This window comes from Cryptomeria japonica, chromosome 5, assembly GCF_030272615.1.
Source record: "Cryptomeria japonica chromosome 5, Sugi_1.0, whole genome shotgun sequence".
In the NCBI taxonomy this organism is placed as follows: domain Eukaryota; kingdom Viridiplantae; phylum Streptophyta; class Pinopsida; order Cupressales; family Cupressaceae; genus Cryptomeria; species Cryptomeria japonica.
Genome location: NC_081409.1, coordinates 682,750,461 through 682,881,843, shown reverse-complemented (window position 1 = coordinate 682,881,843; position 131,383 = coordinate 682,750,461). Strand labels below are relative to the sequence as shown.

General features: G+C 37.4%; 1 protein-coding gene across 1 annotated transcript; it reads left to right on the top strand.

The window, feature by feature from the left end:
- Positions 1-10,010: 10,010 nt before the first annotated feature.
- Positions 10,011-82,878, top strand: LOC131040729 (ATP-dependent RNA helicase DEAH11, chloroplastic). Its single transcript, XM_057973680.2, has 3 exons — positions 10,011-11,048; positions 62,795-65,945; positions 81,537-82,878. The coding sequence occupies exons 1-3, from the start codon at positions 10,329-10,331 to the stop codon at positions 82,757-82,759; spliced, it is 5,094 nt and encodes a 1,697-aa protein (XP_057829663.2). The 5' UTR covers positions 10,011-10,328; the 3' UTR covers positions 82,760-82,878.
- Positions 82,879-131,383: the final 48,505 nt, after the last annotated feature.

Below are 131,383 nucleotides of genomic sequence, written 5' to 3'. Positions count from 1 at the left end.
CAAGATACACCATTTCCATTTAATGGCTTGTCTTTTCCTACCCCCTTACCATCTGACCATAGAAACTCTTAGATTAGCTTCTGGATTAAAAAAAAAACTGATAATTATGAAACAATCAGGCTGAAGAGTAATATATGTTATACGAGGATAGAATCTTTTGACACACTTGAAATCTTCCAGCCATTGAGAGATACTACCCATTCCACCTTCTGAGTGTCTTATCAATTTTAAGTTTGACCCATTCCCACATAGACTTCAAGTTAGGGTTGTGGGCAAAAGGCACACCTAAGTATCTGGTCTGGAACTCGGAGCCTCCCCATTGAATAGGATATTTGGAAAGCCAAGTGGGTGGTTCCTGAGTCCATCCCAAAATGACAAACTTAGGAAGGGATAGTTTGGTCCCCGAGGCTTTGCATAATATATCAATTTTGGACATAAGGGCTCCCATGTTACCTTCCTCCAAAATCATTAGAATAGCGATGTCAACTGCAAATTGAATATTCAAAATTTCATCGCCATTGGGTAGATCTATACCTCTAACTTTATCAGATAGAGTATTATCTCTAAGTAGATAAAATAAAGTATCAACAACAAGGATGAACAGGGTGGGGGCCAAAGGACAACCTTGCCTAATTGACCTAGTAAGAGTGAAGTACTCAAATCTTTCTCCATTAACCTCCACACAGGCATAAGCATCCTCCATAAGGGTCTTAATCATACGACAAAATGAAGTAGGAAACCCCAAGACCTCCAGGACCATAAACACAAACTTCCATTCTATCCTATCATAGGCTTTCTCAAAGTCTAAGAGCATCATGGCCCCAATTTGCTTGGATTCCTTTGCCCAATTCATAGACTCCCAACAAGTAAGCGGATTTTCTAGGATATATATGCCTTTAACAAAGCCAGTTTGCATGTTGTTAACAACCTTAGGCAACACCTTCTCAAGTCTTTTAGCAAGCATTTTGGCCAAGATTTTGTAGGAGACATTTAATAGAGTAATAGGCCTCCAGTTTTTTATTAAAGTTTTGTCTCCTTCCTTTGGTATTAGCTTGGTGACACTACTGTTGATCTCACTGCCCAACGAACCCTTCTCCAAGGCCTCACTGTACACTTTGAATAAATCATCGCAAATCCAATGAGCATTCTTTTTATTAAACTCAATAGGCATCGCGTCAGGGCCAGGGGCTTTATCTTTCTTAAGGGCTTGGATAGCTTCCATGTCTTCCTCGACAGTGATAGGTTTATCTAAATTTTGAGCATCTTCCTTCTCAAGTTTTTTTTGGCAAAATTTTACTGACTCTGCACCTAACATCTTCAACATTAGAGGCAGAATCCTCATAAGAGAACATATTCTGATAGTAGTGAACAACGGATCTGAGAATTTCCTCCTGATCTGAGATGCTGATACCTTCTTCACAGATTCCCTCAATTTTTTCCTTAGCCTCTTTACGCTTGAGAAGTTCAAAGAAGAACTTAGAGCCCTTATCTCCATGCTGAATCCAATTGATTCTTGCTCTTACCTTAGCACCTTGTATTCTTTGATTTTGTAGTCTTCTCAAACTATCCTTGGCAGCCTTCATCTTAACATCATCATCAGTATTATCAGGTTGTTTTTGAAGAACATCCTCTGTTGCCATCGGGGTTTCATGCCAACCAATTTCATCTTTTCTACTGTCTAAAGCCCTTTTTTTCCCCACCGTCTGAAAAAGAATCCACCAACTAGCTATCATTTGGTTCCAGGTATCAATAGCGTTGGAGGGATTAGAGTGCCAACAATTGAATTGTCTAATAATGTAGGTTGCAAAGACTACATCCTCATCATTCAACAAAGAAGTGTTCAAGGAGAATGCATCCCTTACCCCGAGGAGAGTATTGAGATGTGTTGAGGAGGAAGGTGGAAACAATGGGATGCTAGTCTGATAGGGAGTGAGGGATCACTCTGACACCGTGACTAAATCCATCATTCACCATGTTGAAGGCATCTTTGCACATATAGAATATGTCCAACCTACAATAAATTATCTTTCTACCTTGCTGGAAATTACACTAGGTATACGATTCCCAGCCATAGGGTCTTCGATTCTCAACTTATTCACCATTCTTGTCCAAAAGAGTTTCTCATTGGGTTTCCATTCAAATTTAACTCCTCCCGCCTTATCCTGTGGTTGCTCAATCATATTGAAATCTCCACCCAGAATCCAGGGGATATCCTCAAGCCTACAAATCCATTTCCAAAGATCAATGTGTTCCCTATGATCATTAGGAGCATAGATAGATGCAACTTCAATTTTTTGATCTTTATAATCTAATGTAACCCATACTGCTCTGTTGCATGGTGAGCATCCCAAGTTCTTAACAAATTTGGACCATCTTTTGCTGATAAGAAGGGCAGAGCCTCCTTTGCCTTTACAGTGATTAGTATAATAATATGAGGCATCTCTCCATATGCATTTCAAATTTATATCTAAGGAAAATTGCACTGCTTTAATCTCTTGTAGCAGTAGAAAATCAACATTCTTTTCATTCTCAAGAATCTCTCAGCAACATACTTCGTATTCGGGGATTCAAGACCCCTAACGTTCCATGAAACACAGTTCAACTCCATTAGCTGGTTTAAGGTGTGGTATCCATTGGTGCCCTGAATGACTTGTAGCATTTGGGCAGATTTGGTTTACGTTCAAGAATGTCATGTTTCTTATTGGTAGAACCACTCGACCTCCCCCTTCTTCTCTTGAAAACAAATTCCTGCTCAACTCCCAAAGATGAAGAAGGGGGGTGCTTTCCCCCTTTAGAGGACATTCTTTTGGTTTCTAAGGCCTTTTTAAGCCCAATATATTTCATGGCCTCCTCAATTATATCTTTAGACTTGGGGCAAATATATGGTACAATGGCCCATTTTCCCCACTCCTTATATCTCTCCTTAACTTGTGTAGAATGCAAATTGGGGTAAGTGTCATTATTCACCAACTCTATACCATCTTTTCCAGGGGCGTGCGTGATGTCAGGATTGCCTAGAGTAGCAACACTAATAGTCTTGAGGGGAAACCTAAATGGGGGGGGGGTGCTGGAAGGGTTAACCCTAATAAGAACATCAACAAGTGGCTCTGTTGGATTGTAAGCCCTCTTAATAACAAACATGTTCTCATCTGCATCATTGCTAGAATGAGTAGATCTCTATAATTCAACCTCCTTACTTGAGGAATCCCTCCTATTAGGCTCCATCTCAATCCTCTCAATGTTGGTATCCTCGAACCTCAAGGCAACACTCACACTCGAGGAAGAGGTAACAATCACAACAGAGTGTTCACAACCCTTGTCACAACGAATGATTTTTTCAATCCTTTTCTTAACTTCTGCAATATTTCCAAGTTTCTGCAAAGCCAGTTGTTGAGCATTGAGAAGCCAGGCGACAGTCTCAACAGGGGGAGTCAAGATTCCAGGAGAAAGATGACGAAGAAGGGAGTGGAGTAAGAGAAGAAACTTATGGGTTAGGAGAGGCTGAACTAACAATCGGCTTCACAGCGCGAGGCAAAGTCAGCAATAATAGGATCAGTAGGCAAGATCGACACTGACAAAGAAGAAGGGGGAGATTGAACAGGGGTTGGGGCGGTCTTCTTATTCCTCAATAGAGGACAATTTCTCCTGACATGTCCCTCCATTCGACACAAAAAACACACATTGATGCCACCCAAATATCTAATAGGACATGAAAAAATTTCTTCACCTAGGTCCACGACCAATTCCTCCAGTAGGTCCTTGCCAGGAGTGATGGAAACAAGTATCCTAACATTGAGGTGGGGGAGCAGGGTAGGAGAATTATCTATTCTAAGCACATCTCCAAGATTTTCCAAGCCCTTCAGAAGAAACTGCCAAAAGAAGGGAGGGTCATTATTCATAGAGAGCCATCTAGGGCATGAAATAGCCAGGGCTTCTTCTTTTTTAACCTCTGGAGACCAACTCATAGCCCAAAAACAACATTTCCCAATATTCTAGAATTGCTTTCTTACATCCTCATCTTGGTGTGTAGGGTTTTTGAAAAAAATAATAAACAATCCTTTTTGCACCATTCTACAAAATGAAATTAAAAACCCTAATTTTTTAACCCAGACACTTTGGATCCAATTATTAATGTAATTACGAGAGGGCAACAAATTAACATCAAGAGCAGCAAGAAAAATAGCAGATTTCCTAAGTCTATCTTTCTCATTAAAAATTGATGCTCTGCAAAATGGGAAGGTTAGTCATGATAACAAAACAACACAAAACAACAAGAAAGCCAATTTGTTAGTGTTAGAAATAGCAAAAACACTTTCCTAAACAAGCATATCAAGAAAGATACTACAAAATAGATAAAAAGCATAATAAATCTACAAAATGCAACAAAACATCTCCATATGCTCTCTACCATGTTGGTAGGTTCTCCTTCCTTGTTCCTCTCCTCTCCAAGTTCCAAATCAGTGTAGCTCTCAACAACTTTTTGCACTATGGATGTCTTATGGAGATTCAAGATTGAAATGATGAATACTCTAAAATGCTATGTAAATGAGAACAAGAGCTAAAATGAGAAATTCTCTATTTAGCTAGTGTTAATTTTAAACCAAAAGAGTGAATATGATGGATTTATGCTAAATGCTCTCTAGAAATGCCTATAATGTAAATACATACAAGTTTTTAGGATATGGATTATGAAGAAATGAGCTTTATTTATAGAAAAAATGGAGCAATGGATGGTTGAGATTGAGTAATCTCAACGAGGGTCAGGATTGAATGATATTCAATCCATGTGAGGGCTTTCAACCCAATCCTAGGATGACAAGTGTCAACATGAGAGGGAAGAAGCATTGAATGCTTGACATGACCTGAGGGTTAACTTGGGAGTTAAGGTTAAGGTTGGGTTGAGTGAATAAATTTATTATCCAAAGAATAATGCTTTTATCCAATGGATAAACTCTTGTGCAAATGTTAAAGGGGTAACCATGGTCAAAACAATAAATGCTTGAGGAGACACATGGGTTACATGAGGGTTGAGTTTAGGGGTCAAAGTCCCTAACCATGGGTGCAAGTGGATTTAACCATTAATGGTCATGTAAGAGCCATAAGTGTTTTGGAAGACTTTAGAGGTTAAATTGTTGAACACACAAAGCATTTAATATTTTTCAAAGACTTTGAAGTCTTTGAAAAGTGACTCCAAGTTGCTTAGGGATGTGACAATAATTAGGGGATGGATTAGGCTAATTAGGAAGGGGTTAGAAGAATCTAGAAGGGGGTTAGGATTGCAAGTGGGTTTGGTGGGTGAGAGAAAATAAGATTTTTATTAAAATAAAATTCATTTATTTCAACAAATAGGTGCAAGTTGCATTTTTAGGAGAATGCAAGTGGGAGGGGATTTAATGATTTAAATAAATGTTTTATTTAATTTATTTAAAAGAAGAAAGGGGATTAAATTAAATAAATATGATTTATTTATTTAATTGATTGTGAATTTGGTTTAATGAATGAATTAAAATAAATTGAATAATTTATTTAATTAATAGGAGAATGTTTGAAGATGAATTAATTAAATTTTAAATTTAATTAACTGATGGCTAGTGGGTTTTTAATCAAATAAATAGCAAATATTCATTTAATTAATCTGGACAGATTTATGTGACTACATTTGCCCCTCTTTGAGATAGTGCGGTTTATCGCATCGTTTCAAAGAAAGAAAAATAGGTGTGAAGAAAAATATGCCCCATAAAAGTTAATTTAATGGGTGGTATGCCCCCTCGAGAGATGGGCCGAAAATTTTGAAAAATCGGGCGATCTCTCGAAAAAGAATGAAATTTGGCGGGGTGATAGAATAGAAGAAATTAGCAATAACGGTGAAAGAATGGAAGAAAATAGAGTGAATACGAAGAAACAACAAGCCAATGAGTACCCTTAGGTCATGTAGGAGATACAGTGAAAATGTGGTGGTTGTGTTTTCGAGTGATGCTATACAATTAATCAAAATTGGTTGGACAATCTTGTGCAATCGGTTTAATTGTCCCGGTCGAGTCAAAGTGTGACAGTTGATGTCAGTTGGTCGCTTGGACAAGATAAAGTTTGAGTAAGTGAATCAAAGTGACCTGATGTGACCTAGACAATTGATGTAATTGCCTGATGAAGTCAAGATATATGAAGCAAAATACTTATTGAGACTTAGACAATTGATGTAATTGTCTGTTGGATTGTGTTTGATTGGTGGATCAATTGATAGTGCATGCGTGTGATGGATGGTTGTGGGGAATCATGGCAGCCCCGTTGAGACTAGGTCATTATGATAAATGCCTGACGTAGTCTAGGATTAACATGATCGATTACTTGTTGAGACCCGAAGATACTTGATCAGAGTATCTATTGATAGTCTAGGTGTGCATGTGTCGATGTGCCTATGCAGATAGAGTAACTTGCTTGATTGGGTTGACTTAGGATGGGAAACACAGTCCGTCTTGTTTAGAGATGGATGGTGATGAACGTGGCTTGATTGATTGAATGGGAAACGATGAAGGTATTTATGATTATGACCTAGATTTATGTGACTACAACAATCACCTGGGCCATGGGAGCATTAAGAATAATAGTAAGTTTACTGGGTTCAGAACCCTTACCTCCTCCATCGTCGTGGTTGCAGACCTGGTCAATCTCCTTCGAGATGAATGCGGCACCACCCGACAGGACGCTCTAACCGGCTAGGACATCCTTGAACGTCTTATTAACCAGGTTCGACTGCTCCGCTCTAGGTGAGACTTACGCCATAAAATGTCACAAACAAAACCAAGAGAGGGCAATAAATGTAGTAGGTACGTCCAGGTGGTGAGTCTAGCAAACTAGATCACCGCCCGAGCCGAGCAACGCTTGCTCGCATGCGTGCAGGCCTAAATTCTAGCGCACGAGGTACCAAGTTGCCCTCGACCGCCCCTACCGTTTTTTTCTTTTTTTTTGAAAATATAGGTAATAAAATCTTGTATATATATATAATTTTATTTTTTTTGAAAATATAGGTAATAAAATCAATTAACTATTGTATAGGGATTTGCCTCACACCATTTAAATAAAATAAAATATAAATATAAATAAATACTTAAACTATTTCATTACAAGCATTACATAACAAATATTTCTTTTCAAAAAAATACAACAAATATGTATCTTTTATAATTATACTTTTGTATATATATATATTTAAAACCATTCTATTTTTTATTAATACTTTTTGAAAATCATAATTTTATTTTTATTATTTTAATTTATACAATATAATTTTATAACATTCAATCATAAATTGAAATATTTTTCATTTAGTCATTAAAAAATACCTATTTTCACTTTATTGTTTATATTATATGATTTAATAATTATTAATAGTTATTTTATTAAGATCAATTATAATTAATATTACAAAAAATATAATTAAAATAATATATAATATTAAACTAATAATTAATAATTAATTTTGAGATTAATTTTATTATTATAATTTTTGATCGAAAATTTATTATTATAATTATGATTATATAGATTTTATAATTAAAATTAGGATTATATTCTTAAGAGATATGCATGTTTTCACTACAATGTCTATATATATATATATATATATATATATATATATATATATATATATATATATATATATATATATATATATATATATATATATAGTATTTTTATTAATTTTTAAATTTTAGATTTTACAAAGTTTTCATAAGCCTATAACTGTAAAATTCAAAGGACTACAAACCCTAAATACCCCTCCATACACTAAACCACTACATCAATATTTAACACATTGCAACATTCTCTATCGAATGGCTTCCTTGTCCATAAATACATGAAATATACCCTGAGGCCATTACTGCAGTCGGTTATTCATACAAAATTACAAAATATCAACAAAATTGAAGACACAAATATATAGTCCACTATAAAATTTTTATCGAGTATCCACAAAAAAATTGCCCATTTCCCTTGCAAACTATTTTTTGGCTACCTTGAGGGGTCCATTGATCCAGTAATCTTCAAGTTTGAACTTTGCATGAACTTTCCCTTTCTACTCCTTCACCGTATTAGCACCATCTCATTCTAGTCTCCATTCACAAATATAATCTTCAAAGCTTCCCAACCAATATGGGCTTCACCTTTCCTTTCATCCATATCACTTGACACACTCTACCAAATGAAAGGTCAAAGAGGTGGATTTTGATCTCCAATTTTCAATCGATCACCCTCTGATGCCATGAAACCTTCCCCCGAATGCACCCACTCCAAAATCGACCCCAAACCATAACTCCACTCCAAATCCACACATTCCTTTAGGACCCACTAAACATCCTATTTGCTTCCCAGCTCCAACCCCCATGCCACAAGCAGTGAAACGATATTGATATTAGTTCGATATCCATGCTTCGTTCTCATAAATTCTTCCCCAAATAGGATGTCCAAAATTTGCAAAAACAGAGGATCATCATGCTTGAAAATACTCCATAGTCTCTTCTCCGAGATTTGGCCCAAAAACGTCTATTGGTTTTAAATAGCAATTAAGGTGAACTTCACCCCCATCCTGTAACTCTTCGCCACCAACCCTATTACACTAGTTTCAAATAGTTGTGGGATACAAAATGACCAAAATGCCTTTAATAGAATTCTTGTCCCATTGCATTTAAACTAGACACCTTTCCATTATGGTTGTTGCAATTGGCGGCATACAACCCATCACTATCAATCAAGTTGGATCTCTTGGAGATCATCCCAATAAAATTTCATTTGCTCCTCCATTAATGACACCGCCCACTTCGATAACGTATTCATCACCATATTTCCATGTCTCAACACATGAGTAATTTTAAAATCCTTAGAAGTTATTAAAAGTTCTCTTATAATTTTAACATATTTATTTAATTTCCGTGCTGGAATTTCACCCCTGATAATGGCATTGATAATAGTTAGAAAATTGCCCTCCAAATGCAATTGCAATACTAATAATTTCTTGGCTATCATGACTACTAATAAAGCCACTTGCATTTTCAACTTCATTGTTTGTACCTTCCTTCAATCTTTTAGTTCCAATTGCTAAAATATTTATATTTCAATCTCTCACCACAAAGTTTGCACCTGGAAGGGTCAAATTCCCTCTCAATGACCCATCAAAGTTGACTTTCACCCATCCTACATTTGGTTTCATCCAATCAACAACTTCCTTCCCCTTTGAATCCAGATCAACTTAGTGAGGCCCATTAATAGGTCAAAGTTTATATTATATTATAATTATTAATATTATTTTATTGAAGTGAGAGTTATAATTAATATTACAAAAATATAATTAAAATATTATAATTTTAAAATAACAATAATTTAAAATTATAATAATTAAGAATTAGAACAAATATTTTTATTATTACAATACTATAAATACTCACTACTACACTACTATGTGACACTTTTCTCATTGTAATATATCTTTCAACATTAAATATATTTAAAATATCTAATTAATTCAAAACATATATATCACATAACTATATTAATTTCAAATTATTATCTACAAATAAATTTTGAAAAGATATACCTATGATATCTATACAAATTAGTATATTATTTCATCATTCAAACTTTATACTGATTTGCTATAATTCCTAGTGCATAAAAATAATAATAAATAATAAAGAAAAAAGCATAGGTGGACCCCTTATCCTCGACCGAAAGGCAAGGCAAGCTTTTTCCTCCGTGAAAACTGTCGTAGGTTTACTACCTATTTTTGTTCCCCGGCCTTCTGTTTGCTAAGAAAAGAAAAAGAAAAGAAAAAGAAATTCCTTAAATAACTACCATATCGTACGGTCTAAACTTTACTCCACTGTCTCTTGAATGAATCCACGCCTTACATTGCCTGGTTATTAGAGCCCATGATAATTAATTAGTTGGATTCCCGCCAGGTCCTGAGTTAATGTATTTAAAGTTAAATGACGTCATTTGAAAACGATCTGACATTAATCGGCCACCAAGTCTGAAGCAGTATGTGGAAATCACATAGTACACACTGTAACTAGCGAAACTGTCGGAGGGTGCAGCGGATTGCATGCTTTTTCAGCTCTGGAATGGAGACAAATACATCATTAGGCATAATAACAAAATTGTGTTGACATATATACACTGTATATAAGAATTGGAGGGTGTATACACAGTGTATATTTGACTGTTAACGGATATATACGCAGTGTATATATACTTTGGCGGCAAAGCAGTGTTGGATTTTTTCTTTCTTATTTTTTCTTTTCGTTTTTTTTCCAGTCTTTGAAGCGAACGTGCATATGGAAAGTCTAAGTGAAGTGAAAATTTGGGGGAAGGAGATCTGCGGTCAGAACAAGAGCGAGCTGACGACCTTGATCGAAGCATGCCCGGGTTGGAAACAGTGGGAGATATGTACAGCCTCAGGGCCTTTGGCTGCAAGGCTGTTTTTTCATGTTTCAGAAGATGCAGTGGAAGTTTTTGCTTTTCTGTGGGAACAGCGTCTGTTAGGTTTTCACTCGTGGACTCCAGAAATTTGCTCAGAGGTAGGAGAAGAAGATATTCGCAAGGAGGGCGACAAGAGAGTGCGGCCGATTTTTTTGAATTATGTAAAAAATTTGCGGAATGGCGAGGCTGCGGGCAAGTGCAGGAGGGAAATTGAGGAAATAGAGAGCGAGCTTAAGAAGTGTACTAAGGATTTAAAGGCGCGGAATAGGTTGGTGGACTGGCATCGGCTGCAGGGGCTGAAGGAGGGTTTGTCTGTGCAAATTGAAATTCTGAAGAAAAAATGGGGGGAATTCGAGAGGGCTCTGCAGTGTTTGGAGTCTTATTTGGGCAATTCTGTGGAGTATTATGATAATTTCGATTGCTGTGCCGAGGAGAGGCCTGTTTTTGTGCTGGGAAATGGCTGGACTTGGGAGCAGCTGTATAATATTCTTGTCAGGGAGTGCAGCCGTCTCGAGTCGGCCTTGCCTATGTATTCGAGCAGAAGGGAGATTATTAATCATGTTCATTTGCAGCAGGTTTTTGATATTTGTCGCCCATCTTAGCGTAATTGAATTACTGTTAGGCATGTTTATTTGGTGATTTTGTATCTGTCTTTGTTATGCTTTTCAGCATCTAATTTTGTTGAATTAATTGTTTTTTATTTGTGTGAAATTTCCCTCTATTGGTGTAGATTGCATAGCCGTGGGGTTTCTTTTCTTGATGTGGTATTTCATTCAATTTTAACACTTTATCATGTCATTAACGATTTCAGATGTCCGCAGGTAAACATCTGAAGAACATGGTATTCGATTCAATTTTAACCCCTCATCATGTCATTAATGATTTGAGATTAACATAGCTAAAGCTAAACATCTTGAGAAGTATCTTTATACAACTATGTTTGGTTATTTACTTTATCACGTCTCCAATGGTTTTGTACCTGTCTTGGTTGATGTTTCTTGGTTTCTTACGTGCTTCGTTATGTCTTTGCTGAATATCGTGCGAAAAAATTTATATTCATATATTCGTTTGTTTTAATAATTGATAACTTTTACATCCTGAAATAGGTATGTATAAGTTGTATAAGGAATATGTACAGGTCCAGTTAGTGACTTTCTGGTAGTGAAACTACTTAGCCTTTTGCATGTTATAATGCACGAAACAGTAAATGGTTGTTTCCTTTATTTCGAGAGTTTTTTGGCAGACACAGCAACTGCTATGTCGCATTCGTGATGGGTCTGTCACCTGCAGTTTGAATGGCTTATGATTTTTGATAAATTGCAAAATCATAATTTATTTACATGGATTGCTGTGATTGTATGAAATGCTGTAGATGGTTTTAGCCTTTAGGTAAAAGCCATCAGGCTGTTTTATGGGATGGCTTCGGATAGGTTTGTTTTTCCTAGTTGTTAAAGCAGAATTGAGTGTACAAAATGTTAAAGGGATTCATGGTTTTACGAGTAGGAATGGTTTTAATTTTGATTTTTTGGTTGGAAGTACCCTTTTGGTTATGCAATCTATGCAAGCTATCGAATCTTACAGTATGCATGCTAATTGTCTGACAAGAGGTCCTAGAGAAATGTTATGTCATAGAATTCAGTGTTTGCAGGAATTTGCTTGTTCCCTCAATATTTCTCTTAGAATTAACTGTTTATGTTGCTTTTTATTGTATATGTTCAGCACATCTAATTTTTTTACGAAGGAAATCTGGCTTTACTTTTGAGATTAAATTTTTACTTGCAATAAAAACACCGTGTTCACACCCTGGTATCATCTGCTGTTATATGCATAAAATCTGCTTCTTATGTGCAACTTCTTTAATCATGTTTTTATATGTTGCTCTTTGTCTCTATATGTGCCCTGCACATTTATTTTAATATGAATTAACACCTTAATATCATCTTCTGTTATATGTATAAAATCTACTTTCTTATGTGCAACCTCTCTAATCCTGTTTTTTATCATGTTGTGCTTACCATTTCTTGTTTCTAATAACGTGGAAATGAACTAAGGTATATAGTTTTCATTGTAAAAGCCTGTGCTGCATCTTATCATTCCTTTCTATGTCTTCCCACTCCCCCCAAAAAGGAAATCGGTGACCTAGTGAGGGAATTGGAATGACTTTTTACCTTTGGACGAGCAGCAGGTTTTAGATGCAGAAACATATGTGGTATAGGTTAATATTTGAGGGAAAACTTTGATTATTATTATTATTTTTGATAAGTAGGAAAGGATAGGTTCTCTACCCGTTTTGTTATATAGAAAAAGATATACAAAATATATCTGGCTGCCAGAGACTGTTCTGCATGGCCAACCAGAGCTGAAGTTCATGATTCACAAAGATTTGACAATGCACATTAAGCCGAAAAGGACCTATGTTGATGCAAAAGAAAATTCTTGACATACCTAAAAATGGACAGCAATTGGACTGTTGAGAAGGCTAGGATTGGTTGCCATTGCTAGTAGCCAAATCTTTTAGATACTGTGCTACTGCTAAAGCTTTGTTGCATCTAACTTATCTGTGAAGGGGTGTAAGACCATGGTAGGTCTGCTCAATTCTACAAGAATATCCTTGTCTCTTCCTGTAGTAACCTGCAAGTCTCCTAATTCCAGCATGCCCCACATAACTTGAAGTTTCTCTCTGATTCTCAGTAGCCTCTCTTCAAGCTCAACTGCTACATCCAAGAAATGGACACCTCTGAATTCCATTCCCACTGTTGGTAGAGCTTTCTTCTAAAAAGTTCCAGTCAAATGCAATAATCGTGTGTAGTTTGAACCTGACCACTCTCTTATAAAGCATTCCTTGATTTGTACCATTGCCTTGGTTGGTTGTGTGAGCTTCAAAATATTTGATAAGAAACAAGAGGCGATTTCTGAATTAACCTGGCTTCTCTCATCCATTTCAACTAGTCAATGCCAGTGACCCCCTTGATAGGTTTGGTTATTTTTGTAGATCTCGTGTTGAAGATAAATGGTGATTCTACTGTTGTGGATTTCCCCTTGGAATGCTATTTTTCTTCTTGGCGAGTGGAGAAAGAAAAGTGGTTCCATTTCTGAACTGAGCCATGTTGTGATTTGTTAATTGATCAAAATGGTGGCTTATTTCTGTTAGAAGTTTGCTTGAAATTTGTGATGCTAACAACTGAAATGATTTTGATGGCAGCAGTTTAATGCTTGTGAATGAACTTGTAGGGGATGGCATAGTTCTCATGTGATAATCCATTGATTTCAATAGGGGATGGTATGTAATAAGATTTGTGTGATGGGGAATCATTCACTTAGTTGCCTAGTACTTGCGTATCTTCCAATGATTGGGAGTGATGCTTTTCTACCTTTGTCTAGGTGTGTGGAAGGTTTGTCCAATCATTGATCTTGGTGGCAATGATGTACTCTTCATCATCATCGATAGTCCAATTGGCAAGATGGTCTGCAGGATTGTTAATTTCTTTGTAGCAATGTTAGTACACTACCTCTTTGAACTTTTTCAAATTAGTCCATACTTGTTGGAGGATGTTGCTTATTTGAGTGTATTTATTATGTTGAGAGAATCCCTTGCCAACATTATTTTCTGATCTCCTTGTAGTATCACTATTTGAGTGGCTAAGGTTGTGACCATGGCTTTGACTTCCTTATTGGTGCCTTGTAGTTTTTTGATGTTGAGGCTCTGAATTTCTATTGATCATTGATGTCAACCATTCTTGGGTTTGCTTGGATTCCCTTGAGAGGCACATCAAAATTGATCTTTATAAAGTTGTTGGGGGGCTCTAGATGGCATCTTTTCTTTTGGTCTTGAGAGTTTCAACCTTCATGACCCCATGAATGAGGGAAGCTTTCTTTAATAGAGGCTATGTCTTCGTTATGCCAATGTCCCAATATGCAAGTGGGTGACTTTTGTTTGAATAATCCAATGTTGTTCACAGAGGATGAAATTTGACAAAGAGGGAACATGAAGAGGCAAAAGATTGATGTTGTCCTTTTCTTATGGTACATTCAAATTGCAACATGGATGATTGCACCATAGGTGATCACGCCAACGCTCCTTCCAGTAAAGATGTTGTCATCGATCTTGGACTCTAGAGAATGCAAGAGGCTTGGATCCATGTCTTCCATGAGCTTAAATGTGGTGACATTCACTACATCCTCAATATTAAGTGCGGTTCTTCTCTACTGAGCACATTTAGTAAGAAGGTGGGCGGAGGAACTTTCAATCTCAATTCGTTCTTAATCATTACAGGTTGCTACTTAGTTTTTCTACCAGATTTAAGTACATCTCACCATCTCACGCCTCCCTGCTACAATTTCTTAATCAATCAAATGCTGCCCCCACGTCTACACAACAATCTATCTTTAAAAAGTATTTACGTTAGACTAAGACACTTTGATAATATGACGGTTTTTTAGAGCTACACACAAACAACAATATTTCTTCAATATTCATTATTTGGGATGGTACATTTATAAAGGAAAGTGTCTTGCTTAAATTTATCGCATATACAGTTCTTCTCACTCTAAGATTGGTGAGTTGTTGAAACAATCATCACATTAACAATATATTTCCTAATGTTAGCATGTGCAGCCAGCCATGTGATTGTGCTTGCTTTGGTAAACATGATCTATTCTAGAATTCCTTTTTGAAGAATGATGCTACTCAGGGGTATCATTTTGAATTAGGTATACCAATTTTGCCTTGTACCAACTAGATTTAGAACTTGTACACTCGATTCAATCTAGAAGATCTGCAAAATGTATTTTTATTTTCTTCGTTTTAGTTCTTGAGTAATGCTATCCATGATTGTTGACTCTACATCTAGGAAGGATAAGGCCTTCTAGTTGGCACCTTAAAAATCACATTTACACCTTGTGGATCGGTAGTCTTTTACTTTTCTTCCCCATAGATTGATTAGGATGATATCTTTGATTTCATCAAAATGTTGATTCTTTGCTAACGGTGGGCTATCACTCTATGAATCACACCAAAATTATATCAACAAACCATCTTTGATTTCCCAAGAGAAGTAATTAGTGATCACTAACTTGCAAGCTAGCACAAAGCTCCAAAAGTGCGATGTTGATGGTGGAGAGACTGTAGTGAGAATATAAGAGGGGGAGGGTAAGTCGAGGTATTTGTGTTGTAGCAAATCACTCCATGTTGCTTTCATGTTGGAATACATGCCCCATATTAGTTTAGCCCCAAGAGCTAGTGTTCAATTGTGAAGGTTTTTGATTCCTATGCCACCACCTTGTTTTTCCAATATATATATAGGAATCCTTTTGTTTGATTGTGTTATGCTAGAAGAAGTCCATAATTCTATGTGTTTGATAATGCTCTTTGAGGTTTTTAGTGTACACATTAGAAAGATTGGCAATCACAAAATATAAATTGTGGGAGCTGAATCTTTCCCACCAATGACAACCATTTCCCTTTACAAAAGGAGAGTTCACGCCTTTGTAGAGTTCCACCAGTTTGTTCTAGAGAAATGCTCACCTAATGCTAGCAAATAGAGGGATGTTGAGATACTTGATGAGTAACTTTCCTTTGTGAAAGTTTAAGATTTGAGAGATCCTATCTTTCATCAACGGGGTGACATTAGCAAAAAAAGATTTTCAGATTTTTTGTGCCTAATTACTAAACCTGAGGCATGTTAGTATGTGTTTAGTGTTTCTTTGAATACACTAACCTCCCTTATGTTTGCTTCCTTGAACATGATGGTATCATTAGCAAATTGCTGATAGGTAAATGCCTTTGTATCATCCATGCTTTATTCCATGTTACTAAATAGGATCCTACAGGTTGACTCATTTGACATTCATTGATTCGGTTTCTAGAACAAATGATGTAGTCAGATAGCAGAAGAGAAGTCAAGAAAATATTGTGCACCTTTAAAACAATTCACTACCACAGAAGCGATATGTTTGCACAGCCGCAAAACAGCACTATCACACTTGATGTTGGCCGCTCTTTAATATGACTTCGTGGCATTGAGACTCAACACACGACACCTGTCTTCTAACAAACCCCTTATAACTCCCGATGATTGTCGAGATCACTTTTGTGACTGTTTGCAATGCTTATTCTGTCCCTCCTGAATGCGATGCAGTGATTGATTGTTTTGTAACTGGGAGGCTTTGACACCACCAACCATGCTAGCTCCCTACACGACAGTCCTCAAAGCGCCTTACTTCCTCTTAGTGTCCATCTCTGGAAACTCTAGATTATCGAATGCTTCTCGTGTTCTATAGCTCCTTCGTTCCACTTTATGCACCTTCATCAACTTTTACGTGGTAAGCCTAATGCGGTCACCTGGCTCAATCAATTGGAAATCATTGTTGCACGCACTGAAGAATCCGAATGATTCCTCCAAGCACCACCTAGGCCAAATCTTCCACTGGCGAAAATGGCGAATTCAGGTTTTCCTTCAAAAACCAATGATGGAATATAAACTCCCAGAAGTAATAAAATCAAGCATGTCCCTTTGCAATCAGAAAGTTCCATTAATATGCTCGCTTGTTCCCGTATTACAAGTATTTCCGTAATCGTTAGTGACAATTAAATTGAAGTTGTCACTAATGTGCGTTTATTTAATACTTATTTTATTGAGATCAAAACTCTTTTATTGGATTGAAAGATAAAAGAAATATTAAATAATTCTTTTTCAATCATCCCTTATTCATTTAAAGTGGGGGACATTACACTTTCTTGTAGGTCTGCATTGCATCTCATATTTCTTTCTCGATTGTCAGGCAAAAATGTTGGAAGAACAGCCTTGGGTTGTCCTTTTCATCAAGGATGGGGTAGTTTGTAGTTCCTCCGTAGTTTCTTTTGATGGGGGCCATTAGTGTGTTGCTTTATATTGTTGTGATGATCGATGGGATTCCCTTCAAAAGGATGTTTATACCAATTGAATTTGAGGGTTCTTTAGAGCTTAGTAGATTTTCAAAGAATCCCATAACCTCCTTGCCTATGTCCTTTGGTTGCTCCATCAAATTGCATTGAAATCCTCTCCAATCGTGACTAATTCATTGGCCCAAGTATTTTAACATTTAAGAGGTGCTATTTTATGTTCTTTACTTGTAGAAGATGCTAGTCAGCCCATAAACATTAGAAAGCAAAAAAGAAGGATTCATTCTATGGATTTTGATGCTACATACCCACTAGTTGTGTTCATTTGGGACTAGTGCGATCGATGCCAAGTAGGGGGACTAGATTATACCTAACCCCCCTAAGGTGTATTTGAGTCCATAAAAGTTTCCGTCTAGTTTTTCCATTTGCTTTCTAACTAGAGATTGGCTTCTTGAGTTGATAGCTTTGTTTTTTAGAACATGATTATTTCCCCTTTTAGTGTGTGAAGATCATGCCTAAATAGGCATCTTCTGTTATGGGTGTTAAGGCCCCTAACATTCCATGATCTGAGTTTCATGACTCATGTTGTGGGAGTTTCACCCCACCTTTTGATTTTTATAGGAATTGGTTTTCTACAAGAACTTGTTCTAAAGCTTCTTTGATTTCTTTTTCCTGCCTTTGTTCGATGAAGTTCCATAGTTTAGCTTGTTTTTCTACAAGTTGATTTTGAGATTTTTAGCACTTGAGTGGATGTAAGCTCATCCCCTCTTCCTTTATTGTTTGATGAGTCCTCCTACTCAAGGTTTTATGGGATCTAGGACAACATTGCTTGCACAATTTCATTGAAGGTTGAAGGCTTGTTTACAATCTTTTTGGCCGTCGCTGATCTTTGGGATCTTTTCACATTAGACTCTTAATTTTTCTTGGGAGTTTCTAGGCTCCTTGTTTTGGGGGAAGGGGAGGGAACCCATGAAAGTTAGCTTGGGATGGAATAGTGAGTTCTAGAATCTCAAGAGGTGTTGTGGCCAAATTGAATTAGAAAGCATGACCTCTGATTGTAGTTCCTTGAGATGATAGACTTGGTACGCCAAACTCTCTTCTTTGCAAGACAAGTGTTTGAAAGGTGAGTTATGACAGATTGTACACTTGGGTGAAAATTCTTCATTCCCAATCCTTTGTTACCATATTCCTTCATTTGTACTGACAAGCACCCAGTTAGGAAAAGCTTTTGCTATTGATCTTTATGCAAATCCTTGTGTAGACCCTTGATTTGCTTGCCCTTGGGGAAGCATCTCTTGAAACAAATTCTCCAATAGAGTTGTGAATATTAGTGAGGGCTTGGAGAGAATCGTATTTGGCTTAGGAGATAATGTAAATGGTTCCACTTTGGTGTGGGTCTTGGGATCTTTTTTAGTGAATTTATGTTTGTGGTCCATTTTCGGAGTGGAAGAGCCAATTATTTTAGAACTAGGGGCCTTCCCGTTAAGATCTTATGTTTTTCTTGCTTGGGATGGGCATTTATTAGGAAGTCCTTAGGGAAGGGTCCCAATACATATATGTTTGCCCCATTTTTGTTCAATCCATGCTGAAAGTGAGAAAGTTTGGCTAGAAATCCACGAATGTGCCATCTTGTCTTTCTAAGGGATGCTATTGATTCTTTTGGTGCTTTACATCCACTTCTTAAAGATCAGACATGATGTTGTGATAATGATTCAGAGGGTCCTATGATTCCTTTCCCAAGTAGCTAGTACCCTTGCTATTCTCCTCGTTGGTGTGTGGGTGATCCAATTTACCTACTATTGTGTGGTTTCAAGGTGACGTTTGCAGAGCTTAATGTTAAAAACCTCCTTCCCACCAAAATCTATTTTTTCCATGTGTTTGTTCCTTTTTTCTTTCAAAACTTCTATTGTGAAAATGAGCATCTTCTCGTGAGTTGTGTCCGTTGTGGTGGCTTTTGCCCTATATTACTACGAGGTAGGTCATTGCTGCCAATTTCAAGGTAGGGGTTTTCCAACTGTTTGTAGAAAGTGTCTTGTTTGTGTGGGCTTTTGTGCCTACTTGCACTTTTTTAACTTTTGTTCTGTCTCCTAACAATTTTTGCCTGATTTGCTGTGCTCCTTCCATTGCTTCTGTTTAGGTTAGTTTTTTAATCACTTTTCAAGAAAGGTGTCATTCAAACTATTAAATCAACATGGGCTTATTATTTATTTTAATAAACTTTTGGTGAATCTAATAACTTAATAATAAATATAAATTCTTATTCAAATTTTTATGTTGATAAACCTACTTTTTTAAAATGTTGTAAATTGCCCTTTTGACTTTGCATTATTTGTGAATTGCTGTCACTCTTTGTAATTTCTATGGCTAGAAATTAGGGAGAGAACTATGTTTTGGTTTACTAGAAGATTTGGTAACACCATGCTAAATCTATAAATTTTGTGGCTGGAAATAAGGTTAGAACTGCAGAAGTTAATGTTAAAACCCATGCATATAAGGTGCATAATTCAAAGGGCGTGATGATGGTAGAAAGAAGGGGGTTTTAGAGATAGTTGCAGTATTCTGGAAGGTTCAACGTTTCAACAAAAAATTCAAGGAAGAAATAATTGCTTGGTATTATGGGAAAATTATGATTTTTTTGATAGAGCTAGAGGATTCCATACCTATTAGAAGGTAGGATTCTTTTCAGTTCTCTATTTCATCAATTTTACTTGTGAAATAAGGAGTGAATGCTTTAGATTAGATTGAAAGTTCCATTTTTAAAGCTCTTTTGCTCACCCCATTCAGACTCCTGTGGAACCTGGGATAGGTAACATTAATGCAAGGACCTTAGATTTTATTGTATACAATATGTATGTGTGTGTGTGTTTTGATATAAATTATTTTTGTTTATATATCTGTTAGAAGGTAGGATTCTTTATTAGGATTCCATACCTATTAGAAGGTAGGATTCTTTTCAGTTCTCTATTTCATCAATTTTACTTGTGAAATAAGGAGTGAATGCTTTAGATTAGATTGAAAGTTCCATTTTTAAAGCTCTTTTGCTCACCCCATTCAGACTTCTGTGGAACCTGGGATAGGTAGCATTAATGCAAGGACCTTAGGTTTTATTGTATACAATATGTATGTGTGCGTGTGTTTTGATATAAATTATTTTTGTTTATATATCTGTTATGGTTATCAAAAACCTTAACCATCAATTAACCTTGCTCAGTTTTGACATCTATTTTACTCTCATGATTTCTTTGTATGCTATGTGCTATAGTAGAGTTGAAGATAGTTTGAAGTGTAGGCAGAGGTTCGTAAAAGACAATATTTAGTTGATGTTACTCTGTAATGAGCTTTGATGACTTAGGAAAAACCATTTTTGAAATAACTGGTGTAGGCTGTGTTGAAAAAATGAATGACTGAACAATTTTATGCAATGTGTGTGCTGATGATGGACACATTTTGTGAATGCTTTTTGACAACTTGAACGTAAAAACAGGTTCAGGTTACAATTGCTATGTTACACTAGTCACCTCATTAGTGATTTGGAATGAATTCCATGTTGGGCAAAGTCAACTATAAGCAAGTAGTGTCCATTTTGTGTTGGTTACTTGTAAAAGGGGTTAGACGCTTTATTGACATCCTAATTGGATGTTGGATTTGTTTTAGTTGTTTGTGAATAACATCTAACTCAGTTAACAATTATCTTTGATTGGTTCTAAGATTATGTTCTAAATCTGTATCATATTTTTGTGATTGGTATCAATGGAATAAAAAACTAATGATCTGAATTGAAGACTTAGACTTAATTTTGCATTTTAAAAAGAAAGAAATTAGAACATGAGTTTTTAAAACAGTGAAAATTGAGATTTAGAATTTTAAAATTTGTATTAAACCTTGTTTGAAATTATTTCTTGTCGTTGGAACTTTTGGTACTGTTTATGGTCATAATATGTCGATGAAACTAGAACATGATGTGTTCTGACTCTCTGAGTTTGTGTGAGAAGCAATTCTTGATTACCCTAGACTGGTTTGTGTGTTTGCATGAATGTATTGTAGCAGTTGTGTATATGTACCCATGCACAAATGAAGAGTATCATGTAACCATATCGAACAATTGTGGCAGCATACATGTATGTACACTACACCAATTGTTTCGATGTGGGCACATGATGTTTACATTGTACAAGTGCTTTGTTGTACTAAAACATCTGGTATAGTTGCTTTTAGATATAAAATTCGTTTCATAATTATTGTAATCTATCTATGGTGCAAACTGCATCATACGAGTTTGTAAAAGGGATTATGAGGACAATAGGTCAATATTGTAATCTCATCATGCTACTCTCTCACTCATTCTATCATGCATAGATGTCCATGCAGAAACAAATCTAAGGTTACTGAGAATTGCTTCTTACATAGATTCAAAACACATCATGATCTTTCATAGGTGTCTATGCAGAAACAAATCTAAAGTAATTGAGAATTGCTTCTTAAATAAATTCAAAACACATCATGATCTTTCATGAACATATTATCATCATAAAACTAAGTATTAGAAGTTCCTATCATATAAATTAATTTCAAAAACATTTGTATGTTTTCAAGTTCATGCTTTAATTTCTTTCTTTCTAACATGACTAATTTAGTTAAGTCTTTCATTTGGATTTCACATTTATTTATTCATTTGACATATATCATAAAGATGCATTACGAATTTCAAACATAATCATAAATTCAATGAATTCATTGAACCAAGAATAATGACCAATCACATTACATGACGAGATTTACTATCATTAACCTTTATTGGCAAGCAACTAAATTGAACTCAAATTCCAATTAGAAGCTTGATAAACTATGAGCTCTATTTACAAATAACTAGTTCAAATTAGACAATTACATGGTTATGTTCGACTTAGCTGAACCAAGGTGGAATCACTTTCTAGCCACCACTTGCATAACAAGTATGGCATCCTTGACATAAAATTTAGCTTTCTTAATTGATTTTTAATTTTTATTTTTTATGTTTGTGTTATTACAACATGGCCTTCACACGATGTATTTATCACCATACTAATTCATTAATTTTTTCAACTCAATTTATTGTAGTTATTAGCAAAAGCAATTTTATGAACCATCATAAGTTTATAATAAGGTAATCTAACCAACCATTGTCTTTTACTAACCTCCACATACATTTCAAACTATCCTTCAATTCTTCATTTTCTATGCCTTACAAATAAATAAGTAAAGCAAAAATAAGCCTCATAATTGAGCACTAGGATTGCTATTGGGTAAGGTTTTCACAACCAAACATATGAATACAATAAAACTTAGGGTCCTTGCATCAAATGATAAATTGACATGGCAAAAACAACAAATGATATGCAACTCAAAAAAGAATTGTATACTATTTGGGATACTAATAGTTGGTTCTTCATTTGATTGCAATGGTTGTATAAACTATAAAGCATCTTATTCCAACCACTCGAATAATCACCTTACGGGACCCTATTTCCACCATAGATCCGAGACGCACCCGAACTTGCCTGGTGACCCTCGGTGAGTCGTAGGGGATCAGACTCTTACTCGGAGGCGTCATGGCGAGATTCATAGTCTCATGAATTCGCGGACTCGGGAGCGGACTCAACAAGTTCCGATGCCCAGACTCAGCGAGACTCAATTTTTTTTAAATCTCAAAAAATAACAAAACCGGACTTTTTTGACCTTTTTTTGCATCCAAAAACCTTAAAATGTACCTAAAAGCATCATTTCACCCAATACAAAAACCATTTTTCTCTCTTCACTCTCTCTTCTCTCATTTTCTCTAATTTTTTTTTTCGGGGGCATAGCCCCCAAATCCCCACTTTCGGTGTGTGGGGAAATGCAAGTGCATTTCCTCGCACCCCTTCTATCATTGTGTTTTCTTCACATCTAACACCTTGTGCAGCCTATCATTTCCACCCCCCAAAACCATTGGCATCTCCACTCCCAAACCCCTACTAGTTAGTGGGACCTACTTGTTGTGACCATTTCACACATCACCCCATCAAAGATGGGGACCCCCTCTTTTCGCTTCCAGCAGTTGTAGTTAGTCGATCAAATGGTTGGTATTCTGAGATTAGAATCCAAAATGAAGATTCTCTTTGTCCTAGAGCATTGTTGATCTTAGTAGCTGAGGATGAGATTCATAGATAAGTGGTATGTAGGAGAGATTGAGATCATCGAAATCTTTTGGCTTGGGTCAATTAGGGTTTGAAGAGAGCATGAGGAACATGAATGAAGGTTGGCCTCAACTATGTTGAAATGTCAACACTTAGTGCAAATGAACTTTTGGTGGCTGATTTGGTGAAGAAGGTTTTGACAACAAAGGATGAAGTTTTGAATCAAGATTTGTCTTCGAAATGAAAATTTGATAAAACTTAGTTTCAAAATCTTGACAAAACTTTGGAATGCAAATGGATTGCAAAGGTCTCCAAATAGGCCGATTGACTAATAAATTTCAAAACTAGTCAAATTGGCTGATCATGGTTTTGGGTTTGCAAAGGAACCTAAATTAGCAAATCAAGTAGAAAGTTGCAAAGCAAGTTGATTTGACCGATCATACCACGAGATGCAAAGCAACATTCAAAAATTCGCTCAAGTGTGCAAATTGCAAAACAATCAAATTTGGCCGATCAAATCATAACATACAAAGCTACTCAAATTGGCCGATTAAGACACAATATTGCAAAGGTCAAAAGGTTGCAAAGGTGGCTTAAAAATCCGCCCAAGTGTTGAGTTGCAAAGGTACTTCAAGAAGCCACCTAGATCAAAACTTGCAAAGCTCCCTTGAAATGTTGCTTTCAAGCAAAAGTTGCAAAGGTGAGTTGAAAATATGCCTTGATGCTATGTTGCAAGGGTACTTGAAAAAGCCACCTCAATCATGACTTGCAAAGGTGCCTTGAATTTCCGTCATGAAGCAAATATTGCAAAGGTCTCACAAAATGCCACCATAAGCAACATCTTGCAAAGGTCCTTCAAAAATCCGATCAAGTGTTGAATTGCAAAGCTTTCTCCAAATGCCGCCTCCAAACAAGATTGCAAATGTGTTATGAAAATCCTCCTTCACCAAAAGTTGCAAAGGTATCCTAAAAAGCCGCCTAGATCAAATGATGAGAAAGTCGGCCTTCAAGTGTGGAGCGGCCAGCATAAATGCAAATAAAAATATATTTTTTTAAGAGACAAGTTGGCCTAAGGGAAGATAAAACGAAAAGACACATCTCTATGCCTCCAACGCCTATATGAGGTGTTCATTTTCATTTCAAGACATCATTCAAGGCAATCTACAATATTCGATCTGCAAATATAAGAGACTGATGAACTTCATAGAGCGATTTTCTGATTTGCATCTCTAAACAACATTTTGAAGGGCGAATTCTCTCCACATTAGCGATTTTGACACAAGATTTTGATCATTTCATTGATCAAAATGCATTATCAAGGAAGGCAAAATTGATTTTGAAGATCTTTTATCCTGACTTGTGTTTCCAGTCCAAAATCTGTATATGATCATATCTGCATCAGCATACAAAAGGTGAAACAAGGTCGAATCAGACCTTGACAAGTGCTGAATTTTTATTTGCAAGAACATATTTCCATGCAAACTACCTTTACAAACCCTAAAATGTTGATAAATTGCTATAGAGGTGTGAAAATCTTAAGTTCTTTCTCATTTCTAGGTCTGATTTTTAAAAGAGCTGTAGCTTTCAAGTTTTAACAAAAGTTTTTGTTTGCCTTAGCAAAGGTAAGAAAAGTTGTGATCAAGTTGAATATCAAAAGCATTCTTATTTATCACATCTCGTGCCTCAAAACTTCAAGGAATGACATCTATTTGGTGACAAAATTATCTTGTTTGCAAGGCAATGACTGAAGCGAAGACACAAGGAAACAAGAGGCAGGTCTTGATGAGGAACGAATTCAAAGATACACTCTTTGAGACTAAACTCACCTCCAAATGGTGGAAAATTGGCAAGACCAACTTCGGGCACACTGATATGGAAGACTTTCGAGATCAAGTGTTCGGTAGAGGCAAATACGCCGCTTCAAAGATAGGAAAGAAACTCACAAGGAATGGCATTGCTCACATTGCAAGCTTCCCACCAGCAGTACAATGTAGCGAATTGGTTCTCGAATGTGCAAAGCATTATGATCCGGAGAGGAGGATTATAGTAGCACTAGATGGAAGCAAGATAGCATACCTCATGGAGCTATCTATAGCTGAAGTGTTCAATGTGCCTACATATGACAAGCTCATTTACAAGAGTAGATGATGCATTAGCACTATACCAAAGCAAACCAGAGATATGCGATGACATCCTCAACAAGAATTGGATCATAGAACCATGGAGTAGTCATAAGAGAGTACCCAAGAAGACACTCCTCAAGTCAGATTTCAAGGAAGGACTGGCCGAACTTGTAATGATGCTGAACAGAGCTAAGGAATCCCCGTAAACTGCATCCTACGAATCTTGGCTGTGGTACTAGATAGAGGAAGTGACTAAAGGCGTTAATATAATCAAGTGGGCCAAGATAGTGAGTGATAATCTACATGATCAATTGAAGAATGTCGGACAAACTAAAACATTCTATATGAGCTCATACTTAATCTACATTTTAGCAAGATTTGGGAAATACAAAGGTTTGAATTGTAGAGCACCTGTTGGACCAGCATAAGGACAAATGGTCTCATATGATGCCTATCCACAGTTGTCCTTGAACAATAGTGTTGCTCATTTCAGGAGGGTGAACAATGCATTCACCATGCATATTGTGAGAACATTACATGGGGGCACTCATATTAGACTATCTAAGGAGTCAATGAACCTGATCAAGAAGTATGGGTTTTGGTATACTCAATTTCCAAAATTCACATATTTGAGGATACAAGGATGCTTTTCATATGCCTATCGTCTACCAAGATATCCTACTGACAGGATGGTGTTGTTAGAAGTATCAAAGCAACTGTTAGAATATGATGCAATCAAGAAGAGAAGGAAGAAAGCTAAAACCACCTTCATAGTCATGGCGGGAAAATCATTTGAAACATGCCCCACCCTTTTAGCAGCACAAGGATTGGAGGAAGAGCTACAACACTACAATCTCAGGATTCCTACCTCAAGGAGCAACTCTGATCCCTATCACAACATCAGAATAGTGAATAAAGAGAAGTTTCACCACTTCATGCATATTGAAGACCATTGGGCTAATACAGCTGATGATTTTGAAATAAGAGAAAGAGCATACTCAAGATTATCTCTTAAATTGATCAGACACACAAAAGTATTGCGGGTACCAGATCAGATTGAAGGAGATGAAGATGTGATATTACCCCACTACAGAAAAGAGGACAATCCTCTTTCCTCAATAGATTGGTATGCTCCAGAGGTCACCCAACCAGAAGTCATAAATCAAATAGTGTTAGATAACACTAGGAAGTGGATATTGTATCAAGCTGATAAATTGAGAGCAAAAGGCATCACTCTAACATATGATCGGATGGATAATGAGGAGTCATCATCTAACCAATATGAAAATTCAAAAGAGTCTGAAGATGAAAGCACAGGAAATGAAGTGAACACACAAGGGGAGAGTAGTCAATATGACATTCCTGAAAGTTCACAAGCTCAAGCAAAGAAGAGAAAAGGGGTGAAAGATAACTGAGCTCCACAAAAGAAGCAAAGGTTAGCAAAAACTCCCTCTACCACTGGTGCTCCTTCTGGGGGAGAAATGAACATATTTGTAGACATGAATGCAGCTTTGAAAGGAAAGAACATCTCACAAGAAGATGGAGGAGTCATTCAAAACACACAAGATAGGAGAAGTGTCATTGAATCTAGTGATACCAATCAGCAAGAGGATCAAGAAGTTAATTCACCATCTCATGATGAAGATCCTATTTATGATCAACAAACCAATCCAATGGGAGAGACATAGGGTATGGATGTTGATAATCAGAATAAAAAACATTATGAAGATACATTCATGGCTCCCGAGAGTAATCAGCAGCAATCTGGTTTAGAAGAGGTGGACGATCAAGCACCTGAATGGTTGAAAGAAAGAATGAAGAAGAAATTAGTAACAATAGTAGATGCTTGAGTGGCAATGCTACCTCAAATATCTGCCTAAGTTCTGACTGGCAATGCTATCCCAAAATTCTGCCATGATGGTTGAGTGGCAAAGATGCTTCCAAAATCTGCCAAGTATGAATGATGGCAAAGGGTGTCTAAAATTCTGCCTTGGTGTTAGATGGCAATGGTCTTGAAAATTTCCGATCCTATGTCTAGATGGCAAAGCCCCCTTAAACTTCTGCCCTTTAGCAAATATGGCAAAGGTCATTGCAAAAGCCGCCATGATGTTAAGATGGCAAAGCCTGCCAAAATTTCCGACCTCTAGCAATGATGGCAAAGGGGTCTCAAATTGCTGCCTTGATGTTGAGAGGTAAAGGTGTTATTAAAAGTCAATCATACCAAATGAAGGCAAAGGTACCTCAAAATTCCGACTTGGTGTATGATGGCAAAGGTCATTCAAAATTCCGCCTTGAGCAAGAGTGGCAAAGCCCTTCAAAAATCTGTCTTGATGCTTGAGTGCAATGATGCCTCCAAATACCGCCCAAGGCATAAATGGCAATGCCCTTTCAAACTTCCGCCAAGGTAATTAAGTGGCAATGATCCTCCAAAAGGTCACCAACAACAAATGTTGCAAAGGAGGGTTAAAGTTTTGGCTTAAGATATCAACTTGCAAAGGTCATCAAAAAGGCCGCCTTGATGGTGAAGTGGCAAAGGTCATCAAAAAAGCCGCCACTATATTAAACTGGCAAAGGTGTCTCAAAAAGCTGCCAAGGGTCCAAGTGGCAAAGCTCCCTTCAAATGCTGCCTCACACCAAATGTGGCAAAGGTGCTCAAAAAATCTGCCAAGTATGAAAAGTGCAAAGCTACATTACAAAGCAAAATGTCAAAATTCATGAGTAAAGTCAGCCTTCACCATAAAGGATATGTCTTTTGCCCTAAAAGCACCTATATAGGACTCAAAGCATTCATTTAATCAACAATTCTCAGCAAGTTCTTCCTTCAACAACGAATTTCATCAGCAAGCCAAAGAATCCAATCAATATCAACAGCAAATCTGATTCAGGAAGCATATCATCAGCGAATTTGATTACATCAACAGCAAATTCAGTCAGCATCAACATCAGATCTGATCCACAAGCAGCTACTCCAATCAATAGTGACAAAGGAAGAAGCGAATTCATCCTAAGACCTCATGTTGAACAGGCTATGATGCATAAGAGTTGAGAAATTGAGTGAAGTGAGCAAAGGAGAGTTAGAGCTTTGATTTGAAATTTACTTCAGGTGCATGTCTTCAAGAGTGAACTTCATGTGCATGAGAGAGGGAGCGAACTTCAAGTGCATGGGTAATGGAGTGAACTTTACTTCATGTGATCCAAATTGAGAGCGGATTTGCAAAATTGCTTATAAGACCATTGCTTTGAGCCGATTTGATGCTTAGAAAAGAGTGATGATGATGAAGGGCAAGTTTGAAGATCACTTCATGTGCACCATTTTTGGAGCGAACTTCATGTGCTCCACTCTCAGAGCGAAATTCCTATAAAGGCCTTCCCTAAGGTTAATTTGTCACGTTTTCATCAATAAATGGTTGAAAGACTCAATGTTAGAACCCATAGAATGAAGGGAAACGAGTGAAGGCAAGTTCAATGATGAGTTTGAAGATCACTTCAAGTGCATCAAGGTTGGAGCGAACTTCATGTGCACCATTCCTACAGCGAACTTCAAGTGCTCCACTTTAGGAGCGAAATTGCTTGTAGAGCCCTCTCTCGAATTAATTTGATGCCTCCACTTGCATGAACGACAAAGTATTCAAATCTGAAGTGATGAAGGGCAGAATTGGACTAAGTTTGAGACAACTTCCATTGCCCACCCTTAGGAGTGAAATCTACTTCAAGAGCTCCTCTCTAGGAGCGAAAAACACTTCAAGTGCTCCTTCATGAGAGCGAATTTTCTCCAAATCCTCTTATCAAACCTGCAAATCACATAAAATCAGAAATTATGTCAAATTAGGAGATTATAAAGGCCATATATTATGTGTGTTTGATGCTCATTTATTTGTTTTGCAGGAGATGAAGAAAGAAATCAAGGTGATCACGTTGGAGGAGGATTGAAACAAGTCCCCCAAGGAGCAAGAAGCATTCACTTACACGAAGACATGATCCACAACATCAAGAACATGAAGGGAGTCACAGAGAAGGAATTCCAAAGTAGAGAAGAAATTGCGCCACCAAGAGTTCGTCCCAAGGCAACATCAATACTTCAAAACTAAGATCTATACCTTGCACCTCCATGATTGAAGCATTCAAGATGATAGTTTCAGAAGAGTTAATCAAAGTTAGAAGATCATCATCATCATCATTGCTGAAGCTGACTAATGTTGAATATCAAGAAATATTCCTTCATGAAGATTTACCAAGTCTACAAGTGGAAGTTGAAGTGGCGTCCTAGACATCATCCTAGTCACTACCCACCAATCAAAGAAGTTCCACATCAACATGGCACAAACTCCAATGCACCTACCCCTATTATCTATTGGTCGTGTCAAAGTGTTGTAATTATTTCATTGGCCAAAATAGAGTTTGTTGTAACAAACCCTAATTAGGGTTTTCATTATAAAATCTCGACCATTGATCTTAAATTGATTTGAGCCATTGAATTGTATTGAGAGCATTATGAAAGGCTCAAGTAATCCATTTGTAAAGGTTAATAGTGAATAAATAGTAGTAGGAGAAGAATAGAATAGAAGATAGAATAGAAGTTAGAATAGATTAGGAGGAGAAGAAATTGTTGTTAAAGACTTGTAAATGAGATACTCTTTTCATTGAAGTTATGGTGAAATGTATTATTTCAACAAGTCTCATGGTTTCTACTTCTCCTTTGCTTTCATGTTGATTAGATTTAATGGAGGAATTTGTTGAATGCATTTGTGTGGAATCCGTTTAGTCCATACCACTAGCCTCTTGCTGATTGTAAGTGCGCCTTGCGTGGTCAACTAGAATCATATGAGCTTAACTTCAATTGCTATACATCCATTGTCTATGCGTTAACTTGAATGGTAATCAATGTTTGATGGTAATGATTGGAACATCTTTGAATTATCCCTTAGAAGATTGCATTGAGCTTGTGTCAAATCGTTCGATTTGGTGAGACCTTGCCCAGTAGGATTCCATCGAATCATTCACCTATCTTCTTACATTCTAAGTTTTAGAATAGACTCTCTCAACCCTTTTCCTTTGCCCTTTTTTTCAACTCAAGCTAGTTTAGGATACAAAGCGTCACAAGATTGCAACATCAGATGATCAAGTTCCAGTGATTCAAGAATTCAACAATTCAATGTAAGTCCCTTTGTGATTCCAGCATAATCACATCAAACCAACGAGCTTATCTGCACGTTGTGACCCGACATACAAGAACCTTGGAGTTGTCTCAAGTGATCCTTAAGATCTTCAGCATTTGAGTAACTTTGTTCAAGAGAGGATAAGATACTTTGGGGTATTTTATTCTGTGTTTGCTTGTGCATGAAAAACACATCAACACCTACCCTAAGGATTGAGCTGCCAGTCTAGATTTTGACCTTTGGAGGTGATGAAATGCCTAAGTATGGAATATATTTTAAAGAGTATAGAGCCTTGATAGTTGTCGTCAAGTTGAGAATTAGGGTTTGCAAAGTATTTTCAAATTGCATTGTGTCTATTGATTATCCTTTGAACTTTGCATTTTGTTAATTGATGACTTGGTTGATACTTGTAAGATTACAATGTTTTCTTGTCTTTTTCAGGATTGATGCGATAACAAGACTCTGGATGTTGAGAAGAGGACTTCGTTGAGTGGATGATATCATTGTCCAATGGTTGAACAAGGAACTCACTAGCAAAAGGATGAGCTGATGGAAATTTGAATAAGTTTTGAAAGGTCTACATGAAGGAATGAAATTGAATAGCCAAAATTTGGCTATAGGAAAAATCCTTCACAAAGGTGGATTTGCGCTCATGATAGAAATTCCTCCTCCACCCCTAAATTGCGCCCAAGGAAGCAGTTTAGTACATCAACAATATTTTGTCCCCAAAGACAAAATCCTCCTTAGGGTCTTATTTGCACTTTGGGAGTCAGTGCAAGGTAGGAAGTAGGAATTTCTTCCAAAACAAGGAAAAATCCTTCATGGGGCTTGGTGGTGGTGTTTTTTGGGGCTTTTGGCAAAAGTTTCTATTTTGGTAGTGTCTAGTTTTTGCACTTAGTATTTTTAGTAAGTTTCGGCGCGTCTCAATTTTGGTGAATTTGGAGTTTGGACACTTGCTATTTTTAGCAACGATTATTTTTACTAAGTCTATTTTTAGTAAATTTCACTAGGTCTTTGTTTAGCCTAATTTTGAGTTTGGGCAAACTTACTATTTTTAGTAAGTCTATTTTCAGCAATGGGTGAGCATCGATTGCAGGAAGAACCAAGGCATCTGGTTCCAAATCCGGAAAATGAATGAAGTAGGCAGATGATCAAATTTTGGCTACATATGGAAATCCACCTTCAAGGATTGAGCACATCAAAGAACCATCCATGGGTGCAAATCCCAAGAGGAGGAGGAATCATCCTCAACTCAAAAATCCTCCTCCAACCCCTAGGTGTGCTAGGAAGGCCTCCTTGGGTGCAAAACCCAAGGCAAGGAGGAATCATCCTCAAACTCAAAATTCTTAGTTCCCCCTACAAATGCACCCAAGTCTTAAAAAAGGCATAAAAACTTCAGAATTTGTTAAGGCATTGGAAATTCCCCCTATCCCTTGGGCGCAAAACCCAAGGCAAGGAGGAATCATCCTCAAACACAAAATTCTGAGTTCCCCCTACAAATGCACCCCAGTCTTAAAAAAGGTATAAAAACTTTAGAATTTGTTAAGGCATTGGAAATTCCCCCTATCCCTTAGATACACACCCAACTTCATGGAGTCATGGAATGGTAAACTTTTGACTAAGTGTTAAAAAATTCCTTCTCCAAGCTCCAAATGCACCCAAGTATCCAGAAAGGGAGGAAATGAATGGAATTTGGCTCACCCATCTCCAAAAAGGGAAGAAATGACAAAATTTGACTAGTGCTTGGAAATTCCTCCTTCATATCTAGAATGCGCCCAACTTCAAGATGGCATGGAATGAATAAATTTGTCTAAGTATGGAGAAGTTTCTTCTCCAAGCTTCTAAGTGCGCCCAACTTTATGAAGTCATGGAATGAACAAAATTTGGCTAAGTACGAAAAGTCTCCTCTCACTGTAGGATGTGCTCAAGCACGCAAGACATGGAAATTTGGCTAAAGCATTGAAAATTCCTCCTACTCGTCTCATGTGCGCCTTGGGAAAGAATCCTTCACCACACAAAATTGGCGCCCAAACTTAAAATCCTCCTCCCTATCTCATATGCACCCAAAGTAAAGATAAAATGAAGGATAAATATTGAGCGCCCAAGGTAATACTTTCAGTAAAGGATATTCTTCCCTTGGTGGTATTGTGCAATGATCACTAGGAAGGAATTCTTTGAAAGGTAAAATGAAGAATCAACTCGATTGAGGAAAGCAATCAAGAACATTCAAGAAGGAATCCTTAATGCAGTTGAAGCATTGTTTGCAAGGTGTTGGTTGAAAATTTTGTACACTTGGGGAAATATACAAAATTGTGGTTTCAACCACAGTGTGTGAGTAAAACTCTCCTAATTAAGGGAAGGCTCCCCCTATCTAACTACAACTTTAAAAATAAAATAGGATGGGACAACAATCTTTCTTCTTCTTTCAAGAAAGACAATATCCTTTTCTCTTCATAGATAAGGATAGCGATTTGATATAAACAGGAGTAACCACTTTCAAAATGAAATGAGAGAAAGGAAATGAAGTTTCCAGAAAGCGCAAAGACTTCCGTCACTTCCTTCGGGACGAGACAGCAATATCAAGCTCAAAGACTTGATTATGTGAAGTCCTATCTACCCTTTTCTATACTAATGTTATAAAGAACAAATTATAACAGCTCAAAGACTGGAATATCTTATTCTTTTCTACTTAAAACAATGGGAAGTATTATAAGCTCAAAGACTCGTAGCTATTTCTCACAAAATCTACTCCTAAATTCTCCCAAGAACAAGTGAAAGCACAAAGACTTACAACTTCTCTCAACAAAATATTTATTTTAATCTATATTAACCTCAACTACTTGCAGCACAAAGATTGCAAATCAGATGTGATTAAGCTCTTTAAGAAACACTTGCAAGAAAGATAATATAGAACACAAACTCAAGTATGTAGCACAAAGACTCAAAGCTTGAGCAATTTCCTTCTATTCCTTTCAATTCTTGAATTCATACATGAAAGCTCAAAGACTTCTTTGCTGTAAATTTGGCAGAGTTTTTGCTTGCTTTCCAAAGATAAAAATTACAATAGACCCCTCAAGTATTTATAGAAGAGGAGTCTTGAGAAAAAGGTGGGAGGATCCTAACTAACTTGAGAGATCTGTCAACCACCAAAACTTATTCAGTAACTAACTAAGACTTCAATAACTAACTAAGACTTATTCCAACTACAATCCTAATTGAACACAACTTGTAGTTGCCTTACATGTAATTACAAAAGTGCAAGTAATGAGTTAACTTGCATTTTACAAAAAGACTTTTACACGTAACTTGTCAAAAGAAAAACTACAACTAAAGATTACAAATGTGGAAAAATACAACTAAGTGTTGAAAAACACTTTTGCAGCACGTGAAGACACGAATCCTTCAAACTTCTGGATGATCATTTGTAGTTCATCGGGATCCGGTTCATGGGTGTTCTTGGCAACAACCATGGTCTTCACAATAGTATCATGACATCGGAGGAGCGCAGAGCAGTTTTTATCCAGGATGGATTGGATTTCATGCAAAAAGATTTGGTGCTTCATCAACATTTGAATTGAGGCGGCCGAGAATTGTTCGCCCCTCCATTCATTATGTATTCTCATCTGTAAATTAGCAAGAACTTATTCTTCTGGAATCAGCTCTCCATCCTGACTTAATATGTTGCAAGAGGCCTTTTCACAATGAGAGACAATATCTTGGAAAACTTCACCCCGTAATCTCATTGTATCACCAATTTCCTCAATGAGAGATTTAAGAACAAGGGCCTTATTTTCCAGAAGCTCTTCAAATTCCAAGTACATGACCTTGGAAGAGATGATGGCATGCTCTTGTAGAATGCTCAACTATTGTTGGGGCATAGTACGCCAGATTGTCAAACTATCTTCAACACTTTCCAGATTCTTTTTGAAAGTATCGGAAGTCTGATCCAGTTTCTCTTCAACGGTTTCCAACTTAGACATCATCTGAAAATTGTCTTTCATCACTTGTGCACATAGATCATGAAGCTGATCAACCCAGGAATCCAATGCTTGTACTTTATGAGCAGCCTGTTGTGACCTAATCACACATCACCCCATCCCAGATAGGGACCCCCTTAACTTTTAGGCCCTTTTGGTCGTTTGGCTTTCGTTTTGTGTGTGTCAGTGGCAATCTCTTCAATCTCTCCGCGTTACGGATGTTTGGGAGTCAGTTAGGGTTAATCTGCTTCTTTGTCAAGCAAATCCTGTGAGGTCTAGGGCCTTTTTTGTCCTTTTTCTAGGGTTTTGCTTTTTGTCCTCGATTTTAGGGGTTCTTGTTAGGGTTTCAGGAAAACTAAGCATACGATTGGAATCAGGTCCCTTCAAGGGACCTCCCAGTGAAATTTGAGCCCAAACGGAGCAACTTTCTATTTTTAGAAAGTCTCTATTTTTTAGGGATTTTTTTGAGTCCCAGAATTGTCGCCTTTTTGCCAAAAATCAAACTTACTATTTTTAGTAATTTCTATTTTTAGTAAGTTTCTATTTATGGTAAGTCATTTCCTGCGTCCTGATCTGGGCTCTAACTCTGACATTTTGGAAAGTTTCCATTTCGGGAAAGTCTATTTGTGGCAAGATCAGGCTTGCAGACAACGGAGAATCAACATGCACAATTACTTCTAAATCTGGAAAGTTGAAAGCAGGCAGACAGGGGTCTAAAATGGCTAAATGTGAGAATCATCCCTGAAGTGGAAGGTCAAAACGTTCTAAGTCTGGAAGCCGTTCACAAGTGGAAAAATCCACCTCTCCATGGACATGGCCAAAATGTGCCCAAGTTAGGGCTGGGGCGCTAAAACCTAGAATGAATTCACAAGTGGAATTTTCCACCTCTCCATGGACATCTCCAAAATGCGCCTAGGTCAGGGCTGGGGCGCTAAAACCTAGAATGAATTCACAAGTGGAATTTTCCACCTCTCCATGGACATCTCCAAAATGCGCCTAGGTCAGGGCTGGGGCGCCAAAATGAGAAATGCATTCACAAGTGGAATTTTCCACCTCTCCATGGACATCTCCAAAATGCGCCTAGGTCAGGGCTGGGGCGCCAAAATGAGAAATGCATTCACAAGTGGAATTTTCCACCTCTCCATGGACATCTCCAAAATGCGCCCAGGTCAGGGCTGGGGCGCCAAAACCAGAAATGCATTCACAAGTGGAAAATTCCACCTCTCCATGGACATGTTAAAAATGCGCCCAGGTCTGGGCTGGGGCGTTGAATTGAGAAAGCCATTCACAAAAGGAAAATTCATGAATCCTTGGCGTGGTAAAAAAGAAAATTTCACTCAAGCAAAAAAATTTGAAATTTTGCCTAAGGCACGGAATCCAAGGAGTCAAGGAGGAATAAAAAGCAGAATTCCCCTCGGGCAAATTTTCAGTTATGCTATTTTTAGACATCAAATCCTGACCAAATATAGAAATTTTTATAGATTCAGAATCAGGACGAAATTCCCCATCCAATGAACCTGACTCCTAAATTTAGGAAGATCCCTAAAAAATAGGGATGTGAAGAAGAGGCATGAAAATTCCTTCTAAAGCAGGAAATAGCAAGTTGGAGTGGAATCGAGCAAATCCTCAGAAAGATCCTTCGGAATTGGAAAGAATGAAATCAATGAGTTGGCAGGAGGAATCTTCCAAGTATGACGCATGACTTGGAGCATTTAAGGAAAATTTTAAATTTGAACTCACATGCATGGGAAATTGCCTTGCATGGCATAGTAATTAAGGAAAGTATGACGCGCCATAAATGCAATTACTAATTTGATGCCTCTTGGGAATTCTATATAAGTTGGAAAAAACATTTCATTTTTCACGTGCAAGATTCAAGAAAGAAAGAGTAAAGAAGCAAAGAGTTTTCATACTTAGTCTCTATTTTCATCATTTCGAAGTATTCCCAAGATGGCGGAACCTAGCAAGGTGGCTACTATCTCCAAGCAGGCATTGATCAAAGCAGAGATGAAAGGTTTTCTTCCCCATTCTCGGTTGAATTCAAGATGGGAAGAGATCAACGATACCAACTTCGGCACGTTCAACTGGGCTGCATTTAAGATGAGAATGTTCGGAACTGGAGAACACAATCCATCTTCGACAGCTGTCAAAATTGTGAGAAGTGGAATAGTTGCAGCAGCTGGCTTTCCTCTCGCCATTCAATACCCAAATCTAGTCTTGGAATGTGCAACACATTACAATCTGGAGTGGAAGACAATCTCAACACCAGACGGCAAGTTACTGGCAACATTGACTCCAGAGGCAATTGGTGAAGCCTTCGGAATCCCTTCACATTACTCCATGACATACAGGACCAGCAATGGAGCTCAAGCAGTCTATGAAGCAGGCCCCGCCAGATTTTCTGATCTGATCAACAAGCAGTGGTTGCTGAAGCCTAGAATACATGTTTCTAAAATGCCCAAAACTCTTACAATCTTCGAGTTCAAGCAGGAGTATGTGGACATGATAAAGATGCTGAGCAGAGTAATGGGATGCTCACACTCGGTGAACTTCGAGCCTTGGATGTTCTTCTACATGGCCGAGATCATGAATTCGAATACACTGATCGACTGGGCTAGGTTGATCAGCCACTACTTGCATGAACAATTGAAGAACTTGCAAGAGAAAAGATCTCAGTCCTTTTCCATGAGTTCCTACCTATTTTATATGCTTGCACGAAGGGGAGGATTCGATGGGCTGCCAGCAAGAGGAGTCATGGGCTGCGGGCCAACTCAGCTGAAGGTGCATGAATGTTATCCTCTGCTACATCTCCACAACGTGGATTCTTACAAGTTGGCAAATGACACCTTTACCATGTACTTGACACGACTTATGCAAAATAAGTTGCACATGAGGTTGTCTCCACAGGCAAGTGCTTTGGTCTAGAAGTATGGCGTCGTGTTCTTGCAGTTCCCCAAGTTCACCTACGTCAGGACGCAGGGCTTCTCCTTCTAGTCTTACAAATTGCCCAGATATCCATCAGATAAGCTTATATTGCTCGAGCTCATGAGGCAGTTGACTGCCTACGATCAACTGCAGAAGAAGAAGAAGAAGCAATCTATTGAATCTCCGATTGTCTTGGGAGATTTCATGGAGATATGCCCAGGATTGGAGGCCGCTGAAAGTGCAGCAGGCGAATTGGCGTTCTATCGCCTACCATTTTACACTTCCAGGGCCCAATATGATCCTTACAGCCAGATTAGGAAGGTTGCCGGTGTTAAATTCATACATAGATTTCACTTGGAGGATTACTAGGCAGGTGCCGAGGATGACTTTGAGGTCCGGAGAAGAATGCACTCCAGACTGCCCCTTGACACCATTAGAATAAGTGAGATTCATCAGGTACTAGACCAGGTGAAGGAAGACTCAGATTTGATGCAATTTGAATTCGAGAGGATAAAGGATCAACCTATCCTATTGCCAGATTGGTTGGAGCCCGAGGTAGATGATTTGAACATTTTGGCTAGGCCAGTGCTAAAATTCACTAAGCACTGGATTGACAGGCAAACAAGAAAGTTGGTGGAAAACCACGTCCATTTGACATACCAGCTGATGGGAAATCTGGATTCTCACAGTGAGGCAACTGAAGGCTCTTCGCAGGGTCAGGCAGGAAGAGAGGCCCAGATGGACAAAGGAAAGAGTGCCCCAAAGAGGCCAAGGGTAACAAAGATGAAGGATAACCAACAGGAAATCCCGCACGAGGTTCAATAGGAAGCCCAACAAGAGGAACCCCCACAAAGAGAACGAGGACAAGAAGGGAGCATTCACCAGTTAGCTCCTCGAGCGTACAAGAAGTAGAGATGTTCCCACATCCCACAGGCCCACTTCCAGGGAACGTTCCAGCCCCTGACATACTTAGTATCAATGCTTCATAGGGTCGCCATCAGCGAAGAGGTCAGAGGCAAGAAAGATCCCCGCACCTGGAAGAAGCTCGCCAGGATAATTTCGTAGAGACTATCCTTGGCGAAATGGAAGAAGAATCTCAAGAACGGGAGCATGCAGAGGATTACAACCATTCCATCCCCGCGCCAGATTGGTTAGCAGGCAGATTGGGAAATGAGGCAGAAGGAGGGACCAATCCTGCTCAGGAATTAGAGGAATCCTTGAAGAGGATGGATCAGCCGCCGAAAAGGAAGCCCCCCCCGGAAGTTCTCCAAGGTAGTCAGGGAAGAATCTGGAGCCCGAACCTTGCACATTGCTGAACCTGCAGTGGATAAGGATAGGAGTGAGATTAGACAGGAAGATTACGTCATCAGACAGGTGGATCTTGGCCATGCTTCCATCGGTCAAGTAATGGGAGATTTCGACGATTCTTCCTTTGCCATGAAGGAGAAATTGCTGAAGTCAAAGGCAAAATGTAAGCGGCTGAAGGAGGAGAACAGATTTCTATGCAAATACGTCAGGGGTTTCAAAAGGCCCCTCAGGGAAGCAGGTCCTTCATCCACTCCCCCTCCCTTTCTTCCCATGTAAGTAATTGATGATGCAGAACTTACAAAGGCAATGGCACAAAATTCTCGGGAATGGGTAGAAGATGTTTATGCTGAGGCAGGGAAATTTGTAGAAGATCTAGCTCCGCTCCATTCGAGGTTCGTGGCCCTCCTAAGTAGATTGGAAACGGCGGAAGGACTATGGGAAGATGTTGATGTCTACCAAGACTTAACCATTTCCTGTCTCAGGGCTCTGACGAAGACTCCAAGGCAAACACTGGTGGACGGGAAAGTGATCCAAGAGAATGAAGCCTATGACTTTACCTGATGGTTCTACGCCATCTGTTAAGGAAAGAACACCCTTGATAAATTCAGCATTGATTCTGTCACCTTGAAGGAATCTATCAGAGGGATACAGGAAGAAATCCTCAGTGCCATAGAAGCTTTATTTTCAAGGAAACTCAGCGATGGAGGAATAACGGTGAACTCCTTGAAACCCCAGTTGCATGATTTCTTCTTCATCGGTTCGTTTCCTAAGGAACACTTTGCAAATATCTCTTCATTCTTTGGTATGATGAAGAAAGCACAGGAAGCCATGTTAGATTGGGAAAGTTTCTTTTCTAGAAGCGAAGAGGAGATTGCCTTGATGGAATTCAACATCGAGAATGTGCCAAGTGTCTCCATCGGAGAACTAGAGGCCGTCGTCGGTAGGTTCATTACATACACCATTAATGAACGAGATAATGGTCGTCCATTTTTGGATGAAAGTCTTTTGACTGAATAGTAATGGCGTATTTATGGCTGAAGGAACATTGACTAGGCGTGGGACCGGTCAACGCATGCCACTACAAGATAGAGAATCTTCTTGCATGTCGTCCTCTCATTATGGTTTTATGACGGATTCTTCTTGCATTTCACCGTCGCTTGGAGAGTGATAGGAATTTATGACATCAGTTATATTTTGGGCATGGTCATCATCATGGGGCGCACTTAATGTGCTAATGGGTGCTATTTTAGGCTCTTTTAAATTTATTGTAAATGGGCGTAGTGGGTTATTTAATGCAGATTCCCACCTTGTTGCACCTTGAGTGGGGAATCTTTAGGGCAAACCCTAGTTAGGGTTTTGCATGTAATCATGGCTTGAGGCCTATATAAGGGGGTGACCCCCTCATTTGTAATCAGGAGAGACTATCGTCAGAGATTGTTGCTAAGAGTTTTGAAGCAAACACTTAATATATTGTTCAATTGTTGGTGTGTTCTTGTGCTGTTTTGGAACTCGCATGGTCTCGTTCTCTTCATAGATTATATTTGTTTTCATGCTATTAGACGAACTGGATTTGATCGGATCGCTTGTCACCAAATTCGTGCTCATACTTTTGGTGTGCAGCTGATTGTTGCATACTGTGCAAAGTTAGCCTGAGCCTCCGTTTTATGTGTAAGTTTAACTTCGATTATCAGGAGAAGTTGTTCGATTTGATGGTTTCTCTTGATGATCTGAGAAAATCCTTAAACATACCCCCTGAAGATTGCACTGCCTTCGTGTAGTTGTGCATTGCTGGCAAAGCGAAGCGTGGTTGGATTTTGCGCAAGTTATCCTGTCTCCTTGTTCCTAGGATTAGATTCCCCTTTAGTCTAGTTTTCCTCTGCCCTATTCCTATTTACTTTCTGCATATTTCAAAATCTGAAAAGATCTAAAACTTAGAGCTTCATTGCTAATCATCCGTGTCAATAAATTCTTGAGCTTGCATAAATTTCTTCGACATACATAAGGCCCCTTGGATTACCAACAATCACATCAGCCAATTGAGTCACACCCGTATCATAAAGGAACCTTGGAGTCGATTGTCTGATTCTCCTACAATATCAGCATGCAATCGTACTTTGATCAAGAGAGAGTGAAGTGACCGTTAGGCAACTTTATTCTGTGTTTGACGATGTCATAAAAAACACATCAACACAACCCTTTCCACTCCACGAATTGATTCTTGGGAACTAGAAGAACCTATGGAGTTACTCCCTTTAGCAACAGGTTTTGTGATTTTATGAACAGCTGCCATAAGTTGTCGGTTTTCCTCTTCTAGCTTATCTTTCTTTGCTAGAAGTTCATCACACCGCTGTACCAGTGAAGCTACAGAAAACTGAGCATCATGTTTAATCACCTCATGCGTTTGCTTACCCAATTCTATCCTTGTAACTTTGTAATCAGCAGCTGACATTTCTTCAAGTGGCTTATCTGCAATGGGTTCAACAATTTCAGCTACCTTCATCTTGTTGCTGTCAACAGTTACTCTGGAGATAGTCTTGGCCTTTTTAGCAACCTTGGATCTGGACTGTTTTAGTTGCTGAGAATCAAAGGCATCAGGTGAGATTTCTTGCTTCTTCCACTTTGGAGTAAAAGAACTAAGCCATGGAGGTAAAGCCATCAACTCTCCTTCTGTAGCAGCTGTAGGCAAAGGAGAAACAGTTTCTGTTTGAATAATCGTGGTCATCCTGGGAGGAATATTTGTTTGGATGGCGACCATAGTTTGCTCAGTAACCAATGGGCATGAAGATTGCCTCATGAATTCTTCAAAAGCAGAAGTGGAGGTATCAATTTCTGACAGCTGGACATAAGCAGGAGTATCTTCAGGAACTTCCTGCACATTCTCTTGTTGATGATCAAGAGGTGGCTCGTATGCCGAAATAGGAATGGCATTCTGAGGAGATTCATCAACAAGCAAGTCAGGAGGAGAAAGGGGCGTCTCAATGGAAACTGGAGGAATAATCTCATGAGGCGAGTTAGATGCTGGAGACTTGGGAGCATCATCAGATTGCTGTCCTTCTTCTGGATTGTCTAGATCGATCACCTGAACATGAAATCGTGACTTTTCCTTTCCACGAACTGTCGCCTCCTCAGGAGGAAGCACTACTGCCTGACTAACTCGCAATTTGATCCTTGTGCCCGAAGATGATGTGCCTTCCTTGTTGTCAACCTGAATCTCAGACTTACGTCCAAGAGGCCCCGTAGAATCATCTTCTTTTCCAATCTTGATTTTTATGAGTCTAACAACATTACTTTTCAGCCAAGCATTGGTGTTAGCCAAGATAGGCTGAAATCTCTCAAGAATGGATATGCACTCCTTGTGTGACCATTGGATTAAAGGAAGTGGAGATTCCTCAACCCTTCGTGAAATATATTCAGGATCAAGTACATGCCCATCATCAATCATTCCTTGTGGAATGTCCACCAAGTTCAAATCAACAACTTGCTCAACAGTGAGCCTGCAGTAATCCATCTTTAGAACCTTGACCTCTATGCGAAGATCTACCCAGATATCCTCAATGCGATGTACGTGCACAAAGGATTTTTTGATCTTCTCCTTCATACCCCGGTAATCAAAATCAGCTCTGGACTTAAACCTTTTGAGCTTAATTTCTTGCATTTCGGTCTCCATGGTCTTGGCTTTAACGAACGTGACAAGAGAATACCGGCCAATTTTTAGTGGGTTTGTTGTAGAAATCCCCATTCCAACCTTGTGTCTGGCAGACTGATGAGTGTGGACAGCTATGATTTGTCTTCCCAACTCCATAAGAATGATCTTATTAGTTGGGTATCTAGGGAGCATGTATGGCTGCCCACTATAACATCCGATTCTCATATAGGAGAAGGTTGGGAATTGTAAAAACAAGCATCCATACTCACTCACCCTTTCCCATGCCTCATTTGATACCCTTTTGTTCTTCAGAGTTCTGTCAAACTGACACATGAAGTAACCGAAGAATGCATCCTGGACTCTTCTGAAATGCAATCTGCTAGTTCTCAAAGGTAACTAATTATAATATTCCCAAACTGGTATAAGCGAGCGATCACCCTTGGTAGAAAGACCTGGAAAATGTCTAAGTGATGCTGCCAAGTACACCAAATATGAGTTCATGTAGAAAGTCATGGTGGAAGGAACTGCTGCAAGTTGTTCACACAAGGCATCGCTGATGACTTCTCCCTAAGATATATGATGGGACTGCCTTATGAACATGATGAACTGGTACATCCAGGGCTCAAAAACATTAGAATGTTCAAGGCCCATTATCTTGCTGAGGAGGGTTATGATGTCTCCTATTTCCCATTTGAAGTCACATCGGTACAACTTAGCCCACTTTGAGAAGGCAGCTCGTGGCTCTTGGATCCACCTGTTGATATATCGTTTACAATCTTTTTCCCTTTTTACATAATACTCAGCTGCACTCTCCTTGGAGATTTCCATGTAAACAGGTGCGGGAGGTATTCTAAAGACATTCTCAATTGTGTCTGCATCAAGGCGGATTATTGCTTCACCATCATCATTTTTAATGATTCTTGTCTCCTTGTCAAAGTGACGAGCGCAAGCGAGAACAAATTCAGGTTCTAGGGCAGCCACCGGGAAAGGAGATGCGTGATGGTTATGGCTGTCCAACAGCCACTGCATATTGCTATCTTGTGGATCCTCAACCCTCTTGACAAATTCTGTCATGTCTACATGCCCTATCTCTGTATCTCTGATACAATCCAAAGGAGAGAAAACTTGGGAAGGCGCAACTTCGTTTTGGTACTTGTCATATTTGTACTTCATCTTTTTTGGAATTGGTGATGACGACAAATTTGACATTGATGGACAACTTGGAATACTGTGATGAAGACTTAAAAGCGTTAAGGCAACATCATATTCAGCTGCAAATAACATTTTTCTTTCTTCAAATGGGAAAAACTTCGACTCTTGAACTTCACGGCTTTGTGAGAGAAAGAGGGGAAATAAATGGAAATGGGGGAATCTTGACTTTGACCAATTTCGGATCTTGGGGAAATTTTTGTAAATATACAAGTTGGAAAGGGCATACATGCAATCGGATTTTTAAAACCTGAATGCAAGTACACTTGTAAATTTGCAAATGGAGAAATGGATGGAAAATGAGAATTAGACTTGCGGAAAATGACGAAAATGGAAAGTCCGGATATGGGTGACATGTATGGATAGAAATGGGAAAATCCGGGAATGTCATTTTCATAAAAATGGGAAGAACTTTTCAACATGCAATCCGGTTCTTAAAACCCGATTTTGAAAGGAAGGGCATTTCACACTTTTTCAACTTGTAATTTTAACAAAAAATGGTTAAATTCTTCAACCGTAAGGGAAGAACCAAGATTTCCAGCCAACTTGTAATCGGAATTTAAAATCCTAGTTACAAGTAAAGAGGGAAAATGGGGAAGATCAATGCAATTCAAAAATTGCATATCAAGGGGAAAAACTCTCTCACAAAACCAATTTTAGAGACAAGAACAACATATTTACAAATTTACAACTAGAAAGGAAAACTAAGAAAATGAGAAAATAAGAAAATGAGACAAGGAAAGAAAAGAAAGCATACCTTGTTACAAACTGAAAATGCCTCTCCAAAAGATGCAATCAATCTTGGAATGAAGAAGAAAAGCTCTTTAAAAGAGACAATCCGAAATGCCAAACCCTAGCCACGTTTTTACAAAAACGCCTAAAACTGAAAAACGTGGCAGCAAATGCATGAAGAATCGATTAAATAAGGCTCCTAACCCCACGTCTTAGTAGGAGAGTTAAAAACGATAAAGGAGTTTGCAAATTCGTGGCACTTTCATGAGGTAAATCGTGGCACTTGAAGAACACGTTTTTGCTGTTTTAATGCCTTATAACCAGCAAAAACGATTACCATGTGGCGCAAAAAGAGTTTCCAAATCCATGAAAATCGCTTTAGGATTCAAAACGTCTTCCTCCTAAAATCTCTCCTCAAAAATCGATTGAATCTTTCAACAAATTCGACTCCAATAGCTGGTTGGGTTTTTTGGGACAAATAGCAAGTTCGAATCTGCATGTATGGTTGCAAATCGGGTTTTTTGGACCAAATAACAAGTTTAAAATGCACTTTTTCAACTATAAGGCAAAAATCAGGTTTTTTTGACCCAGTAGCAAGTTTAAAATCTTCAAAAAATGCACTTTATAGGCAAAATCTCACACTACCATTAAGAAGCTTTTAATTATTCAGTAATACTCACCTATTATTTACTAACCAATCGTATTAAGATGTAATATATTTCCAGCATGCTATCCATCCTAGTTTTCATTTGAGTTTAAAAGGGGTAAGTCGCATTGCTCAGAAAATAAAACTTTCATTCTGATTTAAACTCCTAATTCCTTATCTCACAAGTAAGCAAAACAAATGAGTTGGAAAAATGAAAACCACCCTACTTGGAAATAGGTACAGAATCCTCTGGCTCTGCTAAAAATTCCAAGATTGCTTATGAAATTCTCCTTTCTAGTGCCAATAAGCAGAAAAAATCATAAATAAATAGTCCATTCCTTTGCTGTCATGTCCCTTGAATTGGGCAGTTTTCATGCATGGGTTTTAACATAGTTTTTTCCAATTAACTCTTTTGTTCTCCCTTTTGCTTCCAGCCACAAGTCAACAATAAAATTTCCAAATTTAGCATGCTGTCACCAAAACTATAGTTGAACCAAACAAAGATAATAAAGAGTGATTGCTATTCAAAAGTAATGTCAGGTCAAAAGAGTAGTTACTTAGTGCACAATAGGGCTAGATTAGGCTTAGTTTTTATGTTTGTTAGTTTATAAATTCAAAAATGCTTATTTTAAAATATTTCTATATCATATAACTCTATAAGTAATTGCATATATATTATCAATGATACATATATTCACATATATATCAATATGTAATACAGTAATTCGACCATGAATTATGAGAGATACTGAAGAAAGTTGTGAATTACTTTTCGAGACTTTGTCAAGATTCACTTATACTTAATGAGTCTGACAAGAGAACTCGATTGCTACAGATTTAACCAAATATATTCTGTAAAACCATTATGGTTTGTCATTTGTGCCTTTATTAATTTGTATCTCAGCATCATGGATTGATTGTCCACAAATTGATAAAATTCTTAAAAATGGCATGTGCCATGAAGGTCCTTGTGGCCTCAAAGGCCTTGATTTCCATGGGGTGTGCTACTCCTTGATCCCATTGCAATTTACTACTGACAGACCTTTGCTGTACTTCTAAAAAAGAAGAATGGCAATATCAAGGCTGGTTGATGTAGACCTTATTTTCCTTGTTTTTATGAATATTTCAGTAGTTTTTAGTATGCCAATTCTTTTATGAGTAAATTCTGATTACTTGTATTCCATTTATATTTGTGAGTTCTCCAAATTCACTCTTCATGCTTCCAGTGCATTATGTAAGTTTATTGTGTATTTATATGATATATTTTGTTTGCTAAGTTTTTTATCGAGTTCAAGTCCAATTCAATTTTTTGGGCTGTTGACTGTCAGCCAAGTTTGAGTGTGTGTGTATATATATATGCAACAAAATTGACACCTAGAAATAATGCTAGAAGACTAAGTTGCCGAATCAGAATCGGAATCGGAATCGGGTGTGGGGGTACGATACGTTGCTATGGCAAAAAAAAAATTTGAAGGCTTGGTTGGGTACGTTTGGGTACTTCTAGACAAAAAATATAAAAAATTGTAAATATATAGTAATAATTATTATTTTATTTATACTTAATAGTTAGTAATGTTGTATAATATTAAATCTATAACTACAATTTTTAAATTATCTATATCAATTTATAATTTTACCATATAATAATGAATATATAAATTATATAATAATGAATATATAGTTTAATGAACACTATGTTAATATAGTATATAATAATTTAAATTTTAAAACTATTATATAAAATTTTAATCAATTGTTAAACTATTTAAAACTATATATTAAATATATAATAAGTATAAATGAAACTATTACGGGTGGGGAGGGATTATAATTATCGCCAATCGAATAGGATTAGATGAAAATATTTCCCGACCATACCACATCAACTGAGTGTGCATTTACCGCTGACTTTCCCAGACTTACCAAACATGGATGGCTACCGGCGTCGCTTATTATGATTCCCGTCATAATATTTTTCCAGACATAACAAACACAGAGCGTTTAATTATTTGATTCCTGACATTGGTTTTCAATTCCTATATTTTATTAAATATAAACGAAACACCGACAATTTAAATACTATAATTGCAATAGTAGATTTCGTCTGTAACAAAACAAGGGTTTTATTTGTAGTGCAGACCGCAAGAGGTAGAAGTGTTTTTAAGGTTTTCCAAAGGTGGGGCTGGCACAATAAGTGAAAAAAACCCCTCGTATTCCGATGTCCGACATGGATTTTGAAAGATCCCCAATCCCGGATAACAAGACAATACTGTTTTTGTTTCAATTGAATCTTTGACCAACGGTTTAAAGTTTTGAATGGAATTTCTAGAAATCTGATTTTTTTCTGATTTTTCTGCCTTTTCTCAATTTTTTGGATTTTTGGGAATATAAATAATTGCATAAAAGATAGCAAAACTGTAATCTGAAACAGTACTTACCCGGAATAAGCCAGCAAACTGATTTTTATTTCAGAATGGAATTAATGCAAAGATTCAGTGCTGTCTTACAATAATGAAATAACGTCAGCTATAGAAGAATGCTTGGTGTGAGTCAAGAACCTGAGGAAAACTCTGCCTCAAACCCTCCAATACCAGTCTGAACACAATGGCGTCCAATGCAAGAGGAAAACGCCTCCAATAACCTCACATGAGCTGCCCAGAGAGAACGCGCAAGCTGAAATAGGTAGCCGCCCCTACTGAAACTCCTCAATACTGCCAATATGTGCATTCCAGTACAAGTTCGACCTCTTCCTCTCAATCTGAGTGCAAGAAAGAACAACTTCAATCACCAATTCCTTGTTGAGGTTTGCGTCCCAACAATCCAGACTTGAGGGTTTCGTCCCAAGCCACTAAATCGCTCCACCAGAGCAATTTCAAGTTTCACAAGTTTCAAATGTCAAAAGATAATGAGAAATTAGGTCTCCATCTACTTATATCCCCTTCCAAGTGCAAATCGAACCCTAAAGGGGAATTACATTTTGCACTTTAAACAAAATATAATAAAATAACATTTTCCCAATTAAAGGCATCCAAACTATATGAAAAACACTACTTTATTAAAATGTCATAACTCATAGCACCAAAAAGCCTCCGGATAGTGAAAATAGTTTATAATAATTCGAGACCTTTCCAATGAGCTATCACACATAGGCATACACGCCCAAATTATTCAGTTATCCCCTTGTTACTCCGAAATGGCTATATAAATAGCCTTATTATATTTTATTTAATTACTAACTTAGGAAATATTAAAATATTTCCCTTTATGCTTTTGAAAGCCCAAATCAACCAAATAATCATGCAACTGACCATGTCACCTGTCTGTGACTGATACCGGACAAGATGGGTCAACTGGCAGTCCCTTCCCTAAAATCTATGGATGCTCCTAGAAACTAGCGAACACACCCTGTCGTCCTGAAACTGAAACCATCTGAAAGGTCATGAATAACCTCACGACTGGCAACTGTCACGACCTCCTAAAATTTAGGGATATCCCCTAAAATTTAGGAATTGCTCCAAACTGGCTCCAAATTGCCTGTAAAGCCAAAATCCAGTCACTATATGCACTGAATGAGTCCCAATCAACCTCTGCTAGCCTACGAGACTCCTATGACAGGCCAACTCCTTTGTCTCTGATGTCCACTCTAGAAAGGGGACATGATAGATTTGTTAAAAAAAATGTGATGAAATCACAACATCATTCCAAATTCGTCAAGATTCTTGGTTGGAAAAGTGGATGCGTTTCCAGGGCTAAATGAAGGAACCCACAAGGATTCCACAAGGATTCCAGGACGATTCAGATTCAGAAACGAATCGTACTTGGAATCTGCAGGAAAAATGGAAGTATTGGTAACTTAGCTAGAAGAACATTGCTGATTCTTAAAGATGCCATAATATGACTAATTAGTCATGGTTAAACCTTGCTATGAGGGATCAAGAATTCAAACGCACAAACATGCCAAGCATTATATCCTTCATGTAAATATGGTTATACAAAATGTGCCAAAACAAGCTAGTCATGTCAAACCACAATGAAATGCAACCTGGTTTGGATGGTATCAGTATGCCAATTCTTTTATGAGTATATATTTTGTTTGCTAAGTTTTTCATCGAGTTCAAGTCCAATTCAATTTTTTGGACTGTTGACTGTCAGCCAAGTTTGAGTGTGTATATATATATATATATATATATGCGACAAAATTGACACCTAGAAATAATGTTAGAAGAACATTGCTGATTCTTAAAGATGCCATAATATGACTAATTAGTCATGTTTAAATCTTGCTATGAGGGATCAAGAATTCAAACACACAAACATGCCAAGCATTATATCCTTCATGTAAACATGGTTATACAAAATGTGCCAAAACAAGCTAGTCACGTCAAACCACAATGAAATGCAACTTGGTTTGGATGGTATCAGTATCCTTTGAGCTTTTTCACTCAATTGACATTGATGCCAACAGCCCCCTCATCTTTGTGCACCGAACAAAAAGTAATAGTCAAAATGATAGTAGTTGTTTCTATAAAACACGTGCTTGAATAAGAAAATGACTAACCAGTCATCATTAAGATAGTATAAACACACAAGGTCAATAAGTAGTCTGAAATAATAAAATCATCTAACCTTAATAGGAATGCCATCTTAGCAATTTTTAATGAATAGCAGTAACTATAACGTCTATCTGATTTCAAATTTCAAGGGGAACCAATCAATCGAAATAAGTCATATATTCTGTAGGGAATGGCTCTTATTTTTCAAATAGTAGCCCACATAAGCTGTAACTGATTTTTTCAATAAGAAGCAAGTCTACATCATAGCATTCTAATATAAGTAAATTTGACATGGAAACCTAATAAAGAAGACCAAAACAATAGAGTAGAGGGTGATGGATAAAGAAATGGAATTCCATCCTTCATGTATGGCTGCTAGCAATGTATGTAGGTACAATGAAGTTGAGAACAAAAAATTACTGTGGATGCTTGGTGGAAGAAAGAAAATTTGAGGAAAGCTTCATTTGAGAGGATAAGAAAAGAATGGGGAAGAGCACTATAGATGGAAACTGGCCACCTAAAGCAGAGGATTATCTATGGTAAGAAGTATATAAACTATATTTTGCCAAGTCTTATTTCATGCGGATGCTAAAAAAGGATGACTTGAAGTCATAAATGAGAAGCAATGCTTAGGCTAGATGGACCAGCAACATCATCTGTTGTTATAATGAAATGAACAATGTAGGCATTTGATGATTCTTAAAGGAGGATGCCCATGATCTAGGGGCTGAGGTAGCATAATACTAGGTGGAAGTCCATTAACCCCTCTAGAACCTCTCGTAACATTCACAATTGATGAACCTTTTGTGGTAGAGATGAAACTTGTGATGTGTACTTGCTTCGATGTCTTGGTCTATTGATAAGGAGAATATTCTTGATGTCATAATGAATGAATTGGATAAATTCCATTTAGATTCAGATTGGGGGATTGGGGTGCTCTTAAAGTCATACACAAAGATCAAAGTTGCCTCACTTAACAATCCTAATTTGAGTGTGAATGAGATGTGATAGGAGCTTGTCTTTTCCAATGTTTGTAATAGGATGAGAAAAGGAACGATCAACTTGACTTACTCTAAGGGTTACTTTGAAGGATTACTGTTTGAGAATGATAGCCTCATGAATTAAAATGATATAGCATCTTTGATTCTATTATTGAAGCAAAGTTGATAGAGAATCACTTGGTACTCTATATAAATAGTCATATCACCATTAGATCTTATACTAGATAGGGCCCTTGAAAAATAGAGTGCTCCTTGAGGAATTAGAGATGGAAAGCCCTTTAACGCCATAGAATTTGGGGGCCACCTCATAATTGGCAAGAGTACACACTCAAATGGCCAAGGGGAATCCTAAAGCCACACGACTAATGATCTTGGAAAATGTCAAACTAAATGTTGTTGCCATCTACAATTCATAAGAACTATATAGAATAGAAAGCCAACTTTGTGTTTTCAGTAGATGTGGAAGAAATGGTCAAGTCTTGATCTATCTTGACAACCTTGTTGATTATCTCCTAATAGAGGAGAATGTGAGGGGTATTTAAAGTGTACCTGAATGGTGGTATGTGATCAATAGAGATGTTGATATATTGGAGGATGAGGACTGTCTCAATAACAACAACGCTGATAACTAGTTGTAGCTAAAGAAGCAACTGTCTTGAAAGAATCTAGAACCATATATGGGTACCTCTGTTGACCTGAAGTTGAGTCATCTGAAGATTTTTCTATGTGAATATAGAAAATAAGTTTTAAGGTATTGTTAAGCAAAGGGGCTTTGGTTAAAAATTCATCTTGAATGATGCATGCATCAGGTAGTCATCCATTTGTGATGAATCGGAATATGTAACTTGCTCAATATGATTTGACTTGGTATATTCCAAACTATGGTCTTAAACATCTGAACCATAAACTTGATGATTCCACTGAAGAGGCATATCTTTGAAGGTATATCTAGGAATCACACTAAAAAACTCTAGCATTTTAGGACAAAAAGGGAGGCATATCCCTTCACCATACTGTACTGCAAGGCAGGCTTCAAATTGAAAGAGGGTCACCAAAATTGGAACTACCTGTAAGTTGTAATCTCCATTGGTTCTGTTTTGTAGAAAAAAATGGAACATGGAAAAAGAATCTCTAGAAGTGCATGGCGAGTCACCACAAGTTGGGAAAAGTTCGCAAAATCAAGCATGTGCATTTGGTTTCTCAATAAACCATTGGCATAGTGACTGTGGCGGGGGGTGGGAGGGGTAGGGGGTTACCATGGTATCAAAAATCTTTCTCAAAATAAACTAGCTAACGAAAAGATAAAGATTCTTTTGAATTAAATGGGAAAATTGTTGTTAGGGTTAAGGAACTGATCAGAAAAAATATATCTACAAATTGGAAAAAACCATAGGAACTCTGTTTCTTTGGACTAAAAATAGAAAAAGAAATGCATTTAAAAATCAGGTTGACTGGTTAAATAAAAAAATCGATTTTTTTAGAAGATAAGATTATAATCGAGACAAATCTGTGATTTCTGCTACTCCGAGGATGACATAATGTCATTTTCAACAAAAATAAAAATATCAATGAATACATGATGCAATATACAATCCATGGCAAAGTAAGTGCATTGCCGAAGAAAGTCCAAAATGTCATCTATGTAAATATGAAAAAAGGTGGCAGAGAAGGCAGCCATGCTAGACTATGGTGGTACTAGAAAAAAATTCAAACAAATCGGGAGTTTGAAATTCAACCTACTCATAGAATGATGGAGAATTCATACACGGAATGATGGCTAGCATCAATAATTTAAAATTGCTTCAAGGCAAGAATTAGACATTTTTATGCCCAAAGGATATGACATTGTTTTTTATGTATGCTGTATGTGGACGGGTCATCAGCAAGGACACTATAGACCCTTAAATGGACAAATTCACACTCACTAATAAGTCTATATTTCATAGGGAAGGAACTAGGGCCAAGATGTTATAGATTGTATTAAAAATGGTTGAGCACAAAAAAAGTTGCAGGTTCACATGATAAACAATAAATTGCAGATATCAAATGATTTTGATTTCAATTGGGATAATTTTCACGTTACATTGCATTGGCTTATAAAGCGTAAAATTTCCTGTACTAACTACCCAAATTCTCTTACAGGAATAACTCCCAACTAACAATTATTTATTCATTTAATTACTACCATTTTTTTAATCTAACATTATTCATATATTATTAAACTATAAAATAGCCTATATTAAATAAATATTAAAAGATGTAATAACCCAACATTCCCCTCTTATTACATCAATCTGAGCAAAGGATGAAACATTGCAAGAGTTGACCACAACAACCCTTTTGAAGACTTTGATGAAGCGCCTTCACCAATTCTCCTTGCTCACCTAGGAAACACCAAACTAACTCCATCAGCAGATCTCTTGACTGTCAAACCTACAAAACATTTGTACAACAAGAGAGAACTTAGTGTCCCTATCCTCCTTGCATAATGAGAGAACAATTTTCCTCCGGAAGTCCATATTTCCTCCACGTGTGTCAAAATCCCTCCTCTAGTGCTGCACATGAGAGGCCAACTCTTCTTCGAGAGTCTACATCTCTTTCGAGTGTAGTACTGTGGAAACTATCCCTCCTCTGCTGTACAAAAGAACGTCAACCAATGTAGATACATTAAATACACCCACAAGAAAAGCCAAGCCACCTTGCTCCATGAAGGTACACAAATATGAAGTGGTACTTCTCATGTAGTCATCTCTGAGCGAGAAGCTAGCTCGAGATTATAAGAGACCTCCATCCTCTGGTATTTCCAATCTCCAATTGAACCTTTTAGATCTTAATCACTAAATACAACATGAATGTCTTTGAATGCATAAAAGTGTTCGTACATAGGGATGTCAGATTTAATTGATAATATATCCATTACATTAGAAACTTCAATGTATTTGGGGTGACCAATCTAAGCCTTCAACCAAGTGAACACTAATTCCCCCTTCCTTTCCTCTAATTGTTCTCCTAAGATTTTTTTTTCCACCACAACCTTAAAATAATCCTCTACAATTTATAACAATCACTTGTTTGCATCAAATTGTAGTCTTATAGCTCTTTGCAAATATGGACTACCCCCATGTCATTAAAAACAAAATTTTAATTAGGCAAAAAGACATTGAATGTGTGCCTTATCAAATATATTTTGAGGCAACTGAAATATTTCTAGTTTGGAATGGTTTAACTAAACCTCAGAGTTGTAGAAATGCGCTCCAAATTCATCAGAAAATGATTCTAACTGTTGCATGGTTTTGTATTGCTCCTTCCTTTGATATTTATTTATTCAATCTGCAAATTAACTTTCTTCATGCCAAGTTCTTTATACTCCTTGGGCAGTCAAATTTCACAATTATACCAAACATCTTATGCAGCTAAAGGTTTATACATGCCAACAGATTTCATACTTATGTTCATGCTTTAAATAATGATTATCTACAGAAAAAAATGAACAGCAAGTAATGATGTCAAAATCTCCAAACTTTCAGCCATTGAGCAATTTTATTCAAATTCATGTGAGCAATTTTTATGCTCCTACCGACTGTTTTCAAATTCTTCAATGCTGCAGCAACAAATAACAATTATCATGGGAAAACTTACAACCACGAGTTTCTACTTCAAACTCCTCACTCAATACAAATGCTATCTTCAAACTATTTTCTGGGTTTTATGGTACCCTTCATCAACTTTTCAAAACAGTAATTTTTAAACTTAATTATGAATGACAAATAGATTGCAGTCTTACGGTCACTGCGTTATGGTGGTATAAAGAAATGCCATTTTAAATTTAACACAATTTACTATTAAAAAATGATGTTGCAGTACTCACAGGTGTAGGAAGGATAAATGCTCTGATAGCTCCAGCCAAAATAATATTTCTTTATTCCATCTACACAGGCACTGGATGAGAATACTTTGATAACATATAAAAAATGGTAGAGCACAGAAACATATTTGTAGGCTCACATGATGAAATGATAAATTGCAGATATAAAATGATTTTCATTGAAATCGGGATAATTTTCACATTAAATTGCATTGGCTTATAAAGCCATACATTTCCTATGCTAACTACCCAAACTCCCATATGGGAATAACTCCTAACTAACATTTATTTATTCATTTAACTACTAAAATTTATTTTATCTAACATTATTTATTTATTACTAAACTATAAACTAATCTATATACTAAACAAAAGATGTAATAATCCAACCGATTGATGGATCACATGGGAAATGAGTTATGGTGTGCCGAAGTTGCGGTGTTGGAAAGGGGAGTGGTAGTGTATCATAACTTGGGAAAGAAACTAATTCATTTAATGGAAAAACAACATGACCATGCATGTTGTGGTGACTACTGGATAACTTTTATAGGAGGGAGAATTGGGTGATTGTGTTGTAGTGAATTCTAAAGCAATATAATCAATAAAAGGGATTTGATGAGATAAAAAACTTCAAATGCGAGGAATTCAAGATCTATTGCCAAGAACATAATTAGCTGCTATGAGTGATAAGCTTGAAGGCCAAAAACCGAAAGTGATCTATGAGTGGAGGGAGCATGCTTAGGGCTCACATGGGTCTTGTAGTGCAAAAGAATGCAAGTTACTTTGATACATTGTTTTGTGTTTAACCTCTACAAATCAATTTCGCAAGTTGTATTGTGAAAGATGGGAGAAGGCTGAGGATTTCTTTAAGGCATAGGTTTGCTTGGATAAAGGTCTTTTCTTATCAGATTTTGTGGAGATAGTATTAGATTGGGGAATTTTAAGAATTTTGTGGCCTTTATTAGAGTAGGATTTTTCTGGCAAAGCCTTGCCAATTATATAACAGGAGTTGTAAACTCAAGCATAATGGTAGATGTCTTTTTCATACAAACCTCTGATAACAAATATAAATATGTGATCTGTTATTGCCTTATATGTTGCTGGTCATTTTTTACATTCTGGTGTTTTTGTTTATTTGGTGTTCTAGATTTGTCGTGAAATCTTCTCTTTAGTTTTAAATTTACATTAGGCAGCCTTGGTTTATGTGTATAGGCTTTGTTGACTTCTTGTAAGTAATAATCAAGTAAATATTGTTCCTTGCCTTTTGTTGTTGTAGATTTGTCTTCATCATCTCCCTTTACAGTCAGGCCATTCGTACGTAATCTTTGTAATCCTAGATAGTTTTCAGTTTCATGTTCTTTATTTCACTTCTCATCCCAATCATTGTTGAGTTAGTGCTAGAGTAAGAAAAGCCAACCTTTCAACCCTAGAGGTCATCGAATCAAGCTCCACATTCACAAAGTTTCCCATTGTTGTACTCTTCATGGTGTGGGTATAGGGTGCATTTTGCACAGCAGTAGATGGCTATGATGTTAGAGTCACAATATTTTTTTGGCATAATTGGTGGGATGAATCCAAAACTTTGTGATTTTGGTGGTGAACCATAGAAAAATATGCTCTAAGGAACATGTATCATCTACCAGGTGATTTTGCTGGCTATAAAATCTTATCTCTTTGTTTCAGCGGACAATACAAATCTATGTTCAGTTAATACATCTCAAAATTTGATGGCTAATCCAAGGAATTGACCATTTGGAGCTTGGGATGTGGTGTTCCTTTGCGGTTGCAACAATGAAGGGATCCTATTCTAAAATCTGCTTAGAGAGCATTCCCTAGGTTTTTACGGAAATTGTTTTGTGTCTCCCATTTATCACAAGCAAGATGTGATAAATTTGTGCAAGATTCAGAATATTATGACTGAGGATGTTGTCTCAGATTATTGGTTATCTGAAAGACAGGACATTGGATTGATTTAGAGGCCCTGCACTTGCTTTCATTGCCAGCAGGGATTAGTTGGGGCATTGTCAGATGAAAAGTTCAAGAAGGCAGATAACTTTTTATTGGGACAACATCTCATCACCATAAGGGAGCTTCAATGGAATTTATGGATGATTTCAACTTAAGGTTCAAAAAGACATGGGAGATTTTTATTTGAAGACATGGTAATGTCCTCCCACAAGCCTATGATATAGCTGTCCAATCTGGAGCAAAATTTTATACAGGTTGGAAGAATTGCTTCTGTAGCCCTCAGTTTAATGGAATTTATGGATGATTTCAACTTAAGGTTCAAAAAGATGGGGGAGATTTATTTGCAGACATATGTCCTGCACCAGGTTTTACATTTATTTATTGTTTAAAAGCTCTTGATTTTGAAATAGTTTTGATGATTAAAATGTTAGGTGGTGATGTCCTCCCACAAGCCTATGATATAGCTGTCCAAGCTGAGCAAAATCTTATACAGGTTGGAAGAATTGCTTCCATAGCCCTCAGCTTTGTGGAATTTCTTACAAAGGTCTTACAAACCTTTGTAAGAAGGAAAGCTTATTAGGAACATGGAGAATTCAAGATTTTTTTGAATGATATTCTTGTAGATAAGGCTACTTTTGATGGGTTTAAAGCAAGAAAACCCGGGGACGCGTCCCTGGTCTGAAAAACCTCATCACCGTATCGGGGACGTTTCAGGGACTTGGGGACAGCCAGGGGAGATCCCCCTAACGTCTCCCTTTCTGCCCTAAATTGGAAACGATGTCCCCTTTTTTTGGAAACATCGTCCCTTGACGTCGGGGGCCTCTAGCTCTCTGAGGGATGGTCAGGGACGAGCCCCAATCGTCTTGGGGATGACTAGACGTCCTTGGTGCTAGGGAGACTTAAAAAAAACACTTTCAAGCTGCAAAAGAAGGCATTTTTTAATTGTTTTGTGGGTCCCTACCTTTCCCTAAAAGTCATTAGGCAAAAGATTTTGACTCATTTGATCATTTGTATGAGAGGAAAAAAAGTGGAGCAGCAAGACGATCTGAAGCAAGCAACCATTGAAAGAGGAACAATAGGATAGAAGGAAAAGAGGTTGAATCTACAGTGGGATATTGATCCCAAAGACGTGACCTAGGTTGATGAGGAGAAACTAGAGGGATTGGTTGGGATTCTGTTGGATAAGGTGGACGTGGACCATGACAGTGGTAGAGACTCAGAGGAATCTGATTTTGATGCAGTGTTAGGAGCTGCAGATTAGAGGCAGCAGTGTACTTTGTTTTTTTTGTATTTTCATGTCATAATTGTTAGAAATTTGAGTTGTTTTGCCTTGTTGTCATTGATGTCAATCTATCCTGTGTTATCGTTAATGTTGTAAGGAAGATGGTGTAGTGGAAGTTTCAATATGCAGGAAAGAGTACTTATGTGTTTTGGTATTGTTGTTGATGTTGAAGTAAGGATGGTATAGTGGAAGTCTCAATATGCAGGAAAGAGTATTTGTGTTTTGATATTGTTGAACTGTCTTGTAGAAATGTTGAAGTATTTTCGGAAGGGTGGTATATTAGAAGTTTCAATATTCAGGAAACAATATTTAGCAGTGTTCCAGGGAAACGCGTTTCCTCCTCCCCAGGCCCAAGTCCCCCGATCTTTGAAACCTATCCCCACAACTTTTTCCCCTTGTCCCCCCGTCCCCGAAGCCCATCCCCACGTCCCCCCATCTCCCCGTCCCCAACGATCGTTGAACACTGATATTTAACGACTCAGTGAAAGAATGCCTTGCATTCCTCCGACATGTGAAGATTATGTGCTATGGTTTTGAATATAATGTCTATGTTCTTTGTATATTACACTATCAAATTTGCATATCCTATATGGCTCAGTTGGTAGAGTTGATTGTTTATGTCTCTGACAGTAAGCCTGTTTGTTAGAACAAGTTTGGAGAGTGCGTCTATGTTCTTTGTATATTACACTATCAAATTTGCATATCCTATATGGCTCAGTTGGCAGAGTTGATTGTTTATGTCTCTGACAGTAAGCCTGTTTGTTAGAACAAGTTTGGAGAGTGCTTGGTGGCTTTTGGATATGTGTATTCGTGTGCTGCGGTTTGGAGGATTTGTTCGTGTGGTCTGTGCAGTGTTCTAGTTCAGTTTTCAAGTGATAATTTGATTGGCAAGTGGAGTTATTATGTTCTGAGTTTTGTGTTGTTAGCTAGTCTGGTTTCCAATTGACCATGATATCGTATCCTACTTGGATCATATTCTCTTGGTCCTAGTTTGCTTTGGAGGATGAGTATGGATAATGTTTTGGGTCTCACCATGCATGTGTAGATCTGCATTGTGCAATTTGCATTGGAGATTTGTTTTTGGCTAACTAGCTAATGTGCTTTAATGCTTATCTACACATTTCATTTGATGCCGACCTTGGAAGATGTGTTAGCGTGTGTGGTTCAATGGAATTGTTTGAAAGAGATGTGTTATAATATTTTTGGGTCCTCTTTATCTCATAGAGTGGACCGCAATGGTTGTGATTGGTCTGAGTGGTCAAATTTATGTAATATTGTTTATTCTGTGGCTGACCTAGTTAAGGGTTTTGATGATCAATCCTATATATAAAGGAGTGCGGATATATGAGTGAAGGTGTGGAATGTGCGTGAATTGGTGTGAAGTGGGTTCGAGTGATTTGCAGGTAGATTCGGTATTGGAGATGTGTGAAAGATTGTTGTGAAGAGCTTTAATGATGATATCTTCAGTGTGATAGTGTTCAGAGATTGTGTTTGAAGTTAGATGAGTTTACTATGATAGTGATCGCTTGACACATTGGTTCAAGGACTATTTCATGATTAGGAGATCTTGTTCATTTCAATTCAGCTATTTCTTTGTTTGTCGGATGACAGTGAGTCTCTTGGCAGCTTTTTGTATCTTGCCTTGAAACGACGTGTCTAAGCTTTGCAAGTCATTTGTATCTTGCCCTAAGGTTGTGTGCCTTAGTTCTGCAAGTCCTCTTAGGAGCAGTGGGTTTTGGAGGCTACATTGTAACAGATTTTATTTATATTGTGAGTTTGATTCTCACCATGGTTTTTTCCTACTTGGGTTTTCCACATAAATCTGGTGTTCATGTGTTTGTTGTGCTTTATGCTTTCATGATTTATTTCTATTGTGATTATATGTTTGTGGTTTAAAGTGTGAAGATCAAGAATTAAGTACTTTTGAGGTCCAGACTAATTCACCCCACCGCTCAGTCTTGTGGCATGTTCAACAATAATTGAAAATGAAAGTATATGGCAGCAGTGTAACCTTTGGGGATTTTGTATGTTATTTTTTTAATATCACATGCATATTGACAATGAATTCTGAATTCTGAATGCATATTGAGTATTGACAATGAATTTTGAATGCAAATGTTGTATGTTAAAACTTAAGGTTCTAAAATGTTTTCATATGTATGCTATATCCATGTTTTCATATGAATATAATGTATATTTGCATGCTTTATCCATGTTTTCATATGAACATTTAAAATTTCCCTATATATTTAAATTTTAAATTTTTCCTTATATTTTATTTAGCTGTCTCCTTTGCTGTCCCCTAGCTGTCCCCAAAATTGGTAAAAAAATTTGCTGTCCCAGAAACCCGTCCTGTCCCCTACCGTCCCTGTCCTGGAAACTTGGGGTGACATTGGTTTAAAGTAAATCATGAAACAACAAATAGCTGAACTCTTCTCTATATAAATTTTTTCTTTAGCTAAGGGTGTGAAAACCAATTTATTTGTAAACATGCTATATTTTTTTGATAAGTGAATAGTAGACTAGGAGTTTGTACTCGTTTGTATTGATTTACAAAAAAATATTACATCGATTAGCATCATTCCTCCATTCTTGCAACTACCTGCAACCTTCCCAAATTCAAAAGATTCATGTAGGTAAATTTATCCCTCATGCATACTTAGGCATATTGCAAAATCGTTTTTAAAAATAATATGTAAAACGTATATCTTTTTAAAAAAACCTACCCCCCATAATTTTTTCTATTCCGCCAAAATGGGTCTGAGCATCTCCACCATTTCACTAGGCACTTCCTCTCTCGTGCTCTGCATTCCCACTTGAATTGGCTCCTCCAACATGTCCTTGACAAAGTCCAGTCCCTCTATTGCTTTCCCTCATCGATAGTCGTCATCCATGTTGGTTACCCAGATCATGAATGGTTTCAGCAGACAGTTAAAACGGTAATATAATTGTGGCCAACATCCTCCCCTTGCATGCAAGCCAGCTCCCTATTTCACTATTTTGATTCACTCAGTCATATCGTCCCTCTATTTAGCCCAGACAAATTGCTTCATAATCCTTTTAACCACTGCTTTTCTCTCTAGTTTCAAGAGCCAAGCAAAAAGCATCGAGGCCATGTTCACATTGGTCCTGTATTTGAAATCCAAATTCAGAAATTCCTCGCCCAACAAGATTTTGGTGGCTTGGAGCATCATTGGGCAATGATTCTTGAAAATATTTCACAGCCTCTCATCAGTAACCCTCCCCCTAAAAGCTATCTGTCTTTCCTTAGCCCTCAAACTGAAATTTGCTTCAATTTTTGATTTCCTCCAGCACCTATGTTTGCTATTTAATAGCATCTCTGTCCTCTTGCTCCTGTTTGACATCCCATCCTTACCCTTCCTTGTCCTTTGTCCTCTTGCTCCCATTTGACATCACCACTCACCCCGTCCTTACCCTTCCCTGTTCTTTGTTCTCTTGCTCCCGTCTGACATCGCCACTTGCCCCATCCTTACCCTTCCCTGTCCTTTCACCACATTTGGCTTTCACTCTGCATTAATGACAGTAAATATTGGTTGCTGTCTAAATTTTCCCTTCACTTGAATTCATGCCAAACATCTTGTATAATCATTTGCCATCCTCCTACCATCTTTTGACTGCCCCTTGTGCCAATCGATCAGTCGTAGAATTACCCTCCCAATAAATTTGAGAAATTCAGAAATCTTCGCATTCTTCCAGCAATTGCCATATCGGCTCCAAATATTTATCCAATTTCTAATTGGGGGTCCTCCTTCGTTTAATAGCATTGAAAATCATTTGAAAATCACATTCTAAATGTATTTGTTTAAAAACCTAGTCTTCAACTTGTTCTCAAGGAAAGCCAAGCCACCTGAATCTCTGCTTTGTTGTTGGTCCCATCCAAGAGCTTTTTGATTCAAAAGCTATAAAGTTCCCTTCCCAATCTCTTATTGCACACCCTGACCTCGTGAAACCCCATTGAAGTTCACTTTAATCCATCCTTCCTTTGGAGGTAACCATTTTACCTTGCATCTCACATCCTTCTGTGGATGAATCCACTCCATCCATCAAAGGGAGGATTCAAATATGCTATATTAATAATTTTTATTAAAAGTATTTAAAACAATTGAAGTGCTGTTTAATAAATAAACTCTCTTGCTTATTTTGTGCATGGCCAACACATCCAGGTTTGCTCTCCGTTACCAATTCTGCATAGTGCAGAAGTGTCCACCAGAATAATTTGACAGTGTTGCATTGTTTGTCTTTTTTAAAGTTTGCGTCGAGTCTGATTTTTCCTTTCTGCTCTGTATGCTGGAATCAATTTCTTGTGGAATTTATGTCCTGCTTTGTTTTTCTTGCATAATATTCCAAAATATGATATAAGGACATGGTTTCCGTGCATCTCTTGGTTCAAGTTGGGAATTCCATTTTTGTTTCTGCTATTTTACTGGGAAATTGAATACTATATTTAACAGAGCTTCAGTTATTGAGACATATCTCATTGGAGATTCTTTTGGACCTTTTAATGGGTTGCCTGTCCATTGTGTATGAGTTCCAGTTGTTGAGGAGCACCAATATAATATTGTTTTGTTCAAGATTTGTTGGTGTCCCTTATACTTTTGATGGTCTCTCTTCTCTCTTTCTATTTTGTGAAAACATATATTTCCCATTAATTATTTGTCTGGATTGTCTTTATCTAAGATTATTCTAACTTGACTTTTAGGGCTTGTCATGAGTATAGGGTGGTATCCTTTCTGGCTTAAATTGGATCCGCAATCCTGTTTGTTGCTTTCCAATGTAATAGGAAATGCATAATTAAAAATAAAATCACTTGCATTTTTATGTCTGATTAATTTTTGGAGTGTTTGTTCCCTTACAGCCTCAATAATGGCCAATGACAGGTAATGGTACTAATCGGTGAAACTGGTTCTGGGAAAAGTACCCAACTAGTGCAGTTTCTTGCAGACTCAGGGTTTACCCTGAATGGTTCTTTGGTATGCACGCAACCCAGAAAAGTTGCTGCAATGTCTCTAACACAACGTGTTGCAGGCGAATGCAGAGGATGCTATGAAGACACATGCTCTGTTTCTTGTTGCACTGCATATGTACCACAAGAAAGACCCTTATCCAAGATTACGTATATGACTGATCACAGGCTACTTCAAGTATGTATGTTGGACACAGAGTTGACACACATTAGCTGTATTATAGTAGATGAAGCTCATGAGCGCAGCTTAAGTACGGACCTGCTTTTGGCACTGCTCAAAAGATGCTTGTTAAAAAGACCAGACTTGAGACTAATCATAATGTCTGCAACAGCAGATGCGAAGACATTATCAGATTTTTTTTGTGGTTGTGTAATTTTTCATGTTCCAGGAAGGAATTTTCCTGTAGACATTAAGTATGTTGCAAATGAGGCAGAAGCCTCGGAAAGCTCTACTATAAAATATGGCCGATTAAATATTCCTTCATATGTCACTCAGATGATAAGGATAATTGCTGATATACATGCAAAAGAAGATAAGGGAGCAATTCTGGCTTTTTTAACTTCTCAGTTTGAAGTAGAGTGGGCTCGAGATCAGTTTCAGAAACCCTCAGCAATGACATTTGCATTGCATGGAAAACTCTCAATTGAAGAGCAAAATAGTGTATTTGAGGATGCACCTTTAGGAAAAAGAAAAGTTATTTTTGCAACAAACATAGCAGAGACATCTCTAACAATACCTGGTGTTAGATTTGTTGTGGACTCTGGCATGGTGAAAGAGAGCAGGTTTGACCCTAAAACGGGTATGAATGTCCTGAGGGTGTGTCAAATTAGTCAAAGTGCAGCCACTCAACGGTCTGGTCGTGCTGGGCGCACTCAACCTGGAGTGTGCTACCGCCTCTACACAAAAGAGGAGTTTAGTGCTATGGCATCCTATAGAGATCCAGAAATCTTGCGAGTTCATGTTGGCATTGCTATTCTCAAGCTTCTAGCTTTGGGTATCCAGGACCTGGAATCTTTTGATTTTGTTCAAGCCCCAAGTCAGGACGCTATTGACATGGCTGTAAAGAATTTATTCCACCTAGGTGCAGTGAACTTTTGCCAGGGGCATTTAAAATTGACTGAATTGGGTTTGAACATTGTAAAACTGGGAGTAGAACCTCGATTAGGGAAGATTATCATAGAGAGTTTTTCTCAGGGTTTGGGTAGAGAAGGCCTTGTTCTGGCTGCTGTGATGGCAAATGCAAGTAGTATCTTTTGCAGGGTTGGTACAGAAGCAGAAAAATCGAAGTCTGATCGTCTGAAACTCCGCTTCTGTCATCCAGATGGAGATCTTTTTACTTTCCTCGCTGTTTACAAGGCATGGGAGAATGAACCCCCAGGAAGGAGAAATAGATGGTGCTGGGAAAACAGTATCAATGCTAAGACCATGATGCGGTGTAAAGATGCTATAACAGAAATGGAATTGTGTCTTAAGCATGAGATGAATATAATTATTCAAAGGCACTGGGCTTGGTCACCATTTGTTTCTAACCAATATGGAATAGTGTTGAGGAGAATTATTCTGTCCTCAATGGTGGAAAACATAGCCATGTTTTCAGGGTATGATCGTCTAGGCTATGACATAGCTGCTACAGGACAGCAAGCATATCTTCATCCTTCATGCTCACTGTTAGTTTTTGGTAGCAAACCTACCTGGGTTGTCTTTGGTGAAGTCTTGTGTACGACAAGGCAGTTTTTGGTTTGTGTGACAGTTGTAGAGGAGGACTGGATTTCTACAATACAACCTCTTCCTTCATATGATATTTTTCTATTGAAAAAACTTACAATGCAGAAGAAAGTAATTACTGGCCTTGGAAGATGTCTTTTAAAGAGATTCAGTGGGAAGGCAAATTGCAATCTACATTCGCTTGTTGATCACATTCAGCAAAGATGCAACAGCCATAGGTTGGGCATAGAAATTGATCATGATAAACAAGAAATACAACTTTTTGCTGTGGCAGAGAAAATGGGTCAGGCATATGGGTTGCTGGAAAATGTGTTGAAAAGTGAACGGAGGTGGATGCATAATGACTGCATGGAAAAGTCTTTATTCTTTGCACCTCGTGGAAAGTACTCTCCTTTGGCACTTTTTGGTGCTGGTGCAGAAATAAAGCATCTTGAAATGGAGGATAAATACTTGAGTGTTGAGGTTTGTCATCCAAATGTACAAGTTCTTGATGATAGAGAACTATTATTATTGTTTGAAAATTTAACTGGTGGCATAGCTGGTTTCCAAAAGCACACAGGGGCAGGGAAAGAAGGATTAGGTATTGAAAAGTGGGGTATAATAACATTTTTTAACCCTGAAGCAGCTCAGAAAGCAGTCCTCTATGGTAATAATTTGGAGCTAGTAGCTTCTTCCTTAACTGTCTCTCCTTTCAACATGACTCCTATAATGGATCATAAGAGACCTGGATTTCCAGCTGTCAAAGCAACACTTACATGGCCTCGACGGCAGAGTAAGGGAATGGCTGTCATTCGATGTGAACGTGAAGATGTTGATCGAATTGCATATGCCTGCTCTGGTATGGTCATAGGAAGATCTCTTGTGCAGTGTAGACGTGGGAAAACAGATGGATCTGTTTTTATGACTGGTCTAGACACAGAGGTCACTGAAAGCCAAGTATTGCAGGCCTTGCTACGTGTCACTGATCGCAAAATTGTGGATGTTGGTCTTATTCGACAGCATGCTAGCCCACAGCCTTCAAGTGCTAGCTGTGAGACAGCTTTGTTACAAGAGCTCATAAAGTTTGTACCTCAAGAGAAGTGCCAGGTGACTGTACACAATTCAGATCCAAAAGATTTCACTACTCGTGCCCTAGTTACGTTTGATGGCAGCATACATCTGAGAGCAGCAATGGCATTGTCTCAACTTCAAGGAAAAGTTCTCACTGTTTGTATGCCTTGGCAAAAGATAACTTGTGAACAAAAATTTCACAGCACTATTCTTTGCCCTGCTCCAATTTATTCTGTTCTAAAAATGGAATTACTGAGCCTGATTGAGTCTTCTCAAAAGGAAAATACAGGTATTTGGCAAGGCTTTCTAATTGATTTGTGTTGCTTGTTGCTTTTGAATTTAGAAGTTTATCTTAACTTAAAGCTTTAATACTAGGTGAGATAAAAATCTTCCTACTTTTATTCCAGTGCCTTATTCAAATTACACTGTTAGCTCATTAGTTCAGTATACCCCTTTTACAAAACTAAATGTTTTCAACCTGTTGAAACAAAGCACGTCCAACCATTGGAATATAAATATGCAATATATAAGGTATCATTTTAGGTCACCACCAAGCAAGACACCAGTTGGATTTATGAGACCCCCTTGTGAAAGCTTACAAGGGAATGTGTTTTTTATTTATAAGTTACTGATTTAGGTACAGTTTTGGGGTTTGGTTGCCTTTATGGAAATATTTTTCGTTGGGCAGTATTGATTAATGTTCCATGGGGACCTATTCCCCCTAAAAATCCTGGGGTTCGTAAGATAGGGACAGCCTCAAGATTTGGCAATGGGGCTGAAATGCTTCCTATCGCCCTGCCACTGACTCCTGTAGGATAGGAACATTCCTGAGTCTTCCTTGCAGATCAGAATACATTCCAGGGATGTTTTACCCTACTGAAAGGATATGGGACTCCCAACCTTACCAAAGACGGCTAGGGGATGGGTATGCTTGGTCATCCCTTCGCTGTCCCAGGAATGGCTGGGCATCTCCTTAGACCAACAGGTCTCTAAATGATTCGTTTTAAACGCTTGAAAGAAAAACTCAAACCATTTCTGGGTGATTTTTCTTCCATAATCGAGCAGATCTCCTTTTCTCATATATGTTACTTGTTTCTTTGCCTCTTCTGTATTAGCAATTTAGCACTTCCTTGACACTAAAACATTCTGTCACAAACAAGGACGTCAATTTTCCTTGTACTATTATTTTAGGTTCATCGATAGTGGCATGCATTCAACACTGTGCTCTTGAACAACTATGCAGATAAACACAACATTATAACAACATAAATCAAACAACTATAAACACAAATAACAGTGATAGGCAGCAATAGAATGACGATTCAACACTTGAAAGAGCAGATAAGTACCTCTGTCCACCTACACATGATATATTTCAACTACTCTGTTATATCATACTTTAATTACAATTTCTTATGCATTTTTTGGACTAAACCTTCAAGTACTATTATTATATTTGTACCACCATACCTCCACTGTTCCCCCATTGTCCCTAAACTATGGTCCTTACTGCCCCCATTGTCCCCATGTTTTGGTCCATACTCCAGTTATGCTCAAAACTTTTAGATTTATTGTTGGGTTTGGCTGTACTATATTTATAGAGCTGTGTTTTCAGTTCTGTACATTTTTTCCTGCAAATTATGGTTATTTTATATATTTTTAATAAATAATATTAAAACTAAAATATATCAAAATATCCATAATTTACCAAAAAAATAAAGAATCAAAAACATAAAAGATAAGTGATAATTCATCATCAATGTCAAATCAAAATAGAAATCTACAATCACTAATCTTCATGTTTCTTTTCATCAAGAGCATCAATGTTGTCACTTGGTTCCATTGGATCACAAGTAGTGGCAACTTTACTCCCAGTAGTTGCATCTTGTGTAGGAGCATCTTCATCCTTTAAAAAGATTGTGACAAGAAGTGTAGCAAAAGCATCCCAATTTTCGATCATCCCTTCCTTGTACTTGTCTTGCTTATGTGTCAGGAAGCAAACACACACACACACACCCTATGTGTATTATTATGTTATATACGTATATGTGTATATATGTATATGTATACATACATACATATGTATATATATGCATGCAAATATATGTATTTGTATACATACATACATACATACATACATACATATGTATGTATGTATATATAGATATATGTATGTATGTATGTACACACACACACATATATATACACGTATATGTGTACATTATTATGCATACATATGTGTATTATTATGTTATATGTGTGTGTCTACATATAAAAATGTACATATATATGTGTATATTATTATGCAATATATATGTGTGTGTGTGTATTATTTTTTTGATTGATAATAGATAATTTTTATTAATAGAAAATATTAAAAGGTATAGAAACATAGATCAACCAGTCCGATATTAAACCTCATGTGAGTTTGACCCTTACAGCCAGAAAGCCCTAAATACACCCACCATCATAGAGATTTTACAAAATTCACAGAAACTCGTCTGACTAAATTTTAACACCGTTTACAAAATTCAGCCATTGCCAAGTATTTTGACTGACTAAAACCTATACACCATTTACAAAATTCCTCCATTGCTAAGTATTTCTAGTTACAAGGGCTGCGAGAAATTTTTTACGAACTATATATTGTATATTGAAACAAAATTTGAGAACCAGAGACCTGGCTCATTCTCCTTCCTCCCTGGCTTCAAAGGCCTGTTCACCCAGTGATTCTCCAGTGCAAATTGTAGATGTTTCTTTCTACTCCTCGCCACACCTTCCGTACCCTTGGACTGTTCCACCTCTTTCTCCTTCAGGAAATCAATCAACATGTCCCAACCGATTTGAGCCTCTGCTTGCCTCTCATCCTTGTCAGATGTTGTACACCACCTGATGAAAGGTTGTAGGTCACCAATTTGCACCTACTCCCCATTATCAGCTGAAAATCCAACCCTGGGAAGTGACGTTGCCATGGACCTGTGCATCCCTTATAACCATTCCTCCTCGACACACTACTGCATCACCTAACATACGTCCTCCTTGTTGCCCAATTGTAGTCCCCATGCCATGACCATGGACACAATGCGTGCATTGGTCCGATAGCGGTGAGCAGCACTCATGAATTCCTCACCCAAGAGGATCTCCATTATCAATTCTTTTCATTCTCTTCTCTGACACTTGGCTCATTTAAGCTAGTTGTTGTTTAGTTGTCTTCAATGAAAAATTTGCCTCCATTCTTTGAATACCATCGCCACCCGTCTCCTTCCACTTACCCAACTCATTCAAAGGTTTTCTACAAGGTGAAAGGAGCTCCACCTTGATCATCAATATCGGCTTTTGACACATAGCCTTTATTACAAAACTTACCATTATTGCCATTGAATTTCTGTGGCGTACGATCTCCCTTACTCATCAGCTAGCCCACCTCTTCATTCATTAAACATCGAGCTTTACACCTTGGAGATCTTCTCATATCTCCCCCAACTGATCTTCATTTATTGCTACTGACATATTGGACAGCTTGTTCGTCACATTATTCCTCCCTCTCAAGGTGTGGGTGACAAGGAAATTTTTGAATTTTGACAAATAATTTCAAATTAATTTTATGAATTTATTGAATTTCTAAGAGATCAACTCACCTTTAATAATGGTGTTTACTACTAATTGAGAGTCACCTTCTAGGTGAAGCTTTGATACTACTAATCTGTCTGCCATTTTAATTGCTAGTAGAGCAGCTTGGGCTTCGGCTTCATTGTTTGTACCTTTTGCCAACTTCTTTTCCCCTATGGCTAGAATATTACCACTCCAGTCCCTCGGAACGTACCCGTCTCTCGATGGTCCCGGATTACCTTTTGCTGCCCCATCAAAATTCACCTTGATCCACCCCTCCTCAGGTCTCTACCATACAATATCTTTCACCCTCTTCACATCTAGATTAGCTCAGACAAGCCGTGTATGTGTGTATTATTATTATGTTATCTATATATATATAAATGTGTATATGTGTGTGTATATACATACATATAGAATTTGCATACATATATATATATATGTATGTATATAAAAATGCATATATATATATATATATATATGTATGTATATAAAAATGCATATATATATATATATATATATATATATATATATATAATAGTGTTACAAGACCCGAACTCACTTCGTACTTGGCAAGCTAATTTTGGACTTGGACTTGATGCCCAAACTCGACAAAGACTCAACAAATTGTAAAACCCAAGAAATTTAGAGATTTCTAAGAATTTAAAACGTGTTTAATGCACCCTTAAATAAAAAAACATTAAATACACAATAATCTCATGAAATAGAAGCTACTTTGAACACATAAACAAGTATACATTGATCACATAAGCATAAACACAAATTTTAGTTGAAGGAAATAACACAATATATATATATATGAAATCCATGGCATCAAAAGTTCCAAACAAATATCAAAATAAAAGCTAGAAGTCTATTGCTCAAAGGAGCCTATATCACTTGGCACCTCGACCCTCCTACGTGTTGGTGTTGGAAATAAGCCACACCTGGACCGACGATGGACTGGTCCAAGAGGGGCCAATAGCTCAGTGGTAGAGCACTCCAGTAGCGTATGGAAGGTCCTAGGTTCGAGTCCTAGCTGGTCCATGTCTCAACATGGTATCAGAGCCAGGTCCAGGCTAGGAGCCTCAAGCACATGAGAGGTGTGGCTTAAGGGGGGGTGTTGGTGTTGGAAATAAGCCACACCTGGACCGACGATGGACTGGTCTAAGAGGGCCAGTAGCTCAGTGGTAGAGCACTCCAGCAGCGTATGGAAGGTCCTAGGTTCAAGTCCTAGCTGGTCCATGTCTTAACACTACGTGTGCGCCTAAGATAGATCTTGGATGATGTTGCTGCCATGATATCTGCCTATGTCTTAGGCTCAGGCTCAAGCTCAGACTCAGGCACAGTGACATCGACATTATCATCCTCTTCCAATGGGTCTCTGTTGACGTGTCTGAAATTGCATTGCTGAAAACTCCATACGGCCAACGCAGAATAGAATAACCAGCTGAGTATCCTATCCTCTCTTGAGATAAGGAAGTCCCTAATGCCGTTTTTTGGTTTGATCAAAGGGGACGACCTCAAGGTTTTGATTGTCAGGTCTTGACTGCGGGACTACTCAGTGGTTTGATGTGTTTTTGCTGGAAACACAAGGGGACTTACGATTTGCAACAAACTGGTTTGCTGTGATTCTCGAATTACACAATAAAGAGCAAAAGGAAAGGGTTAGGAGATCTAAAACTAACAACACGGGTACGCGGGTAGACGGATTCAACATAACCAATTCCTGCTTGGCCAGAATAGCTCACAACCTTGCAGGAATGGTGCAATCTTCAAAGGGACTTGGAAGATTTTCAGATTGGAGACACACGACTAAGCACCCAATTCTAGGGCAGCTCAGACGAACACCTGCAATTGAACTAAGCACAATTAAAGGCTCAGGTTAACCATACAAAAGGATACACAATCAATATATCCTCAATGGTATGAGCCTGAATCTATCAAATACTTGCACACCCAAAATAGAAAGATCTATCTAAAATGTTGAGAGAAACCATGCAAACAGGATGAAAACAAGACAATAAACACCAAATCAATGTCTATATATTGATTTCAGCTGCCTATTACAACAATTTCTGCAGCATTTCTATGCTATTGCTTAAAATCTAACCTATTCTAACTCTAAAATCTAACTCTCTCACCAGAGTTTAACTATCCAACAATCTCTAACTGTCTAACCATCTAACCCTTTACAAAAGAAAGGCCTCTGCCTTTTATAGATATTACAATTTTGAATCGAAGGCTAGGATGGACTACATCTAAGGGTCCTGATCTGCCTTCCAGAAGCTGGCAGCTTTAACCCATGTCGAATTAATTCTTAGTTATCCAACCAGCAACTATCTCAACTACCTGCCACTATTTGGCTTTAATTCAGGTCTATCCAATCTTCTTGGTGGTTGGGAATAGTTATCCACAAAAATATCTTGTCCGGGACCCATAGGCAGTTTACAATAAAGTAGTTTCAGTTTTAAAACCGAATTTCTGGACTTAAATCCAGCTGTGCAATTTCTTGAGAATGCATAGACTGAGTGTTCTTTTGCTTTTTGCCTTCAATCTTGCCGGTGGACTTCATCTTTGTTCAGCGACACGATTCCCAATGTTTGGTTGCTCTCGCGCTCCTGCAGCGTGTTCGCACATCTTTTTCTTTTCCAGTCTTCAGCGCTTGGTCTTGATTGCGATCCTTCTTCGATTTGCGTTTCAGGTTTTTCTCTCGGTTCTCTAATGATGTCCTGCGACCTGCGAACGATCAATTTCACTTCATTAAATTAATTAATTTAATGAATATTAAATTTAATTACGACGTCTGGCTTGAGAAGCTCTTTGTGAGATGTATCTTGAAAATGCTTCTCCTTTCTCTTCGAATGTGAAATTTGATCCTTGGTCTTGATAGTGTTTGGGCGATTTACTTTTGCGTGATTTTACCTTTGGAGTCTTGGGCGTTTTGAATGGGTTTATGGCGTTTTAAAAACTTCTTATAGCACGATTCTGGAGGTTTGAAGAGCCTATGCAAATTTTAAAATCCTAACACTCATGTCCTTTCAGGTGAATTTCGGAGAATGGGGGAGGGGGGTTTGCAGACTTTAAACTTCACGTCTCCATCTTCTAAATTACGAACTCCGCGTTTTTTCACGTTTTGTTGCCTAATGTACTTACTGCGCTGCAATTTTTGGAGAAATGGGAGACTTTGCCAATCTCGAATCCCTTGTATTTGCCTTATACGTGTTGTGACTTTGGGCTCTATGGCGAATTTCGGATCGTTTGGAGTTTTCGCCAAAATAAAGCATTTTGGACCTCTGACGCTTTTTGTGGATTTTTAAGTAAACTTCGGACCATTCATCGTTTTTGCCAATTTGGAGTTTTCGTGATTTTTAACGCCTTTTGGCGAATTTCGGAGTTTTAAGCGTTTTTAGCGAATTGGAGGCATTTTCGGACCTAGACCACCTTTTTTGCAAATTTATACAACTTTGAATTTCGGCCCCAGGGTCCGAAATTGGATGCTTTAAGTGAAATTCGGACCTCTGGGGGCTTTTTGGAACTTTTCCCCATTTTTAAGTTTCGGCCCCAAGGTTCGAAATTGGAGGACTTAAGTGAAATTCGGACCTCTGGGGGCTTCTTGCAACTTTTAAAGCATTTTCGGACCTAAAGCACCTTTTGGGAAATTTTGAATTTGGCCCCAGGGTCCGAAATTGGACACTTTAAGTGAAATTCGGACCTAAAGGGTCTTTTTGCAACATTTCAACATTTTCCAGTTTTTGCCCCAGGGTTCGAAATTGGAGGACTTAAGTGAAATTCGGACCTCTGGGGGCTTTTGGCAACTTTTGAACCTTTTCACATTTTAGCCCCAGGGTCTGAAATTGGAGGACTTAAGTGAAATTCGGACCTCTGGGGGCTTTTGGCAACTTTTGAACCTTTTCACATTTTAGCCCCAGGGTCCGAAATTGGCGATTTTAAACTTTTTCCTCAAGAAGTGCGAGCTTGGGCACTTGGGCGAGTTTGTCAAGATCTCGCCGAACGATCATTTTATGGAATATAACATTTCCTTATATCTTTCTTCTTTCTTATACTTTAAGTTATATTCCATATATACTTTCAGGATGTTTGAGAGTGGTTTCGGACCTCCAGGAGTTATATTGCAAATTCTAGATTTTGGAGGATTCCTCAGTTTTCCAGACTTAGTCAAATTTCAGGATCAGGACATTCCAGACAGCCAAATTTCAGGGCATTTGAAGATCAAGATGACATTCCAGACTCCATCACTCACCAACTTGACCCTTCATATCCTCTTCCTCTTCCACAAAGACTGAAAGGCACAAACTGGGGGGTCCCTGTCCAAGACGGGGATGGGTGTGCGATTCGCACAACAGTCTCCTCATGCTTCAACTTCCTCTGCGATGGCTACTGCTACTGCCTCTCCATCCACCTGATCAACCCATGCCAATTCATCATCGCTGAAGATAGGATCATCACTCTCAGTGATCCACTCTAATTGTGGATCAACCTCCTCGAAAGTGATAGGAGATGCATCGATGCCCAAGATTTGTTTATGATGGAAGTGAAGGTTGTAATGAACATACACAAGATCATTCAACCTTTGCACTGACAATCTATTGCGCTTTTTGAAGTGTATATGCTCAACCATACTCCAATTGTGCTCACATCCTAAAGCACTACAGGGTTGGCTCAAGATACGAACTGTAGTCCTTTGTAGATTCGGCTCCTTAGCACCAAACATCAGCCATTTATTGTGAGAAAAAAAATCAATTCTATTATGTATCTTTGAGTTAATTAACGTAAAATGGTAAAAGATAGAAAAGTTTATTACCTAGCTGCATTAGTGTCCAATTTTGCTTCCGTAAGTCTTGTGCAAAGAGGTCTCCTTATGCATTCTTGAACATCTCTATCTCATGGACTATGTGTGCTCCAACTAATGAATCAGATGACATTTGCTCTACAACTGTGTAGAGCCCACATTACCTCTTCATTGGCCTTAAAATCTCAACGAAATTGGAATGCCAGATTAAGGCAGTAGGCAATTGCATGTAAAGGCCTATGAAGTTGATTGTGCCATCGCCGATCAATGATGTTCCATATGGAACCATACTGCCTCATCCACTGAATAAATAGATCTAATGGCTTCCTCCTTGTCCAAGCCCTCATATATGTAGCCCATTGTGGGCTTCTCTCCATTGACAACTTGTGGGAGGACAACTAGAGGCTTGGTGAATTGCAATCATTGTGAAACATTAAGTTAAATCTTTAACAATGAACAGAAATAAGTGTGAACAAAAAAAAGAAAATGAAATGGAAATAAGAACAAAAATATAATGGAAAGCTACCTGCACAATCTCCTTGGCTAGTTGCCAAAAAGCATGGACATCAAAAACCCGATAAACAACATCAATCGCTGCAGTGGTCTTTGCATATGATGAATTAGACAACTCCTTACCTACAAACATGCATCTCAAAGCAGCCTTGGACTAGAGTAAGGATTGCGTCGTGATAAAATTGGTGGCAAAGCGGGTGAATCTTGAACGTGCCAACTCTTTCTTATTTGTGAAATTCCTCATAAGGTTAAGGACCCAAGTATGATTATATATCTATTTACAAATATTTCTTGCATGCTCTATAAATGTTTTGATCCAGGGAATTTTGCCAAGATTTTCCAATATGAGGTCAAGGCAGTGAGTAGCGCAAGAGTTCCAAAATAAGGTGGGGTGCCTCTTCATAAGAAGTCTACCAGCAGCAACATAATTTGCTGCATTATCTGTGACTATTTGTACTACGTTCTTGTCACCCACATCGACCAACACTTCCTCCAAGGCCCCACAAAGAAACTTAGCATTTTTTGTGTTCTTGAAGCATCAATTGACTTCAAGAACATTGTGCCACTTGAGAAAGAAAACAATCAGCGCTTCAGTAAAATAAAAATAAAAATTCTTGAACACTAAATCAATGGACTTTACAAAATACAATTATCTGAGGAAGAAACAAGAAAGTTCAGCAATGTAATATTTCTCTGGTCAGTCCTGTTGGTGTGTGTTTTATTACCCACCGAACACAGAATAAAATGTCCAAAGACACTCTATCCTCTCTTGAACAAAATCACCATGTATGGTAAGATTGCGAGAAGATCATATGGCGATTCCAAGGTTTCTTTTGTTTAGTCCTGACGTGTGGATAAGCTCAATGGGCGTTGTGATATGCGAGTAGTACACAAAGAGACTTACGCTTGGTTTGTTCAATTCACAATGAAGGTCTAGACAATGAAACTCATCATTTGGGTCTTAGATCATGGAATTCAAGAAAATTGAAAAGGAGATAAGGGTTTAGAAGTTCTAATCTATTTCTAAGAATTCAAGAGACGGTATTGACTAGGTGAAACCAATAACCACGCTTTGCTTCTCCATGCTAGGACAACTACGCAAAGCGGGTGTAATCTTCAAGGGATGTGCTTATGATTTTCACATTATGAATAACTACCATGAAATTGAACAATATTTATCTAGATAGAAGTTAAGCATCCACAAAGTAGGCTTAGACTAACTTTACACAATGAACAAAAATCATCTTTTCATCAAAAGTATGAGCGGAAGATTCACCATAAATAAAAACTTATCAGGTCTTGCATTTGTCTAACATATATGAAATAAAATCTAAGCTATGGTGAGGGATAAGAACCATGCAAACTCAAAAATAAGAGAAGTAATCACCATCAATTTGAACAATGCATTACTTATTACTTTGGCAATTGTAAACAATAATTTGCTTATCTGAACATGTTTTGCAACATGCTCCCATGTTTTACAAATGAGGGGCGAGCTCAATTTATAGGCTCTTCAACTACAATTCAATGGCTAGGATTGATTTCGAATGAATGGTCGAGATTACAAAATAAAACCCTAATTAGGGTTTGTCACAACGAACTACCCCTCGACCAATGAGAAAATTACATTTGGGGACACTTGTCCATCTGCTAAATATAAACCAATAATAAAATAGAAAGTTGTTGCATTGTGGAATGTGCCTTCTAGAAGCCTCTGTGGATAAGACAGGTTCATTGAACTTGGAACAATCTAATTGGTTGGAAGATGACAAGGTGACACCTCAGCGTGTTGGATGTCCTCCTTGGTCACTTTGTTTTTCTTCCACGTACTTGCCTTAGAATATCTTTCCTTGTTGATGACTCTGTCCTTTGTGCTTGCTTCTTCCTAGCTTTGATCTTGGATTCCTTTCGAGATTTTGATCTCTTCTTCTCACTTGTATTTGAATCTTTGAGGTCTGGAAGTCTTCCCTTGTAGCAAATGTCTGTACTTGAAGGTATTAAGATTTTCTTTCCTGATTGCTTTGAAATTCCTCCTGCTTGAACCGGATTGATGTTATTCCTTTGAATTCTCCAATTTTTTTCAAGAAACTTTCTATGTATGGAAATTTGTTTGGAATATTCTTCTTGTTACTATTTGATTCTGATTGGGAGCTTGTCTTCAATTCTTCAGGAGATGAAATCGCTCAAGAAGTTGCCTTGATTGCTTCAATAGGTCTGGGATTGTAGATGAAATCCCCCAAGAAGTCCGAAATTCTTTCCTATATTTTCATCAAGTTCGAGGACTTTTCTTTCTTGATACCCTGAAATTATTTCAAGTGCCTTGAATTTGGAGAAGAATTCCTCTGTGCTTTCGCCACAATGGAGGAAATTGGAATTTTCTCTGTGAAGTATTTCCCATACTTCGTCAAATTTTGGCTAATTCAATATCATTTTGTAACACCTTCATGCAGACTTTTCAACTTTAGCCAAGATTTTGACCATCTCTATGCTCGGACGAACTTTGCCTGTGGATTTGCCTTCAATTCTGAATTTGGGTTGTGTTAAGTAGGACAAACTCCATCCTTGGACAAGGATTTTATTCATTTCCTCTTTACTTTTCCTCTTTATTCTTCTTCATATTTCTTCATTCTTCCTATTTCCTTTCCAACACATTCAAAATTTGACTCTTTTGTTGTGGAAAACTCCACACTTTGCCTTTTTTTGTTTCCTCTTGGCATATTTGTGTGATTTCATGCAAAACTTACTTCGTGGGTGGACTTGACCACTTGTCATGCCAATTTCTTCTAAGTGTCGAGGCGGACTTGATGTGTCTTTATGCCAATGTGGGCGGAGTTCATGCTTGATCAAGACATTTTACCTCATGCTTGGGCGGAGTTCATGATGCCTTGGGACATTTCCCATTTTTCTTCTAGGCGGACTTTAATATGGCATAGGACATTGCCATCTCCATCATAGTGGACTTGGCACTTAGTCAAGACATTTCTTTTTGGAGGGGGTGGATGTTGTCACATGTTAGGCCAAATTGTGCCTTTCTTGAGTGGACTTTAGCCTTTAGCCTTCCTTAAGCCATTTCTTTCTCTACTATGGACGAAGCTTACTCTTCCTTAAGCCATTTTTGCTAGGAAGGTGGGCGGAATTTAGGATGGCACAAGACATTGTTCTTTCCATAATGGGCGGAGTTTGCGTGTTGTCAGGACATCTCCATCATGCCTTGGCGGACTTCATGTGTGGCAAGCCATTTCTTGGCAGACTTCATTGTGCTTTGGACATTGTCTTTTCCCCATAGTGGACTTGGATCTGTCTTGGACATTTTTTTGGAATTCTCTTGGACATTCTCTTGGACATTTTCTTGGTGGAGTTGAGCATGTCTTGGACATTTTCAACATATGGCATGGCGGACTTTGCGATTCTCAAGACACGCCCAACTTTGCCATGACGGATTTCATATTGACTTGAGAAAGGTCATCTCCATTTAGAAAGTTTTCTTTGCCATGGACACTTAGATGGATTTTCTTGCTCATCACCATATTTGTTTGGAACTTCTAGATCAACGCGTGGCCTAGATGATTTTCCCTTTCTTTTCATACTCGAAGATACAAACTTTTCATTTCGAACACAGGAACCTTGTTGCCATGACCTGAGTGACCCAATCCTAGGTCAACTTTCCAAAAAGTTGAAAAAAGCAAAAAATAAGGCGAAAAAGCTGCTTCCTCGATTGGTCCCAAAAGTGCCAAAAAGCAAAAAAGTATAATCCCACAAAAATAGGAAGTTGTCAGAATTGACCCTAAGCAGTTGTCTTTTTTGTCCTTCGGGCCTTCTAAGCATTTTGATGGTGTTCAAACACGGTTCCAAGCATGATTTCCTTAACTAACTTGGATGACCATTAACTCCTTATTGTGAAAAAACTGGTGATTAGCAGTTGCGACGCCAAGGCAAAACCCTAAAAAGCAAAAACAAGGGGTCCCCATTTGCAATGGGGTGATGTGTGAAATAGGTCACAACAAGTCCAACCATTCGTCATGATGGTGCAACCTTTGCTTGTCCATATCTCACACTGCTCATCAATTGTGGCTTTGACATCAGCCACCTTTTGAGACAAAATGACACCTTTTATCTTCTCATCATTAGGGGCTTTGAACCCCACACCACAAACAGTAATGGCGTCTATCATGTTTTGCCAATAAGGAGACCTAAAACAAATTATATAAACAAAATAAGTAATAAACTTTAAAATTAAAAGCTTAAATGCCAAAAACTCTCAAGTCTTGAAAACAAAAAAATCAAGACAGAGAAATGAAATTATGTATTTTAAAACAAAAATAATAGTGAATACTTTACTGCATGGAATGGAATGGTGCAGTAGAATAAAAAATTGCCAGTTGCACTTTTTGCAGCGTACTTGCCCTTATTCTCAAGTGATTGGAGTCATATGTGGAGCAAAATATGAATCTAATTGGGATTTATTTATACGGCTCTAAGGCCCATTACTCACACTCACACTACCACTACTAGGAAATGGAGGAATTGAAGAGGTTTCTCCACCAATGTTTGCCATTTTTTCCCTTTGCTTCCTTTTTAATTCTTTTTTCTCTTCAAAAGCCTCTATTTGCATTTGTATTTAACATACAACACCAATGGGTGCTAATGTGCATGAATTAGCATCATGCATTGGTATTTGTGCAAGATGATACTTCAATCGATTAATACCTCTGCCATTATATTTTATTTTGTAATGGAAACATGTTGTTTCACCTTTTTTTGTCTTGCAGATGGCATGTTTCCAAGCAAGATCCTTCCTAACTGGGGTAGACATTATACTTCAAATTTTGGATCAATATATATAAATGAATGGTAAGTTGCAATAAATTATAAATGATAAAAAATTAACATTTACATTTTCTAATTGAATTAAAAAAAAAACAAAAAAACAAGAACAATGAGGGTTTGCAGCTAAAGAATTAAGGGAAAAAAATAAAAACCAGCTAGGGTTTGATTATTTGATAGCTAGGGTTCCTTTTTTCCCATTAACCTAAAATGGGATAAAATAAAACAAATGTACCAAAAAATGGAAGTTTGAAATAAAAAAAAATAAACAACAAATAAATATTAACTTACCTCTTCAAATTTGCTCCAAAAATGAAGAAATGCAGCTCCAAGTTAGTTGTGGTCTCCGCCAAATCCTTCTTGAGATCCTCTAAATATGTCAATGCAAGCTACTAACCTGCCCAAATGATCTTCAATCAACCTGCTGGTATTTTCTTCAATGGCATGCTATTTTTGCTCAAAGCATTGTCTTTCTCTCCTCCTCGTGCTTGAAAACAATAAGAATGACTTTTAGGGGTTGGGGAAACAAATAGAAGTCTTTCACTTTTCTCTTAAACTCCTCATTTTTTATTTTTTTTTGTGACTTTTGGAAGTTGCTGGGAGAACAAGGACTCAGCAAGTCTGCCGAGACTCTGCCAGCCTTGGGCAGACTCGGCGAGACTGAGTCCAAAGGTGCGTAGACCTTGCAAGACTGACTCGCCTCGGAACTTGGCAAGACTCAGCAAATCTTGCAGAGTCTTGTAACACTAATACACACACACATATTTGTATATTTTTTATGTTATATGTATACTTATATATATATATATAAAACACGCACACACACACGTAACATAATAATTTACACATATATGTATACACACATGTAATAATATACACATATCAATTGTAGTGAAACATAAAACATTGGAATTTATATTAACTGGCATGCTTCACCTAGTGCACAAAACTGACATGTATAAAGTGCCATGGTAAGTAAAGGATGTTAATCTGTGTTTGGGAGGACTCTGGCAAATTCGAAAAATCTTCAGCCAACCCAATATACCCCCTGTATCAAGAAGTAGGGATGGTAAGTTTAATAATGGATTAAAATGACCTGTAATGTATAAAATGCCATGGCAAGCAAAAGTAGCTAATCTATGTTTGAGAGGATTCTGGAAAATTCTAAATTCTTCAACCAACCTAATATATCCCCTTGTATCGAGATATATGTTTGCACCTACTCCCTTTCCTATTGAAACCCCACATCACTGGTTGTGTTTCCATGTCTGCATGTTAGCAGGAGTGCTTGGAGTTACCATTCAGTTGCCAGTTATGAAGGACTTTTGCTTCTTGTAGGGAGACTGCTGGGTATCCATTATTCTGTTAATTATGTCACTTCCATCCTTGAGTGTTCAAGTCTGAGGATCTCTTCCCTATTCCCTCAATAGAGAGAATTCTCATTCAAGAAATCAGGAATTACCTGTCAAGGATAATAGAGAGAATTCTCATTCAAGAAATCAGGAATTACCTGTCAAGGATGGACTGCCATATTATCACAGATTGTCAGCTTGAAAGTTTGGATAATCGGATTTCTTCATGTCAATAACATCATAAAAGATTACTCAAGTTGTTTGTTAGTTTGGTGAACAATTATGCATTGCAGTCAGTAGTTAGGAATAACTACCAACCTTAGAACCAGTCGCTATTATTATGGTATGCATGCAAATGACTTGCACAGATGTGGCTGCTACTACAGGTAGTTATGATCAGTTTGACATGCGTACTAGTAAGATGGCAATTTAGGACCTTGTCCAAATGTAGTTACTATTAAGGAATTATATTTATTTGTCAGGAGGTAAGAGTGATTCATTAGAGCAACTGGTAGAGTAGTGGTAACTGTTTCTTGTCTTAATTTCATACATTATTCTCAGCAAAAGTCTACTATCATTTTTTTTCAAGCAGATGTTGTAAACATTGAAAAATTTATTCAATAATATTGGTGTTTTGCATGTTAGCTTGCACTGTAAATAAGTGCTATGTAGGAAATGTGAATGATGTCTTTGTATTAACCGACTTTTACATTTTTCATTGTTATTCCAATTCTGGCAGTAGTCTGACTTCTAACTATTCGCTTTATAGGGTTGAAGATAATCTTGAACAAGTCTGAGTATGGATGCTACAAGTTGAAAATATCATCAAACACAATGAAAGCTGTTGTAAAATGCAGATCTTCTTTGGAAGAACTACTAAAAGGAACTGTTGTAACGGATGATAGGCTGGATCCTGCAGCTATACAACTGCTTTTTACTCGAGAAGGGATCCAGCTTCTAAGATCTTTGGAACAGAAGACTAATAAGACTTACATTTTATTTGAAAGGCGCAGTCTTAGCATCAAAATTTTTGGTCCATCTGACAAGAATGAGAAAACCGCCACAGATCTCATAGATGGTTTAAAGCTACTTCTTGAAAACAAACACCATGAGATATCCCTTAGAGGGGAAGGGGTGCCACATGGATTGATGAAGGAGACTGTTGAAAGGTTCGGGGTAGATTTATCTGGACTTAAAAGACTGATTCCTGAAGCAGAATTTACCCTTGACACAAGGCGCCATGTTTTGTCTGTACAAGGTAGCAGGGAGGCAAAAACTAAAGCTGGGTGTGTCATCACTGAAACTGCAAATAGTTTAAAGGGAACTACGAATAAGATGCTAAAAGAAGTTGAGGAAAGGGAAAATGATTGCCCTATTTGCTTCTGTGATATTGAAGACTGTTATAGACTTGAAGGATGTGGGCATGCCTTTTGCAGGTCATGCTTGGTTGACCAATGTAACTCAGCCCTGCGCCATCATGAGGGATTTCCAATTACTTGTGCATGTGAAAATTGTGACTCATTGTTTTTAATTTGTGATCTAAGATCTTTGCTTTCGTTTGAACAATTGGATGATTTATTTCGATCTTCACTTGGGGCATTTGTAGCTTCCAGTAAAGGTACCTACAGGTTCTGCACCACTCCAGATTGCCCATCTGTATATGAGGTATCCAGTTCTGGAAAACTCTTTGTTTGTGGAAATTGTTCAGTAGAGTTGTGTACCAGCTGTCATTTAGAATATCATCCATATTTGTCATGTGAGAAGTATAAAGAATTTAAACAAGACCCGGATGCTTCTCTCAAAGAATGGTGCGAAGGCAAAGCAGATGTCAAAAGGTGTTCTTCCTGTGGTTTCATAATTGAGAAAACTGAAGGTTGTAATCATATCAATTGTAAGTGTGGCAAACATATTTGTTGGGTATGTCTAGAATCATTTGATAGCAGTGAAGGCTGTTATAACCATTTGCGTTCTGTACATGGTGGGTATTTATAAGCCCTTTGAATCGAAAGTACACATAAAATGTAAGCTCTCTCTTTTTCCTCTATATGATATATCATGTTCACACAAAAACACAAATGATGACTATGATAGCCAAGTCTTTCACAGTTTCACATTTTATGATTTTTTTCCTTGTATATTCCATGAATCAGTTGGATTGTCTTCTACAAATTGAGACTATTTAGCTATGGAATTATAAAAGATTTTTTCAAATGCAAGCCAGTGTCAAGAAGACTGCCCTTCAAAAGTACGTCCTTTACATCAACATAATGCTCCCAAAGATGATAATTCAGAAGAGTCAAAATTATTTACATCTTAGCTTTAGGTATTTTAGTGTCTTAAAAAATGGCAGTTTATGGAAGAGCCTGGTAGATGGTAGTGATACTCCTTTAACAATGATCCTTTACCAAAGATCCATTTTTCAAACAATTTAACTGATAAGCATATATAGAATGACTATCCTTGATCAACTAGAGCTCTGTATGATTTTAAATACTATTCAATGTCTTCTGCATTTCCTTGTGTCGGATCAGCTGATATTGGGCTTCTCAATAGCTGGTCTCTGGTGAATAGAGGCAATGCCCTTATCCTGAAAGCCTATGCAATCATGAAGAAAAATGTACACAGAATATTACTCAGGTTTCCAGAGATGATATTCAAGGTTCTTGCAACACCATGCAGGGAAAACTATGGCCATGCCAAACTTCCTGGCCAGAATGGCAATTGTGTTGTATCTAAAGATGCTTAGCTTGAACAAAATTCATTTCCTTTTGGAATATGTTGAGAAAACGCTCTAGTTTCTCTGGAAAATAGCATTTATCTGTAGGTTTGTGGGAGCGTATCAAGGGTCCAATATTTTAAAAGCCTATTGTTACCAATAATGCCTAAAGTGTAGTTTATGGCCATCTTTTCCTAAAGGGCTGAAAAGAATTCTGTTTTCCAAGGAATTTGTGTTTGAATAAATCAGGCCTATATATGAAGTAGTGATCTCCACGTTTAACTCTGCAGACAATCCCCCAGTTAGTCTGTCAGGGTTAGGCTTCAAATTCCAAAGTAGATTGTGGATTGAAAATTTGCTCTCCCAGAATGGCAACTGGGTTTTATATAAAGATGCTCATGCCCAAGTGTTTTGATGGCCCAAACTTTGGAAAGCCTGATTGTAAAAATACAGGGAGCTATTCGGCTCTGCTGACATGTGCATCATGCCTTTAGAGTACTTCATGGTCTTCTTTGCCTTGAAAAGGAGGCTGTTTTCCAAAGAGGTTTTAGTGTAAAATTCTGCATCTTTTAAAAAAATATGGTCCAATGCAGCAGGCCTACTCCATCCGTCTTTCAGCTGTTACAACATTTTTAAGTGTCAGAAGTTTACTTGTTTTTTTAATTTTCTCTTGTTCTTTGGTTGGTTGAGTGCATCAGTAAAAAATTGAATTGATTGCTGCGTGGAATGCTTGTTGATTTTGCTTTCATTTATTTGTCACTTTGCTGAAAAATGCACACTGTATTTCATAAACATCTTGATAGAAGTTTTTGTGTCTTTATATGTTCAGGTAAATTTGCTTTTGGTCTTCATTGAATATGATTCTTGAAATTTATTTCTGGTTCATCATTTGATATATGAGTTTGATTTCATTGGTCTTGTGACAAGATCTTAACAGTTTGAATTAAACAGCTGTTCAGTAGTTTTGCACCCATTATCTGCCCAACATAGTCTATGAAGTTGAGATTTTACTGAATAAATGGTAAGTGCATAGGTGAATTGTGCAACAAGGTTTATTATGAATGGCAGAGAGGATCCACAGACTCGATTATGTCCGATGATTCCAGCGGCCAGATGACATGGGTGAGTCAGTATGTACCCTAACCTTGCTTTATACATTTTTGCATTTATGGCACATTTAATGCATTTTAGGAGTAGTGTAGCAAAAATACAAAAGCGTAGTCAGGGCAAAAACGCGTCTAGGTTAGGTAATAGATACCTTTCAATCTTTTACTCTTAGCTTAAGATGTATTATCTTAGATTTGTGCTTCTGAATGAGGTTGCAAAAATGTTTTGGGTACGTAAAACCCTCTTTTAAAAAAAAACCAAAAATGTTGATAAATGGAAAATAGTTATGCACTTGCAAATTTACACGAATTTTGGTTCACACTTTGTGATCCATCATTATGAAAAGACAGTGATGAAAAGGGTTGCATTAATCCATATATATACATTCGAGATGCCAAATGAGGGGTGGAACCACAGAAACCAAAGCAAGGAGATGATAACCAATTAAGGGAGGGTGGGAATATAAAAAATATTAAAAGAATGGGAAATGTTGTAAAAAATGATATGAAAAGGAAATGAAGAGAAGAAATCATCTATTATGTGTATATACTGAACTAAATGGAGAAATCATCTCTATCTCCATCTTGTAATCAGTCTTGTTGGTTTATGTTTCCTTTATTTATTTTTACACGTTCTAGTGTATTATTTGCATAATAGATATTTACTTCTCATTATTGGCAAGTTTGGCAAACTACTTCGAGGAAGCCGATATGGTATGATCGATCCTTTAGTCATGGCCTTAGTTTTGCAAACTCCTCTATATGATAGAATTGACTAATTTAGCAAGGGGAAAAACCCCTAGGTATTATTAAGAGTTCTAAAGGTAAATATCTTTTTAAAAAGGGAATTCAAGTATTTCAAGACATGGGATCTAATCACCTTCAACTTCAACTAGAAATCCTGACAACAACTTTGATGTCATTTCAACTTGACATCCACTTCCAAACAACCTCTTCTCCAAATCCAACATTTGGTTCTTTCTGAGCTCTTTTGTATCCTGATTTCCCCTTGCCATTCAAACTTCTTGAAAGATTGGAGATGACTCAATAATTGCAACGTCCACTACTATCCTCTTAAAACTATTTATAATCAACTTTTCCTTGCTATCTTGATCTCACCTCACCTCAATGCTAAATGGAGCTGCAATTTCAGCAAGGGAAAAAACCCCTAGGCATTATTAAGAGTTCTAAAAGTAAGCATCTTTTTAAGAAGGGAATTCAAGTATTTTGAGACGTATGGGATCTAATCACTTTCAACTAGAAGTCTTGGCAACAACTTCAATCTCAGTTCAACTTGACATCCATTGCCAAACAACCTCTTCTCCAAATCCGACATTTGGTTCTTTTTGAGCTCTTTTGTCTCTTGTTCCCCCCTTGTCGTTCTAACTTGAAAGATTGGAGATGGCCCAATAAGTGCAACTTTTGCTACTTACCTCTTAAAACTATTTATTATCAACTTCTCCCCGCTATCTTGATCTCACCTCACCTCAATGCTAAATGGAGGTGCAAATGTAGTAGGACAAAATGAAACAAGCTCACTCTACAAATTTGGAAGTCCAAAGGGGATGCTCAATCTCAACTTTTGGCATGAAAATTCTTCATGTCATACTACCCATTGGTAACTGTCTCAATTCTTTTATCCACCACTATCATGTCCTTATTGGTAACTATAACATGCCTTTTGTTTTCTCTCATGTTTGCACTATTTGGTGTTCACTTTTCTTCTTGCTTCCTGCCCTCTTCTGACATGTTTGGACATGGAGAACTACTCTGCTTGGTATCTCCTTCCGGCACAATATCCTTAACCAATCTTGCAGATGGGTCATCCTCAAATTAATTTGCAAATTTCGTTGCTCCGCTGTCTTTTCTGGCACCTCCCCGCCCCTCCAAATTGAAGTTCAAACAATTTGTTGGAATCTTTCCCTTAAATGTTGAGTTTATCAACAAACCTCCAAGATAATTTGCATGCCAATAATAAACTTAAAAATACAATTTGTAGTCTTAAAGTACAGTTCTAGATGGTTGAGGGGTAGATTGCCTCTTACCTTTCTCTACTACATCATGTTATACTCTTCTTGGAGAGTTTGAGATGTTTTTTTGCAGATCTGCTTACTAAAAAGGCTAAAGAACAAAGGGCTGAGCCTATCGAACTGATGCTTATGGTTTTGTTCGAAGGGTGTGTGCCATTGTTGGTTGCAGGTTGTTGTGATACTAGTTGTTGGGTATGTTGTTGCTGCCAGTGAATTGAGGTTGTTATTGTGAAGATTCCCTTGTTGCATCATGTAAAAATAGTTCTTGCACGTATTACTGCTACAAATTAATGTTATTTTTGTCCTCTCCGAAGCAATTTGATGAAAATGCATTATATCTTTGTATGTTTGCAGCATAGTTCCAAGACCGAGTCCTGGCGAGTCCCGAGCCGAGTGATCCTACCCGAGTCTCAAGGATTCAGGACTCTCCAGGGACTCGGGCGAGACTCACTAGAAACTGGTTTTTTGCCTTGTCTTGTCGAGCTTTTGCCAAGTCTTACTTTTTTTTTGCATGAGTCTTGAGTTGGGTCAACCTTGCTGAGTCCGCGCTGAGTCTGAGTCTCATTTCTATGGTTTGCAACAACAACTTTGTTATATTACATTCCACAAATTTTCCCCTGCCGTTTATGTTATGTAATGGCAACAATTTCCTCTTGCTACTGCTGTCGTTTACATTTCTAGTCTTGTGTTTATTGTTGGCTTATAGTTGTTCAATGTAATTTTATTTTTAATCTTATTCCAATATAAAAATATAAACAATATTGTACTAAGTGCTTATTTGTTTATCAATGAGCCATTTCATTTAGCGTACCATTTCAATCTCGGGTTTTTTTTAAGCAAAACTTTTGGCTTCTATCATTCGATTTCTAAAAAAATAGGTGTTTAATTTGTTTGCCAATATATCTTAATGCCTTTGGTGTTAACTTTGTCAAAATCTCAAAAATAATTAGGTAATCTAGCTTTTGCATTTGTTTTTTAGGGCTGTTTTACATTGAAATGGCCATAATTATGTGCATAAGAATGGAAGAAAAAATAGAAGTTGCTATACAGTTTTTTAAGAACAGACAATATTGTTCATTTTAATTAGTTTTTGGTTTGAAAACCCTTAATGATCTTAGAAAGTCTCTTCCAAAAATTCAGTTTTCTAAATATATAAAGGACATTAGTTCCCCGTTCAAGGGATAAATGGCAAGCATAATTGAAGAACACATAAAGATGAAGACCTAGCGCGCCTCCGATTTGAGTTATGGATACTTAATAGATATGTAGAGGAGGTTCAAAAGTGAGAAGAGAACTTCAAAACAATCAGTTTAAGTCATTGCAAAAGAAATCTTTATTGTGAGGCGCGTAAGGTTGGGAGTGACTTTATTGTACCAATGTTTTTTTGTCCTTATATGTGTATATAGTGAAAATGGATTAACAATATTGAAAGACTAAATGAATTCAACCACAAAAACCCTAGCCTAACAACGACAAAGATCCACCATAACATATGAAGATTACCTAAGACAATGCAAATCAAATGAAATCACAAAGATTATACCATCACATGTCCAATAGGGTTTGAATATCCATTCTTCCTATCTCCATTGATCTTGCTTGATATATTTGCTTTCAGATTTTATGTGCACAAGAGCTCAACAAAGAACGGAATGTGGTTGCAAGTAGGATCTCCTACGAAAAGCGTAGTGTAGTCAAGTGCATAAATTGATTAGCCAGGGTTTGATAATGAAGGAAGCATCTCCTTATATAGAATACACTATTTGGAATGGAGGGATAAGATTGAGAGGTGTAAAAGAGGTCGGCTATGATTAGAGGGTAGGTAGAGAAAATAATAAAATAATGAACGGGTAGGTAGTGTAGGAATTAAGAGATGAATGACGTGTCATGGGTAGAAAAGACTAATGAATTAATTAAATAAATAAAGATTTATTTAATTAATAGAAGAAGTGGGATCAATTAAATAAATTTTTTTTTTATTTAATTTAGGAAAAAGATAATTTAAATAAATAAATGTATTTATTTAAATGAGAAATAAGGCTAGAAGAGGATAAATGAATTAATTAAATAAATAAAGATTTATTTAATTAATAGAAGAATTAGGCTAAAGTAATTAAATAAATAAAGATATTTATTTAATTAGACATGACAATTTTAGGTGTCTACATTTTGCCCCTTTGAGACAATGCAGCTTGTCGCGTTGTTTCAAAAAAGATAATATGAACTGATACAAAGTTGCTTCAAGATGGGAATGATATGCCCCCTCGAGAGATTGGATGAAAATGCCTGAAAAGATCGCAGACAATCTCTCGATAAAAAATAAAGGCTAGAATGGACTGACCGGATAGAATAGAGTGACAGAGTCATAGGATAAAGAAGACTGACTCGAGAGACGAGGGCCAGGGCTAGGGCTAGGGTAGTCTATAAGATAGACTACAAAGGAAAACATCCTCATTGTCATCCACACATCTCAGAGATCAGAGTGCAGAGAGAGCAGAGAGTAGTCAGCAGCAATGACATTAGCGCACAGATTTGATCGCGTTCGTCGATTTCAAAGGCCAGCAGAGGTAGGAGAGCCGGTAAGTACCACAAAACTTCCTTGTACTTTGTCACATTAATTGTTGTCATAAATGCATCATAGGTAGCGCAATAAATGCATGTTTAGGAAATGTAAAAAATGTCCAAAAACGTCGAGGCGCGTCTATACTGGTGCCAAGCGCGTCTATGTTGGTTAGGCGCGTCTATGTTTGTGCCAGGCGCGTCTATGCTAGGAAAAACGTCTGTGCCAAATGCGATCCCGTTTGCGTTGTTCAGACGAGTTTGTGAAATGTGGGCACGTTTGTGCAGGACAGGCGTGTCTGTGCAGAGCATAGGCACGTCTGTGTATTTCAGGCGCGTCTATGTAGAGCAGGCACGTTTATGTCATCAAGGCGCATTTATGTCTTCAAGGTCAAATCGACAGTTTTGTGATGAACATATGCTATCGATTGGATAAGCTGCTGAGAGGATACACTCAAGCAGGGCCTCTAAGGAAGACTAAAATAGCAAATAGGGCTAGGATTGACAGTTCTGTGATAGAACATACGTTGCCAATTAAGAAACTACTCAAGAGGATTCACTCAAGCAGAGACCTTAGGATATGATAGATCAAGGCACTTTGTGATGAACAGTGAGTACCAAGACATAGTACTTTGTGATGAACTGTGAGTACTAAAATATGAGCAACACTTTGTGATGAACATGGAGTGCAAAAATGTAGTACTTTGTGATGAACATGGAGTACCACTAGGATAATCAACAACACTTTGTGATGAACAGTGAGTGTCACTAGAATAGAAGCAACACTTTGTGATGAACAATGAGTGTCACTAGAATAGAAGCAACACTTTGTGATGAACAGTGAGTATTACTAGGATAGAGTATCATATGCACTTCGATAAAAAGTAGCATTTTGTGATGATCAGTAAATGCCACTATGACTGACATGATTGATTTGCTTGACTGCAGGAGTATTTGCCTATGCTAGAGTCGCGAGAGAGATTCCCGTCGACTTAGAGGTTGCGACCAGAGTTGACATTCGAGGATAGAGCTGCCATTGAGGGTATGGGTTTGCGATATATTCTGTATGTGCCTGAGTTTCGGGCGAACATGAGATTGCTGACTGCGCTAGCTGAGAGATGGCACTCAGAGACTTGTACATTTCATTTACCGATGGGTGAGATGACAGTCACCTTGGAGGATGTTTATAGGATTCTGCGGATACTAATCGATGGGGAGCTGATTCCTTATGATCGAGACGGAGACAGGGAGGCTCTGAGACGAGTGTTTCAGGATCCAGGCCTAGAGATGAGAGCTGGACATGTGGCATGGGACACAATGACAGTGATAGGACTGACACTAGCGGCGGTGCTGGTAGGAGTGATCAATGGGTTCCTTTGTCCGGATAGGGCGACGCGAGGGTTGGTTGTGGGTTGGGGGAGCACCTTGGAGACACTAGTTACACAACACACCATATATGCCTGGGGACTGTGTGTGCTGACACACTTGTACTATGAGCTACATCAGTTTGTGTATCATGGATCCGTAGGATTGAGCTGCGGAGTTACATTGTTGCAGGTATGGGCCTATGAACATCTGCTGGTTACCCGACCGATAAACTTCAAGGGCAGGGGTCATGGACGCAGTTTTGTGCATTTATATGATATGATTACATCACAGCCATGGATTGGCAGGTTGAAGCATTGACGTCGAGTCCTGGATGAGATCGACACTATGATATGGAGGCCGTACCTTGGGTGTGAGCAGTGGGAGGATGATGCAGTGGATCTACCTTATACCTTCCAGAGTAGATATCTGATTGGGTGGACACCCTATGTATTGGAGAGACAACTGGTTGACAGGGTATGCAGGCAGTTTGGCTGTATTCAGCGGATGCCACGGGGTTTCGGGATGTATGCTCGGACAGTCAGGGATCAGACACAGTTTGGGCCATTGTTGTCGTATGATCAGGCTGTGATATAGCTGGTGGAGATGGTTCCCTTGCCGTGGGATATGTGGCCAGAGATTGAGGATGCAGGCATGGATGCAGAGTATACTGCATATTGGGCGAAACATCCATTCCCACGACTGATAGACCCAGGGGAGGCGATAGATGGAGATGGTGGGGGGGATGGAGATGATGATGGAGATGGTGGAGGTAGAGGCCGACGGAGGAGGCGGGGTGTAGTTGGAGAGAGGAGGGTGGCTCCACGGAGAGAGGGTGGGGAGGAGAGACAGGCTCGGGTGGTGAGGGGTCATGGTGGATTGCCACTACAGGTGCCAGTAGCACAGGGTCCTAGACATGTGCAGGGATAAGGGCAGAGGCAGGTACAGGTATAGGCACAGGCACCAGTACAGGGGGAGCCACAGGGGGCCGAGGAGGAGGAGGATGAACTGCTTGAGCTGAGGGAGATCTGCCAAGGACAGGCAGATGAGATTCAGGACCTGGAGAGGGAGACAACTAGGCTCAAGAGGCGATTGAGGGAGACAAAGCATGAGCGGGATCAGACTATCCAGCGCTATACTGAGGCTGAGACAGCACTGAGAGCTGGGAGGCAGGCGACAGAGGATATAGGGGCTGGATATGCCTATGTTCTATGGGTAGGGGAGGAGATAGGTTACTGGCGAGACCTATATTACGGGGCAGTGCCACCAGAGCAGCGGGCGAGGAGCTTCCGCAGACCATCGTGGACAGCGACAACTACAGGAGGGAGCCAGAGGAGACAAACATCCAGCGGTGGGGTTATGGGTCCTCCACCACCACCAGATAGAGGGGACAAGAGGGATGATCATGGGGCGGGTCCTTCTAGGGCTCAGACTCCGTCAAGGCCAGGCGGCTCTGAGGGAGGGAGTTCATCATAGCCGTAGAGGGCTCCCTATGTATCAGTGTTTTGTACCATTTTGTATTATGATGTAGATAGCTTCGGGTGATTTTGTAGCCATATGATTTTGACATCATTGTATCATGACACTTTATATATATATATATATGAGATGATTCATCTTTGCGGCAGCTATATGCATGTGTACCTATGTGATGAGATGTTTCATAATGTATGTTTCTATGTGGTGGTTATGATAGGGATGCAAATATGTACATAATGAAATGCAATATGTTTTTTTTCTTTTATGTTTTTAATATGTTATGCCAATGCAAATGTGAATGTATGAAATGCAAATGAATATGATAATGCAAATGATTATTTATATGATGAAAATATAAAATGTTCTAACATGTGTTGTGTGCAGGATATGATGCAATTGTGATACCTATATGTATGTATGAAATGCTTAATATGTGGCAATGCAGGTGCAACTACATGAAATGCAAATGTTTTTGGCGTGTCATTAGACTCAGTCATGTGATAGCAGGCTACACGGACTTGAGAAGGACGATGGAAGTCAATCAAGAAAGGGGGATGGAAGATAGAAGATATGAAAGTGAAAAGAGTTTTTTGTGCGTTATCATCATTGAGCTTTATTATGGCAAGTAGGTTATGCCAATCGAGGCATATGTTCGACCTAGAAAGTCATTGCACCTGTTTGCATGGAGATAAGACAGTCTCAAACAAAGAATGCTCCAGTTCATACTAGACTCTCAGTGTCCTCATATCCTTGGACAAGTCATAGCATTACTAAGAGACAATCCACAGACAACAAAAGAAAATAGGTGATGATACCCCATCCTCGCCTTTCTAGTCAAAGACATCCTGGAAATAAAATCTCTAGTCAGAGACATCCTGGAAAAGCTAAAAGACATGTCACCAAAAAGATAAAATCAAAAGAAAACCAAGACTCGACACCAACATCCATTGTAGTCCTCAAGTTTGGTGTCTCTTGTCACTTGTATAAGTCGTATTTGATTGTGGTCACAATGTTTACTTTCACAAAAAAGATAGATAGCACTGAACCATATGTTGTCTGAGTCTGTTGAAAGATTTGGTTTGTTGAAGCCCATTGTTGCTGCTGTGTCTCCTCTGAAACTGACTGAATCTATGCAACTGATACTTTATTGCGGAGAAGACGAAACTTTATTGCGAATTGGCGATGCAAATGTTTCTTTATTGCGGATTGTGCGTGTATAGACTGAAGAAAACTGGAAGAAACCGTACTCCTCAAAACATGTTATGCTCTCAGTTCCACACCCATTACTAGACGTAGGATTTGCCTTAGCCACAGATAGGAGTTGATTTATTATGAATGGAGAAAGGTGAAAAGGGGGTTATTATGAATGGCTAACCAATCTTAGGTAGATCAATAACAAGCCATGATGAGAATGTGTAAGTTTATTATGGATGAAGAGGTCGTGAATGTGTGCAAAGTGAAAGGATGAAATGGAATCCTGAAGGAGGGAGGAACATTGTCTCTACACATGGTGCTGGTGACCCAGTTTTCACCATGGTACTTGCCCAGGGCGCCACCGAAGTGGTTTTTACCGTTGGACGAAATGTTTTTCTTTACTTTTTTTGATTTTTTTTTGTGTCACAAGGCGCCTGTTTGCTAGGTTTTCACCAAGTAACGATTTTTTATTTTATGATTTTTTTGTATTTTGAAATTTTTGAATTTTTTTGTATTTTTGGATTAGGATATTCCGAAGAGCTATGTGTAAAACCTGCGAAGGTGCATGCTGTTGATAGGATCCTCTAAATGTTCACCCTCTGTGGTTGAGAGCTGATATGCCCCAGATCCATATGCTGCTGTAATGATGTAAGGACCAAGCCAGTTTGGTTCGAACTTGCACTTCTTCTCTCTGTCTTGCTGATTTTTGGGGTTTTCTCTGAGAACCAAATCACCTACCTCAAATGTGCGAGGCTTGACTTTGTGATTGTAGTTGCGACTCATTCGTTGTTGATAAGCCTTGAGATAATTAAAAGCAGTTTGTCTTCGTTCATCCAATAGTTCAAGTTCTTGTAAGTGAGAGACCCTATAGTCTTCATCACTGATAATGTTTTGCAAAGAGACTCGTAAAGAGGGTAGCTCGACCTCAATAGGCAAAATAGCTTCAACGTCGTAGACAAGTGAATAGGGTGTAGCTCCTGTAGGTGTGCAGACACTTGTGCGGCAGACCCAAAGTGCGGGCTTAAGTTGGATATGCCAATTACGGCCAGCGTCGTCGATTGTCTTTTTTAAGATTTTAAGGATTGTTTTATTAGACGCCTCAGCTTGACCGTTACCTTGGGGGTAATATGGTGTGGAGAAACGATGGGAAATATGGAAGCGGTCACAGAGTTCACGAACATCCTGATTTTTGAAGGGACGCCCGTTATTGATGATAATGGAAACATGAATACCGTATCGACAAATGATATACTTGAGAATGAATGTAGCAATTTGTTTTCCAGTGACTTGCATGAGAGGCACGACTTCGATCCATTTTGTGAAATACTCTGTGGTAGTGATAATGAATTTATGACCGTTGGAGGATGGAGGGTGAATCTTGCCTATGAGATCGAGTCCCCACTGATAAAAAGGCCAAGGAGTCGCAATTGGTTGAAGTTCTTGTGCTGGCGCATGGATGGGATCTCCATGAAGTTGACATTGCTTACATTTTCTAACAAATTGATATGAATCTTTTTCCATATTGGGCCAGTAATATCCAGTCCTGATAAGTTTCTTGGCTAAGGTAGGACCACTAGAATGTGGACCACATATCCCTTCATGTACTTCACGTAACACAATCTGAGCTTCGTCGCTTCCAAACATCTAAGAAGAGTGCCATCTAGACCTCGACGGTATAGGACATCGACTAAAATGACGTATTGAGAAGATTGGCGAATGAAAGTGCGACGTTGGTTATTGGATAGGTCAGGAGGAAAGGTATTATCACAAAGGTATGTGAAAATGGAACCATATAACTGAGACTCAGGACCGACGACACATATTATCTTAGTAGGAGTGATTTCATATGAAGGAACCAAAAGGTTATCCACCAAGAACTCATAGCGGGTCTCATTCGGAGGTAGATCAATTAGTGAAGCAATTGTAGCCATGACATCTGCGGCTTGATTCTGCTCTCTTGGTATCTGCTCAAAGTCTAACTTCGTGAAATGTTGTTTCAGGTCATCCACCATTCTTTTTAAGGCATTAATTTCTCATCCTTTGTTGGGTAATCATCAGTTGCTTGACGAATTACAAGTTGAGAGTCCCTAAAAACACGAAGTTCCTGGATCTTCCACTGAACTGCAATCCGTAACCCAGTTGTTAATGCCTCATATTCTGCTATATTATTAGTGGAGGGAAATGATAATCGATATGATTTTGGTATAGAATCCCTTTGAGGAGTTATGAAGAGGATGTCAGCTCCTGCCCCATGCTGTGTGTATGAGCCGTCAAAGTATAGTTGCCATGGCTTTGCATGTGACACTGTTAAAATGGATTCATCTGGAAATTCTGAAATTAGAGGAACATCATCTATCATGGGGGCATCTGCTAATTGATCTGCGATGTCTTGTTCTTTTATTGCTTTTCTGTCGACATACTCAATGTCGAATTCACTCAGGATCATTACCCATTTGGCTAGTCGCCCAGTAAGCGTTGCTTTATTGAGAAGGTATTTCAATGGATCGATCCTTGCAACCAACTTAGTCTTATGAGTTAGCATGTAATGTCGTAATTTCTGCGAAGCAAAGACCACAACGAGACATGCATGCTCAATTGGTGTGTAGTTTAGCTCATATCCCACCAATGTGCGACTAATATAGTATACTGCCTTTTCTTTGCCCTCAGCAACTTGTTGTGCTAAGAGTGCCCCCAGTGCTGTTGAAGTAGCTGATATGTATAGTAATAAAGGCTGATTTGGAAATGGTGGCATCAAAATTGGCGGATTTAGAAGATAATCTTTGAGTATCTGGAAAGCCTGTTGACAGTTATCATCCCATTTAAATTTGATGTTTTTATGTAGCAAGTGTTGAAAGGGATTACATTTATCTGCAAGTTGTGCTATGAATCTTCGTATGGATTGAAGTCTCTCTTACAAAGATCGAAGCTGACTGATGTTTCGTGGTGGTTGCATCTCTAGGATGGCCTTGACTTTTGCTGGATCGGCTTCAATTCCTATTTTTGATACAATGAATCCTAGGAGCTTCCCGGAGGTTACTCCAAAGACACATTTCTTGGGGTTTAATCTTACTTTATATTTTTCCAACCGATCAAAGACGACTAAAAGTATGTCCAAATGTTTATCTCTGTCTATTGATTTGCCCAAGAGGTCATCAACATAATCTTCCACAGTAACGTGCATGAGATTATGAAAGATAGTAGTCATGGCTCTTTGATATGTAGCGCCTGCATTTTTTAGCCCAAAGGGCATGACATTTCAGCAGAAGGTTCCCCAAGGACAAGTAAATGCCATTTTGTGCTGATCCTCGGATGCAATTTTTATTTGATTGTAACTAGAGAATCCATCCATCAAAGATAACATCGCATGACCTGCTGTGAGATCGACGATCAAGTCAATATTTGGTAATGGAAAATCATCCTTAGGACAAGCTTTGTTGATGTCTCTGAAATCTGTACATATTCTGATGCTACGATCTGGTTTACTGACATGCACTAAGTTGGAGATCAATTCAGGATAATCAATTGGGCGTATGAATCCGACATCTAATAATTTCTCAAGTTTTTCTTTGACTAGTAATGCCACTTGTGGATGCATCTTTCTTAATTTCTGTTTCACTAGTTTTACCCTCGGTTTAACTTTCAAATGGTGCATTACCAAATCCGGATCCAATCCAGGCATATCAGCGCATGACAATGCAAAGTTGACTTGTCATTCTGTGAAGAAACTTATGAATTTTGACCTTTCTGAGGGTGCCTCAGAGAGGTTTTCGCCCTCAGATACGTCCTTTCTTTTTACTTTTTTGGGGTTAGACAGCGCCATGATGTGGTTTTCGCCATAAGACCCTTGATTTGTTTTTATTTTTATATTTTTGCAACTCAAAGGTCCGACACCCTCACCAAAATATGCCACGCTGTTGAGTTCTATAGTGTATCCTGCTTTATGGTCCCCAGGGGGAAGATCCTCTCGTATGCCAAGATAGTCAATAAGGGCTTCATCATTTTGGAATGTGTCAAACTGTGTGGGTCCTTCATGGTCCCAGTCAATAAGTTGGTGGTGAACAAGGGGAGGGCCTTTGATGTCTTCAAAGTTAGCGGGGTTAAGAGTGAAGATGCAGTTATATTTAGGTATGTCGAGGTAGTTATTGAGGTCATCGTTGGCACTCTCCTCATTAGTCTCGATCGTGAACGAATCCAAATTATCATCACTAGTAGCGCATTCTGGGACAGGTGTTCTCATTCTATGTGATTTCAACCTAGGACCTAGAGGCAAAGACTGTATGGGATCCTCTGGGGTTGTTTCTTGACCAACTTTGAATTTCCTATTAAATTACTCTTCTTCTGTTGGTTCACTTGGTTCTCTGAATGTCTCGGTGAGCTCATAGTCACTAGAGGATTTGTCTGAACCCCATTCCCATTCATTGGAGTCTGTGGAATAGCGATTCTCTTGTTGAATTTTGGCAGCTTTGATTTGTAATGCTTCTTCTGTCGTTTGAGTGTGGACCTTGGAAGTTATGAAACCAAGTCCCTTCGAGCGTTCCTTTTTGAATGTCAATTCAGGTTGTAAAGGTTCAATGATGCCTTCCTTTCTTAACCCAAGAGGGCTTTTGCCATCATACCCAAATTTTTGTAGAATCTTGAACCCTTTGCCATACTTCTCACATGGTATGCTGATATGATCTTGTGTATCATTTTCAGGGTCTTTGTAAAGCATTTTGTATAAGTCTTCCTCTTCCAGTTCACCCCATCTTTGAAAGATAGTAGGGTCCCATTTGAGTATAATGATAGATACCCACTTAGTAGGATGTGGTCTTCCATATTCTTTTGGTGAACTCATGACTTGTTGTAAGTACATGGTTTGATTCAAAGTGTATTCACCCATGCCCTTGTCCTGGAATTTGCCCTTAAGTTCACCTTGTTTTGATGTCGAAGGTTTTAATGACTCAAGATCAATGCATGCAGAAGAAGGAACAACTTCGCGATTATTGGGAATGATGGTCTCAGTTTTTGGTCTCAAGTTATTGCAATATATGAATGGATTAGGATCTCTATTAACTGTTATTTCAACTCCATTGTGAGGAAACTTGATGCATTGGTGATATGTAGATGGGACCGCCCTCATTTCATGAATCCAATGACATCCTAGCAATATGTTGTATGTGAGATCAAGATCTAGTACTTGACAAACCACATCCTTTGTAACTGGCCCAACTCTAAGAGGTAAGGTGACTGTGCCCTTGGATGAATGCTCTTCATCATCATATGCTTTGATGGTAATTTTGTTTGTAGAATTAACAACTTTGTCGGAATATCCCAATTGTTTAATAGTGCTCAATGTACAAATGTTCAGACCTGCTCCTCCATCTATCATGACTCTTTTGATTTTATGTTTGTGTATGAAGGCTTCAATGTGTAATGGTGCATTATGTGGCTGACTTACGGAGGCGTCATCGGCTTCTGTGAATGTAAGAGAGTGTGGAATGGAAAGGTATCCCACCATGGCTTGAAACTGGTCCACGTTCAGATTAGTAGGGACAGAAGTGTCTCTCAAAATTTTGTCAAGAATAGCTTTATGTGCAGGGGATATGCGTAAGAGCTCAAGGATGGAGATAAGCGCAGGTGTCTTCCCTAACTATTCTACAAGGTCATACTCAGGCTTGGTTGATGAAGAGGTGGTGTTTTTAGCTAGGGCACCTTGCAAAGTGAATTTACCTCGATGAGTTGTGACATTACATTCAGAGGTAGGTTCGGAAGAAGATCCAACGCCTTTTAGGACAATCTTGGGTCTCTGGGTAGAATTCTCAGGGGTTTTATCCTTGATGATAATAGTAGAGACATAATTATCCATTGAAATGTGATTGATAGTTGAATCATAGTTATAGGATGCTCTGGTATAGTTTGTCTGGTCATCTGTGGCTTTAGCTTTTCCTTTGTCATGCTTTGAGAATGGTTCCTTAAACATTTCATGTTCTTGATTGGATGAGTGTCCTTCAATCTCAATGTCACCTCTATCAATGAGATCTTGTATGATGTTCTTCAGTCAATGACAATTTCCTATTTTATGACCCTTGCTCTTATGGAATTCACAATATTCATCATCATTCCACCAATTTGGTTTGACCTTTGGCTCATATGGAGGAAAATCTGGAATTGTGATTACTTTGTTTGCCACTAGCTTCTTGAAAACTGACTCAAGTGGCTCTCCCAATGGGTGTACTTCCTTTGTGATCTAGAAGTTGTTTGAGTATTCACTTGATTGTTTGTAGAGCTTGATCCCGAAAAAACGATTTTGGGTCGCACTGCATTGGCATCAACAACACCATCATTGACCGTGTTCTTGTTTTTATTCCGAAATCTTGGCTTGTCTTTTCCTTTAAAGTCATCTTTGTTTTCCTTGAATATCTTAATGACTCCTTGTTCAATTAGGACCTTTTCTATCGCTAAGCCTTTTTCAATGATGTCCTTGAAGGTGGACAAACAAGCTTTCCTTAGATCATAGCCAATGTCTTTGTTAACATTCTGGGTGAACATTTCTACCATTTGTTTTTGTGAAATTTCACAAGAGCATCTGCTGGCTAGATTCCTCCATCTTTGTAAAAATAATGAAAAAGACTCTCCATCTTTTTGCTTGGTGTTGCACAAAGTAGTGACTGATATGTCTGTCTCTATGTTGTATGAGAAATGTTGGATAAATGCCTCTGCTAAGTCACCCCATGACTTAATACCAGGTGGAAGTTGGGAGAACCATTCCATAGCTTGATCACCTGGGCTTTGTGGGAATAATCTCATCAAATATATCTCTTCTGAAGCTACCTCAATGCAAGCTGTGAAAAACTGTCTTATGTGTGCCTTAGGATCCCCTTTTCCTCTATACTTATCAAACTTAGGTGTCACAAAGTGTGTAGGAAAAGGAGGCATTGGAATGCTCTTGTCAAATGGATAAGGACATATGTCTCTCATTGTGTATGTTGGCTTCGGTGTATTTATGTCCTCCATTTTCTTTTGTAAGTCCCTGATTTGTTGTTCCAAATTATTCTTAGGTGGAGACCGACTTCTTGGACCATACCCCATGCTTGAGGCACCAATTGGAGGAGCATGTTGCATATATGGATGATATTGATCATACACGTTTATATGGAGGAGGTCTATAATGATGTTGCGTATATGGACCACTTGGTATAGAGTCATGTTGAAGAACGAAATATCTGCTTTGTCCATGTATACCACACTCTACAGGCATGTCATGAGTTTGTTCTAGTATGTTGCCCCCAAATTTGACACGAGGTTTCCTTGTGTCCAAATTTTGAGCATGCCTTTGAATATCCAATTGCTTTGGTGGTTGATCCTTAGCATTGGTATGTGGTTGAGCATATTTCTCTGCATAAGACTTCCATAATGGTCTGTGAAGGTGAGTATCATATGCTTGACCATGTGTGTATGGGACCTCTGGTTTTTGAAACAAAGATGATGGTGATTCAGGCACCATATGTGGTCCTCTATTGCCTCCACTATTAGACCTCCTTTGATCCATGTTGAGGTGAGTTTGTTGCAAAGGTCGATTTTCCATTATTTGAGACGTGTCAAAATCATGAGGTATCTTGGCTCCACTTTGTGCCATCACTTGTAGAAAGTATTGTCTATCCCTCCTCATTATTTCCTCAACCAATCGATTGAAATGGGGATTCATAATGGTGTCTTCCACTTCTGCTGAATGTATAGAAAAGTTGTCCATATTGTCATTGTGTGTATCATTGTTGTTGGTAGTGTCCATGTGCTCAACATTTGGAATGTTTCTATAGGCATCCATGTCAGGTAATGTAGTATGATCCGAATTGAAAAAAATATCATTGTCATACTCATAGGAACTCATGTTTGCGGACTCTTGAGCCTCTTTAGCTTCTCTCCTAGATTTTTGTAAACGGGTTTCAACCATGAACTAGGTATTGACCAAGATATGTGAGACTAGATGAAAATGGAAAAGAGTATGGAAGACCAAGAGTTGGATGGAATGTAAATGAATCTGAGGTTTACTTGCAATGTCCAAAGTGTAAGACCAAGTATGTATGTAGTAGAGTAGGTGTGACTTCCAAAGAGAGGATAGTTTCTCTTGATGAGGTAAGTTGACCTTGACTCTAAGTAAGACCAAATGAGACCCAAAGGTGATAGACCTTGATGAGGGACCTCTTAGCAAAATGTTGTTGTATGTAGTGTGTTGACAAAGTATGATGGGGACAAGCAAGTGACCTTTTGACTCAAGTTTAGACAAATATGAATGTAATGTAAGGTATATGGTGAAAATGGATTAACAATATTGAAAGACTAAATGAATTCAACCACAAAAACTCTAGCCTAACAACAACAAAGATCCACTATAACATATGAAGATTACCGAAGACAATGCAAATCAAATGAAATCACAAAGATTATACCATCACGTCCAATAGGGTTTGAATCTCCATTCTTCCTATCTCCATTGATCTTGCTTGATATATTTGCTCTCAGATTTTATGTGCACAAAAGCTCAACAAAGAACGGAATGTGGTTGCAAGTAGGATCTCCTATGAAAAGCGTAGTGTAGTCAAGTGCATAAATTGACTAGCCAGGGTTTGATAATGAAGGAAGCATCTCCTTATATAGAAGACACTATATGAAATGGAGGGATAAGATTGAGAGGTGTAAAAGAGGTCGGCTATGATTAGAGGGTAGGTAGAGAAATGAATAAAATAATGAAAGGGTAGGTAGTGTAGGAATTAAGAGATGAATGACATGTGTCATGGGTAGAAAAGGCTAATGAATTAATTAAATAAATAAAGATTTATTTAATTAATAGAAGAAGTGGGATCAATTAAATAAATAAAATATTTATTTAATTTAGGAAAAAGATAATTTAAATAAATAAATGTATTTATTTAAATGAGAAATAAGGCTAGAAGAGGATAAATGAATTAATTAAATAAATAAAGATTTCTTCAATTAATGGAAGAATTAGGCTAAAGTAATATTTATTTAATTAGACATGACAATTTTAGGTGTCTACAATATGCACTACTCTTTTTGTCATCAGTAAATTTGTTATGAGATTTGTTCCCTAGACCTAATACGGTATTGTAGAGGAAGACCAATGCAAGTAAATGCGTAAATGGGTGGTTGATATGGGTCATGCATCACCTATTTGCAAGAACAACATGGTGCAGTTTAATTTGGTTGAGAAAAGTGTTTGCTTGTCAGTTATCTCTCAATATGGTGTTAGTGTTTGTTGTTGTTCTAGTTCAAATGATAAGAGTAGTTTGTGTAGGTGTAGTCTATGATTGATTGCCTCCTTTTATGCAATTTTTTATATTTGGTATGTGGGATCTTATTAGTAATCTTGCATAGTATCAAGGGTGAGGGCCCCTATGGATCCCCCACTATTATAACAAAAAATGAATAGAGATGTTAGAACTTTAATTCTTTATTTAGGCATTTTTAATTTGAAAAGGGGCATGTAGGGGTGAAATAGAAGATTGGTAAGAAATTGGCAATCATTTTCCTTGTTTTTGGGGTATTATGGTTAAATGGACTATTTTTCACATAGAAGTGAAAAATTAATGGAATTTCCCACCTTAATGCTCCAAACCATATGATACCTTCACTCTAGATAATGTATCTAGACCCCACCCTAGTAGATCTAAGTAGATTAGTAGCCTAGTCCAACCACTTATAGGAGGTTGTAATATATATTTCAATTCCCTAGAGTCACTAAATGATTATTTAAGTAGAATGTTCTTTTTAATGAATTAGGTCAATATACTAAAATCATGGTAAAAAAGTACAACTAGTCCTTGAACTCGTAGGTGGCATTGATTCACACCTAGATACCAAATTGGTAAGTTCAAAAATAAAAAAATATGGCAAAAAATGGAAAAAATTACATTAGCCATGACTCTAAGATACAACATTAATTATAGTCATATGTTAAATACATCATAAATATAAAGAAAACTATGTAGCAAGTGCAATAAAATGAACAATAAGAGGGGTTTCTAATCATTAGGATAATCCCCCCCTTCATCAGGTAGGTTTATTTCTTCCATTGGCTCCCAACTCGTGAGTGGCGTTTTCTTCTTTGGATCCACCTATGGCTAAGAATCTTATACACTTAGTTGTACTTGAAAACTCATTAACGAGGAAATGCCAAACACTAGATTAGGAAACTTGACTTCATAATTGGTGGTTCCTACCCATACTTTTGAGAGGATGCCGAATAATGATAAGCAAGGGGTGACACTCTACCTTGACAACTATCTAGAAGAGTCCAACTAGAAGGCTACCCAATTGGTGTAGGAAAGCCTCAATGATAACTACTAGAGTTGAGTCAAGAGGAGTCGTGGCAACACCATTGCTCCTAGTGGGGACATTTGTGATGAGAAAATAAAGAAGGCAGGACCTTAATAGCTATGTGAGATGACCAAGAGGAGTCTGAAGGTGTTATATTTCAAGGGTCACTTTATTGGCCCAAACTTGTATTTGTATGAACATATTGTAAACCATTATCAATTTGGTGTGATTGGCAAAATTGGAACCAACATTAGAATAATTAAATATAGAAGAATTTCTCTTTCCATATGAAAAAAATTCTAATTTGAAAAGTATATCATAACTAGGGGAACTTGGATGTAAATTTGGTCCCATCACATAATGCAATATCATGCCATGTAAAAGACTAAGGCCAAAATAGTTGGAGAAGGCCTAAATCTATTGCCAACTATATGATTGAGTGAAAAACCCAAAAAGATGCAATTGAGTTTTTAGTTGCCTACGAGACATACATCTTGGATTTGAAACACCTAAATGTCTTAGATAGTTTAAGAAGATATTGGTATGACAAACACTAATCAAAATGAGTTTTTGGTTCGACCCCACTAATGCTTCCCATATTGTTTGAAAGCATTTAGCCTACCTAAATAGAACAGGGAGATTGGAAAGACCACCTATAATTCAACTTTTGAATCATTGGAAAATATGGTGACAACCATCTATAACCTTTTCTAGGAGTATAATTGTAGAAGTGTAAACATACCACTTCTAGTCTTTTCACTAGGGCTTGGTAGAATGAATGATCCAAAATTGACTCACATAATCTTGTTCTTGTTGGTCAAATAATTAGGTTATTTATTATTGCTCACATTTAAAAGCTGATCAAGTGGTAGTGTGTGAAGTAGACTAACTTGCTCATGTGGAGGAGGGCACAGATGATGGGATTGATGTCTTGTTGGTGCATTTTTTCTTTGAAGATATAATATTGATTTCTGTTTGATTTGTGCATTTTTAAACATTTGGCTATAGACCCAAGATCTTAACAAGGTTTACAATTTGGATCATTCTTAGAAATCTAAGTTATGTTTAAATACTAATATTTTTGGTGCTTTTATGCATTTTAGATATTTTGAATGCAAGTTGAAATAAATTGATTTAATATCAAAATTTTAATGCAAATAAATATTAATCAATGCAAATATGCTAAAACTAAATGAACATCTTTTTTTATTTTTTCAGTATTCAATAAGTGGGACTAATAGATCTAATAAAAAAAAGTGTGCTAAAATGATAACCAATTGCCTTGCATTTTTGGTATTTTAGGAATTGATATTGCTATGACTTCCTATCTTTTCCCTTCTCAAACAAATGCAAGGCCAAGAAAATTACAATTTTTATTCATTTTCATATAATTTACAAGAAGCAAATATGATAGAAAAGAGGAAACAATGTTGAATTAATTTTATTTTTTCAATTCACAATGCAACTAACAAATAATATATGTTTTAAACCTCTTTAAAGTTTGATTATTTCTTATATAGGAATGTACTTTTGAAACAATTTCTTTTCATAATTTGAAACTAATAATTTTTTTGAACTATTTTCTGTTATAAATTTTTACGCAAAGAAATCAAATCTTTCTCAACAAAGAATTTAGCATATATGTTATTGAAAATATTGACTATCCTAAAACTACAACCCTCAAAATGAATTTAAACTTATAATCAAATCTACTTTAATCTATCTTACAGATTACTATTTCAATACCTTTTCCAATAAACACACCAAACAAAATAAATATGAAAATTTTAAATTAGTAAAAAAAACAATCTATAATAAATTTAGTGCTTAGGATTAAAAAATCTAAAACCTAGAGCCAATTTGATGCTCATTTTGTTCTTATGAATCCAACTATTTAATGCCTTCCTCCTTCAACCTTGAAACCTCCTCTAATAGTGAAAATGGAAATTATTGTTGGTTAGTCTAGAAGGTGTATATTATTTGTAAAGATTGTATAAATGGTTGGTAATTAGGAGCTAAGAAGCTTCAATTTTTTAATAAATTTTCTTAAATGTTAGAGTCCTCAAAATAAATATGGACCTTTGTAATGATTGAAAAAGGTATTTGTAATAAATCAAGATTAGGTTTATGTTGTTAGATAGAAACATGCAAATTTCTAAATATAAATAATTTACAAAAGAATTAAATTTGAGTTATAACATCAAAGATTATGAAAAGCTTGCTCATGCAAAGGGTTGAAAGTAGATAAACATAGGCGTTTGACCATTTTGACAACAATTTGTTTCATTAGGGTGAACTTTAGTTTGTTAGGGTAAACCAAACATTTGTAGGGATGGATTGATGACTAAAGGGGAAAGCTCATGATTTTTGGTTGAGATCATTTTTTTTTCTTAGAAAAATGCTATAAAAACTTTGTGGTTGATTTCAAATGACTTCTAGAAATGACACATGGGTTATTCAAAGAGGTTAGTGAGACATTTTCACCATGGAGAAAGAAGTTGGAGTGCAAGTTATATTAACTTCATGTGATGTAGGCTTATAAATTGGGTCACTATATCATCATCAAATTGTCTTAGATGTTTTTCATTTTAAGGAACTTAAAAATTGCTCCAATGGGAAAAACATCTCATGGTACTCAATGAATGCCACTTTTTGAAATGTGGTGTAGGGACCTTAGAACTTAACTACACTTAACTTTGTTTGTTTTTCTAATCCCTTTGCCTAATCCCATGCTACCATGAACAATTATGGGCTCATTATCTAAGATTAAGCAAGGTGAGTGTAGAACCTAATATTATACTAACATCATATGAATGACATCTCACTTAAGTCCATTTTGTATGTTTTCATCGTAATTAATTAATTATATTATTTAATTAATCTATTATATCACTAATTTTAACCAAATAATTATATTATTTAATTAATTTAGTTCATCACTAGTTATTTAAATATTTATATTATCTAATTAATATTATTCAATTAAATTAATTTAGTTCATCACTAGTTACTTAAACATTTATATTATCTAATTAATCTAGTTTATCACTAACAATTCAAATAAATATTATTTCATTAGTTTGACCCAATATCACACCCAATTAAATAATTTTACTATTTAAGTTCATTTCTTCACCTCATATTTACGCAATTTTTTTTATTTAACTACTTTAATTTCCACGTTACATGGATGAGTAATTAATTTATATTTCATTATTTCTTAGTCCATGTTCCCTCCACCATTTCTTGAAACAAATGGCCAATTAATTTCTCGCCCCTTTCATTTTTGGTTGTAAATGATTATTTACGACTTTCTATTTTTTAGCTAATTGAAGCTCATCCCTTCATCTTGATTATACTAAATCAAAACCCTACATTTTCTCCTTGCTCTAATGAAAACCATCTTATTCATTCTCTTCCATCAATCTTCCAAAAAAATCCACACCATTCATCTTTCCTTATAAAAAAATATAAATGAAGCTACAAGTTCTTTAATTTCAACCACTATATTTGAGAGGTACATGTAGGGATTTCAAAGAAAATAGTTGAGGAACTACACTCCAAATCAATCATGAATTCATATTCAATGACTTGTTTTTGATATTTTTATTTGAATTTTGTTATGCTCAATCATGAGGTTTTTATGTATTTTAGAATATCAAATTGATATATCAATTTCAATTTCAATTCTAAATTTTTTGCTCACAAGGGGTTAGGTGCAACCAAGTAGAAAATAAATCCAAGATAAAATATTTCTCAACTTGTAGATAGTATTATAGGCCTGTATTTTTGGTGTAAATGAAATTAAAAAATAATCATAGCTTGGATCAAGATCAACCAGGCAATCAAAATGTACCTATAAACAATTATAGGACATAGGGATGATAAATATATAATAGTAGGGATCTCATGTCTTAGCATAGTTAAATAATATATTAGAAACCAATGTTGCTATTGGGAAAAAAATAGAGTAGAGTAAACACAAAACATGATACAATGGGATGACCATAATGTAATTTAGGTGGAATAATTATTTTTATATGTAATACTTTTTGAGGTGGAATACATTGATGGTTTTGCGAAATTATTTACCTTCTATTGTGCACAAGCTAAAAACATCATTTCCAAAGTCCTCTTAGACTAGGAATGGGTTAATCTAATTAGGTGTAAATTTATTCTATAGTAAAATTTGAGTTCATGCTAGCTAGAGCCAACCTTTTTTGTGCCCAACTTATAATATCAAAGGTCCTAACACCAAATTCTCTCATAAATTTGAAAATGCTCTTTGATGAATCAATCTCCAGTAGGTGATTTCTTCATTCGATACATGATCTTTCATAATTTGAACATTTTGTTTGAAGTTTTAAAAATATGTTTATATAATACTGAATGTATTGTAAGAACTTGTAATATACATGAAATTGAGGCTCTTCATTTTTTCCTTGAGGATAATGTAGATCCTTATGTGCCCATTTCTATGAGGTTTATTCCCACAAGTAGATTTTCATACTATCTTTGAAATTCTATGATTAGTGAACTTTTTTTTATCATTCACATGTGAATAATCTGTATAATTCTTAAGAATTCTCCTTCAGTCAAATTATCTTCATCTGACCATCTTTCCATTCTCTCAATTTTAACTTCAAGTCCCTTAAATTCCTTGGATGACTTAAGAAACTTAGTTGCACTCCTCCATTCAGTTGAGAAAGCAAGAACCATCTAGACATGCATCCTACTATTGAGATAAGGTTGTCATTGATGTCAAAGGTGTTGGTTAGTTCTATCATTGATGTCAAAGTATTTGAAACATAGCAATTATTGTCATGTCATATCTAAGCATCTGGGTTCTTGAAAGCAAGAGTCAAGTATGCATCCTTATGTTATCACTATGATATAGTTTTTGTAGTTCCTATCTCTCCACCACATGTACTATTGTTAGGAAGTATTTGTGACATGTTTCTAAGGTTAGTTGCTTAGAAATATGATGTACACTTAGTTGCACTGTCATGGTGTTTGGATCCACGTTCTATCACAGTTGAGAGTTATGGCTCATGGTTTGCAACTAAAGTAAATATGCTCATGATGTATTAGATTCTAGAGTTTCAAAGGTTGAGCTTCAATGAATAGAAAGTTAGAAGTGACATGATGTTCACTGTGTTAGTTGGCCGATTGTATTTATGTTTTGGTTTGATGCGGTAGAGGATTGTAACGTATGCTAGAAAGAGGTAGTGTGTGATTTTTCTTTAGGGTCAGTAGAGTGTATTTTGGGTAACATAGTGTGTACCTACTCTTGGTGTAATGTGTGGGATTTTGGACCGATCCTATTACACTTTTAGTTTAAGGATTATTCATGTGGCCAAGTTGTAGATATTGTAATAATATTCTAGGATGACATGTGATTGTAATTATCATTGTTATAATGTTTGATCTAGGTTAATTTATAGTGTGGGTGTTTAGGAAGTATGGTGAAAGAGGTGTGCTAAATTATTATTCAATTATAAAAGATGGTTTAAGATGTGCCGATTGAGTTGAAGATCCTATACACACCAAGAGAGTGTTTTGCAAAAGATTAGATCAAGTTGATGGTGTAATATGAGTTTAGAAGGTCCACACATTTGAGGTTTGTGCCTCGTAATATGAGTTGGTGCCCAGTTCTTGAGTTAGGCGATTGGTGTCTCTTGCAAGTTGGTGCTTACAAATTCATTGTAAGGGGATTGGTATCTCTTGTGGGATGGTGCTTATAAATATTTGTGAGTTTCATATTTATTTGTGAGGTTGGATTTGGATGGTAGAGAAAAGTAGTTATTCTCATCATGGTTTTTCCCTTTTGGGTTTCAATGTACATCTGGTGTTCTCTTGTGTGGATGTGAGTTTATGCTTATAGTTTGGATAGTTGTTTTAATGTTAAAGTAAGATCCATAAATATTGATAACGATAATTTGGATTTGAAGTTGAGATTATGCATATACTGATTCACCCCCTCTCAGTATATGTATGTGTATAACAATTGGTATCAAAGATGAGTTCCTTAGAAGAATATTAATATCTTGAGTTAGATCTAGCATGACACACTCAACAGCTCAAGAAGGGCTTTCTTCAAACAATGCACCTTTGTTTGATGGATCAAATTAAGCATTTCAGAGAGTAAGGATGGAAGCCTATTCGATGGAATTAGGGTTTTATGTTTGGAAATCTATTGCAGATATTTATGAGATTCCAAATAATCCTTCAAGATATCAAGTTAGAAACAAAGCTTGTGAAACTAATGGTAAGAAATTATATTTAATGTGGTCTAGCTAACTACGAGTTTGTGAAAATAATGCATTATAGAACTACAAAAGAATTTTGGGACAAGCTATATAATATCTATGAAGGTGATGATAAAGTCAAGGAGACAAAACTTTAGACCTATTGAGGATTGTTTGAAGGTATGAACATGAAAGAGGAAGAAGATATTGCTGCATATCTAGTCCATGTTGATGAAGTGGTAAATACCATAAGAGGATTTGATGAAGAAGTGAAATAATCAATGATTGTTAAAAAGGTACTCAGATCCCTTCTCCTTAAGTTTGATTCAAAATTTTCTACAATAGAAGAAGACAAAAATTTAAATAGCTTCGCTATAGATGAGCTACATTAGACATTAACTACATATGAAATGAAAATTATGAATAACAAATATTCAAGAAAGGGGGTAGATTTAAAGGTATTAGTGGAGAATGAGGATTCAAACCACAAAGAAGATTTTGACCTAGAAGAAGCAAATTTTATAAGGAGATTAAAAAGAGGTTTCAGAAAGTAAAGGTAACTTATTGTTTAAATGTTTTGATTATGGTAAAAATGTCCACATTGCCTCAAAGTGAAAATTGAGAACTGTTAGCAAGAAGAATGGATTGAGTGCTGATGAAGAAGCTTACTCATTTGAGGATTATTATGAAGACACTTTCAAAAAATGGTTCTACTCATAGAAATGGAAACCCTAAGTAAGGATGTAGCAAGTGTGTATTCTAGAAATGAAGAAGAAGATGTTGAAATAGATTTTAAGAACTCCAGTGTGCTTACAAAGAGATCGAGAATCTAAAGAAAAGGATTGTGAAAAGGGACTACAAATTTCAGAAGATTTCAAATTCGAAGAAAAATCAAAGATAAAGATCATAGAGCTGAAAGTTCAATTATGAGAAGTAAAAATATAAAATGATTTCATAGGATAAAGGTTAAAGGCTAAAGAGAAGGATTCTGAAAGACTAGAAGTAGAGGTGGTATCCCTAAGAAAGGACTTGGAGAATACAAATAGTCAGCTGAGAAAAAATGTAATTTGGAGAGAGTACTGAGATATTAGATGAGATCATTTGTAGTAATAGGGAACCACATATTAAGATTGATATTGGATTTAATGAAAAATAGACCAGTAAGGCTCCTAAAGATTCAATGAAGAAGAGTGCTGAAGGTTTGAACGAGCATGGTTCTAGAAGGTCTAAGGAAACCAAAGACAACATGAAAGAAGATGAAGAGTGAACATCCATATTTAGAGACGAAAGAGAAGATTTGAAAGACAATTTCCAGGATAACAAGCATACAATACTAGGTTAAATCATTCCTTTTCTAGTTACTATTTTAATTATAATAATTATGGACATAAGACAATGGATTTTAGAACTTTCCTACAATAAAAAATAACTTTCCAAGTAGAATTTCATTTAATCCTTTGGTTGATTTTAGTATCATGTATTACAAGTGCAATATATTTGGACATACTACAAGACATTATATAAGTAATTTTGTGAAAAATTCTAAATCAGATAGAAAGAAAAACACCTTTGTTGCTTAGAGGAATAAGTTTGAGAAGGTGTGGAAAAGGATGAAAGAGGAACATAATCTTGAAAGGTCAATTATCTGTTATATTGTATTTCATGATCGATCTAGAAAAGGCGATGGATCTAGAGATAAAGGCTACAATACTACATTCAGTATGGAACAATGTGAAACCTTGGAAGGAAGCTCTAATGAGCTTGTTGTGGATAGTCACACCACAAAAGGTGAGGACCTCATTAGGCACAAGGAAATAGAATGTTTGTGGGATAAAATAGATGAAAACCGGCCTTTGGTATAAAAAGGAAGAGTATCATAACACTTTTGAGCTCTTCATGTAGAAAATGAGAGAGAGAGCTCTCTCTCCTTTTTGATATTTTAAAGAGAGAACAAGTTCAAGGGGAATGTGGAATCCCTACTACAAGGAGGCTTGGTGGTTTTGTGATGAAATACAGGACATTTCAATAGATAGATTATCTCATACAAGGGGAGAGAGAGATTCAAGAGAAGCATTCAAGCAACCTTTTTCCATTAATGTCAAAGGGGGAGAGAGAAAGCCAAAATGCTTGGATGAGAGAACTTGTTTGAGAAGAGTGTTAATTCTCAGGGGGAGAATTTTGTTCATTTGTCATCAATGACAAAGGAGGAGATTGTTGAGATAGGGTTGTCATTGATGCGAAAGGTGTTGGTTAGTTATGCCATTGATGCCAAGGTATGTGGAAGATTGCAATTACTAGCATGTTGAATATTAGATCATTTGGATTCTAGAAAGAAAGAGACAAGCATGTATCCTTATGTTATCACCATACTATGATTTTTAGTAGTTCTTGGTTGTCTACCACACGTGGTGTTGTTAGAAAGTATCTGTAGTGTGTTTTTGAAGTTCGTTTCTCAGAAATAGGATGTGCACTGTCATGGTTTTCGACTCCATATTCTATTACAATTGAGAGTTATAGATTTTAGTTTGCAACTAAAGTAAATATGCTCATGATGTATCATATTCCAGAGTTTCATAGGTTGAACTTTGGCATAAAAAAAATAGAAGTGATAGAATGTTCATTGTGTTAGTTGGCCAACTGTACTAATGTTCTTGCTTGATGTGCCAAGGATTGTAACACATGCTAGCCTAAGGTAGCATGTTATTGTTCTTTGGGGCCAACTGAGTATATGTTGGGTGATGCATAACATTTCCCCACTCTTGGTGTAACATGTGGTCTTTTGGACCTGAGTTATTACACATTTGGTTTAAGGATATTTTTATGGCCAACTTGTAGATATTGTAATCATGTTCTAGGTTGACATGTAATTTTAATTATTATATATTGTTGATCTAGGTTCATTCATAGTGTGTGTGTTTAAGAAGTATGACAAAACATATGCGCTAACTTCTTGTTCAATTAGTAGAGATGGTTTAAGGTGTGTGAATAAACTTGAAGATCCTATATGCACTAAGAGAGTGTTTTGTAGCAGATTAGATTAGGCTGATAGTGTAGAATGAGTTTAGAAGGTCCACATTATTCATACCTTATTGTATTTGAGGTTGGTGCCTCATAATCTGAGTTGGTGCCCAGTTCTTGAGTTAGGGGATTTGTTAGTCGTGTAGGTTGGTGCTTGAAAATTTATTGTAAGGGGATTGGTTCTTCACTAGGTTGGTGCCCATAAATATTTGTAAATTTCATATTTATTTGTGAGGCTAGTTTTGGATAGTACATCCAAGTAGGTATTCTCACTATGGTTTTTCCCTTTTAGATTTCCATGTACATCTGGTGTTCTCTTGTGTGGATGTGATTTTATTTTTATAATTTACATAGTTGTTTTGATGTTAAAGTAAGATCCTAAAATACTACTAATGATAATTTGGATTTGAAGTTGAGATTTTGCATATATTGATCCACCCCTCTCTTAGTATATCTATGTGCCTAACACCCACTCCATGCTTCCTATCACGACATATGTAACTTTCCTCTGCTCTATTTGCCTACAAGTACTACAACCTATATGCTTTCTTCTATAGGCCAACTTTGCACAAAACAACCAATAGTTATACAAAATATTTGCTCAATAAACCATGATACTAATATAAAATATATTTTTGTAATGTGCTACCCACACTAAATACATGTCCAATGTCTCAAATAACTTACAACAAAATTGGCTTAGTGTGGTAATAAAGCACACCTCAACTATTTTAAAATATCATATTATTGTACAAAGTTACAACAGAAATTTCACAACAAATTTTTTAAGGAATGAAAATAGTAGTGAGATTGTACTCAGTCTAGCAATAGTACAAGAGCCATAAATCATTGTTTTTCCTAATAAATTTATAAAGAAAGTTGATACACGTGAAAACACTAACAATTCAAGTGATTTAGAATATATCTTGTTCATTTTTAGGATCTTTATTCTAAAATTCATTATTATTAGGGTAAAGTTTCAAATTAGGTTTAAATATAAATGCTAGTATTATAAAAATCCATAGTATAGGAATCAAACTCATAATTAAGAAAACAATTTAAATTGATTACATTAGGAAATTAACTTGATACTTGGAATATGAAAAAGTTGAATAGCCTTCATTCACATGAAAAAGTTGACATTAAAGAATATTCAGAAGTTACTCATCATTAAAATTTGAAAATAAATGATGATATTTAAAATAAACATAAATCAAACATTAGAGAAAATATTAGGAAAATCAAAGGATGGTTGAACATACATTGGTGTGGATGATGATATGTTCCTTAATTTGAAAAATATACATATAACATAGCCTTAAAAACTTAGACTATATAATTGTATAGTATATTATAGCCTTCAATCATATGAACAAGTTGACATTAAAGAATATTGAGAAGTTACTCATAATTAAAATTTGAAAATAAATGATGATATTTAAAATACACTTAAATCAAACATTAGAGAAAATATTAGGAAAATCAAAGGATGGTTGAACATACATCAGTGTGGATGGTGGTATGTTCCTTTATATATATATAACATAGCCTTAAAAACTTAGACTATATAATTGTATAGTATATTATAGCCTTCAATCATATGAAATAGTTGACATTAAAGAATATTGAGAAGTTACTCATAATTAAAATTTGAAAATAAATGATGATATTTAAGTAAACATAAATCAAACATTAGAGAAAATGTTAAGAAAATCAAAGGATGGTTGAACATACATTGGTGTGGATGGTGGTATGTTCCTTAATCTAAAAATTCACTAACGTCAAATCCCTTGGATATAGTGTTGTAGAGTCGAAAATTGCATACCCCTTCGTAATTCCACCTACGTTTTTGTAGCCACTTTAGTGTCCATTCCCCTAGCATTTTAGTAGGCTCCCTTCAACCCTTGCATCATCCTTTTTCACTCTCACAATGCTCAAGACACCTTTCAGTTGCTATCCTTCAGCTTCTGTTTCATGTTAGCCACGTGTTTCTCTTGCCACTTTCCATTTTTGAGTGTGATTTGTCTAGACACTAGCACATTGTGTGGATGTGTTGGTGTAAATAAATATTCATTATGGATATTATTACACTTTACTTAAGTTAACTTAGGATAATGCATCTCTTTGTATTTTAGATTTGAGACACTTAGGGAAGTGTGCACATAGGGATAAAGCTTGTAGGAGAAATTCCACCTTTTGTGGTCTTGTTTTGTTGTTACACTCCACATTCGGTGGGTCATCCACCTCTTGTGGAATATTATATTATTTCTCCTACCTACCCCTTGTATTTCTTACCTACCTTTGTTTCTCATTGAGCCACATGTCATGATTGTGTGCTCGTACATCCATATGGCCTTGCCTACATAAACAGGCCTATATTCATTGTATTGGCATGAATCTAGTTGATCATTTGCTTATTGATGAGAATGCAGTTTGCTCTTGTCATTCTATTGTCTTTTTTTTATGCTTTTCATTGTGCCCTTGATCTTGGCAAAATCTCACATGGTATCAGAGCCATTGGGGCTTCATTGATTGGTTTTTGGAGACATCGTGGAAGGCTTCTATTTTCGGATCTGAGGGACTGCATTTTTTGGAGGCATCTTAAAGCATTTTTGACCTCACCATTGCGTCCGGGAGGCCGTTTCCATAAAAATTGAGTATAAATTCGACCTATTTTGGCAACAATCAAATTTTGGGTGTGGAGGAAATTTTCTGCCCAATTCGGGCGGTATGGTACAGAAATTTTGGATTTTTTTTCAAAATTTTTTTTTTTTTTTTTTTTCTGAAAATTATTTTCTAGTTTGAAAAGATTTTTTTTGAAAAAAAAAAAAAAAATTTTTGAAAATGTTTTTGGGATCCGTACCTTTTGCCCAGTTAGCTTCTGCCTAGTCAGTAGCACACAGTTAGCACCCAGTTAGTGCCTACTCAGCGTTTTCTTTGGAAATTTTTAGACCCCTCTCCGTTGAGGAGTTTAGATTTTTGGGTCAACTTTGGAGGCCCATAACTTGCTCAATTTTGTTCCTTTTTTGGTGCAATTTTTTATTGATTTGGGCTAATTTTTCATGCCCTTCACAGTGGTTTGGTTATTTTCTGGTTTTGGTGCATAGGTTTTTTGGAATTTTCAGATTCTCTCAGCTGTACCTGTCCAATCCTCAATTCTGCAACTTCAAAGGCCTCGTTTGAGCTCATACGACCTCCTTTTCAGGTGCTGTTTTTTTGAAAGTGCATGTTTTTTCATCTACTTTCATAATCTATGATTAGATTTCAAAGATTTTAAGTGGAAATTGTACTTTCAGATATTGGTCTTATTTGGCCTATTTGGTACTTGTAAATTGCTTGGATCTTAGTTTAGATCTCTTGCACTATTAGTTTGAGTCTCTTTTGGCCTTATTGAGGCAATTGTAAAATTGAAATCAGAAGTCCACTTTGTCATTTTTTGCAAGTGGCCCATTGTACACGTACTAAGTATAAAGTGTCAAATCATCACTTTTGGGGGGGTTCTTTGATTGAGTGAATTTGGGGGGGTGTCTTGTGTGATTGTTCCTCTCTTTCCTTTTGCTCTTTCATTTTTGTTGCAATGAGTCCTCATAAATTTCCACCTTTAACTCCACATAATTATGCATCATGGAAAATTAAAGTATGGAGCAAATTAATAGAAAAATGTCTCACACATTACATAGATGGAACAATAAAAACACCACCTGATCCTAAGGTTGATCCTAATGCTCAGTTAGAATGACTCACTAAGAATTGCATGGCTCTTGGAACTTTGCACAAGTATGTATCAGATGACCTCATCTTTCATATTGAGAAGTGTACTACAATCAAAGATGCTTGGGATATGTTTCAAAAATTGTATGGTCAAGTTGATGAAATCAGAGGTTATAAGATTGACAATGAGCTCACCAACTTGGATCCCAAGAGTTTTGATACAATCCAAGATTATGTCACCAAAGCAAATGAGCTAAGAGCAAAGCTTAAGGATTGTGGAATTGACAAAAAGGATGCTCAGTTGATATTCAACTTGTTGGACAAGCTTGCACCAGAATATGCAGCATTTGTGTCTAGCTTCCAAACTCATTGTTTGGTAGTGGGAAGTTCCTATGTTATGCCTTCATTTGATGCTTTCACAGAAATGTTGATATTGGAACAATCTAAGTTGTTGAACATGGGGCTTCTCAAGTCTTCAAAGTCTCAGGCTTTGGTGGCTAATCAAGGGAATCAAGGCAAAGATTCCAACAAGAAGAAGAAGCAATCTAAGTCAAAGCCACAACAGGAAAAAGGACAATCATCCTCTCCATCACAAGGCAATTTTTCATCCTCTTCCAAGAAGGGGACACCACCTAAGAAGGATAAACCAACTTGCGCATATTGCAAGAAGTATGGTCATGATGAGCATCGATGCCACACAAAGCAAGTTGATGAGTTAACTAATCTTCTTAAGAAAAATAACATCAACTTGCCATCCGCCTACACAAAGAAGGATTCATCTCCTTCCTCTTCCTCACATTCTAAGGGAAAAGGGCAAGCATTTGTGGCTACAACAGGTTCTTCACAACAATGGATACTTGACTCGGGTGCCTCATATCACATGGGTTCTACAAAGGAGCAGTTTTCTTCATTGGAGCCATCTAAGGTACCTCACATTTACATAGGTGATGATACACAAGTAGAGGTTGAAGGGAAAGGTTCAGTTGACATGGATGATGGAACTTTTGAGAATGTTCTCTATGTTCCTAACTTGTCTACCAACATTCTCTCTATCTACCAAATCACTCAGTATGGGAATGGGAAAAAGGTTGAGTTTACACAAGATTCAGTTGTGGTAAAGGAACTTGATGATGATACCTTAGTAGCATTGGGATAAGTCAATGACAACTCAAGGCTTTATTCATTCTCCCACTTTGTGCCAAGTTCACCTTCTAGGGCCTTGTTCACTCATTCAAATTCTGAAAGTAAGCTATGGCATGAGCGGTTTGGTCACCTCAACTACCACTATCTTCAATAGCTCAACACTAAAGACATGGTCATAGGTCTACCTCGAATTAGTTTTTTAGAGGGTGTATGTTCAGGTTGTTCCGTGGGCAAGCATCCCGAGGAGAAGTTTGATAAAGGGAAAGCTTGGAGAGCTTTGGAAGTTCTTCAACTTGTTCACAACGATGTAGCAGGTCCATTTCCAACACCTTCATTTAGCAAGGCTTGCTATGTTCTCACCTTCATTACTGACTACTCCCACTTCACTTGGGTCTACTTTCTCATTCATAAGAGTGAAGTATTTGACAAATTTTAGGACTTCAAGACTCGTGTGGAGAAGCAATCCAGGAAAGTGGTCAAGATTCTTCGCACAGATAATGGAAGGGAATATGTGAACAAGAGACTTGAGGATTTTTGTACATTTGAGGGGATTGATCTTCAACATTCTCTAGCATACACTCCACAACAGAATGAAGTTGCATAACACAAGAATAGAACTCTCAAAGAAATGGCTAGCTGTATGATTCATGCATGATCTCTTGATCCCACTTTTTGGGAAGAGGCTATCAGTTGTGCCACACACATCCAGAATCGGGTTCCTCACAAATCTTTGCAAGGTATTACTCCTTTTGAAGCTTGGGCTAGTAGGAAACCGATTGTGAGACATTTCAGAGTCTTTGGGTGTCCAGCATGGGCTCGCATACCTCCGCAGAAATGCAAGGCATTGGAACCATAGAGTCGGCCTTGTATATTTGTTGGATATCTTGAGGGTGTTAAGGCATACAGATTGATGGATCCTGAGACACATGAGGTATTCATTGAGAGGAGTGTTCACTTTGAGGAAAGCTCTCCTAGCTTAGCCTCTCTTCCTCCTCCACCTTCCTCCATTGTGGATAGTGATGCTAGTGATTCAGATGATGAGACTCCTTCAACTCTGACTCGCAGGGTTACACCTCCGCAGGGTCCACTTGTAGTTGAGGAGCCTCGTTCTCCACCTCCACCTAGACCTCATTGGGCTTGACAGACACTTGAGTCTGTGGGCTCTCTTGTTGGGGATCCTTCAGATACATGAAGAACTCGATCACAACATTAGGATCTTCCACATGCATTCATTACTACCGCTTTCGATCCACAGACATTTAGGGAAGCATCAGGGGTTCCTGAGTGGGACCAAGCTATGGAGGAAGAGTATAGTTCGTTGATGAGGAACACCACATGGGATTTAGTCCACCTCTTTAAGGGGAGAAAGATGGTTCGATGTAAGTGGATCTATCAGACCAAGTTTACAAAGAATGGTAGTGTGGATAAGTACAAGGCTCGACTTGTTGCGAAATGTTTCTCACAAGTTGCAAGTGTTGACTATACTGAGACCTTTGCACCTGTAGCTAATATGAACTCCATTCGCTTGACACTTGCTATTGTTGCAGCTCATGGTTGGGCTGTACATCAGATGGATGTGAAGAGTTCTTTTCTTCATGGTGATCTTGATGAGGAGATTTATATGGAGCAGCCACAAGGTTTCATCCAGGATACTTCCTTGGTTTGCAAACTAAGGAAATCTCTCTATGGCCTTAAGCAGGCCCCCAGGGCTTGATCTGCCAAGATGGATTCCTTTCTTCTCTCAGCAGGGTTCACCAGGTGTCATTCTGATCTGAATGTCTACATTTTGCGACAAGATGACTCTCACTTGATACTTGTGCTCTATGTTGATGATTTGATCATTACAGGGAGTACCACATCCATCATTAGCAGGGTCAAATCTGCTTTGCATAACAGATTTGCTATGACTGACTTGGGTCTTTTGCACTACTTTCTCGGGATAGAGATCTCACAGTCACCTTCTGAGATTACACTATTGTAGCCCAAGTATGCTCTTGATCTACTTGCACGCTTTCATATGGCTAATTGTAAGCTTGCACCGACTCCCTTTCTTTTAGGAGTCAAGCTTGAGGCTCAGTGTTCTTCTCCACCAGTTGACGCCACTTTGTATCGTCAACTTGTGGGTAGTCTCATCTACTTGACTCATACACACCCTGATATTTCATTTGCAGTTGGCATGGTTTTTCACTTCATGCAGGAACCACATGAGCTTCATTGGAAAGCCGCCAAACGCATCCTTCATTACATTCAGGGTACACATCACTATGGGATTCACTATGTAGCAGGCACAGGACTTCGCTTGGTTGGTTACACAGACTCTGATTGGGCTGGCGATCTTGATGATCGTAAGTCTACTTCAGGTTACAGTTTTCACCTTGGTTCAAGCCCCATTTGTTGGCAGAGCAAGAAGCAACATTCTATTGCTCTCTCTTCGACTGAGGTTGAGTATCAAGGCACTGTTAGCGCAACGACTGAGACCATTTGGCTTCAGAAAATTCTCACAGAGTTTGGGTTCACCACTCCATGGCCAACAGTTCTACATTGCAACAATCAGAGTGCTATTGCTATCTCGAAGAACTCGGTCCAGCACTAGCGAACAAAACACATAGAGATTCATATGCACTATATTCGAGAGTTGATTCAGGAGCAGGTCATTGATTTGCAATATTGTCCTACAACGGAGCAGGTTGCAAACATATTCACCAAACCTTTCACCGAGAGTAAGTTCCAACAGTTGTGGGCTCTCTTGGGGGTGCAGTATTTGTCATTAGGGGGGGTCAACTGACTTCTCCTTCCTCTCTTATCGGGGGGACTTTTTCCTCTTTGAGGTTTTGTCCTTCTTCTTTGAGAGTCTTTTGTACTTTCATCTCTCTTTTTGGGGGGAGTTTTTTCCCACTGGGTTTTCTCCCTTTCTCCATTTGTGAGAGATTGCATTGCATAGTTTTGCTTGCATTTGCATATTGTACATGGGTACCTATCATGGCCTAGTAGCCGAGACCCATCTTGCATTGTTGACTTGAGTCTTCATTACCCTAAGTTGCACTTAAGGGGGGGTTGGGTGTAAATAAATATTCATTATGGATATTATTACACTTTACTTAAGTTAACTTAGGATAATGTATCTCTTCATAGTTTGGATTTGAGACACTTAGGGAAGTGTGCACATAGGGATAGAGTGTGTAGGAGAAATTCCACCTTTTGTGGTCTTGTTTTGTTGTTACACTCCACATTCGATGGGTCATCCACCTCTTGTGGAATATTATATTATTTCTCCTACCTACCCCTTGTATTTATTACCTACCTTTGTTTCTCATTGAGCCACATGTCATGATTGTGTGCTCGTACATCCATATGGCTTTGCCTATATAAGAAAGCCTATATTCATTGTATTGGCATGAATCTAGTTGATCATTTGCTTATTGACGAGAATACAATTTGTTCTTGTCATTCTATTGTCTCTTTTTTTATGCTTTTCATTGTGCCCTTGATCTTGGCAAAATCTCATAGGACGTCTACGCACCACGCATTTACCCCGCGTCATCTTAACATTCAAATGTCGATTCTGCGCCTTTTGATAGTTGTCACCTATCTTGGTCGGTGGAAACGACTCATAATATTCTAAATGGCTCGCCGATCCTCTTTTTCCCTCCTCTTCTCTCTTTTAAATCTATCTTTTCTCTCCATTCAATCTCTCTTGTTCTATTGGCTCTCATAGCTTTCTCTTTGTCTCTCTCGCTTGCTACAATAGTCTCTAGTTTGCTACAATGCTCTTAAGTTCTCACAATAATCTTTTACAACTCTCTTGGCTTTCTCAAGCCTCTTTGGTAATATCTTTCTTTCATTCTATCTATCTCATGTTTGAGAATCTTGGAATTTATCACATCCCCTGTCTATTTCATTATTTTATCATTCTACCTATTTATCTTTTAATCTATCCATCTACCCGGGTTGTCGGCGGAGGTAGAAACACCAAAACACGGGTCTGATAGAGACAGGCCTCTAAACACCCCCCCCAAAAGTTTACCTTCTTTTGTATGTGTGTAGGTTTATTGAAGGAATTCAATGCATGAGGGTTTCCTCTTTCTTTATTTATTTGATTCATATTCATTTCTATTTATATTTATTATCTGAACTATTTGTTATCACATTCCTAACTTCTTAGTTTTGTAGGTTATCTAAAGAACACATAGGTTTTTGTGTTTCTAAGTCTTTTTTGTTCGCGGTCGGTATGAGACTGCAATGTGCCACGTAGATGTTTGCGTGCCATGCTAGCATCCTTGACTGAGACGCTTAGACTTAGATTGAATACTCTCTATGTTTGTTCTTTTGATTTCTCTAACTAGATATCTTCACCAGTTTCACTAGTTGGAGATATATGAATGTATGTTGTGAACTTGGCTCTCAGGGGAACATAGTTCTTCCCTTTGCAGGGTCACTTTTGCATTATTACATTTTGGTGAACCCGACGTGGACACTTCTTTTATAATTCAATACACCCCTAAAAAAAAGAAAAAAAAGAAAAAAAAGGGACAATTCTAATCTTTCGCCTTTTTCCAAAAAAAATTTCGGGGTGCTGCCCTGAACTCCATTCCATACCATCAATTTTTATATGATACATTAGCCTTTGTCTGACTCATTTATGCATTGTTTCTTTAATATAGTTTACTATTTTCAAAATGCATTTGTTATCTTCTTTTATTAGTTCTATTTCTAATTTTATTCAAAGTGCTAATGATGCTTCTTTTCATGCACGTGATGGTGACTTGGCTTTTCCTATGTCACTCTATGTCTTTGATCCCTCTTGTAAAATTTCTTCTATCTTAGAAGATATTTTGTTGCAAGAGGATGAAATAATCGATACCTTTCTTAATGTTACTCTACCTTCTCTTCATTCCAATACACTCTCTTCTAGAACTAATGCATTAGTGGATGATGAATGTCATCTCACATTTGATCTCCCACAGGTCGATGTCAAGCAGGTTCCTTCAACTCATTCTTCTATAAGTTGTTCTGAGTTTGTAAATGTTATTGTTGTGTCTGTTTCCCCTAGCAGGCATAAGAGGCCAATCATTTGTGTGACTGCAACTAGTCCTTCTCCAAAGAAGGTAATTTCTATTCGTGGTGTTCCTTTTAAAAGTGATTCATTGGATCTTTTTTATGAGATATAAACAGTCTTAGGCTCCTTCTCATAGAATGGTAGCCCACACTTATAACAATCATAGAAATAAGAGAAATTTTGATCAATTGAATACTTCTTTACCACCTTCTCAACTGGATCTTCCTCAAGAACCTAAGCCTTCAGTTAAGCAATCTAGTGATTGTGATCTTATTGAGAAACTTCATGTTACTCCCGCTAAGATCTCACTTTGGGACCCGCTTCAGACTGTTCCAGTTTATCAAGGTATGTTTCATGAAGCTCTTCAAAAGATCTTATTGCCTTCTTCTGCTAGGCCTTCAGATGTAAATGCGCTGATGGATCATATTCATACAGATTCACTGAATATTACATTCTATCCACATGAAATCCCGCCTCCAAAATTAAGGAATCAAGCAGATCCATTGATGATAATCGTTTATGTTAATGATATCGACATTAGACGAACTCTCATTGATACTGGTTCAATGCTCAATGTTTGTTTTCTAGATCTATTGCCCAAAATCAAAATGGATTCTAAGTCTCTTGCTGCTTCTTCTATGTTCATCTGTGGTTTTGATAATACTAGTAAAACCGCTTTGGGCACTGTTATTTTTCCTATAAAGATTGGACGAGTTACTATTCCAACCCTAGTGCATGTTATGCTAGGACCTTTATCATACAATCTTCTCTTGGGTAGACCTTGGATTCATGCTTTAGGAGCGGTTATTTCTACCCTTCATGGTTATATTAAATTTGTTGCTAATAATTAGGTAGTTACAATCAAGGTTGATCCTGACGCTATGCACTTATGTCAAATTCCAGTAGCTGGTCATGTCTCGGTTACACCTACCATTCAAAACTATATTCTGTCTTTATCTTCTAATATGTTGATAAATATTCACATGGACCCTCCTAAAGAGGAAACCCATGAGAAGGTTGTCCCTAAAGAATATCCTCCTAAAATAGAAAGTCCTAAGTCTATTCCTTCACAATCAAATGCATTTGTTGGTGATGATTGGGGTTCCTTAGAATGTACAATCTCCTTCATTGGAGAATATAAAGTCAACCCTATCCACCTTAACTTTCCAAAAATATCATTCACACACGCTATCAAAGATGATTATTCTTCTATAACGTGAGATCATGTGAACACCATTGGCTATACCATTAAAGGTGATCCTCCCCCTTTGGAGGAGTTGCAATCATGTTATGGTCTGGGATTCAATATTGCTTCCAAGTATGGATACAAAGGAAATGGTCTTGGGCACATGGGTCAAGGAGTTAAGGTCCCTTTTGGATAAATTACTTCTTTGATAGTGGGTTTAGGTTACAAAGCTTCACCTTTGTCTTCATCTTTTTCATTCTCTAATGTTCCTATGTCTTCTTCTTGTGAGCAGTCAAACTCTTCTCCCCAACAGAAAGGGTTGCTTCCTGCTCCTCATCCTTTATCTGATCAAGAGCTTATTTTTTTGTGGCTTCTTAAATCCTGCTTGATTTCTCTTCCTCCTCCTACGCATAAGAAGTTTCATAAGGATAATAAAGAAAAAATATTCTTTCTATGCATACCATCAAGTGCTTGGCCATTCCACAAGTGAATGTAAGACCTTGATGGAAAAGATACAACAACTTCATCAATCAGATGTCATTAATTCTTCATCTATTTATGCACCTTCTTCTTCTTTGCACAACAAGTGATATCGAGGTTTACCTCTATCCTTTTGTTTTATACATTCCATTTATTTATGCATTATTATCATATCTCTTTTTCATCCACAAAGGTGCATGTCTATCTCTCGCCTTCTGCGGTAACTATCTTTTTGTCACCCAATGTAGCAAGTATCTATCTTTGCCCTTTGTGGCTCTTATCAAAATTGATCTTATCTATAGTGGCTTCCCTCCATAGAAAGGTTGGTCCTATATAGTATCCTTTTATCTCTATCAGTAGTGACTTTCCTTCATAGCAAGGTTGGTTCTAATTATCTTTGATCACCTGTCATAACACATCTTGCTAGGCTGTGATCTATCTTTTTAATCATTATCATTTGCATGACCGTTAGCTACAGAGTAAGCTAGTGTCTAGGTCATGTACCATTTCTTTAACATCAATTGCTTCTCTGACTTTTGGGTGCATTATTCCTTGAGGCAATTGATCCTTGCATTCTTCTCTCATTTTTAGAATTCCTCTATGTGTGGATTCTTGTATTTTGGGGACGACACATAGTATTGAGACAATGTTTTATATCAAGGTCTCTTTCACTTTGTTGACTCAAAACTTTTAGTTTGCTTGTTATGTGCTTTCATGTGTGTGCTATCCATGTTATTATCTATATATCAATGATCTAACCCCTTTGTCTTGGGAATTTTCACTTTCTAACCTTGTCTTCTGCAAATTTTTCTATCTAATGCATTTGTTTTGTAGGTCTTCAACTTGGGGGCATGCTTCCTTGGATCAAAGATTTGTTTGCTTCCTCTACAGTATCCTTTTGGCATCATGATGTTATTTTATGTTTAGTAAATTTCCTTTAGTGTGCATATTCATGTTGATTTATAAGCCCACTAAAGTGGGGGCAAAATGTAGAGTCGAAAATTGCATACCCCTTTGCAATTCCACCTACACTTTTGTAGCAACTTTAGTGTCCATTCCCCTAGCATTTGAGGAGGCTCATTTCAGCCCTTTCATCAACCTTTTTCCCTCTTAGGATTCTCAAGACAACTTTCAGCTGCTATCCTTCAGCTTCTATTTCATGTTAGCCACATGTTTTTCTTGCCACTTGTTGTTTTTGAGCATGATTTGTGTAGACACTAGTTGAAGCAGTCATCGGTGAGGAGGGACCTCAAAGAGATCAATCCAGACCGGTCAACAAGAGTAAACACAATGGAAACATAAATATATGATGGAGGCAATGTAGAATAGATTAATTTATTGTATGAAATTTGATTACATCCAACTGGTAACAACCGGGTTACAACATACTGGGTCACAGGCCTAGTAGAATAGGCCACAACCGAGACCTTGAATCTTATGATCTATCTTCTATGCACATTCTAGCTACTTGATTCTCTCCCTTTTTTACATTTTAATGCGTAATTACAAATAAATATATCTATCCAAAGGATCCAGTCAGCCCAAAAGGGATCAAAACCTGAAGAACAAGACATAACGTGCAAAATAAACAAGGTCGGCCTTCGTCAAGAGATTCCTTCGGAAAATCCAAATGATGAAATGTAGATCATGGGAAAAGGTTGGCCACAAGCCAAGGAACATCAGAATCAATGCCCAAGGCTCCACAAGCTTCGGAATGGGTTCCGGTAGATCACCATAATAGGTCCAGGCAACCGGTAACAAAGGAACAACCGGTAACATGAAACTGTCATGGAAATCGGTAGCGATATCTTGCCAGAAAATGATCCAAATATGATGCGGTCTAGAAGAAAGAAAGATGATCAAGTTTTCAAGTAGAATCCAACTCCACAGGATCCAGTGAGCCAAAATCGGGACGCATAGAAAGAAAACTAAAACTACAAACATAAAACAAACAAAAAGGAAAATGTTTTTGGTTGATGCAAGATTTCTATGAACCGGGGATACTCCTGCATCACTAGCACGTCGTGGGACATCCGCACACCGCACATTCGTCCTGTGACATCTTAACGTTCGAATATTGGTTCTGCGTATTTCTACACTTGTCACCTATCTTGGTTAGTGGAAATGGCTCATAATCTTCTAAACGACTTGCTGACCCTTTTTTTCCCTCCTCTCTTTTAAATCCATCTTTTCTCTCCATTCAATCTCTGTAGTTCCTCAATACATCTCTCTTGTTCTCTTGGCTCTCACAACTTTCTCTTTCTCTCTCTCACTTGCTACAACACTCTTAAGCTCTCACAATAATCTTTTGCAACTCTCTTGGCTTTCTCAAGCCTCTTTGGTTATATCTTTCTATCATTCTATCTATCTCGCCTTTGAGCATATTTATCACACCCCCTATCTATTTGATCATTTGATCATTCTAGCTATTTATCTTTTGATCTATCTATCTATCTGGGTTTTCAGTGGAGGTGGAAACACGAAAACAAGGGTTTGACTGAGGCAGGCCTCTAAACACAACCCCCAACAATTTTCCCTCTTTTGTATGTGTGCAGGTTTTTTGAAGGATTTCAACTGCACGAGGGTTTGCTCTTGCTTTATTTATTTGATTCATATTCATTTCTATTATCTAAACTATTCACTATCATGTTCCTAACTTCTTAGTTTTGCGGGTTATTTAAAGAACACAGATGTTACTACTTATCAAGTTGCCGTTAGTTTTATGTTTAAATTTATTCTATATATTCTAGTCGGTTATCTCTACCGAAATATTCAGTCGGTATGCATAGTCCAGTCGGTTATAGAAGAAAGTAGTCACAGAGCCCAGTATGCATCGAGCTATCTACCGAGTATCATTCCATGTCTACCAAGAAACAAAGATGATACACCAAGTCGATATACACCGAGTGAAACGTGTTACCAGATTCATTGAACCTGGACATACATATGGAAACATGTTACAAGATCAAGGAACATAGAACCATTATCACATTGGAAATTGCACTTAAAGATTGTGTATGATTTCGAGGTCATCTAACCAATGAAATATTTTGCATGGTTATTCATTCGATAAAACATGTTTGTAAGATCGAAGCAATGAATGGATCACCGACATAAGAGATCTATTTATACAACATGGATTAAGATCAGATATACATGTAGTATGACAGAAAGGAAGATATAGAAATATATGAAGCAAGACATGTGAAAGCACTAAGTGTTATGACTGTTACAGAGACACAGAGGTCACCGAGAAGGATTTCAGAGAACAGTCAAAGAATAGAGTAAACAAAAGGGTTTACCGAGTTACTATATGGGTTATCAAGGTATGCTATAAGAAAGGTAATCTTATTTTGAGCACATAGAATCTGCTATAACATTCCAGATGTAAAGTTGCAGATAGTTGTAAAGATTTTATTGAAACTTTTGAAGTTGTAAGAGAAACCTTTAACAGGGTAACAAACTCTAATCAAGTCTATAAATTGTAAATCCTCTAACCAGGTGCAACATTTAGATTAAGTGTTGTAAAATCCTTTAGCAAGGTAGATCTAATAGATCTTGATACTCCTAACAGGGTAAGCTATCAGAAATAGCTAAACATGTAGCTCTAACTAAGCAACCTTTATTATTGCAGTAGTGAAGTTGTGGGTGCCATCCCCACCGTAGTTTTTCTCTCTAACCATGAGTTTCTGCGTAACCAAAATATATGTGTTATGGAGTGAATCATGTATGATTGTTATTTATTTGTTTTAACTTTATATTATGTTACAACAATTTTTGGTTTATGCATAACAGTAAAGATATTGTTAATAAAAGGTTTTGAAGTACTGATTCACCCCTCCCCTCTCAGTACATTAGCTTTCCATATTGGGCCTAACAATTGGTATCAGAGCCTCAATCTTGGAAAAGGGTTTAACTGCCTAAAGAGAAAGATCTTATCAATGGAAGGGTATAAACAATCTTAGAGGATTGTGTATCTGCATGAAGAGCTGGATCATGCTAATCAAGTGATTGCAGACATGCAAAGGCAAATGCAAAAATCTCTGAAAGTGAGAAGAAGATTATCTGATGATTTGTAGGACTCTCAAGAGTTAGTGGAACAAATTGAGACATCATCTGAGAACAGTATATCTGAAGAGACTGAAGAAATGATTGGAGTATTGAAAGAAAAGAACAAAGCACTAGCTGATCAACTAAAAGCAATGAAAAGAGAACATGAACATTTCAGCACACAGATGACTGAAAATCTTGATGCATTAAGGACAATCAAGGATAAAGTAAGAGATCTAGAAAGAGAGAAACAACAACTTGAAGCCTTAGTATCTGATAAGAATGATTAAATCACAAGGTTGACTGGAATTCAACAAAACCTGTCAGATCAATTAGGTTATGCACATCATGAAGCAAATCTGAAAGATGATGAGAATCAAGCATTGGAACTTGAAGTATCAAGGTTGACCAATGAACTTGAAACAGAGAAGAAATCCAAAGAAACACTGAAGAAGAGTTATGAAGCATCAAAGATGTTGGATGAGCAACTGAATACAAGACGACCCAACAAAGATGCAAGACTCGGTTACAAAGGAAAAGACTCTACCGAGAAGGGAGTCCATACTACCGAGAGAGGAGAATCATCAAAGCAATCTGGAATCAAGAAGAACATCAAAAGAAAGAAGCCTATTTGCAACTATTGTGGAAATCAAGGTCATACTGCCAACATGTGCCAAATCAGAAAAGGTAAGCAACCGAATGTCACTAAGTCCAATGGTTATTGTTACAATTGCAATAAATATGGTCACAGATCTAATCAATGTAGGACAAAGTCTGTTAACAATTATCAGAAGGAAAAATCGAAAGGGTTTTGTAAAAACTGCAATAGATATGGACATAGTACCGAGAAGTGTTGGTATAAGCAAAAGAACTATATGTGGTATGCACACCGAGCAAATACTGGAAGCTACCGAACCCACAGAGATCTTAACCAACAATATGCTACAGTACCATGGGATTACAATACAAGGATATGGTGTGAATGTTGTGGAAGATATGGACATATAATGCCAACTGCTTTATAAGGTTTGGGATGAACAAACGAAGATCATGGAGAAATCCTGGTATGGCATGTTTTCATTGTCACAAAGTGGGACACTTGGCTGGAGATTGCAGAGATCAACCTAGAAAAGACACTGAGGAAATAAAAGAAAAATTAAAGATGATTTGGAAAAAGAAGGAAATTGTGTCAAATGAAGAAAGCACCTTACCTACCGAGTTAGGTGCTCCTATTCCAAATTAATCGGTAAAGGTATGAAGGACTGCATTATCTCAAGGTTAAATCTTAACAGTTCCTACTTTATTATGTACTTAATTCAAAATTTGCGTAGTTAAGATGTAGTAGTAAGTTTGAAATTCTATCAAAGTCTTTTGGAGCACTATATAGGAAACCTGTCAAGTTGGTGAATACAAGAAGCCTGTGAAGTCAGTAAATGAAGGAAGTTTGGTTACTCGGTTAAAGCGCAAAAAAAAAAGAAGGGAAAGAAAGTTTAGGGGAACCAAGTGCATTTAATGTTTTTGACCTAACTTGCACGAAGCCCGATAAGGTATATTGTGTACTTAAAGCATTTACGTGGTCATTTTTCACTCACCAAGTTTTCGAGAGAGCAAAGCAAAGAAAATCAAAGGCAATCAAACCTCCTACAAAGCAAAATTCAAGGTATTTACATTAATCTCAACACATTGTTAAGATGGTTTACCGATCTTATCACGTTGTTATTATCTGCTAAGTGTGAAGCGTCTACTGTTTGAAAATCCTCAAACCCTAAGGATCTTTTGTTAGTTTTTATCTGAAATCTGCAAATGGCACCTAAGATCCAAGATCCCATTGTTGTTAAGAATGTTGAAAAGCCCTCACTAAAATACTCTTTAACTCCCAAAGTTGCATTTGAACCGGATGACAAAACCGCATGTTCACTCATCCCAGATAGAGTGTTATTAGTTGAGGATGTGAGATTCTTCACCAAATGTCATGTTGAAGAACTTGGTCACGTTGAAATCAAAGACACATATGATGAATTATGCATCGATGGTAAATTGGATAGCAAGTATGAGCACATTAAGATCAAGGGATTAGCAGTGGGTCAAGTTTGTTCTCAGCAGAGTTCATGATGACTTCATGTGGCTAGAAGAGCAACCATTTAAGATTACCAAGGAAATCATTCATTTGATCACCGGTTACCCTATTTATGATCATGCCCGAGCTCAGAAAATGATATCACAGAAGGAATTGATCAGTTTAACCAGAGTAGAATCAGATTGCAGAGGACTGAAATTGAACAATGTCACTGATGCAGAACTAAAATTTGCCATTAGAGTAATAGGTTACTGTTTCTTCCAATCGGCAAGGGAAAACAATGTACCCTATGCAGCAGTAGACTTAGCATATAAATTATGAAGAAAGGCATGAAAATTGATCTATGTGAGGTGTTGCTGAAAAACTTGTTTGAGAATCTGAACACCATCAGGAAGCCGAAGAAGAACAACTCGGCTAATACACTAAAGTTTGGATCACTACTTGTATGCATTATTTTCTATTTTGAAAAATTCTTTCCATTAGTCAGTAAGGTTGTTTGGGAACTACACCAATCAATCACCCATCAGATCAATGACTTCATCAAGAAGCTAGGTGATAATTTTAATGATATTATGGATGATTACTTCAGTAAGTTTCAAGAGAAAATGCATAACAGGTACCGGATTCCACCCAAGCTAGTGGAGAAATACAAAGATGACATATGTTTTGAAGTAGACACTGATTACTATTATGTGAATGCTGTGGAACCAAGAACTCAATCTTTTCCACCTATGGGTTACGAGATTGATTTTGACAACACACAACAACAAATTGATGCATTTCTCATATTACCAAGGTATGCTACCGAACTGAGGTATGGAACCTATGAAGAAGTGAAAGAAAAAGTAAAAATGAGCATTATAGTACCCAAAGCTACAAGAAAG

Coding starts and splice junctions, on each gene's coding strand:
- LOC131040729 (XM_057973680.2), top strand. CDS start 10,329: ATGGAAAGTCTAAGTGAAGTGAAAATTTGGGGGAAGGAGATCTGCGGT. Junction 11,049..62,794: donor ATCATGTTCATTTGCAGCAG/GTTTTTGATATT, acceptor GGCCAATGACAG/GTAATGGTACTAATCGGTGA. Junction 65,946..81,536: donor TTCTCAAAAGGAAAATACAG/GTATTTGGCAAG, acceptor TTCGCTTTATAG/GGTTGAAGATAATCTTGAAC.